Below are 130,447 nucleotides of genomic sequence, written 5' to 3'. Positions count from 1 at the left end.
GTGCCCCTTTGAGGCAGCCACTCGGAGCCCTGCCTGTGTGCTCCCTGCTGGGTGGCGGGCTGCAGGTGGAAGAACCCGGAGCCCAGCCTGTGTCTGTGACCTGTGGTGGTCACATGGAGAAGGAGCCTGGGGCTATAGTGTCGGCTAAGCTGCCTGAGGCGTTGATTAGAGACTTCAGTGCTGACTCGCTGAGACGTCGCGGGTGAGCTGCTTCAACTCGACACCAACACAGCGGACATTTTTCTTTCCGTTTTCTGGGCTAATCACTGAATTAAAAGTGAGCATTAGGCTAAGGCTGTGTGCTCTTAATACTTTCTCTGTTGCAAGTAACAAGAGTCACAGCTCCAGTGAGCTTATCTTCCTGTGCTGGCACTTGTCTGAGAAGTTACGGAGCAGCTTCAGGTTCGGCTGGATCCAGGTGTTAGATGCTTAGGTGTCACTGGAAACCTGAATCCTCCTCCCAGGGTTTGGCCTCCCTCTGCTGGCGGCACTCAGGGCAGACCTTCTGCACAGTGTCATCCACTCTCCCAGCGGTGGGGTGGGGGCAGTACCACAGTGCACATGGGGATGTGTGTGGGTAGGCAGCCGTCAGGAGTCCAGGCACAGCCCTTGCCTCGTCTCCCCACCAAGGTGGATGTGAATGCACGCACTCAGCACCCTCCACGACGGCAGCAATGCGGCCCTCCAAGACTTCCAGTCAAAACCGTTCCCATGGAACAGAAACAGGGACCCCCCTGGTAGGTGGTCTGTTAGGCTAGAAATGGAGATGGCAGGATTGTGACGCTGAGTAACCTCAGTGCAAACACAGCAGCCTCCTAGGTGGGTACTTCTAGAAAGGGTCAGCACTGGCGGCGTCTTGCAGCCTTGTTGCCAGTGGACGCTGAGCCAGCAGGGACCACCGCTGTCCTGGGGGAGCCGGGGTCTTCACTTCCAAAGCAGAAGGGCAAGGCTCCCGGGAGAGGGCGGCAGGGCGACATCTCCCCCTTGTGCCTTAGTTGATGAACACCTTTCAGGTGTGTCCAGCGCTGGAGCAAACCACACAGTTACTTAAAACTTGGCTCAGCCGAGGCTGGGGCCAGCAGGGCTGGGTGTCGGGCTGCTAGTCCCTGGGGCCCCTCGTGCCTCCTGTGGAGCTGCCACCAGCGTGGCCAGCTCGCCTCTCAGGTAAGGGCTGCCCGGGGCCAGCAGCCCTGATGGTCATGCAGAGAGAAACGCGCTGAGGTCGGGGGAAATGCTGAATTCAGTGCCACTCTCCCAAATGACGTCTTTTTTAGAATTTTAATAGGAAACTTGGAACTTGCTTCCTTGAACGTAACTTAAATGTCAGACCCTATGCTTAAAATGACTGTTAGGAAATTCATGACCAAGAATTGAGAGAGAGAAATCTTGTTGGCACAAGTAGATAATAAATCTTAGGCCATTTATTTACCAACATTCAAAAATCTGTAACACTGGAGATTCGGTGAAAGTTTCCTTTCCTCCTTGAGAAAGGGGAGGTTGAAATTTTGTGTAAACGTGAGTGGACTCCTGCCCCATCTGAGTTTTTCACATTACGTTTTTAAAACAACCGTGAAGCTGTAACATGCAGGTGCCAACATGGATGGACGGCTAGGTCCAACCTGGTCCACAGGCCCACTCCTCACGGGAACCTGGACTCAGGGCCGGGCTGCCAAGGCATCTGGGCGGGGGCCCCCGTGCTCCCCGTGAGGACCCTGGAGAGGGTGGAGGACGGCTACGCTCAGAGTGACCGGCCACCCACTTGTATGCCTGGAGGGGCGCTTCATGCTGCGTTGTGTCCATGGAGCTGTTACTGTCAAGATCAGAGTCAATCCAGCCCACGCACAGTCTGCTGTGTGTGCACCGTGTGTGTGTGCGCGCGTACACTCATGTTCAGAGGTGCAGCCTGGTTTCAAGTACACTCGTCACACACAGAGGTGACAGTCACAGCCAGCATTTACTGTACTTTCCAGTGGTCACGTGCCTGGCTTTTTAAAATGAGTCTAATTGTGAACTTTTTAACATAAACCATCGGGGACGAAGGAAAAAATGCTCTGACCCTGCCACCAAGTCTAACCACGGTAACATTTCAGTGTGTTGTTTCAGTTTCTTAGGCATATTGTTTAAAAAATTTTATTTTTGGAACAGCTTAAGTTTAGAGCGAAATTGAGGGGAAGGTACAGAGACTCCCGCACAGCCCTGCCCCCTCCACGCACAGCCCCTGTTACCTGCCTCCCCCAGATGGCACCTTTGTTACGACTGATGGACTTATGGTGACACAGGATCATCACCCCAAACCCACAGCTCAGAGTGAAACTCACTCTTGGAGTCGAACGTTCTTTGCGTTTGGACACATCCAGCGTCACCGTGTCACGCAGAGGATTTTTACTGCCTGAAATCCTCTCTGCGCCATTCATCTTCCCCGGCCCCACCGACTGTCCACTGTGTCCACGGTTTTATCTTTTCCAGAACATCATGTAGTTGGAATCGCACATCATGCAGCCCTTTCAGAGGGGCTTCGTCAGTATCCAATATGCAGAAGGGGGCTGCTGGGGACTCCAGAGGTGTCTTCAAAGGGTGCTTTGCAAGAAAAGCAGAAGAGAGAGGAGAGCCTTTTGGCTAAGACAGAGGCGTGTCATTCCAGTCCTAACGCGGGCTCGTCTGGGTCCTAATTCACACAAACTGAAGGTAGGCAGACGTGAAAGCACACGGCATGACACGGTCAGAATTTTAAACATTGAACAGACGTATGATAGTAACGAATATTCTTTTCTTTTAGGTGAGGTGTAGCGTTTCTAAAAGCTCCTTTTTTAGGAACAGTACTGAAATGTTTATGGATGAAATGACGTGGTGTCTGGGGTTTGCATCAGAACATCCCCAGGCACAGCGGGGAGGGCGGGGGCCCAGAGGGACCACAGTCGGCTGGTCTTCCCTGGAAAGCCGCAGTTCTGCCCAATTTGTGTGCATTTGGAATCTTCCGTAGGAAGAAGCGGGAGCACGTGAGTAAAGGGGCTCAGTCCGAGCTGAAAGGAGCACAGGATGAGGCCGGTGCTCTGAAGTAACAGGATGCTTCTGTCAGTTCCCGCACCCCAGGCTTTGGGCACCACGTCCAGCTGTCTTTCTGAAAGGTATTGGGGGTCTTTTGTAGCAGATACGGGAATAGCACCAGTTTCAGGTGGTCATTTGGAAAAAAAGCTCTACGCACACTTGTCTGAGAGCCACTTCCCCGGCGCTGGGACCAGAGTGCTGAGACGCGGCTGCCCCTCTCTGTGGGACCCACCCCAGTGCGGCCCCACCTAGGGAGACCTGTCCTGGGCATTCTAGCCGCGACGCAGCAGTCCTGAGACGTTGCTCCCGTTTCCAGTGCAGCAGTGAGACTGGAGGAGAGCTAGGCTCCGGCAGAGGGACGTGGGCAGCAGCAGGGCTGTCATGGTCCTAAACCTCCCACTGGCGGGGGGGTCCACGTACCTTACGTTCACTCCATGCAGCGAGTGACCAGGCCGGCCACTGACCAGGGGGAAGGTCCCCTCCCCCACAGGGAGGCGCCTCGGTCACAGGAAAACGGGCAGGAACCCTCCACCGGGACGGCAGAAACATCGGGAGTAACCACGCAGCGTGATGATGCTTTGTCTGGATTTTTGCTGGTTGCATTTGAAGTGCAGACAGGAAGCTGAGTGCCTAAGGTGGAACCTGCCAGCAGACCTATGGAAACAAGAATGTACGTTTCTCGAGACTTCTCAGTGCCACGCACCTTCCCCAATACTCAGACAGACCGTCTCCACTCTGGTTGCACTGAGGTTCTGTGAGGTGAGTGGGCTGGCTGCAGCCCAGCGGGACAGAGCAGGGCCCCAGGTCCCCCGCGGGGATGAGTCGGGCTGGCGCACAGGAAGGAGCCAGAGCAGGAGAGCCAGCCCACACGGAGGACCCTGGGCGGGCCGGACCGTGGGAGCGGTGAGGAGACAGACCCTCAGGAGGTGTGGGGAAGCCAGGGCAGCGCCATCCTTCCAGCCCAGGTGCTCTGCCCACTGCCCGGCATGTCCGCAGCCCTTTGGTCCTGAGGTTTCTCTCCGGCACCAGCTCGTCTCCTCTGAGCCTAGCCATCCTGGGCACCAGCCGCCAGCTGGCCCTGGCTCCCCCCATAGGACCACGGGACACCTCCCGCAGACAAGAGCTAAGGACACCAGGGGCCACATGCGTGAAAGGAAGGCCATGAGGGCCAATGCTGGGGAATCCTGGGTTCCCACCACCGAGCGGCACAGGCCTGGCCTGCTTGGTGACAACGTGCTGTCTTCAGTAGCCCCTGACTGCTGCCAAAATTCTGGTCCCCAAGGTTGTTGTCTTCAAATGCAAGTCTCTACCCTGTTTGGATGACGTGTGCGGGATGTTTCTGCTGGCATCTGGCAGCACGCCGCCTTCACTCACCACGTTGTGGTCCCCACCTCAGAGCAAACCGGAGGAGTCAGTGTGGAAACACATAAAGCAAAGCAAAACGTGGCCGTCCTCACGACAAGAGAAACACAAAGCAATCTCTGTGGTGGAGACCCAGCGGCTTCTTTCTAGTCTGTTCCCACGTGTGATCTGGGCACCTGGCGGGCGTGTGCTCACATTGCCTGCTGCTCCCAGTGAGCCCAGCGGCGTCCCAGGTGCACACCTGCTCGGCACAACCCTGACTGTGCATCCTGGGAAGCCTCTGTGAACCTGCCTGGGGGTTTGCTCCAAACGCCTGCTTCTCCATCCCCGGCATGGGCCAATGCAGAGGTCTGCAGACCACAGCGGAGCAGGCTGGGCTGGCCTCGCTGCCACCAGCCTGTGTAGGGCGCCAGGTGTCCCCGGCCTGTCAGCGTTGCCTCCCCGCGTGGCTCCTAGGCTCTGAGGTGAGCAGTTCTGTGACCCACACAGGACACGATGCAGTGCTTGCTGTAGATCATGTGAACCACCCTCTGGACACACACACGTGTGCACACACGTGTACACGCATGCGCCATCGCCTGGAGGTGACTGGTGTCCTGCTCACACAGGATCTTCCGGTGGGCACTAACCTCTGACACCTCTGAGACAGGCAGTCTGTGTGGGCACGGAAGTCCTCCGAGGATCTGGCCCTCGAGGCCGAGCTGCTCCCAGCAGCGCGAGCTGACGATGTCGCTGTGTGACGTGGCCTGAGAGGCTTCAGCATGCTCCAGGACATTTGCAGGGCAGCTGCTCCTGGCTCTCCCAGCAAAGTGGCCCAGATTTGAGGTTAGGGGTGTGCTGGATTCCTGCATGTGCCGCGGGGAGGGAGCCTGGCGCACGGTCAGGACTGACCGAGGGTCAGGAGCCACCCAGCTCATGCCGAGGGGGACAAGAGGCCTTGGGGAGCCCCTGCCCTGGGGATCCCAATGGGCCTGGTCAGCCCTGCCGAGAAGGCTCCCCCCGGAAGTCTGGGCGCCCAGCAGGGGAGACCCTGACCTGCGCACCTGCGCCTGCCACCCAGAGCCCATCGGGATCTTGGCCTTTTCCCTTCCTCCCTGCAGGTGAGCCCCTCCCAGGCGCCGGGTCGCTGGGGGCGATGCACCCCACCCAATGCAGCTTGGTGGGGAGATGCTGGGGGGCAGGTCCTGTCCGGATGCATCCCTGGGGGTGAAGCTGCTGCCTGGCCCTTGGCCCCCAGCCCATGAGCGTCACCTTTGCTGAGAACGAAATGGATTGAGGCCCAAGGGCACCTTCCTCCTTGCTAGGGTGTGGGCGGTGGGTAGTGGGGGCAGACAGCCATGCAGCTGGCCTGAGCCTCCCGCTGAGTCTGGCCCTGGAGCAGGTCACAGGGGTGGGGGGGTCACGGCGCCACGCAGGTCCCATCAGGCAGGTGGCACAGCTAGGGGGAGGGTGCAGGGCAGGAGGGGAGGGCTCAGCCGGTGCGTTGGAACAGTGCTTCTTGCGGGCCCTCCGACCTTCTGAGGACCCGGATTAAAGGGCTGGGGGCCATGGAGCCGAGAAGTCCTGCCCGCCTGTACTGCTCTCCCAACCCCACGAGTGTTTCCTCCAGGCATTTGCTGTGCACGTGGGTCTCGGAGGAGGAGGCTGGCCCTCCCCACACTGAGTTGAGGATTAACTTGTGTCCTTCATTGAAGGGAATTCACTGCTGTTAATAAAGTAACATTGTTGCATTTCAACCTAAACATCTTTCACTCACCTCCTCTTTTCTACTCCAAACAGTCCCAAACGCACCCCAAACCCCATTTTCCATTACTGTGCATTAGATCTGCCCCATGGCAGTGACCCCAGAACACTGGACCACAAGGGCCTTTCACTACCCCAGTCCCAGCAGAGAACAAAAACAGATAAATTATGACTTCACTGCTTTGTTCAATTTTTAGACGTTTTTTCCCCAGGGTCACCACAAGGAAGCTGACTGATTTCTTTAAGTAGCATTTTTCACAGGCACTGGTGACTGTAAAACTGATTTGCAGAAAGGAGTGGTTTTAAATCGCTGGAACACCAAACTTCGCCACACGTGGCATTTTATCCCAAGAGCAGTGATTTGTCGTGAATTCTGTTCCCTTTCAGTGACCACAGGACTGGAACAGAGAATCCACGTGCCACGTAGCTCCTTACAGACTGTCCTCTGTCACAGAGATGCGCCTGCTAGTGCCCCGGTTCCCGCAGGCCCAGAACTCATCTGCTGGAACAAACGGTAGCTCGAGGGAGGACGCGGCCCCCGGGCAGGCGGTGGCCCTGCCGGTCACACGGAGCTGGCCCCTGTGTGAGGATGTGGCCCTGATTCTGCCTGATACGCTGCTTTCGGCTGTCTGGGGAGGAACCGCCCGGCCCGACCACAGAACCCGAAGTCAGGGGAGAAGGCACCTCAGCCCACTTTGGTCGCTGCCGTCCCGGCACCACATCCCCTGCCCCATCATGCCCCTCCAGTCCTTCTCAAAATCAGATCCCCAATTAGCGTTAAAGGCTCCTCCCAAGCCCTTGCCGCCTGGAGCCTGCGGAGCCCAGGCCTCCGCCTCCCCGCGCATCCCACCGCCCGCCCTGCCGTGGCCCCATGGGGGAACTGAACCAGAGACAGCCGCGCAGGCCTGGTACCAGCCCTCCTCCAACACCTGCTAAGAGTCACATGCAAACTTGGGGCCACGTGGGGAGGACACCCCGCCCCACAGAAGGCAGCCCTGGGACCTCCGGGGTGAAAGGGGCCCCTGGCTTCCGGAAGCAGTCCCCGCCCTATGCTCCCTGGATGGAGAAGTGAGGTTAGAGCCTCCAGCTGAGCCCCGAACATCTGTGGCATCAGCCGGGCAGCCAGCAGGACCCCGTGACCTGCTGCTGCTCCAAATCCAACTGGAAGCAAACTTTGTCTGCGTTGGTGGCTGCTGTCCTAAAACAGCATCAGAGATTCCCCACCGAGGTTTCCCCGGCCCGCCTCCCCCAGCTCCTGGGAGCTTTCCCACCACCTTCCTGAAGTCCCAGTCCTCCCCACAGAGCTCTGCGCTGCCTCAGGGCTGCCTGCTCACCAGACCCAGCACACAGCAGGTGCCGACTATCCATTCGCTCACCGGGGATAACGGCAGTGACCACCGGGGAGCCTGGGGCTTCGGGGGAGGATGGTGGCTGGGCTGATGGGTCCTGGATAGTGCCTTGTAGGGGCCCCTTCTCAAAAGGGCCTGCTGCACTTCCGTGTGCTCACGCTGGGTCTGCGCCCAGGGTCCAGCTCGAAGAAAGGGTTCCCGCTAAATAAGGTGACCAGAACAGCAACAGCAGTGATAGTAAGGCTGAAACATCACTGGCTTAAGAAACCTGCTACGTGCTTCCAGCACCAAGTGAAAGATGTGCAGCATCAGGTTTTCTCTTGCTGAAAAAGTCGCTTGATGAGAAAATGCAAACCCAGGGAGACCAGCGCTCCGCACAGCAGGTGTTCGTCCTGACAAGCCGCCTTGGCAATGTTTGGAAGCGGTAAACACAGTTCCATTCAGGGTGTCACAACACACACTTAATGAATGGACAGAAAACAGACCCAGCCTCGTCGGCACCCACGTCCCTGCAGGTCCACAAGGAGCATCTCGGGAAGAAAACAAGACTCCCGCCAGGACCCCCACGGGGCCGGTCCCACTGGGCGAGTCTGGGCTGTGAAGTCTCAGGTTTAAAATCGGGGGTGGGGGGGTGCTCCTTGTCGCCAGGAGCCCAGCTGAGAAGGAAAAGCCTGCTGACTCACCCGCATCCTCGGAGACATGATGTCCCCCCGACGTCCTTTCTCTGTCCCTGGGTGCCGCCTTTGGGCGACTGGCCCCTTGTCCCTCCAGGTCGTCAGTCTGTCCTTATGTGTCGTGACCCAGACCTTCTGATGTGCATGGCCGGACATCTCACCGACTGTGCTTCCTCGCACTCTGTCCCCGCCGTGCGCGTCCCAAGAACCGGCAGAGACAGCGGCCTCACCGGGCAGCGTCTCAGAAGGCTGGGGTCAGCCTGCGTCAGCACCAGGGTCTGGCCATCTGCCACGCTCCCACCTGTTTCAGAGGTGCGCCGGGGAGGCTCCAAGACCTGCAGCCACCCTGGTTGTCATCGAGCTTCTGCGCCCGGGGTCCCGGCTTCTCTCCCACATTCCTCGTGGTGGAGACTAAAATGGGCAGAAAGCATTTAGTGAGATTAAGAGGGGATTAAAATTGGGGCCTAAGAGATCGAGGCTTGTGAGGGTCTGAACACAGCCTGTCCCTGGGGGTGGACACGGCCCTGGTGGACGCCCCTCCTGGAGGACCGACACGGCAGCCTTGGAGTCTGGCCCCTGCACAGCCGGCAGCAGGCCCTGGAAATCAGATCATCAAAGGAGTAACAGGAGGGACCTGAAGCTCCCAGGAGAGGCTCAGGGGTGGCGTCAGGGCTGGACCAGCGCCTGGTGACAAGGGTCTTCGCTCTCCTGTCTTCAAGGCGTGTTCTGGGGAAACAAAAGTACTCAGCGTGATGACAGACAGAAAAGCCAGTGCAGCCCACAGCCCAGAGGTCGAGTCCCCTCGAAGGCTTCTCCGTCCTGACCTCTCTTGTGGGTTCCCTCCCCCTTGGCCGACCTCGACTCCAGATGGCCCTAATGTCTCTTCGCCTTGGCCGCCACCCGCAGGCTCACCTCCTGGTGACAGTCCCCAGGTGTGGGAAGCTCAGCAGAACCACGGGCAGGACGACACTTCGAGGGACACGTGTGACACGAGCGTGGAGTCGACGGGCGAGGGCCCGGGCCTGGGAGAGGTCTGGGTCTCTGTGGGGCCCACTCACTCGTGTCCTGAACCACGATTCTTCTTTGCTTCCACTGGTGGTCACTCAGCCGCCCGCTGGGACCGGGGGGCTTTCCCGTCCCCTTGATGCAGAGCGTGAGTTTTCTCATGGAAGAGGTTTGTGGGGAGAGCGGCTCTAATTAACCTCAACCTTTGTGGGGTTCTGGTCAGACAGAAGCGCTGCTCACATCCTGCAGCCTGGGTGGGGCGGCCTGTGGTCGACGCTCAGCGTGCGTGGGGAAAGGACGCCTGCCTGCAGAGGGACGGCCGGGGGTCCCTGCCCACTGTTTACCAGCATCAGTGTCACCTGAAGTGTGTTAAAGAGAGAAAATGCAAAGCACGCAGAAGACAGCACGATTAGCTGGTTCGTTATATAAATGTGCCGTAACGCATTTAGCAGCAGATTTCCATTTCAGCAACAGGAAAAGTATAAACATGAAGCCCACATGTGCATGAACTTGAATTTTGTTTGCATCTCCTGCGCTGTAAACACATATGTGCCCGGGCCCACCCACACGCAGAGCCCAGTGGGCTCCTGCCCCCGCCTCACAGTACGAGTTCCCCCACAATCTGAAGGGGGCCTCATTGGACCCTCTGGTCATTCCACTGGCACGTTAGGGGTTGGGGGGACAAGTGGGCCTGAAAATGGGCATGAGGCAGGGTTGGCACTCTTGTCAGAAATTCCTCCAACGCCCGTAGGCCGAGCCCACCACAGGGCTGTCTGCGTGGGAAGGCCGCTCGCTCAGCCACACGCTCTTTAACACCCGTGTTAGAACGTGTTGTGTGAGCAGGTGAGGCTGAGCCGGGTGACGGGTGGGGCAGCCTCCCAGCGGGCAGGATCTCTCACCTGGCTGAACATGCCCCTGGCCCCGCAGTGCTGCCCTTCTGGGCCTCAGGGCCCCGAGGAGCAGTGCTGACCTGTGGGGCCAGGACAACCGACCCCCAAGGCGAGGTAGGGACAAGTCCGTCCTCAGAGCAGGAAGGACTGTCAGAGGGCAGGCTGGGCATGGGGGCAGTTCTAGGGTGTCAAAACCAGGATGGCCCAGCCCAACACGTGATCAGGTGCCAGATGGGCTGCTCTGTCCTGGGGAGGGGGCGGCCTGCTGACGGGGCTTCCACAGAGACGCCACCAGCCGGGGCACCCTCCTCAGCGGCCCGGGGCGCCCAGTGCCGGGGGCCTTCCCACGTGGCCCCTGCAGGAAGGTGGGCTCCGCACCGGGAGGAGGGGCGGCTGGGCTCTTCACTGTCTAAGTGGGATGAACGCTGGGAGCCCGCAGTGACGTGAAGCCAGACTCCTCTCCTCACTGGGGACGCTGGTCCCCAGTCTGTTTCCCGGGAGGGGTGGACACGCGGAAGGAGCTGCCTGCCAAGAATTCCACACATTCAGCTTAGTTTGACGAATGTCTGTTGAACCCCTGCTGTGAGGCAGCCTCCAATCTAGGAGCTACAGAATAAAGATGAGCAGGCTCTGCCTTTAGAGAGATAGCCTTGATGCACGAAGGGGTAGTTTTATTACAATACATCAATGGCTAATGACTCACACGTGCTCAGGCACTGTCGGGCCCAAAAGAAGGACACTGAGCTATCAACTGAAACACAACTTTAACTAGTTGAGGCAAGTGGGGATTAGTTAGCTCGTAGCATCGAGGAAGTGCTGAAAGACCAAGCTAAGAGATTGAAGGTGAGGGTCAGCTTCAGGAACAGCTGAATCCAGGTACTCAAGTGCTACTGGTGTTCTGTCTGCCTTTCTGCTTCCCTCCCCACTATCCCAGCTTCCTCCAGCCACGGAAAAAGACCCCAAGCCCACATGTCTCACCCCCAGCTGCTTCCTGGGCTGGGGCTTCCACATGAAGCACACGCACCCCTGAACCCATCAAAGTCCTTTTGCCACGTACGATGCAGCGGCCGCTCCCAGTGAAAACATACGGTCTGCTGGGAAGAGAAGCGATCCCCAAGGGCAGGTGCTCACCCTGCAGGAAAGGGACGTTTAGGGCAAGGAAAACAGCTGATGTCAAGTCCACCACGCGTGGGGCCCAGACTCGGAGATCAGAGGCGCCCCAGGGGAGAGGAAACCGCGGTGGGTCTTTACCAAGGACACGCAGTCAGCCTGGCGAGAACACAGCTGGATCAGCCACGCTGGGCACCAGAGTCCTGACCCGGAGGTGGTCCAGGAGGCCTGCTGCGCTGGGGCCAGGGGCGGGGCCCGAGCTCAGGACACCGCGACGCTGCGGCGGGTGGCTGCTCCAGCCGAGGATGAGAAATGAGCTGCAGACACCACTGAGGGGCAGAAGCTTCTGGCTCTGACTTCCAGTCCGTCAGTGAATTGGAGCTGCCGGCAATGGTGGGCTCCCGGCCGCGTGCGGCTGGGGAGCCGTCCTGCTGGCCCTGTCTTCTGAGCCACTTAACTCGGGGTGGGGGTCCTGTACCAGGATCCTCGTCAGTCACTTAAAAAGTCTCAGCCTCTCGAAGTGCTGAAAGTTCAGGCTTTACATGCAGCAGCCGCCGCTGGAGAAGGCACTTTCTTGCTCATTCAGACGTTTAACGGTGTCTGTTTGGTGCACAGGACACACAGCCATGGAGCTGACCCGTCTCTCAGAGGATGATTCTCTCAGAGCAGCCCCTGTGGACGTGGCCAAGCCTAACCCCTCGTGGCCCGCCCGCTCCGGGGTGACCCTGGTTCCAGGCTACCAGCTCCTGGCGGCCTGGGGCGGGTCTTCTCCTCCTTGGCTTCTCACGGGGGATTCGGACAGACACCACACGGCCGACTCGGTGGTGGCGGATGCAAGGGAAAGGGGGCCGCAGGTTGGACATTTGGTGGTGGGCTGAGGAGGGACCTCGTGTTGGGACTAACTGTGAATCTGGTGATAAATGTTGAATCTGAGGGTCCAGCTGGCAGTTCTCAGAACAGGACTGAGGGGCACTTGCAGTGGGGCTGGACTCAGTCCCAGGGGTGGGGGGCTCGCTGGAGCACCAGGTGAGGGAGTGCACTAGGGCATCGATGCCCAGAGGGGCCCTGTGAGGGACGTGTCACCCCCCAAGAGGCTCAGGCATGGTGGCGGACGGGGCCCAGGGCTGCACAGCCCCACAGAGGCACGTAGATGCCTGTCTTCTCGCGGGGGAGCCCGGCAGCCCTGAAGGAGGAGGTCCACCACCCTCTGGGGCAGCTGAGGGGCTAGGTGGTGACTTGTGACCTTGGCGTGGCCAGCTGGCATGGGGCTCAGGCCAGACCTGTCCATGGCCGGGCACTGCCCTGCTCAGTGGCCCAGCTCCACCTCCCGGGGACCCTGCAAACTCCTGACACCTTTCCAGAAAGACGTTTTCGTCTAACAGGGCCTGGTCGTGCCTGGAAATGTCCAGCTGAAGCTGAGGTGGAGGACCCTGTCTGGGACCAGGTCCCAGAGTCACCACTTCTTGCTGGAAGCAGGGTTCTCCTCCAGAGCCACTAACGGCGGTGCCGTGGACAGATGCCTGGTGCTAGAACGGGCCACGGTCCACTGGGGCTGGTTTGCAGCCCCTGCCAACTGCGTACTGTAAATCTTCCCACGTGGTCCAGTTTAAGATACGACCCAGATGACCCGAGAGACAGCGCAGGCAGACAGGCACCGAGCGGTTCGTCCTGTAACGCGTTCAGTTCACGGTCAGCTCGCAAAGGTTGGTTTTTAATAACTGCACAGCCGCACAGCCCACCTGTGTCTGCCCCGCACGAACATTAAACAGCAAAATCCTTCATCAGCGTTGCTCTGTTGCTTGTTTGGTGAGAGATTCTCTGCTCTGCTGGTCCCTTTATAGCCCCTTCAGAGCCTCCCTTCTTTTCATAGAATCAAATAAATGCAGAGCTGGACGGACTTTGGAGGTGGGGCGGCCAAGCCTCTGGAACTTGGCTGCACACGGGTGAATCGCCTGGGGTCTCGTGAACAGAGATTCGGTTCCATGGTCTGGGGCGGGGCCGAGCCCGGCACTTCCAGCAGGCCTGTGCAGACCACACTGTGAGCAGCCCAGGCCCTCATTTAAGATCCAGAGAGTTTCCGTGACTCCCCTGAATCATGCTGCTGGTTCCTTAGACTAACTGCTTGCCTTTCTTCTTACCAATGTATTACAGATTTTCAGCTGTTTCCAGCACACTCACCTGCACACACAGATTAAGCAAATCTCAAGACTGACGGGCAACCCCTCTGGAAACAGAGCCCCCGGGATCCTTAGCTGTGCACTCACACGGTGTGCGACTGCAGCTCCAGGCTGCGTGGCGGCCACGACCGGCTGGCCTTTCTCACACTCACCACCAGGCAAGAGCCTGGCCTGCGTTTATCAAATAGCAAATGTCCTGGTTCCAGAGCCGAGCAAACACCACCCGGCTGGACACAGCTCACGGCGGACCTGAACAGCGCAGGCTCCCGCCACGACCACCAGCTCCATCCTGGCCCGGGGGCCCCACGCCTCGAGTCCCGGGCCCTCCGCTGCGACCTCTCCCCACGGGCAGCCTCTGGTCCAAGCTGACTCGCATCTTCCCGGGCTCTGCTGCTGCTCCACCCCCTCCCAGGGCAGAGAGGCCTCCAGCCAGATGTGCGCCGTTCGCTGGGGAGGCCAAGGCCCCTCACGGTCCCCACCTCCTTTAGGGAACTGGCCATGAGCCTTTCCTGCCTCAGAAGCCTCAGCCAAGGAGAACTGGACCGGCTATCCTCCGAGGAGAACTCCGTGGGCCTCTGGGTGCAGAGTGCCTGCCCCCACCCAGCTCTGCATCTCATCAGGGGTGCAGACCCTGGGCACATCTGCCACTGTAACGAAGATGATGACACCAGAAGGTCCCAGTTACACACAGGTTGTACCTGGACGGAGCGCGGGGCAGGCCCGTTCCCCGGTGTGTGCTTCATGACCACACCTGCCTCCCAGGAGACCTGGTGTTGCTCTAGAACCGGTGGGCTGTGCGTCTCCTTCTAAATCGAAATTTCCTGTTTTATAACTTGGCCCGAGTCCAGTTTGACAAAAAGGAAAATTTTAAAGCTAGCAGCATTTGGCATTTTTTCTCCTGACAGCAACTGTTTCTCTAATTGCTTGGCTGTCTTGGAGTCTCTGGGAGCGTGGTTTGAGGGCGTCTGGAGAGCCCTCGTTTGCTGAGCCGCACCTGTCTGGAAAGCTGTGGACCATTGTTTTATTTTTGGTTCTGGTAACCTCTGTTACGTAGGTGCTGAGGGACGGGAAGTTTTCCGGTCACTCCACAGCAAACATAGGAAAATAAGTGAACAGGGCAACCATTCAAATTCCAGCCTCTGCCTTCCAAGTCCCTGCAGTGCTGAGAGAGTTCCCTGGGTGGTGTTTCCAGAACTGCGTGCTAACCTAAGGACGGGGTCAACCATGGGGTGGTCCCCGATGCTGCAGACCCCCTGGAGGTGGGAAGTCCGTCTTTCAGCTGCTGAATCACTCCCAGCAAGGGGCACGGTGCCCACACTGGGCGGGTCCCTGAAAACCACCTTCGAGAGAATAAATGAGTGCACACTGAAGTGTTCGGGGTCAGCCTTAGCAAAGCAACGCTTCCTGAAAGGCCCCCTTTCCAAAACACTGTCGTGTGTTGGACAACGCGGCTTTCAGGCACGCTGGGGCGGCACCGGCTGCGGGGGTGGGAGCAGGCCATCCTCCCCCTCCCCACTTGGCCCGCGTCGCTGTCTCTCCACCTGTCATGCTGACCTGAATCCCCACCACAGCTGACTGGGCTGGCCAGCCAGGGTGAATGGGGACCCTGGGGCTCCGTCTGACACCTGGGAGCTGCAGGCTGAGCCCCAAGCTGGGCTTGGACTCCACACCCGCCTCTCCACAGAGTGGGTCACATGCCGTTACACACATGCCTTCACATGAAGCGAGGTATCCCCAGGGTGTCACTCACTTGGCTGTTAGCACAGACCCACTCGGTCCGGAGCCGGCCAAGGAGTCAGGGAGAGCCGGTGGAAGTATTTAGAAGAAAGCCTTTAAAACATTCTCAAATAGCGTGGCCTTTCCCCAGAGCTGCTTCCTGCCTGCGCTTGGTGTCTTGTCATCAAACAAAGAAATTTTATACCCGACGCAAACTTAGAACCAGCGTCCTTGCTGGTTACCAAGGGAGATTTTTTCTTACGATTCCTCACCTGATAATTACACTTCCCACCCCCGATAACAAGTGGGAAAAGCACATCCCTGTGGGTGGGAGGAGGGGCGGGGGGTGTTTAAGGGCAGTAAAAACAGCCTGCGACCAACTGGAGGATAGTTTGCCCCCCCAGGCAGCACTGCTCGTCCGCAGGCGTCCCCGTCCACCTGTGATGCCATGTGGGATGGTGATGTCACTCCGATGACATCGTGGGACGATGTCCCTCAGAGCACCAGCGCTGCGGTCCTCAGAGCTGCAGGAGGGGATGTGACCTCAGCATCTGAGTCACCCAGTGCGTCCTTTCTGCAAGGGTCCCAGAGCATTCTTGGAAATACCCCCACCCCCACTGCTCCACCCTGCAGACACGGCCTCCTGCCGTGCGCACCGCACTCCAGTTGTCCCTGGGCCCACTGGGCTCTGTCCTGTCCTGTTGTGAAATGACACCTCTCACTTTTCACCCAAATACAGGGCCCACCCTGGTGTGCACCGCAGGTGTCCCCATGGGGAGGGCTGGGATGAGAGGGAGAGGGTGGGATAAAATGTGGCAGGGACCAGCAGCCGGGACACCAGCCCAGCAGAGCCCTTTCTGTCTCTGATGGGGTCCCCAGCTCTGGGTGTCCCAGCTGAGAGCTCGGAAGACACCATGCATGGAAGACCACCCTCAGATTGGACGTGAGTACACAGAAGCTGCCACGCTCTGCCTTGTGCTTTATCCCAGAGAACACGGCAGCCGGGAAGCACATAGCAGACGCGGGAGGCCCCAAACTCAGAGCCTTCGTGGCCCCGACCTCGGAGCGCGGCCGTGTCACTCCCGCATCTGTGCGGGGCGGCGGGGCAGAGCACGTGTGCCTGGGAGGCTCCCCAGGCCCAGTGCCCACATGTCCCTGTGCCTCTGCTGGGGGTATCCCTGGGGCGGGGCTGGACCCCTCCCGTGGGTGCAGCTCTGCTCCCCACCACGGGGCCCCGCCTGCCTGCTCCCTGCATCCAGCACGTGTGGCCCGTGAGCATCAGGGCTCTGCCACAGCTCCGTCCACAGCCCAGCCCCACCAGTGGGCATGGGGCTGAGTCTGTGTCCACTGTCAGCTAAGAACATTCTAGCAACTCTGCTTTCTGGGCTGGCAGCGAAGAAAACAGTAGTTTTTGTTTGGTTTTGTGGTCTGTGGACTGGGCCCCCCGCTGCCTCTGAGAGGGGAGGCCGGGTGGGCAGCCCCAGGGCCCCACGGGCGCCTGAGTGTCTGCACAGACCACTGTGGCCGAGCAGGGGAGGACGGGCAGGGGAGGGAACATGCTGCGTCACTGGTTTCGCCGTGTTCACGGAGCTAAGAGACCTCAGAGTTCACATAGGGATTCTACCCCACCCTCAAGGGAATGGGCATTTCAGTTTTGGGACCTGAGGAACCCGGCCCACCCACCACCATGGAGACCAGTTTGATGACACGCACGCAGTGGCCGGGGAGGCCCCACGACCACGCGTGCCCTCGAGGAGGCCCTGAAGACACCAAGCAAGGCCGGGTCACCCCGAACAACACGCCTGCGTCCAAACACTATCCCGTGAGGGTTTTAACGCCTGTCTCCTTGGATGCCAGGAGGGAGAGAGGGCAGGAGGAGCCTCGCTCCAGGGTTTGCTCCTCAAGAGAGCTGTCATCTCGAAACTGGGGCAGAGGCTGGGAGAGGGGCCACCATGCTGGACAGCGCTCAGCGCTTCCGGAGAGTGCGAAGCAAGGGGTCAGAGCCGTCGGGAATCATCAGGGATCCTCAGGAAGATGCGGACGTGCGGAGCAAGGTGCCCTCGGAAAGTAGGCCGGAGCAGAGTCAGCAGACTGTGCGTGAGGCAGCCTGAGGGTGGGGACAAGAGACCAGCCAGGGGAGGGTGTCCAGCCAGCTAACCTCCCTCCCGCCACAGCCCTGCCCACACAGAACAGCTGGGAACTGAAGCTGCCACTGCATCACTGCTTCTAAATGCAAACGCCATCCGCTCACGCCGCAGGAACTTGGTGTCTGGCCAGGTGCCAGATCTCCCAGGTGTGGGGCCATGTTACCCTCCAGCCCCAGGAGAGTCACTGACCCGATACCTGCATGTGACAAAGGGCGTGCATCCCCACGGCCTGAATGCCTGCACGTTGCACCTGATGCCTCTTTATAGGTGTGGCTCCCCTACAAGGGCAGAAGCTCTTTGCGTCACAAGCGTCTGGCACAGACTTAGCACCTAGAGGGTACTTGAGGAAAGTTCATGCATGAGTGAGAATAAATTGTTTTACAAGAAGGTGAAACTCACTGAGGGCAGAGTCCACGCACACGACAGGGGGTCTGCATCATGGACCTGGCGCCAGTCCCCCAGGGAATGAGTCTCCCCGGGTGGGAGGCCCCCTGCTGGTAAGGGGCAGGCAGCCAGGCTTGGTCTCACAGGGATGAGCAAGCAGGCACTGCGTGTCCCCTCCACCCCGAGAGACGACAATTTCCTCGGAGACACGTGGCGGGCGGGAAGCTACCACGCAGCACTGCTTCCACGCCCTCCCAGGCTGACTCTGCTCCTGCGACAAATGCGGCTCAGCTCTGACCCCTCAGGCCTCGGGGCATTTAACCTGCGGCCACACTGATGGGTCAAGTGCTGGCAGACCCGGCTTGAGGAAAATGGTCACGGAGCTGGAATCACTCAGCCCCAGGAGAGGGGAGGACAGGCTGCATTTGTCACCTGCAACGTCACTATTTTTAGCTCTTACTATTCTCATTTTTGAGGTCTGAGGCTTCAGAGGACTACCGGAGGCTGTCAGCAGTCAGGAGGGGGCGCTGGGGGCCGTCAGCAGTCAGGAGGGGGCGCTGGGGGCCGTCCCCTATTTTCATTCACGGCAATGAATTGTCAGCCCTGAAATAATAAAAATAAACCGGTTTTGCTTTTTCTATTCCTCGAAACTGTATTTGAGACATTAATAAACTCCCCTCACCTGAAAACCAGAGCAGGCCCAGACGACCTCTGCGCGAAGTCCGAGTGACCTGAAGCTGTCTCGGCGTTACAACAGCCTCGCAGACACGGGGTGAGGGACACGGGGTGAGGACAGTGTGCTCTGCAGCGGGTCTCACCTGGTGACTCTGCTGCCCCTCCCCGGGGACACTCGGCAATGTCTGCACAGTTTTGGTCACTCAGCCCTGCGAACCAAGGCCTTGACGCTCCACCACTGCACGACCCCAGCCTGACTTGCTGGGAGTTCATGCCTCTGGACACAGGGACCCGTTCAGTGATGGACACAGGGCCTGAGCTAAACCATTCCGATCCCTCCTGGGAGTGTTGCCAGAACTTTCTCTGGAGCCAAAGGGGCCTCGGCCCACGTGCAGCACCTGCTGAGAAGAGACCGGAGAGGACGGCTGCACCGGGACCCTGGGCCCCGTGACGCCCTTGAGCCTCAGCTCAGGGCCCCCTGGAGCCGGGCTCCCGGCCCAAGCCGGCCAGCTGTGGGTTAGCGCGTCTCAAGTCCCAGCAGCCCTCCTTTTATGTAACAAGTGCTCCCAGTAAGAGGCAGCTTCCTGAAATAAAACAGAAAATCGTTCACTGCTGAACAGCACTCCGGGGGCTGGGGGCTCTGGCCAAGCCAGTAATTCCCTTGTCTGATTCACAACTGCACACATGATTCTCTGCCAGAATTCGTCTTCTTCCTTCTTCCCATCTTATGAGAGTCAGGCGGACACATTAGGTTTTTCTCTGTGACTTTCCTCTGCTCGGTTGTTCTGTGGTCAGAAATAGCACTTTCAATCCTCAGTATTTCACCGAATTGTAAGAGCCGGCCTACAGGGCATGGCTGGGCCTTCCCGGCACAGACCCCTCCTGGGGCACCCGCAGGTTCTCCAGTTACAGCGCAGGAGCCGGCATGAGGACTGCCTGCGGCTGAGGGCAGGCCCCACGCATTGCTCACTCCCCGCCTTTTATGGCTATGAATGTTGCCCAAGTTCTTTGTGGAAAACACTGAAGAGTTGAAATCACTCAGGCCCGCAGACAAGGGACATGGCGCTGGGGCCCACGTTTCCGTTCCCAGGGCATCTGAACCAGCCCGTCCGGTTCACACACCTTTAGACGTTCTCCATTGACACATGACGCACAGTCTCTCGTCCTGCCCACGACTTGACCTTGTGTCCACGCCTGACCCACGGGTCGGCCTGGGGACAGCCTGAGGCGGACGCTGAGGGGATTTCCCATCTTTCACTATTCTCTCCTGTGAACGTGCTTAGACCCCAGGGTTTCCATCCTCGACTCTCTTCTTCAAAGAGGTTTTCAGGACAGGGCAACTGGACAGTTGGAACATAGCATCTCATTTCACAAGGAACAGAGGCATCTTCTTAATTTGCATTCTCTAGTTACAAGTGCACTTGAACAGTTTTTCCAAATATTTGCTGGTATTTCGATTTTTTGTCGCTTTCATCTTCATCCCAAGGTGCCAGCCTTGAATATTCTGAGGGCAAACAGAGCTGAAACATCCCGAGCCCAGAGCTGACAGCAGCCCCAGTGGGGGACCAGCGCAAGGCTGCACGGGCCCCCATTACAGTCCCCGCAGGGCAGGGCAGAGCAGGGCTGAGCCGCGCTCTCCGTCCCTCCCGCACCTGCAGAGAGGACCCAGGACAGGGACGAGCCTCCTGCTGGCAGGTCTCTCTCTCCCCCAGACCAGCTGCGACTCGAGGCTGCAGTCAGGCCAGTCATGGGACATGAGGGTTGGGACCCGCTACGTCTAGAAATTCACACTAAAAATCTGTTTGTCTGAGGTGTGGATGATGCAGCCCTTCTGACAAACAGAGTGCCGTTTTACTGGTCTTCAGTGGGAAGCAGAGGGGTGAGGAGCCCCCACCTCAACTCTCACAGGAGCCGTGAGTGGAGCACCAGCTTCAGGGCCACGTCAGGGAGCCTGGCTCAGCAGGAGGCGCGCGTGGCCGGAGAGTCCACCAAACCGATGCCAGGAAACTCGCTCCCCAGACGGCCCGATGCTGCCACGTCACCCTCCGGGTGATGCCCTTGTCTACCGAGGGAGGACAGAATGAATCTCCCCAAGGGCCGGCCCCCACCGCGGCTCTACAGCCACAGCCCAAGCAGCCTTCACGCCCCCTGCTCTTCCCCCAGAAGGTCCCCATGGGCCCGACACTGGTGCAGACCTCACCTGCTGGCCCCGAGGTCTCTCCTGTGGCATTTGTAGTGAAGCCCCTTTTGTCCAGTAAAGGAGCCGTCCCGGGCTCACCGGGCACGCCACCTCTACCCTCCACCCCCGGCTGTTCAACGCCATTTCACCATGTCTTTTAACCTCCACCTGTCCCATTGCTGCCACCAAACACCACACCTGGACCTGCTCAGGGACTCTCAAAGCTGCTGCAGGGAAGAGAAGGACTCATGATTTTCCATCCACCGCATTTCCCCATGGACAGCCCTCCAGCCAGTCAGTTCCAAAATGGAAGAAGATGGTTTAGTCAATCACTTCCCCTGCACCTGGTTCAAACATTTTTTGATTTAGTTGTATTTGCACAAGAAATATGGCCCATTGGCCAGCAAAATGTAAAACTAACCTTTTTATCCAGAAAACTGCTACAACTGGGGTAAACGACGGGGCCTGGGTCCAGAGCACAGTTTGTGGCGCTCCTGTGTGGGGGCGTCCTCTCCTGTTAAACGTGGGGCCAAAGACCTCCCCACCTGGCCCACCCCCACAACAGTGGAGCCCCCTCCCCAGAGGAGGGGGGGCCCCCCATCCAGCCGTCTGGCCCTTCTCTGCTTCCGACGGGGTCCCCCTGGGGCACCCTTCTATAGGGCCCCTCCCATCTCAGCCACGCCGAGACCCGAGGTCTTCGGGGTGATGGTGCCAGAGGCCCACCCCTGACCCTGGGCTCAGCGTCTCTGAATCTCTGAATTCCTGGGCAGGCATGGGGCGAGGAGATGCTGAGGAGGGAGGGAGAGAGCTGCTAAGACCCACGATGGAAGGAACCCAACACCCGCCCTGGGAAGCACCGTCTGTGTTCTCCGGACATGTGCAACCTAGCACCCACCATGGCAAGGTGCACGTGCACACACACGCACATGCATGCATGCATGCACACGCCTCACACGTGCACACACATGCTTGCACACACCTCACACATGCACACAAGGTGAACACAGACACATGCACACACACGCATGCACACGCAGGCTCGCACACACCTCACACGTGCCGTCTACCCAGAGCTCCATCTTGCCCTTGACATTCTAAGGAGGGTGTGACCAGACCCCTCCTGGTCCCATAGGAAGCACGGAAAATCCTGGATCACTTGGTGTGTTTTGTATACCAGAAGCAGCTCTCCCTGTCCCATCTCCACCAGGGGCTCTGTTCTCTCTGCGGCCAATGCGAGCAGGATGGCCCCAGACTGAAGTGTTGTCAGCACTGCGGGAACTCCTTGTAATTAGCATCAGGCCTCGTTATTCCTCAGCAGAGAAAAACGACCCCAAAGCTAACGTGGAAGCGTGCAGCTGGCATCCCTGCCGGGCCTTTGCGGACGCCCTGGAGCCACGTTGCCAGGATGGTGATGAGACGGCAGGCCCCGGGCGGCTCGAGGATGGGTCTGCACAGGGGAGCAGTTAACAAGGGTGTGAGGCTGAGGGTGTATCCAGGGAGAAAGTCCAACAAAAGGCACCTCTGCCTGAGGCGCTGCACCTCCTCACAAGCGATGGTCGTGCTGCTTATCGAGGGAGGCAAGGACAGGAGGAACAGGACGCACTGCAGTCAGTCGTGGGACGGAGGGAGTGAGCGTCGCGGGCAGGGGCCCTGGCCCCCCGGACGGGGTTCTGTGGCCAGGATACCAGCAGGACGGAGGACATCTGACTTCGCAGAGCCTCCACCTGGGCACCTGGGGACATCGGCTCAGACGAAACAAGCACCGAGAGCAGCGTCTGCAGTCGGCCAGGCTCAGAACCCTGAAGGAGGCTGGACTTCAGCATCCATTCGCTTGTTTCTAGCTGGAGGTGCTAACGGCCATCCTGGCAAGGAAGGCTGCGGGGCCGCTGAGAGGGAGCCTGGGGGGGCGAGGAGGGGGATGCGGCTCTGCTCCGCGCACCTGACGGTGACAGTCAACCTCCCTCTGAGGGACGGAGGGAGGCGAGGTCAAGGGCAGCGGGGACGCCACTGCTCTGGTGTCTGGTTTATTTTTGTCTTATCCATTCCATAACTCTCTCCCGTGTGTCTCCTACACTGCTCCTATCATTTCTCGCAGGAAAATCTTGGTCTTTGCGTGCAATGGCTCTGACTCATTCATTGTTTTTCGAGGAAGGCGGCCACCTCCCATACAGGCTAGGAAACACCTGTTGTCTGTCACTTACTCATCCAGAACGGCTCCTCGTTCTTTCTGGTTTGTGTGTGTGTGCTGTGAAGGGTAGACTGCAGCTTTCTCCGTGTGTCTCTCTTTTTCTCACTACTGTCCTGGCCTCTGTGATCTGAGCCACCACTTTCTGCAGACTGAAGATGGTGGGGGGGTTCGTGTTTGGGGAGGAAGAATTTAAGGCTCATTTAAAGGCTGAGCCGAGACAGATAAGCCCCACACGGCGGTGTCCCGGCTCTTCTATCTGGGGCCTTGCCGTCTGAGATCCACCGCTGCGCAACAGGGGGTTTCCAGCTGAGTTCAAAGCACCTTTTGGCTGCAGTGCCCAGCACGCCCAGTGCAAACAGGTGTGAGCAAGTTCTTACTGAACTGGGTGAGGGTGAGTGGTCTCTCCCACGACGCTTGAGTGGCCAAGGCTCCACTCTGTTCACAAAGACAAGAGAAGTACTTCTCTTCCAGCTGTCACAAAGCCAAATAATTCAGGAAAAAAGCCATCACCCAAAACCTTACTCAGTATGCTCTACAGGATTAAGCAATTCAAATAATTTAAAATGTACTGCATCAGCTTTGAGGCTGCTTCGGAGAAGCACGACACAAGGGAAGCTGAATGTTGAATTCATAAGCACAAAGTTGATCGAGGTAGCAAAAGACTCCTGCATTCATTCCACTGAAGATCTAAATTAAATGACGAGCCGCTCCTGCAGAAGGGCTGCGGTGCTTATTGGATCATTTCGTAACAAGAAGAGCAACACTGAAAAGCGTCACGTGAGTTGCTCACTAAGGCACAGGTTCTGAGGTTCACAGACACGCAGCAGCCCCGCCAGGCTCACCGGCCTCCACCATGAGCATCTGCTCATCGGGACGAGAGAAGGACCAGGGCGCAGGAAGTGCCCTCACGCCTCGGATGCTGTTTGAGGACAGCTAAGAGATGCTGGTTGCTTACCTCCCACGGTACCTTTCGTCAGAGCTCGCCTTAAAGATTCTTGTTTGACCAGATTCACAGAGTCACAGCTGCACCCGTTTCAGGGGCATGTCTGTCTCCAGAGTGAAACGTCGCCCAGTCCTTGAACCGCAAAGGCTCCCGGCGAAGGACCAGGGCCGTCGGGATGACTTCCCGAGGCAAACACACTGAGTTTGTTTTAGCTACATTCCAGCAGCTTGCGTCCCTACGCAGAGCTCAAGGATGCCAAATTAAGATAAGGAAATGGGGGACCAGAGACACGCAGAGCTCGGGAAGTTAGGGCAGAGGATGAAAAGTGACGACCAAAGGAGGAGCTCTGAGAAAGCTCAAAGGAGCCACCGCTCCTGTGATGGGAGAGGTTTGATCTATCAAAGCGGGAGGGACAGAGCAGCCTCTGGGAGAGAAACAGATCACTCAGCAGTCGCCGGAACTGTGAGGTGACCGGACACGTAAAATGCTGCAAACACTCCAGACAGAAAAGCCAGAGGAGAGAAACGCGGGAAGACGATGGTTTTCCAGTAGCAGCTGAGTGAACCAGGGAAACGCCTGCGGTGGCTCTGGCAGGAGGAACCACCAGCAAGGAGAGGGGCTGGCCTGCAGAGACGGAGGGTGGCAGACCTTGAAACAGACCCCTTCTTCCAAGAAGAAGACGAGAAAGAAAAGGAAAGCCAAGAACAGGCAGATGAAAGAACGCAAGCGTCTGAAAGGCCGTCAGACTCCAGCAGCAGAGGCGACGTCTGCAGAACAGAGCTCTGAGCACCTGTGAACCCAGAAGGGGCAGGCAGGCAGATGGGCAGATGGACAGATCGACAGACAGCGAGTTCATGCCACCAGGGGCCGGGGGTCTTTGTGGGGAGGTGAAAATGCTCTACCACTAGCTGTGATGGTTGGATGACTCTGTGAACATTCTAAAACCCACCAGGTCACAGCCATTAGAGGGATGGATCGCACAGTATCTGAATTCTTTCTCAAGGAAGCCCATTCCCCAAAAAGGGGGGAAATGTATCACCTTATTTTGAAGAGGAGCCAAGAAATGAAAATTCATGAAAATTATAAATACCTAGAAGAAAACTACTCATTTGGAAAATATTAGCAAAGAAAGTAATTAGACATCTATATTTGCAACAGTATCCAATTCCTTCCTCACTTACACGTTCACAGCGAGCACTGACAGCACTCGTCCTCGGTGCCGGGTCTTGTCCACACTGAGGACAAAGAAGCAAAAGTAAAAACAACCCTGCACAAGGGTTCACTGTCTGCAAAGACAGAGAAGCAAGTAAATGCATGGGCAAACTTCCCATTCCTTCAAAGAAATAAAGTTTCAGCTACATTCACCACAAGGGTTTTCCACTAATAACATACCAGTCAGTATTTGCCAATATGTTACTATAGTCAAGAAAGTGGGTTAAGCTACACCTACAAGGCTGTTTTGGTAGCAGTATTTTATAATACTGAAAAACTGGAGAAAACTTGGGTGTCAAATAATAGAGTTTCAGCTTAAGTTTGGTACTGACCACAGATGGAGTTCTGTGTGATCATTTAGAAAGATGTTGGCGCCTGGAGAGCTCTGAGAATGTTCATTCCCTGTTAAATCCAGTGAAAATCCAGTAAAAATTATGATGCTATTTTTGTGTATAAACTCACAAAAATACATATCTGCATTTAAAAGGGTCAAAATGTTTTGGTACCAAAATAGGTCCTGGATAGTAACAGTGACAAAGTCTGAATGGTGGAGGTGCAGCTACAGGGATTTCTGACTCTCCCCTGTGCATTTTTCACGGGTTTACTGGTTTCCCACAATGAGCAGGTACTACGCCTCCCAAACATTTCATAAACGTTTGCTCATTTTGTAAAACAGAAGCTACACAAAAATTCAAATGTGTCAACCAGCGATGAATTTAATGTTATTTAGAAATAACATTACTGCCTCGGCAGCTACAAATATCCATTCTCCTGGGCAAGTCCCCCCCCCCAAACCATATTCTGCTCCGCCTGCTCGGCTCCTCTGCTGACAGATGGAGCTGTCCAAAACGCAGACAGCCTCCCACCCCCAAGCCATCACTTCCAGTGGGAGAGGCGGCCTTTCAGGGATAGGTGGCCAGGCCTCTCTAGCTCTGACACTCAATGAGTGTTTCTGTGGAGGAAAACACCTTCTCTCCAAGGTCTCGGTGTTCAGGCTGGAGAGGAACATCTCCTTGTAAATGCAAATGAGGGATGTCAGTAATCCGATGCATCACACATGCCTCTGGCAACGCTGGCCCCCAAGAGCAGGCTCTCCTGGTGGCCAGCCGAGCGTCTCCAGACCCCCCAGCTGGCCTTCCTCAGGGCTCGGGACCGCGCCCAAGTGGAGAGCCCCTCGTCTGCCCCTCTACCCCAGGGCTGCTTTGCAGTGTGGTAATGGGGATAGGAGGGGGCGCCACTGTGTGTGTGTGTGAGCGCGAGTGTGAGCGCGTGTGCCTGTCGCATCGGTGGGCGCGGTGCGCAGAGCGGGGCCCGCGACTCGTGCGCCCCCGAGAGTCCGCTCCGAGTGGACATGGCCCTGGGCTCCGGCTCCCAGCCGGGCAGCCGCGCCCAGGGGTCCGCTCGTCCTGGGGACCCGCGGCCGGCGCGAGGGGGCGCCGCGCTACCGCAGCCTGGCGGATCCCCAGGGCCGGGCGGGCCGGGGGCGGCGCGCGGGGCGGTGCCGGACTCCGCGGGCTTCGGGCCCCGGAGACGCCGCGCTCCGCCCCGAGGAGGACGCCAGCAGGGCGAGCGGAGCGGCAGCCCGCGGAGTCCAGCCCCGAGGTAAAGTTGGGCGCACGATGGGGCCGGGGGTTTATACGGGAGGGTCCCGGGGCTGGAGTGGGCACCGGGGGCGCGGGGTTCTATACTGGAGGATCCCGATGCAGGAGCGGGGCGCGACGGGCGCGGGGTCTACACGGAGAGTTCCGGGCAGGAGCAGGGACAGAGGACGCAGTAGAATCTACACCCGAGGGTCCTGAGGCCAGAGAGGCGACAAGGGGTGAGGCGGGAAAGACGTCTACGCTGGAGTCTTTCGGGGCCGAAGTGGGGACAGAGGGCAGGGAGTCTACATTGTAAGGTCCCGATGGAGGAGACGGGCGGGAAGGGCGTGGGGGTCTACACTCGAGCCTCAGGGGCGGCAGCAGGGCCAAGGGGAGCAGGCACCTGTCCCGAAGCGGCGATAATGCGGCGCACGCAGTCTCCACTGGGTTGCGCGAAGGGCTGGGGGCAAAGAAAATTCCGGGAGGGACGTTTGAAGCGCCCCTCCCCCCTCCGCCCCTGGAGCCGGGGCAGGGCTGAGCTGGGCGCCGCCCCCAGTCCCCCGCAAGGCTCGGAGTCCTCAGCGCACGGGCGCCCCGCCGGACGGGCGCGCGGGTTCCCGCCGCTTCGTGCGCTTTCATGGAGGTCAGGGCGGCTGCGGCCGGAGCCTGGTTCCCGCTTCCGCCCCGTCTGCCCGCGTCTGATCTGCCGGAGCACAGGTGAGAAGAAGGACAGGTGGGCAAAGCGGCGTCCGAGACCCAGGGGGGTGACCTGGGTGGGAGATTAGGGTGGGGGCACCCGAGCAGGGTGGCCGGGGATCTCCCCGGCGCCCGCTCTGGCTTGGTTGGTGGAGCACCCGGTCCCTCCAAGGGGGGGCGGGACGTGGGCGAGCCCGCAGCCCGTGGGTGCCCTTTCCTCGCCCCTGCCTGTCGCCCCCGCACACACACGGCTGCGCGAACCCGCAGCCCCCCGCGCCGCCCCCCTCCACGCACGAACGCCCTCCCAGCTTGTCCTTCTCTGGCCGGGGCGCAGACCTGAACAGGGGAGAGGAAGCCACTCCGGCAGCCGGGAATTCTGCAAACTCGGAGCCCAAGCCCGCCCTGCACCCTCCAGGCCCTAGCTGAGCCCAGGGGGCTCCCAAATTCGCCCACCGAGCCCAGAACGGGCGCTCGGGCTGAGGGCAGAGAGAGAAGCCCGGGGTCCGAACAGTGGCCGCAGGAATGAGGGGGTACGGCACCGAGGAGTCCGGGGCTTTGGCAGGACGAGCTGGGGTCTCCCTAATGCTTCCCCAAACCTGCGAGTCCGCGGGGACACTGTGGTGTTCGCACGCCAGGGTGCGTGGTAGACCCCCCTCCCAGCCTGCCTCTTTCTGGGAGGTTCCTTTCCGGTTTCTGGTTTCTTACTCTTCCAGCCAGGCTCTGGTAGAGGGCTGGAACTTCCTTTGTCACCCTTGTCACCTTGTGAAAAAGCACACCCAGAGCTTGGTTTGGGCTCCCGTCTGCCTGTGCCTCCCTGTCTCCTCCCCCTCCCGCAGCTGCAGAGACAGCTGGTTTACTGAGGTGTGTGCTCCAGGCCAAGGTTTGGAGCAAGTGGCTGTTGTAAAGGGGTTCTGACTGTTGGTGAATGTGGCAGTGATTCTGAGGAGGCAGCAGTGTCGGGCTGGTTCACCCCTCAGCCCTGCTCAGGGGCAGCTGTGCTGGGGGGCAGGGGCGGGTCAGTCAGGTGAACCCGAGGTCTTCCTGTCTACAAGCGATGTAAGCACAGACTCCATCTCTGCTAAGAAGTCCGGGGTGGATCCCACAAACCCAGACGGGGTTCACCAGACCCTCACCCCTTCCCAGTCTTGAGGATTGGGTGGTGTATACAGCCGGCCTCTGAAGGCTTCACTCCAGCTAAGATGCCCAGTCAACGGGTGGATCGCTCTGGGTTCTCTTAAGCTGAACTGGGGGAGCATCGTGCCACATCTGGGGGTTGAACCCTCTTGCCCGGGTCCCTGCTGCTTACCAGCCACACACACACTGGGCCTGATTGCACAGCACTGCCAACAGAGACTAGGGGCTGCACCTTCACTGAAGACAGGTTGTGAGAACAACTCTGGTTCCTTCCGAGGCTGGTGCCAAAGTGTTCTGATCCCTTTCCTCTTACAATTTGTGTATTCCACTTCGCAAAAGTTTTTTTATGCCTTGAGATTTCCATAATTTAAGGGAAAAATTGGGTGTTTTTGTAGGCTTGGGAAGAAAAGGAGGGAAGCCAGTGCTTGGCTGGCACCGAGGCCTGAACATGCCAGATGCCCAGAAAATATGTGCTGGTTGATTCATTGTTTGAGTTGAATTAAGAGTTTCTACCCAGGGTATGGCTGGGAGCTGCATTATCATAATTACAGGTGTATGCGCCGTGATTAACAGGTCATGTGGAACACACAGTTTGGTAGGAAATGATCAAATGTCGGGGTTTGTCCTGGCAAAAACAGGTGGGGTCTGCGTCCTGGGAGGCTGGGCAGCCCCTCCTCCTGCCCAGGTACCAGGAGGGCAGGGCGGGTGCAGGGGCATTTGGAGTGGGAGGGGGGCCTGCACCGCTTCTGCAGCAAGCACGGATGTGGGGGGTGGGAGTGGAGGGTAGCAGGTGGAGCAGGCCAGACCTTGTGGGTGCCAGGGTCAGACCAGCCAGGAGAGGGGCACTGGGGGACCTGAGAAAGGAGGTCAGTGAGCTCTGCTGGTGAGACAGGTCCGGGGCCCGAGAAGGACAGCCGCGTGTGTCTGAGTATCCGGGTGCCTTTGTCCTGATGGACAGCTTCATGAGGAAGAGGGACAGTTTAGGGCTGATCTACGGCACCCCCCAACACCTAAGAGTTGACTGCTGGTTGGACTGAAGAGGTTGTCACTGGTAGTGACAGCGGCTCACACCCTGGCCCTCCTCCGGACGGCACCCAGGACGGCCTGGAACCTGCAGCATCACCTCCAGGGATGGTCGGGGGTGCAGGCTCTCAGCCCCCTGTCCCCAGCCTCAGTGGTGATTACTGTGCCCTTTAGGTTACAGGGGTCCACTTGGGTGCTGCAGAAGCTGTGTCCCTTTCACTGTCCAGCAACTCTCCTGAGAGCTCCAGCAGTTCTTGGCCAGAGCAGAGCGAGAGAGAGAGAGAGAGGGAGAAGTGGGACCCTGCTCGGAGCCTCGGCCATGACCGAGGGCAGAGGCACATGGGCAAGTATCTTGGCTGCTGATACTTCACATTTTCTGATGCCTCCCCTGTCAGATGAGAAGCTAGGCTGAACCACGTCTGCTCTCTGACTTCCAGAGGAGAAACTTGTGAAAGAGAGTCAGTAGTACATTCTCTCTGACTTCCAGAGGAGAAACTTGTGAAAGAGAGTCAGTAGTACATTCGCTCACAGTGAAGCACCCAGTATTCTAGTTTGGTTGTGTCTTCAGAAAAAGATGAATTGAAATGTCAAATATAAACAGTGTAGAAAATCTTCATGTTGCTTTTTAAATTAGTGAAGCTAAGACAGGGAACTACCCACAGCCAAGGGCAGACGGTCCCCTCGGCACCGCCCCCCCGCCCTCCCCCCCAGCCCTGGATGGGCCTCTCTTGATATAGCAGTTGCTCCCAGGGAGCACCTGCCCCCCTGGCCACACCTGCTCTGTCCACACCCTTGGTGCTGCTCGGCCTCCCTCGGACAAGCAGACCAGCTCCCGCGGCGGCCAGAGCGCTGGGCTGCAGTTCCCAGAATTTAATGACCTTCCCAGATATTTTTAACCTTCTCAGATATTTGAACGATGGGGCTTAATTCTTAGATTAGACGTGGGAAGTGCTGGGCACATGACAATCAAGGTCAGAATCATGGGGCCCAGCAGAGCCTCAGGAACGCTCAGGCTGAGGTGAATGTCGCAGCGGTTTGTACTGAATTCCAGCTTGGAGAGGCACATTTATTTTTGTAAAGGATTAGCCTTTTCTGGTGGGAATGTCTGTGCTGTTGTGTTCCTGACTCAGTCCTCACTGACCTGTGGCCGCCTGGCCCCAGCAGGGCTTGGGGACAGGTGGGTGGACAGGAGGGTCTGCCTGCAGCTGGTGTGGCTTCCGGGGGCCTCTGTGCCCCCCGCCCTCCCAGCACCAGTGGACGCCTGCATCCGGGTTCAGTCTGGCAGTTGGGGGTGGGGCCTGGGGTTCGGAGTCTCAGCACAAGTCCTGGTGTCTCATCACTGGGAAGGTGGAAACACGGGTTTGTGGGCTGTGACTGGCATCTTTGCAGCAGGAATAGAACAGAAAGTATTAGCGTTTCACACATTACGGGTGTAGCTCCGTGTGTTCACGCTACAGGTGTAGTTCTGTGTGTTCTGGGTAGTGGCGTAAAACGGGTTCAATGATGGGAAGGCCCTGCCCAGACTGTTCCTAGAGTCCAGATCTCTTCTCTGAATTCAGCTTAGCTGAGAAACCAAGTGGCAGGGCTCAGAACAGAGCCCAGGGCACGACGGCACCCAGGGCGGGCGGCAGGGGTGGGAGGGTCTCGGCCTGTCTGTGCTGCGCTGGCTCAGGCCCCTGCCCCTTGCTAAGTGGGCACTTGGTGGGCTCCCGCATCCAAGGTCAGTTTGGAGCTCCAGGAGCCTCCGCCGTCCCCTCCGAGCAGAGTCACCGTGTGCACCGTCTGAGCTGCCCGGCCACTGGCCCTGTGGACTTCTGTCATCTTCCTGAACAAACCCCTGTCTGGAAGCAGCCAGGAGGCGGGTTCTCTTCCTGTCCTTTCTTTTTTGGAGGTCGAGGAGGCGTGTAGATTAACATGGGAAAAAGTGCACGACAAGTTCTACATCCGTATATTTTATTTAACATCATAGCAATTAGTGCAATGGAGTGAGATGCTTCAGTGAAATAAAATGCATTAAAAATGAATGCTGGTTATGCATATTAGCTGTTTAGTCACAGGAAGGGGACAGTCTTCCTTCTCGGCCTCTGTGACATATGACTGTGATGCTGTGATGTTATAAGGCCCCTGTCTTACATGTCTCCTTTCTGGAGCATTTAGCTGGTTCACAGTTACTTCAAGAAAATGACAGTTTCTGACTGTGAACAAATTTCCTTGATTTTTTTTTCAGCAAAAGTAAAAACAGACATCTTGTAAATAAGGAAAGATGGGAGACGTGTATCGTCAGGCTCTTTACTACCCATCAGACTAGAAACAGAGGAATTCTAGAGCCAGGAGAGCGCAGAGGTGTGCTGGGCAGCACTCATGATGAACAGGGTGGATTTTGGTCCCCTACCATCGTGACAAGTTGTTTTAAGAAGAAACCTACGGGAGTCGGGGGGAAGTCTTGTTGAGTAAGAGGCTTCCGAGGGGCTTGTCAACAGCGGGGAGCCCTGGGCTCCAGCAGGCCTGCGGGGCTGACAGACCTGAGCCCCAGCCCTGGTCTCCGGCGAGGGGGCCTGGACCCCAGCCAGGCTGTGGTTAGGAGGGAGAGCCACACAGCGGGCCTCCCAGGGCCTGAGGCCGGGCTAGCAGAATCAGGAGCTGGGCCTTCTGGGCTGACACCCTTTCACATGAAGAGAACGTTTCACACCAAAGGGAACGTGACTTTAAGAAGCCAGTGCCCACCCCGAGGAACACGCGGAAAGGTAACTTGTTACGTTTCCAGACACAACAAAAGCAATTAAAAATACTGGCCACTGCCTTTCCTTTGTTATAAAAGAAGTACCTTTTTATCATCGAAGACTTGGAAACAGAGTAAAGAGAAGCATAAGCTGGAGAAAAGTCTGTGTGCGCCCCCGTGATTACACCTCCGGGGGCGCCGGCTCTAACTTTACCAGCACTGCTCCCTCCTGGGTCCGAATTTACCTACAGAGCCACACCGCTTCACGCATACGCATGCTCCCACGGAAACATCTGGGTTGCTGTGCGTCCGCACCTTCACTTGTTATATCAAATATTTGTGCGTATGGATTTGTCAGACTCTCTGTTTCCTTCTATTGCTGGCCATGTGGGCTATTTCTAATTTTTCAGTATTCTAAATACTGTTATAAATGCATCTTTATGGATAAGTCTTCAGAAAACTTTGCATTTGGTCCAAACGCAGGAGCTCTGAAGGCTTTTGATTCGGACGTGACGCTGGATGGTTTATCAGGAAAGTCAGGAAAGTCGAGCTGGGGCTCCCGCCGTGCCCTTTCTCTCAGCACATCTTGAATCAATGCTTTAATCTCTTTTTATGTTTCCAAAGTCAGTGTTTTTCTGTTGGACGGTACCACATGGTCGTGGTAAACACGTGTAGGAGAGAGGGTGTGCACTGCCGTCGGGCGGGGTCCTCCTGGTCATGCGTGTCCCCGTGCCAGGAGACCCCGGTCTCCGAGAACATTGCAGCTTCTGTTGTCCTGTTTGTCTCCCAGGAAGGTTGAGCTTGTCCTCTGTGTCTCACGATGACCTCGTCTGTCCTGTTTTTGGACAGTGCTCCTCCCTGGGCCACTGTTTGCCTCCACAGTGCTGTCTGGATTTGCCTCCAGCCCTGCAGCACGGCGCCTGGCCGGGTAAGCCCCAGCTCTGGGTCACCCATCGGGGCCGGGACGGCAGACCCGTGTCGGGGCTCTAGGGCCAGGCGGGCCTGAGGTCAGCAGACGCTCCCGAGTCTTACAGCGAGCAGGATTCCATGCTCAGCAGCCCAAAATATATCTCACCATCTAGAACCCCGAGTCTAGCTGACGGGAGGAGGAGGCATATACAGACATGGATGGACAGCTGCACCTCCACATGAGTGCACATGCACACACCCACCCAGACACACCCACGTGTACACACCTACACACATGCACCTCCACACACACGTGCGCGCACACACATGCACACCTACTAGACACACCTACACACACACGCATCCGTTTCACTTCATCTTCATATAATCAGACGTGAACAGCCAGAGTTCCAAAAACAAATGGTTGTGCACTGGTCTCGGGGACACTTCCTCTCTGGGTCCGTTCCCCAACTTATTAACACACACCTGCCCGACTGCAGGGCCCGGCCCTGGGGTAACGGGGAGAGCTTCCAGTGATGTGGCTGCGTGTCTGCTCTGTTGGTTCGGTGAGTTAGACTGACTGACTTTCGGACGTGGAACCAGACTTGCATACCTGGACTAAATCTCACCTGACCCAGCAACTTTACACATCACTACATGCTAATATTTTGTTTAGGATTTTGTGTCTAAGCTCATGAAAGTTATTGATCTATAGTTTTCTTTTTCCTCTTTTTTTTTTTTTGTGCTTGGTCTAGTGTGGTCTTCAGGTAATACTAACCTCAAAGTGATTTACAAAGTGTTCCCTCATTTTTGTTGAATGGTTGGTAGGATTAATTCTTTTTTTTTTTTGAATATTTGGTAGAATTTTCCAGTGAAACCATCTGGACCTGGAGATTTCTTTTTTAGGAGTTCTTAAAGAATTAATTCAGTTTTGTAAGTTACTTTGTTGCTATGACGTCATATAGAGACCCTTCCTCTTTTCTAATGTAAGCATTTAGTGCTATAAATTTTCCTCAGCAGTGCTTTGGCTGCATCCCACATGTTTTGATCTGTTGTGTTTTCAATTCTTTCAGTTCTATGTGTATTAAAATTTCCTTTGAGTCTTCCTCTATGACGTGATTCTGTGTGTGTTACCTGATTTCCAAGCATTTAGAGATTTTCTTGTTTTCTTGCTCTGCTTCTTGAATCTGTAGGTTTATATTTTTTGCCGAATTTGAGAGGTTTTCAGACCTTCTTAATCCAAATACTTTTTCAGCCACATTCCCTTTCTTCTCTCCTCCTGAGACTTGATGATACGAATGTTGATATTTTTGTTGCTGTCACATAGCCCCTATGACTCTCTTCATTTTTTTCCAATCTTTTTTTCTCTGTTTTGAGTAATCTCAAGTTCACTGATTTTATCCTCTGCTATCTCCTCTCTATCTTTGACCCCATGCACTAAGTTTTAAATTCAATTACTGTATTTCTCATTTTCATATTTTCCTTTGTGTATTCTTTTAATAACTTACATTTCTTTGCTGAAATTTTTTCTTCTTTTTTTTTTTCGTTTCAGGAAACCCATAGTCATTTGGTGAAGCACTTTTATGAAGGGTCCTTTGGAGTAGTAGTCAGATAGCACCGACATCTGGTTTGTCTCAGTGTCTGCGGATGGTCGTTTTTCAGTCAGGTTTTGATTTTCCTGGCTCTTGGTAAAGCGAGTGATTGTTATTGTTATTATTTTGTATGAGGGACATTTTTGGACATTCATTCTTTTGCATGTTGAATCCAGCTGTTTCAGCTCCATTAGTTTAACACACTATTCTTTCCCCATCAGATGGTCTTGGCTCCCCTGTTGAAAGTCAGCTCATCTGTGCGTTTCATGTTCTGGGTGTATGAACAATGCTTTCCTCATGATCCCTGTTCTGAAAAACTAGTCAGTGTTAAGATCTAAGCAACTGCATGGTTTTGGAAGCATTATTTCATTGCAGTAAACTATACATAACATAAAATTTCCCATTCTAACCATTCTTAAGTGTACAGTTTAGTGACATCAGATACATTTGAATTGTGCAACCATCGCCATCCTCTGTCTCCAGAACTGTTTCGTCTTCCCCAGTTGAAACTCTGTCCCCGTTAAACACTGACTCCCCACACCCTCCCCCAGCCCCTGGCCCCCACCGTCCTACTTTCTGTCTCTGAATTTCACTCCTCTGGGACCTCACACAGCATTTTCCTTTTGTGACCGGCTTCTATCACTCCACATGCGTTTCTGGTGTGGTTGCGGAGTTGTGGGAGTTCTCTATGTATCCTGGATACTGATCCTCAATCAGATACATGGTTGGAGAATATTTTCTCCCTGTGATCTGATCTGTGTGCTGCCTTTCCACTCCACTGATTGCGTTCTTTGGTGAACAGAATTATTTAGTGCTGATGAAATTCAGTTAATCTACTTTTTGTTTTGTTACTTGTGCTTTTGGTGCCATAGCCAAGAAATCATTACCAATTTCAATGTCATGAAGCTTCTGTCCTGTTTTCTTCTAAGAGTTTACGGTTTTAGCACTTATATTTAGGTCTTCGATCCATATTAATTGTTTTTACATGGTGTAAGATAAGGGTACAGCTGTTTTCTGTTGTTTGTTTTTTGGGGTTTTTTTGGTATGTGGATACCCAGTTTTCCCAAGACCATCTGTTGAAAAAGCAGCCTTCCACACTGAGCGGTCCTGGCATCCGTTTAACCATGTAGCTGAGGGGTGCTTTCCTGGACTCTTGATTCTCTCCCATTTTCCGCAAGTCTCTCTTTATGCCAGTAACACACTGTTTGGTTTACTACAGTTTTGTAGTAAGTTTTGAAATCAGGGAGTGTGAGACCCTCCAACTTTGTTCTTTTTCAGGATTGTTTTATCTCCTCAGGGGCCCCCGAGTTTCCGGATAAACTTTAGGATGGATTTTTCTATTTCTGCACAAAATGTTGGGATTTTCATCGAGACTGAACCTGCAAGAGGACATGATTGGTGTAGACTTCGTAGTAATTCTGTCTTCCCGTCCATGGACGTGGGGACAATTCTAATTCTGTGTGCCTTCATTTGTTTCTTTCAAGCAACCGTTGTGGTTCTCAGAGATGGGCCTGACTCCCCTTGAGTGGGTGATTCCTACGTGTTTTGTTCCCTTTAATGCTCATCTTCCATTTACAATGGCCCGGGCCTTGATGCAGCCCAGCGTGTAAAGCAGGGGCCACACCAGCAGCCCTTTCAGGCACTGTCCCCTTTCCTGCTCCCACACCCTCCCCCTTCCCGGGGTCCTGCTGCCGAGCCTCCCTCCCACTGCTCTGCCTGGAGGGCCTCTGGGCGCTAACTGTGGGTGGAGCCCCTCTGCCTCTGGTCCAGCTGTGGCCCCGTGAGCCCTGTCCGGTGAAGGTCAGTGACTGGGATCTCTCCTGCTGCTGGTGCCCCTGCACCCGTGGGACTGACTCCTGGAGGAGAAGAGGCAGCTGACACGGATGTTCCTGGGAAGGGCTCTCCCTTGGCTGACAGGAGGCCCCTTGACGAGGGGCAGGGGCAGCAGGTCACCCCCTGCCGCAGGGTCCTCATGACTTTGCAGGAGCAGGCTGTCAGGTTTTACTTATTTTGACCTGTGTTTATCTGTAGCAGCTGTAGATAAAGGAGAAGAGGAAAAAAGACTTCATATTGCTGACAGGAAACAGCATTTCTTCTAAAAATATTTTTTCCTGAAGCCTGAAGTCACAGCAGCCCCCACACGAATTACTTGGAGGCTGTGTGCAGGCATCTCCTCGGGGCCCTAATTACAAGATGGAGTGTGCTTTCGGCAGCGACTAAGTGCAGCACCTCGGGGAGACGTGCGATGCTGCCCCAGCTCTGTGTGTTCAAGGCCCAGCCCACCTGCCAGAGCCTCTGGCCCCAAGACAGAGCAGCTTCCCGGAAGAAGCATCTGGAAGCCGCTTTCAGGGTGGGGCGCTCCCACCTCACAGAGGAGGGCCTCTGCAGCCCTGCCTTGCAGAACAGCCCCAGACGGCTGCGAAGTGGTCCGGCCGGGCTGCTGGAATCACCGATGACTCACAGGCCAGCCCCTCAGACCCAGGGCCCAGCCCAGCGCCTGGCCGGGGAGTGTGTCGGGTGAGAAAGTCAGGTGCCTGCAAACGCTCAAGCGATGAAAGACGCAAAATGAGAAGAGCAGAGAAGTCACTGCGACGGCCGAGGAGGGCGTGGGGATGAGATCCCCTTGGTCCTGTGTGACCAGCGAGGGGCCATTCCACGGGCCGCCAGTGCCAGCCATGGGAGCAGCCTGCAGAGGGTGATGGGGAGATGACCCCAGCACCCCGCCAGCCGATGGCTGCAGGGGCAGCTATTTCGCCAGCACCTGGCTCTCCAGGCATCTCCCCAGGGCAGGGCACTCGACCTCACTCTCCTGGGAGTCTTCCAGATGGCCGTTCAGGTGCAGCTGGGGCTCCAGTCACAGCACTGGGAGCTGACAGGGAGGGCTCCTCCGAGCAGCCCCCCGTACCCTCACTGTCCACACCGGGTGCTGCACTGGGCACTCAGTCTACATGGGCATCTGCTCTGCTTGGGCTGCATCACAGGAGTCTCTGCGTGAGCTGCACTTTACAGATGGGCTCAGAGCTCAGCCCCGGCCAGAGCTTGAGGCCAGAGCTAGAGGCTGTCCACCACGTAAAACACGCAGCTGGCCATTCACACCACCTTGACCTGTGCGATTGTGGCATCAACTACACTCACCACGTGTGCAGCCACCACCACTGCTTGCAAAACACTGTCATCACCCCAAACAGAAACCCTGTCCCCACGAGGCAGTAACTCCCTGCCCCCCTCCCCCAGCCCTGGTACCTTCAGTCTGCTTTCTGCTGACTGGATGCCACATGCAGCACCGGCCCTCTTGTGACCGGCTTACTTCACGTGGCGCAGCATGTCCATCGGCGGCGCGGCAGGTGTCGGCGGTGCGGCAGGTATCAGTGCTGCTTTTCTTTCTGTGACTGAAAACATCCCGCAGTGTGGATGGACCACCGCGAGTTCATCACCACCTGAGGGTGGCCCCACCTTCCAGCTCGTGAAGGTGCTGCTGTGAGCACTGGCTTCCATGCACTTACTGGAATCCCTGCTTTCAGTTATTCTGGTTTATACGCAGGAGTGGGATGGCCGGGTCCTGTGGTAATTCTGTTTGCTTTTTTGAGGGACCATCAAACTTTCCCCAGAGGCTGCACGTTGGAGGCGCTGGGCACCCGGCGCCTCCACCCCCGGCAGCCCTTGCCGCGTCTGTCGTCTGCCTCCTGTGACCTGCGGCCTCAGGGCCCTGGCTGGTGTTTCCCGGGTGACTCGTCATGCGGGGCATCTTCTTGTGGGCATTTTGACCATTTGTTTGCCTTTGGTGGAGAGATGTCTGTTCAAGTTCTTTGTTGATTTCTAAACAGGGTTGTTTTCCTTTTTGTTGTTTAGTGGCAGGAGCTTTTTATACATTCTCGATGTTAAACCCTTATCAGACCTGTGATTTGCAGATTTTCCTTCTGTCCTGTGGGATGTCTTTTCACTCTGCTGACAGTGTCTCTCAAGGTACAGAAATCCAATTTTAATCAAGTCCAGTTGATCTATTTTTAAATTCCGTCGTGTGTGTTTTTGGTGTCATGTTTAAGCATCGCAGTCCAGGGTTGTGAAGCTTTGACCACGTTTTTCCCCTAAGTTGTATCGTTTTAGCTCTGAGGCTTAGATCATGGGTCCCTTTTGAGTAGGTGCCGTATGTGGTGTGAGCTGGGGGTCAGGTTCATCCTCGTGCATGTGGCTGTCCAGCGTTCCCAACGCCATCTGTTGACAAGACTGTCCTTTCCATGTTGAGTGGTCTCAGCACCAGACGTGAGTTTGTTTCTGGGCCGTCAGCTACGTCCTGTGGACCCGTGTGTCTGTCCACGTGCAGGACCACACTGTTAATTCCTGTAGTTTTGTAGTGTGTTTTGAAACTGGGAAGGGTGAGCCCTCCGTATTTGTTGTTCTTTTATAGGATTGTTTTGGCTATTAAGAGTCTCTGGCATTCCATAAGATTTGGGGATGGCTTTTTTCACTTCTGCAAAGAACATTGCTAGGATTTGATAGGCCACCCTAGGAGTGGGCTGAGCATTCTGGTAGGCTTTGCTTTTGAGGAAGTCCCAGCACAAATACTTGACCTGGGAGAGGGTTGTGTAAAGGCGTCAGGAAAACTTGTCAAGTTCAACTCAGGAGTTTTTCATTCCAGTGCCTCAGGGCTTAAGCAGGAAAAGTTAGATTTTAAAAAGCTTTTTATTTGAGCTATTTTAAACTTGCAGGGAAGCTGCAAAATCAGCACCGAGTTTTCCTGTGACCCACCCGGCTTCCCTTCGCGTTAACATCTTGCGTTGGTCTGATGCATTGACGCGGTTGGAGCCCGACTCCGATGTCACCAGTCTCCCCCCACGGTCACCCTCCAGGACGCGATTCGGAGCCTACCCCACATCCGCTTTCTGTTTCTCCTGGTCTCCGCAGTGCGCAGGAGACCTCCAGTTTTCCTTTGCCTCGCGAGGTGCTGACACTTCAGAAGGATGTGCTCAGCCTGTGGGAATTACCAGCTTGACACAGCTCAGCTCTGCTGTCAGACGGGTCCCCAGCTTCTCAGGCTGGTTCTGCCCCGCACCCCGGGAGGCTGGTACGTGTTACGTGCACAGCGCATGGCTCTCTGCCCCGTCAGCATTTTGGTTTCTTTGGCAGGAACTCTGGGTGTGAGAGCCACAGCCACGCGGAAAGGTGCCCGGGAGGACTCCTCCTCGTCCCAGCTCCGCCCCCTTCCTCCCTGCCTGCCAGGTAGGGGACCATCTCCGAGGTCTCCGGTTTCTCCTCCCCGACATCTTGTCACCATCAGGCAGACACCTGTGTGTCCCTGTGTGCCACCCGTCCCACCGGGGAGGGCGCACCCGTCCCACCGGGGAGGGCGCACCCTGGCTGTGCCTTTGAACAACCACCCTGGCAACCGCTCCACTGTGTGGCCCACCGTGTCCATCCAGTGACTCCCCTCTGCCCAGGCAGTCGGCAGTTCCTGTGTCTGGTGGTGGCCAAGGCTGCTGCACGTGAACCTTCCTTTCTTCAGGGCTGACTCCGCGCGGTGGGACGGCAGCCGCACAGCGCGCAGGCGCAGGCGCAGGCTGCGTGGCGCCGGGCCCCCGCGCAGGCCCCCAGGTGGGCGTGGCCTCCTCCCGCCGGGCCGACGCGCGCGTTGCTGGGTCTGCGGCTTTCTCTGGGCTCGTGGATGAGAAGTGACGTCTCAGAGTTGTTCTGACTCGCACTTCTCTGATCGTGAGTGTGCTTGAACATTGTCCCCATACGCTGGAGGGCCATTTTAATCTCTTTTTTATTAAAAATACATGTTCGTGGTGTTTCTCCCGTTTCTCTGCGGGGTCTTTGGTCCTTTGCCCCCGTTTGTAACAGTTCTTTACATCTGAGCTTTCTCCTCCTAGCTTTTCCGTCGCGAGGTGCTCCTGGCTGTTCCTGCACAAACGAACATTAGTGTTAACGTGCTTCACTCCATGAAACAGCTTGCTCTTTTCCACTGAGGGTGAATTGAGTCTATAAATTACCTTTGGGAGAAAAACGCCTTTATAATGTTGAGTTATGCTATCCAAGAACAGGGGACTGCTGTCCTTTTGCTCAATTCTACTTTTGTGTTTCCAGAGTGCTTTAAAATTTTCCTTGTAAAAATTGTACAGGTTCCTCATGGAATGCGTTCCTTTTTGTTGCCGATAAATAAACTTGTCCATCCTCACATCCTCCGTGTATTGTCTGTACATAGAAAGGCTGTTCTTTTGTAGCTACTTTGCTGAATTCTTCTGCTTAGCGAGTAAAAGTTTTATTGCTGACTCTTGAGTTTTTCCAAGGACACATGGTTTTACTACCTCTTTGCCCACACTGTGGGGTTAATTGATTTTTGTTGCCTAATTGCATTAGTTGATGCTTCCAGCATAATGTTGAATAATATCAAAGTTAAATTAAATGCATTATTTTCTGTTGCAGAAGGTATAGGAATGAGTAATCACTTGTTTAATACAATTGATTTGAAAAAGAAATTACCAATTAGGAATCATCATGACTGAAAAGTGGAAGTTCAGCTATTTGGAGGCTTGGCTTTGGCTTACGCTCACTTTCTGCTCAGGGAACTCAGATTTCCTCTTCGGTGTTTGCGAGGAGGCTGCAGGCTCTCACTGGGTCCGTGGGGGTGGCCTCTGCTGGTCTTTTATGAGGACACGGTGGAAGCCTCGGGCCTCCTTCTGGGGACCAGCCTGGGGACCCTCACTTAAGGCCACGGGGGAGTCCACAGGGACGTGGAGAGGCTGCAGCCCACCTACTCTTGGGTGCAGGGGCACCGGCTCATGCAGGACGTGGGGATGGGCAGAGGGGGGAAGGGGCGGCTGGGATCCGCGAGAACTTCAAACCATCTCCTTTATGTTCCCCATGGTTTCAGTAGCTTGTCCGGTAAAAACATCTGCTCCACGGTCAGCATCCAGGGCCTGGCTGGACCAGAGCTACAGCCTCTTAGGCCAGGATGCCCCCCAGGCCCAGCAAGGGCTCAGGACCCCACCAGCCATGCAGAGCAGGGGACTCGGTAGCTTAGGGCAGCGGCTCTCAAACTTCTCAGTCTTAAGAACTATTCAGGTCATCAAAGAGCTTTCTTATGTGGGTTTAGAAACCCCCCAAGCCTTGGGGTCCCTTGACATGCTGGGGGCCCATCCACTGCCTCCAGTTGTCGGAGGTGAGAGACACTCAGGATGGGTTTGGGAAACTCTGCAGAGAAAGACAGGTGTCCCGGGGCGTACCACCCCTTCCCGGACCTCCATCCCTCCAGACCACAGGCCCCGAAGTGAGCGAGGGGCGACTCCAGCCCCCACAGCCCCAGGCGCCTTAACAGAGAGGGAGTGTGGATGGGAGTCTCTCTCCTCTGGGCTCCAGAAGCTAAAGTACTTATGTGAATAGCTATTTCAGAGAAAAGGACGGATTTAACAGACATTTGCACATGAATGTGCTAATTATAATCCTCTTACCTGTACACTGAAACAGAATTAGCAGCTACAGTTGTGCGGGAACATAGTAGTCTTCCGAGAACTCATAGGCACACAGGCGGAAAGGTGCTTGGGTCCCCATGGGGGTGCCTGTGGAGTCTGCAGACTCTGACCGACAGTGGCTGAGGGGACCCAGGCCGCCCCTGGAATGGCTGTGCCCCATGAATCGTGGAACGAAGTCCAGGGCCAGAGTGAGCCCAGCAGTGCAGTCACCTGTAGGGCCATGGTGCACATGGAGTCAGCTGGGCTCCAGGCAGCCGAGGGCGGGACCGGTGGCCTGAGCCACAGAGACTCCTGGGCTCCGTGGACTCAGAGGGCAGCTGCCTTGGGGGAGGGAAAAAAGGGCGGGCGAGGGCGTTGCTGGCAGGTGTCCAGGAGGGGTCGGGTCTGGAGGGGGCAGGGGGGCAGAAGGAGCCCCGAGTGGGCCCCAGACAGGCAAAGCACAGGGAGGGGGGCTCCAAAGGGACGCTGCTTGACCATCCAGGAAAGGCCACTGTGGGGCAGGGTGCACGGTGGAGCCCCCCGTCCAGGCGGGAGCCTGAGGGGTGGGCTGTGCTGGGGGGCTTTCTGTGTCTACGAGTCGTTCTGGGCCAATTAGGATGAGCCCACGGGGACAAGGAGTCATTAGGGAGGTGGGTGAGAACACAGGACACAGAGTGGCCTCCAGAAAGACTCCTTTCTCCCCAAAACAGGAGACTGTGTGTGGGGACCTCTAGTTGGACCCTTGAGGCCGTTGTTCTCACATTTCAGGGTGACACCCCGAGCGCCTGATTCACTGATGAGAGGCAGAGAGGAGACAGGAAAGAGGAGCTTTTCTGAAAAGCTATCCTGTTTCCATTTGTCTTGTCAAAACCCTGCCCTTAGAGTCTGTGCTAAGGGCACTGTGATTTGTTTGGGAAAAGTACAGTCACCATTGCAAGGTCATTTATTTGGTAACTGGAATAACCAGAAACGCCCCCGGGGAAGGGAAGTGCTCCACCTGGGACTGTGGTCCATGTGGCCACAGCAGATTTCGGGGGGCCACGGAACCCCAGCCTGGCTGTGCATTGTATGAGGAGATGAATTATTTCCTGATCCTCTGAGTCCACGACCCAAGCAAGGTCAAAAAGCCGTGCCCTAAAGAGGGGTTGACATGTTGTTCCAGGGCTTGGAGACGCACCAGCAGAGGGCTCGTGAGACAGCAGTGGCTGAAAAGGGCCCCCTGGGATGAGCCCCGACGCGAGGACACCGGCCGAAGGTAAGAGGGCCCTGCTGCCCACGGGAAGAACAGGCGTCTCTGAATTAAACAGTCACTTAAAGAGTTTCAATGAAGACACCTGAAAACCAGGGCCTTCCTCAGAGGTTAACACACAGTAGGGAGGACGATGGGGCTTCGGAGAAAGAACCAGAGGGGTGAGCTGACCTTCACGAGGGCTGGGCACCTTAGACACATGTCCCCACAGGATGGCTCCCTGGAGCCCAAGGCTGCACTGGGGAGGAGGGTGAGACAGAGACAGAGACAGAGACAGAGGGAGGGGGAGACGTGGCTGTGAGCAGCACTGAGTGGAAGACTCTGGCTGGCAGCAAAACCATGAACTTGGGCCCCAGAGAGCCTGTGTCCTGTCCCCTCTCCCGCTGGGCTGTCGTCAGTGGAGACTGGGGAAGGAACCCCCACCCCTCCCCACCAATGATGAAAAGTGCCCTCCTGGAGGGTCAACAGAGTCCAGGTGGGGAAGCCGCCCAGTGTGAGGTGAAGCACCTTCCTCACCTGCTCTATCAGTGGCAGAGGAAGCCAACAGGAGGTTCAGATATGCCTCCTAACACAATACCCAGAATGTCCAGATTTTGTTATGAAATCAGTCATCATACCGAGAACCAGGAAGATTTCAAACCAAATGGAAGTGGACCACCACTGACAAGAACACTGAGATGACAAGAGAGATTAGAATTATTCGGCAAAGGAGTTTTAGAGCAGCCATTGCAAAAATACTTCGTTAAGCAATTACAAACAGACTTCAGGCAAATAGAAAAATAGAGCATCTTAGCAAAGAACTGGAAAGTCTCAGTGAAGGAATAGAAGACGTAAATGAGAACGACCTGCAAGCTTTAGAGCTGAGAAGTGTGAAAATGAAATTGAAACCTCAGTGGATGGAATGAGCAGCAGATGGAGGGACGGATGGAAGAGTCCGTGAGCTGGAGGGTCGGACACAGACGCTGCCCAGCCTGGACACGGAGAGGAACTAGACTGAAAGACGAACAGAGCCTCGGGAACCGTGGGCCGCACCGCGACCTGCACGCATGCCTCTGAGTCCAGGAGGAGAGGAGGAAGGTGGCAAGAATGAAGATTTATGAAGAAATAATGACTTAAAACTTCTGGCAAAAGACAGTAGGTCTATAGATTCAAGAAGTGAATGAATCCCAAATAGTATAAGCCAAAAAATCCAAGCCAAGACACATCATAGTCAAACCTCTGAAAACTGAAGAGAAGCTTAACATGCTGAAGCCACGAGAGAGAAGAGACTCCTTACCTACAGGGAAAACAACTCAGACAGTGGCTTTCCCATCAGAAACCGTGGACCCCAGAAGGAGGCGAAACGTTTCCCAAGTGCTGAAAGAGAAGAACTATCAACTCAGTCTTACGGGCAGCAAAAATACCCTTCAGGAATGAAGGTGAGATCAAGACATTCTCAGATGAAGGAAAACTGAGAAAATTTATCAGCTGCAGACCTGCTCCTGAGTATCGGCTAACTGGAAGTTCCCTGAAGACAAGGTACAAGGGGGAAGCTCGAGGCATCAGGGAGGAGGAACATCGTGAGCAAAACGGGAGTAAACGGAGCTTGCTTTTCCTCTTGAGTTTTCTAAATTACATTTGATGGTGGGAACCAAAATTACAGCACTCCCTGACGTGACGCTAAAGGCAGGAAGACGAATTATTTAAGACAGTTATAAGCAGCGTCTGGTGTAGGCATGGAAAGGAAAGCTGGGTCTCCCCTGAACTGGTGAACTAACACCACCAGTACCTGTGGTGCGACGCAGACGTGTGACGCAACACCTGAAGCAACTGCTAAAATCACTCAGAAATGCTCTAGACGGGTCAGCATAGACTCTAAAACACGTTCACGCAATCCACAGGGAGACAAGGAAAGTAAAACAGAAAGGAAGAACAGAAAACAAAAAATAAAGTGGGAGATTTTATCAATAATTACATTATTACGTTATCAATCATTCTATTATGTAGCAATAATTACCTTAGGTATAAATGGTGTGAACAAATACCAATTAAATGGCAGAAACTGACAGAGAGGTTGAAGAATGTGACCCAATTATATGTTGTCTTCAAGAAAGTCACTTCAAATTTAACAACAGAAGCAGATTGAAAGTGAAAAGATAAAGATGTATCATGCAAACGTCAATCAAAAGATAGTCGGAGTGGCAGCTTTGTATCTGATAAAGTAGACTGGGGCAAACAGGACTACCAGGCCAGAAAGGGACATGACACAGCAGTAAAGTAAGCCATCACTGCGCCGAGAAGCCAGGGCAGCCGCGACCAGCCAGGTGTGGCGCCGTCAGCAGGGCCCTGAGTGCCGCGAGGGGAGCTGAAGGCAGCTTGAGGTGCGGCACGCGTCCTGCCAAATCCCAGGGGGGACTTTGGATAAACACAAAGTTATTCTAAAGCTTACATGGGAAGGCAAAGGAACCAGAAGAGGTAAAATTACTTTGAAAAGCATAACAAAGTGGAAGGAATCAGTCCAGCCAGTTTCAAGACTTTTGCTTAAATGGCAGTGGTCATGAGCTGTGTGGCGCTGGGGGAGGCAGTGCCAGATCAAGGGAACAGAACAGAAGCCCGGGCCTGGAGCCACTCCAGCATGCCCCCCTGGCTCCTGACAGAGGCTCCGAGGTGACCCAGTGGAGGGAAGATGGTCTTTTCAACACATGGTGCTGGAGCAATGAGACACCCGCAGGACAAAACGCGGAGCCTTGCCCTCGGTCCCACACTTTGTGCAAAAATTAACTCAAAAAGGATCACGGACTTAAATGCAAAACAGGAAACCATAAGCTTTAGAGAAGTAGCAGCAGCAGATCCTGGGGACGTTGGACCAGGCATGTCACTCCTGGTGCCAAAAGCCCAGGCAGGAAGAGAAGAAGAGGTAAACGAGACTTTATCAAAAGCGAAAACTCTGCTCCACTGGGCACTCAACCCCAAGGGGCAGGAAAACGCTGTGGAATGTCTGTAGCAGCTTTGCTCATAAAGGCCAAACCCTGGAAATAAGCCAGAGGCCCCAGCTTGTGGGGTCATCAGACCACGCATAGCCCCCGCGCAGGACCACGGAATGGATCGCACACCGCGACAGCCCAGGGGAGCTCCGGAGAGTCATGCTGCACGAAGAGCCAGCCCTGAAACGTTACATAACTGTGGGCCCATTTGCACACCATTCCTGGAACGGCGGGGCGCAGGGACGGAGAACAGACGAGTGGTTTCAGCGGTTGCCACGCTAGGTTTGGAGATGGGCCTGGGGGGGCCCTGGTGGGGACGGATGCTCTGCGTCTGGACTCTGTCAGTGTCAGCGCCCGGCTGTGAGGCGGGACTGCGGTTCTGCAAGATGCTCCCACCGGACAAATGGGGTAAAGGGATCTCCACCAGCTCAAATTGAAAGTTCAGTTTAAAAAAGTCTCTGGGGCAATTCTGTCAGCTCTGATGCACACACTGAGCTTTGTGGACAAGGTCAATAGTTCCCGAATTTCTGTGTGTCTTACAGATTGGGAGATTATATGTGGTTTTCAAACAATCATCAATCTTCCTGTCACCCACCTGCTAAAAATGGATCTAATTAGAAGTTTTCAGTTCTGTTCACAGATACACTTCAGAAGCCTTTTGTAAGTTGTGTAAATTTGACATACAGAAAATAAATGCATTTCAACAGAAGAATTAAACACATATGAGTTTAACAGTCAGAGAGCAATTATAGGAATGACCTTAATAGTATTTATCTTTATTTTGAGAATGTGAAAATACTCTAAAAGTCATGTTTTATTAGAATTAGTTACTTATCTTTGGTTCTTTAAACTCTTTTTGTTTTTATTCCATAGATGATTGTCTTAATTCACGTGACGTTTGTCTCGGTGGGACAGTTAGAACTGAAACAAATGCAGGGGCTCACCAGACACGTCTCTGTTGCCGCGAGGTGGGAGGTGTGTTCACGCGTCCCAGCCCAGTCACGTGCCAGAGGGCTGACGGGAGGAAGCCCTGCTTATTTAGATCACTCTTTCCGTAAGGTCACATGGCCTGCTCGTTCTTGTGCACCTGCGTCATCTCAGAGGTTAAGTGTTCCGACCGGAAGGCGAAGTGTGTGTCTGGAAAAAGACAAGACAAGAGACTGGAGTGGTCCTTGTGGAAGGTCGGGTCACGGCCCCCTTGTCCCACAAACCGACACTTTTGGCCGCAGGGTGGCTGATGGTGACAGAACTGGGGGAAAAGGTGGCGTCTGAACCAAACTTATGAGGACTGGGAACCAAAACTGAGTCAGGGGACGAAGTACCAGAGCCTTCAGTTGCCGGGTTAATTACCTTGCAACACCTACTGTGTGAACAATGTTTAGACGCTAAAGCTTTGAGGCTGAGCTCAAACCTTGCTCTGATGCCCACCTTTCGGGGGTAGCCTCCAGCCTCCTGGCCCCCCGCAGCCTGGTGACGTCCACCAGCATCTAAATTATCTCTAGTGTCTGTCACTCCTTCCTTGCACGGCTGCTTAATGAGCCGTTTACTCAGTAGGTGCTGTTGGCCTTGGGGCTGGTCTGCCCTCTGTCCTGGGGCGCCCTGCACGTGCACTGTGGCACCCCTGGCTGCTTCACACTAGACGCCAGTCACAGCCGGCCATGACAACCAGAAACGTCCCAGGCCTGGCCAGGAGCCCTCGGAGCAGAGTCGCCCCAGCTGATCATGTGTATGGTCCTAACGTGTCTCCGGGATGTTGCCAACAGGAGACACCTTTCATGGGGGGACATTTCTTAGCTTTGAATTACAGAGACAAAAGTTTCAACCTCAAACCCACCATGCAGGTAGGCTTTTAGACACAGTCTCATTCTTAACCTAGAGCCAGGCGGAAAAATCTTACCGACTTCCCGTCCCCGCAGTTGTTTCCTAGTTTACCCTTCACTGGGGCGAGCTCTGCAGGCATCCCAGGGCGCCCCCTCTTTCTCTGTACAGAACTGCCCTTGCGGGGTTGAGGAGCCGGACTGCCCCAGCCCCTGCCCCCGGAAGCTGTGAGTACCCGTGTCCAGCCTGCGGCCGGCAGGACTAACCCTGCTGGGTGAGCGAGGTGACCTGGGCGTCAGCACACACGAAGGGGACCTTGACCACCTCCTCCCTCAGTTGTGCAGTGAGTGCAGCTGTGGCGGGTCCCAGCACAGCCCAAGGTTGTCGAAGGCTCCCTCCCTCACACCCGGCACTGTGGCTCCAGCGCCTGCGGCAGCCCTTCCCCTGCTCAGAAGCGATCCCCAGGCTGCTCACGTGCACGCGGTGAGACCTGGCCCGAGTCTGTGCACCTACCACGCTTTGTTGAGGCTTTCTCTCCCACCTCCACCCCTGTCTATTTGATTGTCTGCCCTCCCCCCCACTCCCCAAACCTCAGGCCAGTCCCACCCGTGGGGCAGGTGGGCAGGTGGGCACCTGGGCTGCACACTGAACGCCCTCCCCGAGTCGCCCCGGGGGTGGGTTACAGCTTTGCCAGCGGTGGTTAAAGATGTGGTCGGAGCAGTGGTTCCCAGGCTCAGTGCACAGACCTGCTCAGTCATGTGCACAGACCTGGATGACCCCCAGGCCTACTCAACCAGAGCTGTTTTATTTTTTAGAAATTGAGATGAAAATCCGATAGCATAATGTTTGCCACTTTAATGTGTCCAATCTGGTGTTTTCAGCGCGTTAACCGGCCCCACCATCAAATGCCAGAGTGTTTTCATGACCCTGAAAGAAACCTGTGCTACTAATCGGTTACTCCCCCGGCAGCCACTAACCTACTTTCTGTCTCTGCAAGTGGACACTTCCCAGGGCACACGGTGTGACCTTTTCTGTCCTCCTGTCACTTGCACGGCGTTTCCAAGGTCCCCCCAGCTGTGTCCTGCGTCAGTGCTCACTCCTGTTTACGCTGGGCTGTTCCCCAGGAGGCGGATGCACAGTTGGGTTGTTTCCATGTTTTGACGACTGGAAATAACGCTGCTTGAATATTCATGTGTGCACCTTTCCGTGAGCCTACGCCTTCGCTTCTCTTGGGTGTGTGTACACCCAGGAGTGACACTGCCGGGTCAATGGCAAGTCTGTTTAACTTTCTGAGGAACTGCCAAACTGTCTTCTGCGGCGGCTGCACTATTTTACAGCCCCCCCGGCGGTGAATGGGGGTCCTGACTCGGTAGGTGCCCTGCTGGGGCGGCCCTGGTGGGGACGGACGCTCTGCATCTGGACCTTCGCCAGCACTGCTTTTTCCACGTGTTCATTTCCATGAGTTTAATTGATGTGAAGTGGTATCAGCAGTTTTGATGTGCGTTTCCCTGATGGTCACTCGCACTGAGAATTATTGCTTGTGTATTAGCCATTTTTGTGCCTTCTTTGGAGAAATGTCAAGTCCTTTGGGCCATTTGCCTTTTTATTGTTAAACTGTACAAGCTCCTTGGATATTCTGGACACTAGACCTGCACCAGATGTATGATTTGCCATTTTTTCCCTCCTGTGAGCTGTCACTACTTTTCTTCAAAATGTCCTTCAGTGTACAAGAGTTTAATTTCGATGAAGTCTAGTTTATCTCTTTTTTTGCTGCTTTTGCTTTTGTCGTATTTCAGAAACCACTGCCTCCTCAGGGTCACCAAGATGTCCTCCTGTGTCTTTGATCAGACTCTTCCACCCAAGGGTCTGTCGGAGCTGCTGTTGCTTGTGGGTTTTGGTGACTTTTCTGCGCGAATTACGCGAAGTGTACCTTTGGTCTTGTGCGGCCACTGATACCTCTGTTCCATCAGCTTCATGCTCAGCAGATGGACAGAGATTCTCAAACGCCAGGAACAAAACCAACACAAGCCAGTCTTCGCCGGTGGACTGTGTGTCGGGGCCCCTGCAGCATCCAGGCCCTACTCATCCCAGCCGTACCCGCATCCCCTGCTCTTGCCGCGGAGGAGGGGCAGGCAGGCCCCCCCACGTGCACCGGCCCCAGGCTTGTGAGCGTGCTCCTGGAATCTGCTGGAGCTTTTCCCGGCCCTTACTCCCCAGAGCGTCTCATTCCCCTGCCTATTCTCCCAGGAACTGGGTCCACTCTCCTCCCTCCAGTCCCGGGCCTGGTACCCAGAAGGCAGGCTGTTGTTCTCAGGGGTACCGCTGAGCTGGGAAGCAGGTATGTTAAAATGCTGAGAGCTCACGGTTGTTACTAACATTTAGCTGTTTTTTCTCAAGTGTCCCCTGGCTGCTGCCAGCCTTGGGTTAGTGTCCAGAGTCCCAAAAAAGTCAGTTCTGGTGGTTTTTACCAGTTTTCTCAGTGCTTTAATGGAGGGATGAGACTTGGAGGTCCGTCTCTGCAGCTTTCCAGTCACTCAGAATTTTAAGTGGAGAGACAGGAATACCCCTTTCTGCAGGTTCCCTTGATAATTCTGATGCTGTTGGCCCACGTCCACACTTTGAGAGCACTGCTGGACTGTGCCTCTCTCTCCAGATTACTGCCTCGCTGACATCCCAGATTTACTCTCCGGAAATGGGGTCTGTCCTAGCAACTGTCCTGGTCCTTTTATGTCCCTGGGTTGGCATGCCCTCTCTTCTTTTGTCACAGCTGTCACAGTGCAAAGACATGTCCAGTGCCAAAGTACTGGCCCCACCAGGTCAAGAAGCAGAGGGGACCGTCCTGAGCAGCAGACTCGGGGGAGGAACGGAATTGCCCTCAGCAGTGTGAAAACCCACGAGTCTCTGCCAAGGACAAAGCCATCAGTGTCACTCACGGACCCTCTTCGATGTGGTTCCTGAATCAGTGACCCTGTTTCTAAACAGGTTCCTAGACGTAAAGGGATGACCCAGCACGGGGCAGAGGAAGGAAGGTAAAATGAAGCTGTGGCTAAAGACGTCACCAGACTTTAAAAATGTCCATACTCAGGCCAAAATGATTTCGTCCCATTAACGTGTGTTGTGGAAGGTCCTTTTAACAAGTGCTGAGTAAACCAACACATTTCAGAATTTCAGATGCTGTTCTGTGCACATGCTATGGCAAGACAGGGACTCACGAAGAAGAATGTGACTGCTTTCGTGAGTTTCTTGAACCCTGGTCTTAGAAGAAGACAAAGAAGCAGTCATATAAGAAGCTCATCGGGGATCTTTGCACAAGCGTTCTTGAGAAGGCGGCCAACCTGACGGCCAAAGCGTGCATGCTCCTCAGTTGGTGTGGGGAGCCATATTCGCCACCTCGTAAAGGGGAACTGGGTTAGCAATTCCCGTGCTACCAAAGAGATTTCCCTCTTTCATGTTTTTAAAGCAGTGAACTTAAGTCAGCTCTGGGGCCATAGGCCTCTTTGAGAATCTGAGCATCCTCTGTTAGAAAGTGTGCGCCCACAAAAGGCTTGTGTGCGGTTTTAGAGGGCTCGTAGGTCGACCCCCTGAAGAATTTTCGTGGACAACAAATAGCGAGCTTCTGGTTTAGAGGATCGAGACAGACTGAAGCACTGTGACTTTCTGCATCAGCACCTCTTACGCCCAGGTGTACAGCAGAATTATCTGAATGCTTTTAAAAAGCAAAACAAAACCTTTCTTATTACGGGCATTTAAACGTGCACAAAAGCAGAGTGAAAGCACGATGAGCCCTAGTGTCCCCATCAGCTGTGACATTCAGGTTAGTGTCTGCACGCCACCTCCAGAGAGGCCCACCTAATGACAGTCCAGACATCGTTTCACAGGCATACAGCACTACGGACCTCTGAGGGACCCACACACCCCGTTTTTCACATGAGCCATGCTATTTTCATGCCTTTAAAAATGCCTTCAAACCATGTGCAGTGCAGGGTGTTCTCACTTACTCTCAAATAGCTTTTTGTAGCTGGTTCCCTCAACTCTGAATCCAAACAGCGTCCACACACTGCATTCTGCAGTTTGGCTGATGCTTCTTAAGGCGCTTTTGAATCTGTCTCAGTACCCCCTCATTCCCCCACCACACACACGCACACACACACACACACACAAGGTAACCGCTGATGGCTACCCTGGCCCAGTTCTCTTGAGGCAGCATCTCCGGGCTGTCCTCCCTTGTCCCTGGTTCAAGACCCCTGTGTGGGCCACTTTCCCCTCTCTCTGAGAGAAAGGAAGGCGGTCCCACTTAACAGGGCTCTGCAGGAAGTCTCAAGGGGTCGGCAGTTTGGATCATGGGCAGACGTCCGGTGTGCAGGAGAGAAGAGCCAAGCAGACCGGCTGGACCGACCCTTGGTTCGGCTCCGTCCCCAGGCCCATGGGTCGTGCGCGCGGGCCGTGTGTCCCGGAGCCCTCGGCTTCCCCCCCTGACCTAACGTGCTCCGTTCCTTTGCAGGCCCAGCCTCTTGACCCGGGCCCGGCGCCTGAGGCCATGGCCCTGCTTCCTGGGCACGCGGAGCAGCCGGGCCCCGAACCACTGGGCGGCGGCGGCGGCGGCGGCGGCGGCGGCGGCGGGGCCCGGGCCCGGCACGTCATCATCAACGTGGGCGGCTGCAGGGTGCGCCTGGCCTGGGCGGCCTTGGCGCGCTGCCCCCTCGCGCGCCTCGAGCGCCTGCGGGCCTGCCGCGGCCACGACGAGCTGCTGCGCGTGTGCGACGACTACGACGTGAGCCGCGACGAGTTCTTCTTCGACCGCAGCCCCTGCGCCTTCCGCGCCATCGTGGCGCTGCTGCGCGCCGGCAAGCTGCGGCTGCTGCGCGGCCCGTGCGCCCTCGCCTTCCGCGACGAGCTGGCCTACTGGGGCATCGACGAGGCGCGCCTGGAGCGCTGCTGCCTGCGCCGCCTGCGCCGCCGCGAGGAGGAGGCGGCCGAGGCGCGCGCGGGGCCGGCGGAGCGCGGGCCGCCGGGGAGCCCGGACTGCGGCCTGGGGCCCGGCGGGCGGCTGGCGCGCGGCCGGCGGCGCCTGCGCGACGTGGTGGACAACCCGCACTCGGGGCTGGCCGGCAAGCTCTTCGCCTGCGTGTCGGTCGCCTTCGTGGCCGTCACGGCCGTCGGCCTCTGCCTCAGCACCATGCCGGACATCCGCGCGGAGGAGGAGCGGGTGAGCGGGCCGGGGCCGGGGCCGGGGCCGGGACGGGCCGAGCGGGTTGGCTGGGGACCTGACTTGAGACCGCGGCCTGGACGCAGCAGGGCCGAGGCAGCGCTCGCTGGGTGGTGGTCTTGGACACTCCTCGCCCTTGGTGGTTGAAGCCACAGGCTCCCCCCCGCTCGGGTCGGGTTCGCCTGCAGAGAAGGCCTGAGCCCGGCGGACACATCAGGCTGCCTGCTGAGCCCGCAGCAGCCGCTCCAAATGTCAGGCAAATTCAAGGACTCAGCGTGGCTTCTGGGTCAGCAGGCCTTCTCGGCTGACTCCCCGACAGCCCGGCCCTGGAAGCTTGGACGATTTGGAGCAAAACGCTCAGTCTGCAGAGGTGTGCTCCAAACTCAAGTCCTGTCTTCCTGGAGGCACGTGACCTCCGAACCCTTGCAGGTGCCCAGCTCACGCACAGCCGGGCTGGCTCTGTTGAGATGCTGGGGCTCATTTTGTGAGCAGTCTGCCGCTTCTGTGTGTCCTGTGACAAGTGTCATGCTCGGGGGGTTAGGATGTCACCCAAAGCTTGTCAGCGTCTGTGCACTGAGCACATCACAGAGCGTCCAGGCGGCTGTCAGGGGAGGCTCAGGGTTTGTGTCTGGATCGGCGAGGGTGCTACATTATTGAAGGATGTGGCTGAGTGTTGCCTGCACTTTCTCACAGGGTGGCTGGGGCATCCTGCCTGCCCCTCCTCTCCACCAGCCCCAGCTCCAGCTGCTAGGGACCTGGCAGCGCCCCTGCCTTGAACACCCCCTTAGGCAGAGCAGGGCAGAGCTCTGAGCCCCTCAGAGCCCTTCCCGGGTCGGCCAGGTTATTCCCGAGCTCACCAGGTGGGGTCAGCTTATCATTCAAACACAGCGAAGAGCTGTGTCCTCCTGGAGCACTATCTGTTAGCCGGCTTGACCATCCCGACTGCAGACTAAATTTAAATGTAAATTGTAGGACATTGGTTTCGCTTCCTTCATGGTTTGGGTGTCTGATTCCTGAACTGTCATTTCCAGTTGTCTTCACTAGGCCCTAGTTTGGGATTCTGCTTCTAAAAAGACACCACGTGTTTGGATTTTCTGAGTAGCAATAACTCCATACAATCGAGGAGGGAAATTATTTACACGAGACTCAGGGAACAGGATAAGTTGGGGCTGCCTCAGCTGATGACAGCCTCACGGCAGTCGAGCTGGCCCTCAAGAAGCCTCTCTGGGGTCCACTGGTCTCCATGTCACCCACCTCTTCCCCATTTCCAGAAACATCACTTCACTCTGTGCAGGCACTGTCTTACCAAATCAGTTACCAGATTAGAAGTGAGGATCCCGGTGTTGGTGGGCACGTGGTGAATGTGTCCCTGTGCTTGTGAGGGGATGCCTACCAAGCCCCCGACCCACTGCACGCAGTAGGTGTGGCCACTGCCACTGGAAGGAAAAGCATTATATTTCATCAGCTCTGTGTGTGTGATAAAATATACAGAAAATTCATCATCTTAACCATTTTTATGCACAATTCGGTGGCATTAAGCACATTCACACTGTTGTGCACCCATCACCACCATCCATCCCTGGAATTCTTCCATCTTCCCAAACTGAACTCTGTCCCCATCAAACACAAACTCCCAGCCCCAGGCCCCCACCATCTACTTTCTGTCTTTACAAGTGGAGTCAGCCAGGGGTTGTCTTTTTGTGACTGTCTCGTTTCACTGAGCACAACGCACGTTCTCACGGTCCACCCATGTTGCAGCCTCTGTCAGAATCTCCTTCCTTCTTAAGGCTGAGTGCCATTCCTCTGTATGCAACACGCTTTGTTTATTCTTCACCCGTCAGGGGACACGGGTTGCCTCCTCCTTTTGACCGTGGTGACTGGTGCTGCTGTGGACACGGCGGAGCAAACCTCTGATGTGTCCCTGCTCTCAGTTCTTCGGGGTGTGTCCCAGGACTGGGCTTCCTGGGTCATGTGGTGATTGTGTGTTTACTTCTTCAGGGAGCCTCCCTGCTGTCTTCCCCTGTGGCCACGCCATTGACCCTCTTACCACGGAAGTTACTGGGCACGAGGCATTGGGGGTGGAGGGCAGAGAAGAGAAAACTTTGAATTCTTCATTGTGCTCTAGTTTGTCAGGGCTTTTCCAGTGGAATTTAACTTGAAAGTCACAGGGCTGAAGTATTAGCTGCTGTATGTGATCTCTGATTTTAATTAGGTGGCTGGATGATTTCTTCTTAAAATTTCATGTACTCTTTCAAAGGCTCTGGGAGGTGCAGCACCAGTGGCTTCTCGGGCCCCAAGTCCAGGTCCTCCACCGTGACAAGCTGGATGCTTCCACGGTGCACCCCTGTTCTCGTCCACACTCAGATGCACCCAGTTTTCTTCTGAAAAATGATCTTGGGGATCGAGGAGTGTGCCCGAGAATTGGAAGTGGCCGGTGCAGCTCTGTCTGATGACGGTCTCTCTCCGTCTCTGGCAGCGGCAGTGTTGGTGGTTATTTTTGTGTGTTGATGCAGGAACGCATAGAGAGAGAAAAGATCACTATCCTCCATTATTCAGGGATCAGAGGAAAGAGGCTCTGTGGCTCCTGCTGCTAATGCCTGAAACGCCTCCCTGAGTGAGCAGGGTCCCTGCCCGGGCTGGACGGAAGCCCAGTGCCACCTGAGGGAGAGCCCCTCGCTGGCTACCCCAGCCCCTCTTGGCACAGAGAACCCGGCCCTCGGCTCCGGGGTGGCCGGACGGGGCCTTTGGAAGCAGGGACTGGCTCCCTCCGCCTTCAGTCTTAGCCCCTTGGCCCACTGCTGCTGTCACAGGATCTTTAATTGTCATACAGGGTCCCCATCCCTGCCCCAGGACGGACTCTGCAGCCAGACTGCCTGGGCCCCATCCAGCTGGTGTCTCAGCCTTGGTCGCAGGGCTGCTGTGAGGCATGGCAGGTCCACAGTGCTCCATGCGGCTGTGCAGGGCATGTGGCTGCTCCCCTCAGCGCTGTGCTTGCTGTGGGTCAATTTCCTTGCAGTCTGCTGTCCCCCAGAATCCAGGAACTCACTGTCCACCCAAGGCTGTCTCCTCCCAGGGCTGTCCCCTCCCAGGGCTGTCACCGAGGCACCCAGTAAGTCCCTTAGCCCAGAGCCACAGCGGTGTCTCCGTCCAGAACATGGGGCTCAGAAACCTAACTGACCGGAGCGTGTTCTCTGCATTTCACTGTTTATGGGAAGGATGGCTGTAAAAGCATCCTTGTGGGATGAGCCTTGAGCACATCGTGCTGAGTCCTGCTGACGAGACCAGAGGACGGATCCTCTGATTCTACTCACGTGAGGCACTTAGAGTCACCAAATCCGCAGAGACCCAGAGTGGCTGGGGGTGCAGGGCTGGGCTGGGAGAGTTGGTGTCTCGTGGCTGCAGAGCTTGGGTTGGAAGGATGAAGGAGTTGTGGAGGCAGGGGGTGGTGGCGGCTGCGCAGCCGTGTGAGTGCTGTGCACTCAGACACGGTCAATGGTGGATTTTGTGTTAAGTGGGTTTCACACCCACGTACGTAGCTGCCTGTAGGGGTGTTTGGATAGAACAGAGCAGAGGCCCTGGCAGTGGCCGGGGCAGCGGCCTGCCCGTTGCCCCCGAGACTCTGTTTACAGTCGTCCATCCGTCTGTCTGCCCTCGGCCCATGGGTGCTCACAGGTCAGCCAGGGTGCGAGGCTGAGGGCTGAGCTGCTGCCCGTGGTGGGTGGTGAGTGCCGAGAGCCTAGACAATCCAAGCCGTGGGACAGAGGAGTCCTTGCCCCAGTGCAGTCCCTCCCCTCATGGCTGTGGACCTGCACTCTCCGGCATCCCTTGGCGCTGCCTGGGGTGCGGCCCAGGGAGCCGTCCAGGGATGCGCCACCACACCCCTTATTCCAGAACAAGTCTCTGTGCTGTCTGTCTACCACCACAGGGCCGCCTGGGGGATGATGCCTGGCCACGATGGAAAGGAGAGCAGCCCGCAGGGTGCAGACTGTCTTGAGTCCAGCCAGCTGGGGCGGGCTGCCCTGACACAGGGGCCCGAGGACGCCTGGCCAGGAGGCGGCCAGGATCCCTCCTAATGCTTAGGGAGAGCACAGAGCCCAGGCTGGGCAGACGAAAGGCCGTGGGGACATACAGCCCCCTTCTGCCTCCTCCAGCCTCCTCCTCCTTCCCACAAGGTGCAGGGGAGCCGCTGGGCAGAGCTGCCTCGACGACTCCGTGGGCCCTTCGTGTCCAGGTGTCAGTGCCCAGATGGGGGCAGTGAACCCAGCCAGCCCCACAAGGACCCCAGGCAGGCCTGAGGGGCAGATGGGGGCTGGGCTCAGCCTCGGTGTGTGCCCTGCATGACCCCAGAGCCTCAGAGACCCCGGGCTGCTCCTCTGGCTCCTTTGACTCAGGGCGGGGGTTCAGCCCAGGCCACCAGCCTGCCGTCCTGAAGGCGACGCTGCCTGCGGATGGGCCTGGCTTGCGGGAGACTCAGTTTCTCAAGAGCTGTTTGCCGTGGGGCCGTGATGACTCCAGCTCCATCGTGGACCATCTCCGTTTACAAAGGAGACCCAGCCTCAGTGCTGAAGGGATGGCTCCAGGGTCCTGCGGATGGCGAAGTGACCCCAAACCTCCCAATTGCAGTGCTGTAGGAGCCCCAAGCCAGAGGGGAGGGGAGCCCCGTTTCCCGCTGCCTTTGGGGGTCTCCAGTGGGCCTCTGGACTCACTTTCAGGGGGTCTGTGAAGGAGACAGAGCATTTTTCTAGCTCTCTCCCACTGTTGGGCAACATGCCGGGCCTGGGGCTGGGGCACCAGGTGCCCACTGGTGTGGGCAGAGCACCTGATTCCTTCAGAACAAGGGCCTCTCCTGAGAGCAGGTCTGGAGTGAGTTTGGGGACCGCAGGACAGCGTGCACTTTGGAGCCCAGCTCGCCCTCCATGTGCCTAGTGTTGGCCTTGCTGGACGTCGCTGAACCACACTGGCCTCAGCCATTGGGCGCCTGGAGGAGCGGCCTTCCAAGCTGCTGGGAGGGTGGGACAGAGTACTCGCTCCGGCAAACAGCTCCTGGGCTCCTTCTGTGCGGTGGCGGCCGGGTGTTGCTTGGCGACGGTGCTGGGTGCCGGGTGGCTGGCGGTGGGGACGGGCCAGTGCGCCAGCCTGTGGGAGAACAGCACGTCCCCACAGAGGGCGCGGGCGGAGCCGGTGCTCAGAGCCATCACTTCCTCTCCACGGAGGCTGGGGTTTGGCTCTGCCAGTCGATTTTTTCCTTTAAGCTCATATGATTAAATCAAGACCCGCATAATTAGTTATGGATTTCATGACTGGGATTTCAGTTGTTGAATTCACAAAGACATTTGGCGACAGCATTGGAGGCTGGTGATAAGGCTCCGACTGCGTGTGGGCAGACGCATCGTCGAATCTCCCAGCTCTGAGTTGGAGTGAGAACTTGCCGCTCTGCACTGTGTCTGTCGGGGTTCTCAGAGCAGCAGAACCAAGCCCTGGGGGCTGGCTCCCCTCCTTTCTCCTTTGCAGGACGGCTGCCCATGCCTGGCCGGTGTGGTCTGGGCACAGGCGCACAGCTAGAGAGGCTTTGCCACACGAGTCAGCCTGGAGCCCCCAGGCCTGATGCAGATGGCACCTGGCCTCAGACTTCAGAGCTGACGCTGGCATGACTTAGACTCTGGGCTATTGGCATGGAATGAATGTATTTTGCTTGTGAGAAGGATGTGAATTTGGGGCCAGGGCAGAATGCTACCACCTGAGTGTTGTGCCCCCAGAATTCACATGTAGAATCCTCACCCACTGTGTGTTGGGAGAGGGGGCCTCTGGGGGTGATGAGGTCATGAGGGTGGAGCCGTCATGATGGGATTAGTGTCCCTAAAATGGAGACCCACAGAGCTCCCTCACTCCCTCCTCCACATGAGGTCACAGTGTTGATTTAATTGCATGCCCTGCGAGATGGTGCACCTTTTCACAGGCTCTTTGCCATCCGTGTATCTTCTTTGCTCCTATATTTACTGTGAAAACCGGTCGAGGTCCTGGAGGTAGATCTCCCAGTATTGAGACTACCCCCACGAGAAGGTCCACCTGGAGCTCATACCACTCAGACTTGTCCACTTCGAGCCTCCGGGTTTCCTGCCCCAGCACCGTGGCGGTTTCGAGTCTTCCCCAGAAGCTGGACTCCCTGTGCTCACCTGGAGAGCCAGAGCTGGGGACAGTGGTTTGCCCCGTGTCCTCCCCTCTCTTACTGATTCAAGAAGAGCTGCTGTTGTTGGAAAACTCTGTTCATCGTTTTAGTTGTTTTGAGGATGGAGTGGTGCCTGCCAGGCACCCTACCTGCAGGTAATCCATGTGTGGAATCCCTCCCTTGGCGAGCGGTCCTCCAGGAGGTGGCTGTGCTCTGGGGGAGAGTGGGTTTCAGTGAAGACTGGGGGTTGTGAGGGTCGCTGTTTTCTGATATGACCTGAAAATGAACATCCTGGGAGAGAAACTCGGCACTTCAGAGAACTGTTACCCGGCGCAGTTTGGTGCAGAGCTGGGAGCAAACAGCCACCAAACCTCAGGTCCTGTCCTGGGTGGTCGGCCGGGCCCCCTTAGACCCGCCTGCCACCCAGGCAGCCAGTCCCGCTGCAACCCTCCCTGCCCACCTGAAAAACAGGGAACTTCAGAGTGTTTCCTGGTTGGAAACAGAATGCCCGTTCTTTACGGAAAGCTTGGCAGGTACAGAGCCGTGAACAGAACAAAGTGAGAATAAACCGGGAGGTAACTACTGGCTCCTGGATTACTGCCTCTGTTGCTCATGCCTCTTCAGGAAACTGTGAATCGGCGTGGGCACGTCTAGTAGCCACTTGGCTCCTGTACAGAGTAGCATCCCAGCAGTCGAGGTGTTTTGTCACTTGAGTGCTCCCTCCCTCCTTCCTCCTCTGTGCCCCTACCTGTGGGCTGCAAGCCCGTCCCCCGAGTGTTGCCCCCAGCGGGTTCCAGTCCCGGCCCGCTGGGCCCTGCTGGTGACCTGATAACACTTTGCCTGTCTTTCAGAAGCCCTCCTAGCCTCTTAACTGGCCTTCGACACTACGAGGCTAACGTCTTTTTGCATCTTCACCTGCTGTTTGTTCCCTTGTGTCTTCCTTTCTTCTTCATCCACCTGGTGGGTCTGTTGGCACTCAGGGTTCCAGCCGTCCCTCCTGCCTTCCCTCCTTCCTCCGCTCACACTTCCTGCAGCACCTAAGACCCTCTCCCCGCGGGACCCCTGCTGCTTTCCCTCGGTGCCACCAGCCTGCCCAGACCCTCCCCACCCTCTGTGCACCTGCTTTGTTGAAAACAAAATTGTAAAACAGAATGACTGCCCTTAAATCATGAGCCATACATGGATGCCTGCTTTTACATTATCATTTGAAGTGTAAGGTCACCAGGTCCACTGAAACCCTTTATCCAGCTCTGATTCTCCTACCAAGCTCCCCCTGCAAAGTGCACAGTCCCTGATGCCACCTTTGCCAGGTCCCCCTGTGGGAGCCTTTTCTATGTGTTCTGTACTGATTATCTAATCTGCCTTATTATTTGCAGATCAAGTGAAAACCCAAGAGAGTTTGCTGAAAAATTATTATAAATGGATGAATTTGGTAAGGTGGCTGGCTGCAAAATAAATATGCAAAGATCAGTCACTTTTCTATATACAATTGGGAATAGAAAATTTAATGGGAAAACTATTCTGGTCACCTTAATAATAAAAACATGAAATGCCTAGAAATAATTTTAGCAAGAAAGATTCAAAATCTGTAAGAGAAAAAAGATGTGTGACTCTACTGAGACACATAACAATGACTACCTAGAGAGCAGCACCGTGTTATCAAAAATCCCTCCCTAAATTAATATAAATTTGTTACACTCTCAACAAAACCCCCGTGAGTGCTTTGGAACCTCATAAAATAATCTTGAGAACCTAGAGAAATGCATATAGAAGACTAGCCTGTGGGTTCTGCAGAGCAAGGGGAACCAGTGTAAGAGACGCCTTTTCTTTCCATGGAGGGAGGCAATTAGGTATTTATTTATCGGTTTATTTGTTTTAATGGAGACACTGGGGATTGAGCCCAGGACCTTGTGCACGCTAAGCACGCTCTCTGCCGCTGAGCTATACCCCCCTCCACCCCAGTATCGATGACATTTTACTGTGTAGCCACCTCAGACCTGTGGGGTCAGTGTCAGCTGTGTATTTGCTGAGGACTCTGGGTGGCACCTGGGCTGGAGCAGCTGGCTTGTCCGTGAGGCTTCAGCAGGGCTCGTGGGCCCCCAGGTCTTGCCTGGGACGGCTGGAGGTCTGCTCGCTGGCTCGCAAGGTGTGAGGGGCCTAGGCGGGCTCCAGCCTCTTTCCAAGACTGCTTGGCCCATGTGCCCACACCCTTGTCTAAAGCAGGTGGATCTCAGTCCACGAACTAGTCCCCAGGGTGTCTGTACGGTGTTGGCTGCGGCCGTGGGTCCTACAGGAAACATCCGCTGGTCCTGCGGGTCTGCAGCACGCTTGCTGGTGAGGTGGCTGTGCTGTGCGGTGTCTGCGCCTGGCCGGCTGGCTGTGCTGACGCAGATGGCAGGGAGGTGCTGCCTGCCTCGAGAAACAGCCTCCTGCTGAATCCAGTCAAGGGGCACAGAAGCGGGGACGCCAGGGCCCTTCCTGTGGGCATGGGGAGCCGCCTCCTGGCCAGGTCGTGGGCGCTGGGGAGGCACTGGCACCAGGCAGCCGCCCTCCTCCCCGCGTCTCTGCCTGGTGGAAAGGGCACAACTGAAACCCAGTGGCCGGTGGGTGTGATAAAGTCGCTGCTGCCCAGGATTCTGAGGGAAATTCACTGCTGTGCTGTCAGGGCACCGCATGGGCGGGAGGGACTGAGCCCGGCTTTGGAAGGAGGGCACCCGCGGGGAACAGCGACTAAAGTCGGCGAACAAACCAAGAACAGTGGCTGCAACCCTTGTGCCATCGTCTGCGACTCAGATAGAATTCAGACTCACGACTGGATACACCCTCTCCTGAGACGGACGCCCTCGTCGTTACTCATGGGCGGATGTCAGGCCCCGGGGAGGGACCCCAGCCCAGCCCCCCGCAGAGTCCTGCCCAGGGCACGTGCTCATGAGCTGGTGAGTGGAGGAGCGGTTCTGAATCGGTCCCGAGCCCCTCGCGGCATCCAGGCCTGCCCATCACTCCTCACGGGAGAGGCAGCGGAGGTTGGGCTGCAGCCGATGGGAAGACAAACTCGTTCCAACTAGGGAGGCAGAGTGTGGAACCTTGTAACAAAGTTGTCCTCGTGTGTTCACCTGTGACAGCACAGAACAGTCAGCGGCTGTTGACAGGAAAGGGGGTGGACAGCCCTGCGTCAGTGCAGATCCCCTGAAACGGGGACACTTACTGTTCCCAGGTGTAGGACTGTTTGCTGTTTTCAAACAGTTTGCTCTCAAGTGGATTTAATATCCCGTCTACTTTTCTGTTAGCACCACCAGAGCCTTTTGTCACAGAAAATGGGAAAAAACAAACCTCAACCCAGTTCAGTCGTTACTGTAAGTTTGTAGTTAGTGAAATGGGTTAATAAATGTTTTCTTTTAAGTACTTATGGGTGGCAGAGAGAAAATCTGCACACAAGGGCATTAATGAGTGAGTAACTCGTAGGGACAGAGCATGTGCCCTTCCTGGTGTCCAGTCTGCGGCGGGCCCCCAGCTGCGGATGGCGGCTCTCTTGGCCCCCGTGGTTGGTGGGCGTCAGTGCCCAGAACACACACAGGCAGCAGAGGGGCACGGGTGTCTGAGGGTCTAACCACAGCCCATGTGAGTGCCGGGGAGTCCGCGAGCCTGGGGTCTTTGGGGAGACACTCAGCGGGCGGACCCCGTGGCTGGCGTGCGGGGTGTCCAGGCTGAGAGCCCTCGCGTTTATGAGTCACGCTGGCCGCCACGCCGTGTCCTCCCCCTCCCCCTCCACGTCAGTGCAGCAAGAGCAGCGGCGCGTCGTCGCACAGGCTCAGCAGGCTCCTTGGCAGAACTGAGGCCCCTGCATTTCTGATGCTCTGAAACGAGAACAAAGCTGGACAGAAGCGCGGCCGGTGCCAGGCCTCCTGTGACTGGTCTCGGGCCGCCAACCGCCCCCCAGCCTCTGTTACTAAAGACACTTGGCCTGGCGCATCCATTTATTTTCACTAGAAAATCAAAGCAGGGTCAGTGCCAAATGGGCGCCTCGCTGTGGAGGCCGCGCCTTCCGAGAAGGTTCCAAAACCACTTCGTTTCCAAAAGTCCCTGGTGTCGGAGGCACCCTGACCCACCCCCATCCATGCTCCCTGCTACCCCGGCGGGTGTGGATGGCACCTCGCGGTGCCTGAGCCACCTCCCAGGGTCCTCCTGCCTGTTTCCCCACACCCAGACCCCGGGAGCTTCGGGCAGCTCGCAGCTGCAGGGGAGACCGGGATGAGAGCAGGAGGGCACCTGGCTCCCACAGCCCTGACTGCAGCTCTGGCCGCCCGCCTCCAGGAGACCTGAGCGGGTTTGGGGTGCAATTGGGGGGCTGCCACAGGCATCATGGGAGAACCTGCTGTGTGCCTCGACCCACAGCCGTCACCCCCACCACCCACCACAGGCGCCCGGACGGCCCCTCCCTGGAGGAACGTAGCTCCTGAAAGCAGAAGGTTCCACCTGCTGGTGTCGGGGCCGCCCTGTCTTCCCATCTGCGAAGCCCAGGGGCCGATGAGCCCACCTGCTCAGGCAGCTTCCAGACAGTGCGTGTCGGCCAGGCAACGGAGGGGAGACTTCAGGGAAGAGAGGGTGGAGGCGGAGCCTGGAGGAACCGGCGACCCCAGGGAGCCTCACGGACTCCGTGGAGGAAGTGCTTGTCCACAGGCGGACCAGACCACGAGGAGCAGCCTGGGGAGGAAAGCGGCGGCACCCAGGTGGGAGGTGTTGGCGCACGTCTGCAAGCCATGCAGCGGCCAGGACGGAGCTGCCAGAAGAGCAGGCGTGGAGTTGGAAGCCTGGTCCAGCAGGACCCCTCACCCGCAGGAGTTCCCAGGTGAGCCGACGGAGGGAGGACCTGACGGCCCTCTGGTGTCAGAATTGAGGACCAGGGTCCCGGGGCAGAGAGCACCCGAGCGCTTCCGCGATGGAGGGAACCAGGAGGGCACATACAAAGGGTGGACGGGCCTGGGGTGCCAGGCCTTAGGGTGGACGGTCACTGTGATGCTGGGCCTCAGAGTGGACGGTCACTGTGGTGCTGGGCCTCAGGGTGGACGGGCTTGGGGTGGCCCTCGGGGAGGCGGGCCAGGCAGCCTGGCAATCAGTGCTCTGATTCTGACCTCTGCCCTTACATGGGTCCCTTCGGTTTGGAAATGCACTGACTCAGATTTATGCACTTTTCCACACCAGTGTTAAAGTTCACTGGCAACACTGACAGCCTGGACGTGGTGGGGCAGCCTCTGCAAAATTCTGAGTGGAAATGGCTTTCTGCCCACCGTCTACATTGGCCCCAGTAGCCATCAAGCATGGGGGTGGAACAAAGACTTTCCAGACAGGCAAGGGCTCCGAAATTCACCTGCTGTGCACCTTTTCCTCGGAGGCTGCTGGGGGATACGCTTCAGCAGAACCATGGAGAAACCTAAAAGGAGACAGCGTGGTTATCCAAGGAGGCAAACGGAGAGGGGCAGGGAGAGCTCCAGGCCACAGCTGCCGCAGGAGGCAGAGGCCCCGGGAGGCAGGCGGGTCTCCAGCAGGAAGTAGAACCATCAATGTGTTTGAACATTTGAGGAAAATACGCCATGACTCATAGCAAGCTAAGAAATTTTAGAACAAGGCCATAAAACTTAAGGGAAAACAAAGCATTTTATGAGGGAAAGAAAGTGTAACGCAGACCACAGCTTGGCTCGGCCGCAAGCAGTATCCACACTGTCCCGCTCGTTGTAGGCGTTGCCCCGAAACGTGGTACTGCTGTTTTTGGAGGAAAGGGGTCGTGGATGTGGGGGTGCCGGGTGGGCTGTGTGAGAACCACACCCTCAGCTGCACAGTCACAGGTGCACACAGCCAGATAGGGCGGAAGTGACCATCAGAGGGAACAGCTGGAAACCACTGTCCGGGAGGTGGGGTAGGGGTAGGGGTGCTGCGTTTTTATTTGTCTTCTAGGTGACTTTTTAAAAAGTATATACATCTGCTACTTTTGTGAGACGAAAATTAAATTAAAAACATGTCCAGTCACCAAAACTCACTCAAAAAGGAGTAATTAACCTAAATAAACATAAGCTTATTATAGACATATAATTCATAGTTTAAAAGCTTCCAAAAAGAAAACTTTAGTCGCAGATGGTTTCACTGGCGAATTCTACCAAAAGTTTAAGGAAGAAATAATACCAATTCTACACAATCTCTCCCAGAAAACAGAAGAGAACGTTTCCAATATTATCCTGGCACCAAACCAGGCGAAGACAGTACGAGAAAAGAAACAGCTCGGAGCAGCGTCTCTCATGAATATAGATACCAAATCCAGCAAAATATTAGTAAATCAAGTGTGGCAATATATAAAAAGGGTGGCACATCATGACTAAGTGGGGGTTTCCAGGAAAGCAAGCCTGGCACGACTTTTGAAAATCAATCAGTATAATTCGTAATGTTAACACACAAAAAGAGAAAAGCTGTCTGATCATCTCAATAGACGCAGAAAAAGCACTTGACAAAATTCAATATCCATTCATGATTAAAACAAAACGCTTCTACCGTCTAGAAATAGAAGGGAATTTTGCAGCCTGATGGAGAACCCGCAGCTGGTGGTTTTCCTGAAGACGAAAGATGAATGGTGGCCTTGCCCCCACCACGGGGAATGAAGCCTCGTCAGCATCGCACCAGAGATCCTCACCAGGCAACGAAGCAAGAAACAGGAAGAACAGATACATGCTGGGAAAGGAAGCAATCAAACTATGAACACGAAAAAATCCCAAGAAACCCACAAAGAAGCCTGTAGGACAAGTGAGTGCACTTACCTGCGATCAGCACCCCAGGCATTTCCCCAGAGAGGAGAAAGCTCGTCTCCACACACAGACCTGCGTGTGACCCGCGTGCCAGGCTTTGAAATGGCCCCAGACTGGACGGAAACCACTCACTCATACAGCACGGATGAAGGGACACACTGGGCCATCCATACAGCGAGCCGGCCAGCAGCACAGGAGAGCAAACTGCTGGTGCCCAGGTGACCCGAAGAGGGAGACCCAGCTCAGAGGCCGCCTGGGGTGGGGTTGCGCTCACAGCGGGGCGAGGGGTTCAGCAGTTGCGGAGTTAGGGAGGGGCAGCACGGGGCCTCGGGGATGGCAGTGGTGGTCAGCGCTCCACCTGCTTGTCCCACGGGAGAGGTGGCCCTCCACCTGAGGCTGTGGGCACATTTCTGACGGTCCCTGAGCCCGCTCCCCAAACCGGCATTTCCAGGGTGAGTGTGCACCTGCTGTGAAGGCTCTTACATGTGTTTGTGAGACGTCTGTACAAGTTTTTTACTCTTGGAATCACCCTGGCCTCCAGTCCTCAGCCTGGGGTGGTGGCCCGGGTGACCCTGTCCTGGTGGGGAGGGGGTTAAGTCTGCGTAGCTCCTTGATGGAACGACTCAGCGACTTCTGCTAAACATGAAAGCGCGCCTGTCTGACAGGCCAAAGCCGTCACGGCCCTGGAGAAACGCTCGCAGTTTGGGTTGGTTGGTTAGTTGATTGGTTTTTTGGCACTGGTGGACAATACTGTTTACCGAAGGTTTAAAGGCAGGCACCAAACCCAACACGCGGCCTTGCGATGCCCAGACGTGCGGGGCCGTGGGGGGCGCATGGCCACACAGCCCAGCACCCTGTGTCCACGTCTGTAATCAGCTCAGACTCAACGTGGTCACAGAGCTGCTTCCCTGGGGGCAGCTGGCCTTCAGTTCTTGAGCCACAAGTGGTAGAGGAGCGCCCAGTCCCTCTTCTAGAAAGAGAAGACATTAAAGGGAGGGGAGGACCCAGTCCCGGGGCACCGCCTGCTGGGGCATCACTTGCAGACTCGGGCTGGTGCTGAGGTCCTGGCCGCCAGGGACCCAGTGCCTGGGAGGTGGCAGTGCCACGGGGAGGCCCCGGGGAGCCCAGGGAGGGCGTCAGGCAGGCCGGGGGGCGGGGTTGGTGCCCAGTGGTGGGAGCTGCAGCCAGTTAGTTGGTTGGAAAGGGGCAGGGGTCCTGCCGTCTGAAGAGCTGGTGGGGGTTGGGGGGTGGGCCACTCCCCTCAGACGTGCTCCTGGCCTCCTGCCCTAGAGGATGACTAGGCGGTCCCCTCCCGTTCAGTGGACCCCTCTGTGCCTAGGACCCCTCACCTCTTTCACAAGGTTTACAGACTCTCAGGCCCCGCGGTCTGAGGAAGCCTTTGCTGGAACTTTTCCCTGGTACCCTGCCCCCTCCCAACATCCCAGCCTCCTGGGGGTGGGCCCACTGTTTTTCAGCCCTCAGCTCCTCAAGTCATTCCCCGTCCACAGCCTCAATGCGGCCCTCTCCACCAGGTTGTCCAGGCTCTTGTCCAGGCCCTCCTGGCAGCTGTGGCCTCCACGTGGCTGGACCCGGAGTCCCTGTGGGAACTTCCACTCTGCACAGCTCCGCCGTCGCCTTAACCTCGTCTCCGCCTGGTCGAGGTCATCTCCACCCCAGTGTGTGGGCCCCCACATCCTAACCTTCCACTTCCAGCCCCACCTCTCAGCCTCCCTGCCTCAGTCTCCGCCCACGCGGCCTCCATCCACCAGAAATCTTTCCTGAGGGCACTGCAGGCCAGTCCTGGGCTGCCTGCATGTCCCTGCCTCTCCTCCCCACCTCTCAGGACCCCCTTGTCTGTGGGGGACCCTCCTTCCAGGGGCCTTCCTCCTCCTGCCAGCTTGGAATTGGCATCTGGTCCGCGTGAGTGGCGGGCCTGGAGCTGGGGGTTCCTCAAGTCAAGCACGCCTGCCCTCAGCCCCCAGCCCACCAGCAGCTGGAGGTAGAGGGTTGGGGCTCCAGTGTGGGGCAACCCAGCCACAGAAAGGGGCTCTGGGTCCTGGGGTTCCTTCGGTGTTACTCCTGTTCCCTCTGTGGAGCCGACAGGTGCTTGGGATTCTGAGGGGAGCCCTTCGCCTGGGCTCCAGGGGCTGTTGTTACACTGTTGGTCGGAGATGTCCCCGCATTTCCTGTGGGAACAGCACAGGGAAAGTGAAGGGCAGTGGAGGGCACCAACCCCCCCAACTGAAGAACGAAACCAGGTCTGCCACTGCCCACAGGCATCTAGGAGTTGGGGGTCCACTCTCTCTCCTTCCAGAAGCAACTGCCCCCATCTCTGTGTCCTCCCCAAGCGCCCAGGACCAGAGCCCTTCCCTCCCACCCCCGACAGCAGATGGACTGAAGCTGTCAGCAGGATACCCCATCCAGCCACGTGGTCCGTCCCAGATGGGAACAGCGTGACCAGAGGAGGAGACGAAAGGGACCTGCCAGCACCAGGCTAAACGGGCAGAATGTAAAAGGCACCACTCGGCTCAGCAGAGGGGCCAGCGCCCTGGGACCCCAGCCCCACCAAGGCCATGTGACAACTGTGTGAAATTCATGGGGGGGCACCAGCGGCCTGGTTACGGGGGGCCCAGCTGGCAGCGGAAAGCCAGGCACAGGGAGCCCTTCACACCCGATGAACCAGCGGAACGTAGATCTGCCACTGACCCGGTTTTGGCCAAATAGGCTCGATGTGTCAAATTATGATAAGTGAGGGTCATTTTCTGGGTTAAAAGTTCCAGAAATAGCTCCCTCCAGTTTCCCTGTGTGGCTGGTCCTTAAGCATGCGGGTTGGGGGGTGGCTCACAGCACTCAGGGACCAGTCTGTCTCTGGGTGGGCACACAGGGCCCACTCTTTGTGCTCGGGGTGAGGGGCCACCTTCCCTGGCCGCCCCCAGAGTCTGCATCTCTCCTCTTCCTGCACAGTGGTGGCTGCAGCCTCCTGGATGGGGCTTCCAGCTACACTTGGCCGAGAGCTGCCTGCCTGCTGAGATGCTGTGGAACAGGAGCCTGAGGTTACCCAGACCAGGGGGTGTCATGTCAGGTGTCTCTGGGGCTGTGTCCCTTGGGCTGAGCAGGTGAGGCAGGTGGGGCTGCAGCTTACTCCACCCCTCCTCCACCCCACCACCTTCCATCCCCCAGTGTGGCCGGTCCCCTCCTGAGCCCTTCCTCCTGCCGGGGCTTTCTAACCGTGTCCCAAGGCCGCAGCTGCCTCTTGGTGCCTGAATCCAGTTTTCCTGCTGGTTCCGTGAGGCTGGAGCTGCTGTGTCCTGAGGCCCCAGGCCTAGCAGGAAGTCCCTGCTGGTTCCCGTCCAGGCTTCGTTCCCAGGTGTCAGCGCTGCCGGGGCGGTGCTCCAGCCTCCCTGAGCCCGACACAGGGGCAGCCCCCAGGCTCACCCTCAGGGCTCGGAGCTCCCCCCAGCCCCGTGAGGCTCAGGAGGGAACTCAGCTTTTCCACTAGCAGCCCCCATAAGAGGGTCTGAGACCCAGATGGGGTGGGGGCCCTTCATCCGGGCGCAAGCTGCCACCATCTGTTTGAGGACAGACCTGCCCAGTTGCGTCCAGGGATTTATCCCAAAGCTATGACCCACCTAGGGCCCACCCTTGTGTCCAGGGCCATGTGGGGAAGTCAGCACGTGGCCAGTGTCTCCAGACACAGGACGGGGAGGGTGATGAGAGCAGAGATGCCGGCGTGGTTCCAAAGCCTCTGGAACAGGAGTGCTGGCTGGCTCCGCTCCACACGCACGAGTTGCCGGGGCAGCACGTGTGCAGGGCCAAGGTCCGCGGGGGACCCCAGCTCCCTTGTAGACCATCGATGAACTGGTGCCTGGCTCAGGAGGCAGCCCTGAAGGGTCCCACTCACTCCATGCCCCTAGAGCACCAAAGCTGGCGCCACAATGTCTGCAGAACCGTGACCCACCATGGGGGAGCCAGCAGGCGGGTCCTCAGCTGCCGTCTGCAGTGATGGAAGCTCACACTCTGGCTGGGCGGGGCTCGGAGGTACACGACCTGGGGTTGGGGGGGACAGTGCAAGGCTCCCTGGGGGCTGAGCGGGCCTGGCCCCAGGTCCTCGCACCTCCAGCGTGAGCTTGGCCCATAACACAGAGCAAAGAGCATGGGAGGCGTCTGCTGAGTCTGAGGGTCTCCCGACCTTTCCTCCAGGCCCTCAACAGTGACAGGGGTCACCTAGGCACAGCATTTGGGTTGGCGGGGTCTCAAGGTCAGAGGTGAGACATGGCCAGGCAGGGCCCGCCTCTGGGCAGCATGGGGTGGTCTGCAGGCTCTATGTCTTCAGTTCCGTCAGCAGATACCTCTGGACTCCCCTGCACAGGGAGTCCTTCTGTGGCCCTGGCGGGTTATATCCACACTCTCCTACACCCAGCCAGCCACACACTCTGGGATTAATTAATAAGTCTTTTTTAAAAAAAAAACAGCTTTATTGATATATAATTCACATACCATGCAATTTGCCCACTGAGGGCAGACAATTCAGTGGTTTTTAGTACTTTTACAGGGCTGTGCAACCATCACCACAGTCTGATTTTAGAGCATTTCCATCACCCAGAAGAGACCTGTGCCCTCAGCACTCATACCCCTGGCCCCTCCCTCTTGCCGCCAACCTGGAGCAACCTGTGTCCACGTTGTCTGTACACTCCCTTGTTCTGGATCAGTGGGCTGGGATCATCCAGCACGTGTCCCGTGTGACTGGATTCTCTCCAAGGTCCATCCACGCTGTAGCGGGAATCAGCACTCACTCCTTCCCAGTAAAGTTCCACCGTGCGGATCCACCAAGTCTGGTTTATCCATTAACCAGCGATGGACATGTGGCTGGTCTCCACTTTTTGGCTGCTGTGGGTCAGGCTGCCATGAACATTTGTGTACAGGCCTCTCTGTGCACACATGTGTTCACTGCTCCGGACACACACCTGGGAGGGGACTCGCTGGGTCATGGGGTCGCTCGGTGTTTAGTCATCTGAGGAACAGTTGGACTCCCTTCCCCAGTGACTGGACTCCTGCCCGCATCAGCAGGGCACAGGGCTCTGTTTTCTCCGCACCCTCTCCACCCTGTTGTCACCCGACTGCCTCCTCTTGGCCGTCCTGGTGGCTGTGAGGTGGGATCCTCAAGTGCTTTTAATCTCCCTTCCCCGGTGGTTCATGGTGTGGGTCTCCTTTTCATGTGCTTCTTGGCCATTCATGTATCTTCTTCAGAGAAATGTCTGTTCAGATCCCCTGCACATTTGTTCCCTGGGTTGTCTCTTCCATCGTTGAGTTTATACATGCTAGACCCAAGTCCCTCATCAGACACGTGATTTGCATATATACCCTTCCATGCTGTGGACTGCCCTTCACTTTCCAGATGCTCTGGGTCAGTCAGCTAGGGCTGCCAGAACGAAAAACCACAGATTATGTGACGTAAACAACAGAAATTTGTTTTCTCACGGTTCCAGAGGCTGAAGGCTGAGATCCACGTGTTGGCAGGTTGGTTTCTCCTGAGGACAGTGGTCTTCTCCCCGTGTCCTCCCGTGGACCTACCTGTGTGTGCACATTAACCCCCTCTTCTTATAAGGACACAAGTCTGGTTGGATTAGGGTCCACCCACGTGACTTCACTGTAACTTCTTACCTCTCTAGAGACCCCGTCTCCAAATACAGTCACCTGAGGTGCTGGGAATCGGGGAACGTTTGAATTTTGAAGAGAAGTTCAGGCCATAACAGTGTCCTTTGAAGCATGTAAGTTTCAAGTTTTAGATGTGATTAGGTTTAATTTGCCTAATTTATCTTGTTTGCTTGTGCCTTTGGTATCAGATCTGAGAAGGCTCTGCCAAATCCAAGGTCATAGAGATTGTGGAATCACTTCCTTCCAGCCTAAAGAGCTTCCTTTAGAACTTTTCATAAGGCAGCTCTACCAGAAAGGGATTCTCAGCCTTTGTTTACCTGGGAAAGTCCTCATGTCATGCTGACTTTTAATGACAGCTTGGCTGGGGTGGGGTTCCCGGCCAGGCACGCGTTTCCCAGGCGCCTTGAAGGCGTTGCCCCGCTGCGTTCTGGCTGAGATGCTGGCGCGTCAGTCTCTCTGGGGGCCTCTCTTTCAAGACTCTCTCCCTGTCTTTGCATTCAGCACCTCCTGGGTGTGTCTCTCTGATCTCTCTATGTTTATCTGCCTGGAGTTCATCGAGCTCTGGGATGTACACGGTTTTCAGTAGGTTTGGGAAGTTTCCCGCCACTGTTTCTCCAGGCCCATCTCCTTTCTTCTCTCCCCTCTCCTGCTGACACTTGCTGACCACGAGCGCCTGCCCGCTCAGTGGGGCCCCGGCTCCTCCTCTCTGTTCTCAGCCTCCGTGCCCTCCGCCCACCCGCCGGCAGGCTCACTGGTTCTGTCTCCGGATGGTTCGCAACAACTGCTGAGCTCCTCTAGTGAGGTTTTGGCTTTTGTACTTTTCAACTTCAGACTTTCCATTTGGTTCTTTTAAAATTTTCCTTGATTGATTTTTCTCCATCTGCTGCACTGGACTGTCACCATGCTGTCCACCACTTCTTGAATCAGCTTCCTTAGTTCTGTGAACATACTGATAATGGCTGTTTTGAAATTTTTGTTAAATCTCACATCTGGTCACTCACATAGACCGTTTCTGTTGCTTGATTTTTTTCCCTGATGTACCAGGCTAACTTTACTGTTTCTTTTCCTGCCCTATGACTTTTTATTGGAAAGTGGACATTTCAGATGCGACAGTTTAGGACACTGGATACGATACTGCCCTCTCCTGCCCGCCCCCCTCAGGGCCTGTTCCTGCCATTGCCTTGTTGGTTTAGTGACTGGTTGGATTATTTTAGTGACGTTTATTCTTGCCCCTGCCCCTGCCACACACACACACCACATACCTACACACTCCCCATACACACCAACACACACACCCCTGCACACCCAAACACCCACACACCGCTGCACAAACACCCACACACTGTGTTCAGCCCTAGCTGTCACTCCTCCGGGATGCACAGCTTGGGCGCCCAGTCACCCCAGGAGGTCACTGGTTCTGGTGGGACTTTGGTCTCTTTCCCTGACCACACCCACCTTTCTCAGCCACACCCCCTGGGACTCAGCCCACTTGGAGGGGGCGGGCGGGAGCCCCTAGCTCTCAGCTGCAGCCTCTGGGGTGGAGCCCCCTCCTCACTGAGCGGGAGGCTGGGGAAAGGGGAGGAGTTTGGGTTCACATATCAAAGACGCTCCTTTTTAAACGAAATTTCCGTAGATTTCCTTGAATAGGCCTTTCATTTGCTGTTGTCCTAGGACCGTTTCCAGAGACTTTACGTGGTTGCTTTTTAACGATTTTCTCCGGTTTTGTTGGGAAGCAGGTCAGCTGAGCTTCTGCTCTCATGCTGGAAGCCGAGCTCGGGGTAAATCTTTTTTTTTTTCAAACCAGGAATTGGGCTTTTTTGGCTACAACCCTTGCCCCTGCAGGGGCACACGTGCCTGGGTGGGCGTCGGGAGGAAGGGTAGCCCGGGAGTGACATCCTTCCCTGGGGAACCCAGGAAGCAGGCCACCCTGCCCCCAACACGTGTACCCCCTCTCCCCGCAGGGCGAGTGCTCCCCCAAGTGCCGCAACCTGTTCGTGCTGGAGACGGTGTGCGTGGCCTGGTTCTCTTTCGAGTTCCTGCTGCGCTCGCTGCAGGCAGAGAGCAAGTGCGCCTTCCTGCGGACGCCGCTCAACATCATCGACATCCTCGCCATCCTGCCCTTCTACGTGTCGCTGCTCGTGGGCCTGGCGGCGCGGCCGGGCGCGGGCGGCAACAAGCTGCTGGAGCGCGCGGGGCTGGTGCTGCGGCTGCTGCGCGCGCTGCGCGTGCTCTACGTCATGCGCCTGGCGCGCCACTCGCTGGGGCTGCGCTCGCTCGGCCTGACGGTGCGGCGCTGCGCGCGCGAGTTCGGGCTGCTGCTGCTCTTCCTCTGCGTGGCCATGGCGCTCTTCGCGCCGCTCGTGCACCTGGCCGAGCGCGAGCTGGGCGCGCGCCGCGATTTCTCCAGCGTGCCGGCCAGCTACTGGTGGGCCGTTATCTCCATGACCACCGTGGGGTACGGCGACATGGTGCCGCGCAGCCTGCCCGGCCAGGTGGTGGCGCTCAGCAGCATCCTCAGCGGCATCCTGCTCATGGCCTTCCCCGTCACCTCCATCTTCCACACCTTCTCGCGCTCCTACTCAGAGCTCAAGGAGCAGCAGCAGCGCGCCGCCAGCCCCGAGCCGGCCCTGCGTGAGGACAGCACGCGCTCTGCCTCCGCCTCCGCGACGGAGGACAGCTCGCAGGGCCCCGACGGTGCCGGACCGGCTGGGGACTCCTCGGACGGGCTGTGGCCGCGGGCAGGGCCGGCCTGACCCCGGGGGGCCGCCCGGCTGTGACTCGGCGTGGAGGCGGCTCCTCGCGCTTTAGAAACAGCACGCGGTGCTCGCCTCCCCCGCGCGCGGAGGGGCCGGGGGTGACCGCGGGGGCCCAGCTCCTGCGGCCGCACGTCCGGTCCACGTGCATGCTGCTCGACCCGCGCTGCGCGGCACTCGGCCCAGGGCCGACCCAGGCTGACTCGGGGGCCAGAGCCATCCTGTGCTTTGAGTAAAGAGTCTAAGTCCTGCGAGCATCACCAGCCTGTTCACTCTCCTCTTACGTCCCTTTGGAGTTCTGACTCCACCGCTAGCTAAAAATAAATTCAGCACATCCCAGAAATTCCAAGCCTGTAGCAAATGCCAGAAGGCTTCACTTGTCCCCAGGCCTCACCATGACCCTCCCCTGCTCTTCAGCCCAGGCAGTTGGGAGGCACAGCGCCCGTGGGGCGCAGTGCAGAGGGGCAGCCCCCTGGAGCAGTGCAGTCATCGTCCCTGGAGCAGTCCCTTCCTGCTCCTGCAGCATCGCCTACAGTAGGCAAAGCCCAAGTCCCTGCCAAGTGACAGGGACGGAGGTGTGACACAGTTCCTTGCTGGGTTCCAGCCCTGACCTCTGACCCTCCTTCAGGGCACCAGCTCCACGGGGATCTTCCTGGATCCCTCCTCATTCTCCCCTGAAAATGTGCAGCAAAGCTGGAGGCCTGCATGTCAGCCAGCCCCACGTCCTCCCTTGCGGCGCCTCTCTGCCCCTGGGTGGGCAGCTGCTGCAAGCTGGCCCTGACAGAGGAGAGCCCTCCAGTGCCGCACTCCTCGCTCTGCACGGCTGGTCCTTCAGGAGGAAACTGCTTCCTTCTGTGCATCGGAGCTTGCTGACTCACCACCAGGACCTTCAAAAACATTCAAAGTTGTCCCTCCAAGGGCCAGGTCAGTGATGCGGTGACCCAAGGGAGCTGTTCCGTCCCCACCTTCCCACCTTGCTGCACTGGTTCTAAGGGTGGCCGAGAGCCCTGCAGGACTACAGGCCACCTCAGGTCCTGTGATGAGGTGCCCATCTGCCCCTGGCTTCCCTGCCCCTTTTCCCCTAACCCACCCTGCCCCTCCCACACGGGCATAGTCCTCCCGCTGGGCTCTGCTGGCCTCTGCTGGCCTCTGCTGACTGTGGTCTCGGTTTCTCCATCTGTGTAAGGGGGCCAGGAACTCTCCAGGTCCACGCCTGCCTCTGTCTCACACACACCAAGTAAATCCACGCTGAAAACACTTACTATGGGACGGAGCTGTGTGATTCCTGCAAGATGTGCTTTCACACAGCTGCTGCTTTGTCAGGCTGCTTCAAGTGCTCTGCAGTCCTGGCAGACTTGCTGACTCTGGAGGGCACTGGCGAGCGCTTGCTCTGGCCAGTAACCTGCCCCAAACCACTGGGCCCGCTGAGTGGGGCAGAGCACACTTCTCTGTGCCTCAGGTTCCCCACCGGCAAAACCGGAGTGACCACAAAGAGCCTTCTGGCGCCACATCCCCAAGATGCAGAACTCTGGTGCCTCCCAGAGGTCTCTGGTTTGCCTGAAAACGCCAATAAGGCCATTAAGGGGGGTGATTTGTGTCTGCGACATTCCAGGAACCACCAACACCCTCTCACCCTAATCCTAATCAAACACATCCTTACCCTTACCCTAACCCTCAGGGCTGCTTTCTGCACATGCTATACATTCTTCCTTGTGCCTGGACAGGCCCTCTGCCCACCCTGGCTAACCCACGTGTGCTTTGAGGGTCCTGGGGGGCCACTCAGACTGAACATGGTAGCTCCAGGACTGAGCATGCTCCACTGTCAATGTTGGGGGGTCTAAAGTTTTATGCCACTACAGTAGGCCCAGTTCCTCACTGTAGGGGAGAGGACACCCCCCATGCCCCCTGCCCCTAGTTTCTTCTCAGCCAGCTGGACACTGGGACTGGGGCGGCAAGAGCCGCTGTGGGCTGGGTCACAGCACCGTTTGCAGCTCCTTATCCACTCTAAGCTTTCAGAGGCTCAGCTGAATGAAATGGACTTTGTCATTCAGCCCAGGAGCTAGGGCAGCACCACCATTTTGCCCCTTTTCCAAAGTGCTGTCCTTGCTCAGAGGATGACCCATAAAAATAAACAGGGCATGTATGTAGGGCTTGGGGGGAAAAGTGACCCTCATGTATTTTTGGGCTGAAAATCCCATTCTTGGGGGGCTATTAAAAACTTCTGCCCTTTCCCCAGAGGATGGCTGTGTCCAGAGCTCAGGGTACAGAGCCCACTCAGCCAGAGCAACAGCTGGGCCTGTGGAATAGCTCTTCCTGCTCTGTCTGTGAATGAAGTTCCAGGGAGCCCTCAGAGGAACACAGGTGCCCTTTCTGGGCCATGTCTCTGCTCATTAGTGTAGTCACAGAACTAGGCTTCAGGTAGGTTCTCTGGAACAAAGATGAGTTCCCCAAAAAGGCACCTTTGTGTATCTTGTTTTTTACTATCTGAATTCTTACTATATTAATTTTTAAATTAAAGTAGCCGATTTCAGTAACACATCATTAGATGAAAATAAAAATGCAGCCCAGAGCAGGACCCCTGCCCCACTTCATTCAGCCGTGGGATCCACACTCAGGCTCCCGCCACCTGGGGAACACCACAGCGAGCGTCACCACCTTCGTCAGCTCCAGGGCCAGTGCAGAGGCTGGGGTGACTCATCCAAAAATTTTAAAATATATCACTTTCACATATTTTGACTTACTGATTTTTTTTTTAATCTTGCCTCCAGTGTACTCTACATGAAAAAAAAAAAAACGCTCAGCACAAATGGCTCCACCCCTACATGCCATACGAATTGTCAGTGTTCCTTTCCTCTTGGCCTTTAAAGGAGACACTCTCCATCCTTGTGAGGCACCTGCAGTCCAGGGAAATGTGTGACTTGGCTGAGACCGGGGTGCTGGCACAAGGTGGTCACTGACCAAGGGTAGTCTCCCACGGGGCCAGAGCTGCACTGCGGGGATGGGGCGTGGGCCCAGCCCTTCCCCAGAGACCTGGGGGGTGAAATGAGGACAAGATGGATTCCCTGCTCTGTTCCGGGCCCCCACGCCGCCTCCACTCTTGAGGCTGCACTGGGTCTGCGTGCGGTTTGCTCAATGAAAGTCACATTGCAGACGGCCGGTACTCCCATGTGCGGCACATCAGTCACGGTGGAAGCCAGTGAGGTTTTAATTTGGAGGCAATTACTGCTACAGACATCTCCCTTCATTTATAAAAAATAAACATTTTCAAAGCATCCTGCAGGCCAGAGAACTGAGCAAGACCCTCAAACATTCAGGAGTTTTTGACGAAAACTCAAGAGGAAGAAACAGCTTTGCAGGTTTTCCACTGGCCACCGCAGACGGTAGAGCTTTGGTGCTGGCCGCAGACAGCGTGGACACTGCAGAGCCACCCTCCGCCCAGCGGAAGGGGAAGCGCTGCCTGTGGGAAGCCCACAGAAGCATCTAGAACACTCGCCCTGTGGGGTCCAGCTGCTGCGCAGGCGAGATGCTCGTGTAACTGAAGGGGGGGGCCAGTGTCAGACAGCGGCCGCACCACAGCCAGACGCAGCGGACGAGGTTTGTGTAGACGGGAGGACGGCGGCAGGGCCCCCGTGCAGGCCTGAGAGCTCAGAGTGTGTGTGGGTTGGGGGGACCCACATTAGAAGCAGGGACACCCCGCACAGCACAGGGACACTCCCTCACTGCCCCCCTGGTCCTAGAAGCAGACGTCTAAGGCTGTGTGCTGCAGGTGCATGATTCCCAAAATGACGGGGATGGCCAGTGCGTCTGCCCAGCCCCAGACCTGGGCCCCCGGCCTTCCCAGGAGCCCACAGGGGCTGCTGCGTCCCCCCGACACCCCCAGGACTCATGGGGAACTCCAGGCCCTGGTTCCAACGCCCCAGCACTCGCTCTGGCCGGGGCCCACTGGCAGATGAGGGCTTGCCCCTCGCCCCAGTGGGGTCCACACCAGCATCTCGCAGGAGGAGCCCAGAGTAGCAACAAGGCCCCTGGGCCCCACTGCTGAGCCGGGATCCAGTCCTGTGAGGCAGCTGCGCTGAAGGTGACCCTGGAAAGGCCACCTCTGGCCACACACACAGGAGCACACGTGACAACGTTTAGCGTACTCCAGCACTTCTCCACGTGGGCCAGGTGCACACAAAACCCCATCCCTGCCATGACTGACCCTCGGCCACCCGTGGGCACCAGGGCCCCACCCCCAGGCCATTCTGAGACAGCAGGAACCGCATGCAGGCTTCTCCGGGCACCACTTCTCACTCCGACCCCACCCCCGCCAAGTCTAGCCCGAGTCAGGGATCCCTGGGCCCGGGCTGCAGGCCTTCTAAGCTCCACCAGCCACGTCCAGGCCACTGCGGCTGAGACACGAGTTTTCCCAACACCCTTGGTCCTGCAGAGCCCGGGTCTGCCTCTTCCAGGCTCCGGGCCAGGGCTGCTTCGCATGGACATGGGCGAGAAGACTTGCTTTCTCATCACCTTGAGAACAACGGCAGCACCACCCAGGGGTGCAACCCGCTCGCACGCGTCCTGGGGTGAGAAAGCACAGACATCAGTGCCCGGGCCCCCACCGGCCTCCCCGGGAGCCCAGAGGCTGAGCGCGAGCCCGACAGCCAGGACACCATCTCAGGGGGCAGCGGTGCCTGCCTGCCCCACGCGGGGAGGACAGGTGGCTGGGCTGGTGCCTGCAGCGAGCAGTTCCACGTCCTCATCCTCCCCAGCTGCCTCAGAGGGCCTTGGCGCTGGCAGGGTGCGCCGTGTGGGGGGCCGGCTTCGGGGGATGGCGGGCGAACGCGTAGGCCTGCCCCAGGATGGCCAGGTCCACCAGCACCTGCAGTAGGCCGCACACTGAGAACTGCAGGGGTGCCCCGTTCAGCAGGAAGTACGCCGTCTTGAAGGTGTCGCCACTAGTCCACATGAGGACCATCTTGATGCTACAGAGACACAAGCGGGGGTCAGCGACATGCCAGGTCAAAAACATAAACCAGGGGTCAGAGACATAAAGCAGGGGTCAGGGACGTAAACCAGGGGTCAGAGGACATAAACCAGGGGTCAGAGGACATAAACCAGGGGTCAGGGATGTAAACCAGGGGTCAGGGGACATGCTGGGGTCAAAGACGTAAACCAGGGGTCAAGGACATAAACCAGGGGTCGGGGATGTAAACCAGGGGTCAGGGGACACACCAGGTGGTCAGGGCAGCCAGACCCACCCTCCTGTCCCTGCCATGAGGCCACCACGTGCATGGCCACAGGGACAGCAAGGCCCTTCAGCTGGAGGAGCCCCAGCTCTCCAAGGCAGGGAAGGGGCAGGGGCTGAGCACCATGGCCTCACACACACTCTGTCCTTGCTGGCTGCAGGCCCTCCAGGTGTGTGCCCTCAGGAGACACGCGGTGGCCTCAGGCAGCGCAGGGACGACCATCACCTCCTCATGCCCTCGGCCCTCAGGTGGTGGCCCCCTCCCCGCTCCAGCCCCTGGGGTGCTGAGGAGGAAACCAGGGCGGCCGGCGAAGCGGAGTGAAGCAGCTGCTCTTGGGAACTCCCGCCCCGCCCAGGCCCCTTACTCAGAACAACCTGAGCGTGAGTCTGTTTCTAGACACTGGTGCCGCTGCCCCCCTAGCCTCAGCTTGGTCCCTGTGGCACAGGGGGGACCCTGGTCACCAATCACTCATGTCCACACACACCTTCCCAAACGAGGCATCTGACGCTTGGCCTGCGAGGTAATGAGCATTAGCACCATCATGTTTTCCTGCATAAAATGTGAATCAGACCCAGCTGCACCAGCAGGCGGACCTCTTGCGGCCACCGGTCTGGGGCAGGGAGGAGGGGCCTCCCAGGGGGACAGCCTGCGGGTCGGAGCCGCAGACACTGGGTCAAGGAGCCGCACGGGCCGCGGGCACCGCGGGCACCTGAGCTTCCGGAGGAGCCCCATCCACTCCAGAGCCTCAGCGCTGGGAGGTCTCTGAGCCCCAGTTCAGCCCTCATCCTTCATAAAATCAGGGCAAGGCGCCGTGTCCTCTGCCCAGTCAGTGCAGGGGTGCCCACTGGAGGGTCACACCGACCACGCAGAACCAGGCCAGAAGGTGGACGCCTCCCCTGACCTCCACCCGCCCCCGGGGTCCTTACTGGGAGGAGGAGAGGCGCAGAAGGCCGGGCTCCCCGACTGGCAGCCCAGGGCGGCGTACTTGGCTGGTCTTGCTGGCTGACGCAGCGTTTGAAGATCTTTTGTTTCTAATTAGCTGGTGACGAATTCCTCATTAAAAGTCCAAGTCATCCTAGTCAGCCCTTTCTCTCTGGCTGCTTCCAACATCTGACTTCGGTTTCTGGCAGCTTGATTGCGATGTGATGCATGTGTGGGACTTGCTGAGCTGCTTAAATCTGTGTGTTTATCTTGCCTCAGATGCTGGAAGTTTTCAGCCATTATTTCTTCAGCTACATTTCCTGCACCATATCCTGCCCTGTGGCCTCAGATGAGGTGACGCTAGACCTCTTGGTGCTGTCTGAGTCTATTCCTCTTTTTTTTCCTTCAGATTTTTTCCTATTGTTCAAAGTGGATGATTTTTATCCATCTGTCTTCAAGTTCACTGACTCTTCCTCTGTCGTCTCCACTCCACTCCTGAACTCACGAAGTGTGTTTTTTATTTAGCTATTATATTTTTCAATTTAAAATTTTCTTGTTGATTTCTCTTGCAGCTTCTATTCCTTTGCTGAGTTTCGCATCGGTTTCAAGAGTGTCTGCTCTTCCTCCTCAGAGCACAGTTACACCAGTGACTTTACAGTCTGGTAATTCCAGTGCGCGTGTCACCTTGGCTGGTTGTCTTCGTTGTCTTCGTTGTCCATTGGTTGTCTTTTCTTTTGAGAGTTGTTGAGATTTTCCTAACTGTTCATGTTGAATAATTTTGCTTTGTATCCTGGACACTTTTAACCTTATGTAAGGAGATCCGTCTTGCTTCAGCTCTATGGAGAACGTCGTTTGTTCTCGCCAGGAACTGACATGGTTAAGTTCCAGCTGCAGGTTCTGGCTGGCTTTCAGTGGACATGGTTCAGTTCAGCTCAGTTTTGGACCTGCATGCATGGGCAGTGCTGTGTGGCCGGCCCAGGACTGGGTGGTGGTCTACCCCACAGCACCCCTCTCCAAGCCTCTGGGATGCAGTCAGCGCCTCATCCATGCACACCGAGCTTGGGGGTGAGCCCAGCACTTCATATACAACTTAGAGGCCGCTTTCCTCACACATGCCCTCTCTTCAGTCCCCTGAAACTCTGTGCTCTCAGGGACCTGCCCACCTCTCCCTTGTCCTCTGGCTGGAAAGCCAGGGCTTCAGTGTCCGTGCTGTGCATGTGGCTGGATCTGCCTCCATGGCCAAGTGGAGGGAGGATACAGGGGAAAAGCACCGGGCTCCCCACCCCTTCGGGTTCATCCTTCCGCTGGTGAGAGAGGAGGACGCACCCCTCAGAGCCAGGGGCCTGCCCGGCCGCCCTGCTGCTGCCGCCAGCAGCGAAGACTAGAGCTGGCACGGGGGCTCGCCTGGGGGCTCCGACGGGTGAGCAAGGCCAGAGCATCGACAACAGACGTGAGGCATTTCGTCACACCCTCTTCCCTCTCCCCAGACCAGCAAGAGGGGCTTCTGTTGGAGCCTCCTGCCCAGCGCACCATCTGGACTTCGATGCATTCGAGTCCAGGCCGGCCTTTGTGGAAAAGCAAAACAGGTCACATCATTCATCCTTCAGCTCTGGCCTCCTCCCCGCCCTCCGCCTGCTCCAGTGCCCAGGAGGCTGCTGCGCCCAGAAGACCGGAGCCCGATGAGCTGCAGAGGCGCCGGCGCACCAGAGTGAGGCTGCTCACCGCCTCCCTCAGCTCAGGTCACTTCCATCTCAAAGGAAAGCCCACACGCACAGAGCAAGCATCTCAAGCAGCTCCCACAGGGAATTACGATTTCTGCAAAAAGCGTGGAGATAGGGAGGACACCAAGGTGTCACAAATGAGTCAGGTTACATCTCACAGAATTAGGAGCTAAGGCATGGCCCCGCAGAGACACCGAATTCAACAGGAGACTCAACACCCTCCCTCCAAAAACAAAGAGCCCCTAAGGAGCCCAGGGAGCCGGGTCAGGGGGCAGCCCAGACCCCCTCCCAAGTTGGACTCCATGCCTAGGCCAGGCCACGGAGCATGTGGAGACACCATGGAGCCGTCCTACACAACTGTCACCTCCCACTGCGTCCCCAACCTCCCCACTGCCACCTCCTACTGTGTCCCCAATCTCCCTGTAGCTACTTGTCACAGTGTCCCCAACCCCCAAAATCACCACCCTGTGTCCCCAACCTCCCCACTGCCACCTGCTGGTGTCCCATCTTGGCTCCCGTCCCAGGCCCTTTGTCACCTCCTTTCTTCACACACATGGGCACAGAAGGCCAGGCACAAAAGCAGGAAATGGTCATGTGTGACTGGGCCCACGTCACAGCATCAGATGCTCCAGGAGGAGCCGGAACGGTGCCTGCAGCCTCTTTGTGTCTCTGCTGGAATCAGAGTGAAGGCGAGGACACGAAGCCCAGTCCCCAGCAGGAAAGTCAGGATAAAAGCTTCCTCTGCGGAGTGCACTCCCCTCCCCCATCTGCAGCTGGACCAGCCTGCACACTTACAGGTGACAGCTGGGATTGCTTGATTCAAGGGAGGTTCCGTGCAGCCATGGGTCAGGCTGGTGCTCCAGAGACTGAGAACCCCAAGATGCACCTGGCACCTCCCCTTTGGGGCCCCCAGGGTGCCCGCTCACAATTCCTCACAGGCTGGATCCACACATCAGGTCCACATGTGGACACAAGGAGAGCAGCTTCACCTCTGCCCGGGAAAGGGTGGGGGCCCCCCCAGAGGCTGGAGCCACAGGGGAGACCCAGCCCCGGGAGGCCGTGTTGGGGGTGGCCAATGCCTCTCCATCCAGTGGGTGGGCGCAGAGCATGTGAGACAGTCACCCCAGTGGGAATTCCACAGCCGCTGAGCTCACACCTGTGCCGGCCAACAAAAATAGAAACAGGGCTCTCAAGTCCCAGCTCCCCTGAGAGCCGGCCGGAGGCAGCCCTGGTTGGACGGGCGCTGGTGGCCGCAGTGAGGACAGCACATGCTATGTGACCTGAACCAGACCTGAACAGGAGCAGCTCTGGGCCTGGTTTGCCGAGCACTGCCCAACCAGGCCCCATGCTGACACAACACGTGGTGGCCTGCATGGACCCTTTGGTGGAGGAGAAGCTGAGGCACAGAGAGGTTAGGTGACTCCCCCAAGGGCACACAGCAACTCCCTCGCACGGCAGGAAGGGCTGGGGTAGGGGTGGGGGAAGCAGGAGGTGCAGCGGGAGCCTGTCCTGAGTCAGTGCCCCTCTGGGCCCTGAACGCACAGATGCACCTTGACCCTGGCAAGTGGAGACATGAGGTCATCGCTGAGAGCTGGGCTCTGCCTGACGCACAGGAACATTTTTAGCTGCCCAGACGCCTCACCTGGCATTGGCCCTCAGTCAGCTTTTGCATGGGGACAGGAATCTGACAGCCTTCAGGGGCCCCACGACCAGCCCCACATGTTGAGGGCTCCAGGCGAGTTTGGGGGGCCCTGCAGTCAGGTCAAGTACCAATCAAGTTGTTTCTGCCCTGTCTGCGCAGGAGACAGACACCACTTTGAGTGACGGGAGCCCTCGTGCAGCAAGTGGCTGCTCTGAACAAGCCAGGTCGAGCCTCACACCCTCTGGTTATCCCAAGACCCTGCGGTGCCCTGCAGACATCTGCCCCAGCCCAGGCCCACCCTACCCCCAACACATATCAGGTCACCTGCACCTTCAACAACTGTGAGGGGGCAGAGCCCTGAGGCCCAGCTACCGCCGTTCAATAGTGGAACACAGTGGGCAGGTGCCCGGGAGCTGGGCTGGGAGAAGCGGGTGCCGTCCCCGCCGTCCCTGCCAGGAAGAGGGAGGGGGTTGCGTGGTTCACGCATGTGCTTTGTATTTAATCCATCTCCACAGGAAAACTCCTTCACTCTGGAGTTTCCCTTACACAGACCTCTTTGAAGATGAATAAAGTTTTATAGGCAGCAAAACCATAATCAGGCTCCCCTCCTGCACTACAGTCCCTCTGAGTTCTCAGTCTGTGCTCATCCCCAACACAGTACGAGTGTTGATCCTTTACACAGAGTGAGGTCACCTCCCGCATTAACTCCAGCTCAATTCCCAGGAGCAGGTGCTGCAACGCCCACTTGAGGGGGGAACCTGTGACCCTCCTGCCACCTCCCTTCACCTGCAGGGCCCGGACGTCCCCTCCCTTCGTCAGGCGGAGTGCAGGCAGCTACAGAGCCGGATGGCACCCCTGGGTCCCCCACATGCAGAGGGCAGGACCTCAGGCCATGGGCTCAGCCATCCCCGCAAGCCTGCCGGGCTGTCCTGCAGCTCATCTGCCAGGACGGCAACGTCGAACAGGCACCTAACCTAATTATGTCTCCCCATAGCCGGTTCTCCGGGATGCCAGTGGCCTGTTATTAGGTTAGCCTTCTTAAGGAGGAAGAACACAGTCTTAACATGGCCTGTGCTCAGAGCTGATTGAATTAGCAACCCACATCTGTGACAGAGACTGGCCTTCCCTCTGCTGGCTCGAGGCCCGTCTCACAATCTGACAGCTCATGTGGTGCAGGTCTCGTCCCTGCCCAGCTGGGCCCCCCAACACCTGCTGGGCCTTCCAGCCGAAACTCCTCGCAGCACCAACTGCAAACTCCTTCTCTACCTGACTTCCCTGGGGAGGGGGGCTCCTCCTTCTGCTTCAGCCTCCTTGCACCCAGTACACATTGAGCAGGCAGTGGATGGTGTCAGGGGAAGGGGCGTGGGAGAAGGACCTCTGGTCACTGAGGGTGACGACCACAAGCATCCTTTACGCCCTGAAGTCAAGATTCAGTTGGTGTGTGTGGCCCCCAAACCCTTTTCAAGTCAAACACTCTGAGAGCCAGGCCTCCTGCATTTTGTGTCATCGGGCGACAATCTTCTGCGTCAGGAAGTGGAGCAGAGGGACTGGCCGCACCACCGTGGCCCTTGTGCAGAGCACACTGACCTTCCCAACACCATCTCTGCTGGATGAGTCCCTGCAGCCCCAAGGGGCCTTCTGCCACTTCTGCTTTGTGCACAAATTCTCCAGGAATCAGCACCGTCGGCCTGGTGCCCACGCCAGTAACTTCCCACAGTCATGAACCCTGCCCCACGTGTTCTTCTATTGTCCAAAAGTGATTTAGAGAATCAACTATTTCATTCCTTCACTAGCTCATTCAATAAATATTTACTAAACTGCTGTAATTTTCTGAACACTTCATTAGATGTTAGTGAGAGAAACAAATGGGACACAGTTCTTGCCTTCAAGGCCTGCATCAAGTAGACAAGACAGACAAATGAAAACACCAGTATGTATCGCTGTCAGATGGCAAGGATGTTTCTGGAGGTACATGGGGACAGCGGTCAAATAAAAGAAGGATCAGAAGGTCAGTCTAAGACAGCTGCAGTCAGTTTCATTCACAGAGACAAAGGGTCAGTTAGAACAAGGTGAGACACAAACTTCAGCATCTCGGAAGGCAGAACTCTTCCCGCCCCTCCTACAAAGTACAACGAACAGCCCTAGATGTTACAAATAAACACATGGAGACTCTCAAAGGTGGAGAGGAAGCCACATGAGTCACAGACTTGGAGCTGAAGGAGCAGGAAGTGCCAACAGGCAGGACCAAAGGCCCCGAGAACGGCTGCTCTCTCTGTGCGAAAGACCAGGACAGGGCAGCTAGGGAAAACAGGCAACTTTGAGACAATAATTGCTCTACTGCAGACAAACAAAACAGAAGAAACGACAGCCCTGCCACCATTGGTGACAGCAAAGGAGAGGGGGACCCTAGACTCTTACCCCTGCCAGGCCCCCCAATCCCTCTACCAGAGTAGGGTCAGGAAAATCAGCTAAATCCAAAGGTTTAAATAAGATCCAGGGTCTCGTAACACAGAAATGTCTAGGTTTCAGCTGAAAATCACTTGTACCAAGAACCAGGAAGATCTCAAATGGAATGAAAAAAAGACAATGTTTAGATGCCAAAACTGAGATGACAGTGATGTGCGGAAAACCAAAGATTAAGAATAGCCACTTTAAAGGAGCTTCAATGAGCAATTATGAACATACCTGAAACAAATGAAAAAATAGACAGCCTCAGCAAAGAAGCAGAAAGCTTCACAAAAGAAGCAAAACATATAAAGAACCAAATGTAAATTTTATTATATTGAAAAATACAACCATCAAATTCATTTACCAAAAGTTAATGAATTGGCTAAGAAATGCTCATAAGAAAACATAACAAAACAAAAAATAAGAAACGATCACAACAAAAGAACCACAGCAATCTCATGTTCATATCATCAAAGACCTAGAAGAGGGGAGAGGGCAGGACTGGGAAAGTAGTCAAAGAAACTCGGGCTGAAAACGCCCCCAAATTAGCAAGAAGTGTAACCCTAGAGATTCAGGAAGCTGAGTGAATCCCAAATAGGATAAATCCATATGAAGACACACACCACAGTGAAACTCCTAAAAACTAAAGACAAAAAAAATCTCAAAAGCAGGTAGAGCAGAATTCATCTTATTTATCAGGAAAGACAATTTGAAGGACAGTGGGTGTCTCAGGAACCACGGAGGCCGGAAGGAAGTGGCACAGGATTCTCCAAGCACTAAAAGAAGAGTGGTCAGCCCAGGATCCCACACCAGAAAAAACACGCCTCAGGTGAAAGGGCTGCCAAGATGCTCTCAGGTGGAGCACAGGAGCAGCGCCTGCCGCCACCTGACACACTCCTCAAGGCTGCCTAAAGGAGTTTCTCAAAACAGGGATAAATAGATAAACGAAAGGAGTCCTGGAATAGTGGGAGGGAAGAAGGATCATCATAAGCAAAAAGAAATACAACGGACTTTCCATTTCCTCTTCAGTTTTGTGCGTTATGTTGATTGAAGCAAAATTATAACTAAGTGTTTACATTCCAAGAAAGAAAAAGTTTTACATCAATAATCTAAATAAAGATAGGACCAAATACCAATGAAATTTAAACAGAAAAGTCAACAAAACAAAGAGCTGATTCTTCGAAAAGATCAGTAAAACTGACAAACTTCTAGGAAGAGAAAATACACAAGTCATCAATAAAGCAACAGAGAAAGTGGCTGCAGCCGCTGCAGCCCCTGCAGCCCCTGTAGACTTCGGAAAGACAAGAGTGAGCACTGGAGCACCGCGGACACCGCCACACACTGGAATCCGGCAGCCTGCTAACCCTGCCGGCTCTTCAAAGACCTGAGTTATCACAGCTCACCCAGCAGGAATCTGAAAATGTGAAGAATCCTGAAGCCATTAAGGAAATTGAATCCATAATTTAAAACCTCCCCCCAAAAAAGAAATGTTCAGGCCTAGATGGTTTCATTAGAGATTCCAGTAATGCTTTAAAAAGAGTCAATACAAATTCTGTCCTATCTCTTCCAGAAAATAGGAAGACTTGACAATTCACTTCATGAAGCTAGTCATTACCTTAAAACCAAAACCAAAGTAGTACAAAAAGAAAAAGAAAAAAGAAAGAAAGGAAACTGAATACAGGCACAAAAATCCTCAAATATTAGCAAGCAGATTCAGCAATACATACAAATAAATTTAAACACCACGACAAAGTGCGGTTTATTTCAATAATGCAAGACTGGTACAATACTTGAAAATCATCAATGGAATCACCAGTGGCTTAAAAAAAATCACACAGTCATGTCAATCAGTGCAGATAAAGCATCTGACAATATTCAAAACTCATTCACTGTGAAAACTTCCAGTGAAACAGGAATAGAGAACTTTCTACACCTAACGTTACACCTAGTGGTGAAGCATTCAGTGCCCTCACCGGTCAGGAAGAAGCAGCGATCCACTGTCACTACAGTTATTCAGTGCAGCGCTGGAGGTTCTAGTTGGTGCAACAAGACAAGAGAAGCAAATAAAGGACAGGCAGATCAGAAAGGAAGAAATAAGACCATCCCTATTCTTACATGACTGTTCACGTAGAAAATTCAGAGGATCTATACGAAAATTCCTGGAACTAATGAGCTGAACAAGGTTGCTGGATACAAGATAAACATAGGAAATTAATCCAGTGGAATCTAAAAGCTAATACAAATGAATCCATATGCAAGACAGAAACAGACTCACAGACATAAGAAAACAAACTTAGGGGAAAGGGCAAAGGGAAGGGATAAATTGGGAGCATGGGATTAACAGATATAAGCTACTATACATAAAATAAGCAATGAGGGGTTACTGTACAGCACAGGGAACTATATTTAATATCTTGTAATAACACATAGTGGAAAATAATCCGAAAAAATATATATATATATACAAGTGAATCACTTTGCTGTACACCTGGATCTAACACAGTGTTGTAAATTAACTATATTTCAATTTAAAAATTAAAAAATAAAAGAAGTAAATGAAATACTTTGGTGTAAATTTAATAAAACGTGTACTAGACTTGTATCCTGAAAACTGCAAAAGGTTGATGATAGAAATCAAGGAAGATCTAAGTAAATGGAGAGATGTACCACAATGATGGATTAAAACACACAACAGAGTAAAGGTGTCACTTCTTAAATTGATATACATGTTTAATAAAATTTCAACCAAAACCTCAGCAAGATTTTTGGTGGTATAGACAAGATTATTCTAAAATGTATATGGAAAAGAAAAAGAATTAGAATAGCAAAAATGATTTCAAAAAAAGACAGTGAGAGGAATCAGCTCACCCAGTTCCGAGACTCGTGTACCTGCAGTACTAGATGCGTCAGCGGCGGGGCAGACACGTCAGTCAGCGGGCAGAAGAGAACCCAGAAGCAGATCCACACAGATGTGCCCAACTGACTGTTGACAAAGGTGAAAAAACTTTCAACCCAAGTCTCATGTCTTAGAAGATAATTAACTCAAATGGATCACAGTTTAAATGTAAAATGCAGAACAATGAAACATTCAGAAGACAGAGGAGAAAGTTTTCAGGGTCTAGGGTTAGGCCACAGGTACTTAGGCGTGACACCAAAATCCTGATACATAAAAGGTAAAGTTGGTAAACTGGACTTCATCAACATTTTTAAAATTTGCTCTATCAAAGATCCTGTTAAGAGTATGAAAAGACGACACACATACTAGGACAAAGTACCTGCAAACCACATGTACAACAGAACACCAGTATCTAGAATATTCTTTTTAAAACAAAAACTATAAAAAGTTAACAGTTTAAAAAAATCCAATTAGAAAAGTGGGCAGAAGACGTGAAGAGACGTTTACCAATACAGACATACACACAGCAAATATGCAAATGAAAAACGCTCAGCATCATTAGCCATCAGGGAAACACCAGTTACAATCACAACGTGATATCATGACAGCCTGTCTACATGAAAAACAGTACATCAAATGCCAGCCAGAAAGTGCAGAAACTGCTAGTGGGAGGGTAACATGGTTCAGCCACCCTGGAAACAGTTTGGCAATTTCTCTGAAGACTGAACATGAAACTACCACACAATCCAACAATTGCATCTGGGCATTTATCCAAGAGAAAGAAAATTTATGTTAACACAGAAACCTGGGCATGAATGTTTACAGAAGCATTTTTGTGATAGCAGGAACCTGGAAATAACCCAGATGTCCTCCAATAGGTGAGAGGCTGACAGATCACGCACACCCCCACGTGAAGGACCGCGGACGGACCGTGGGTCCAGCAGCAACCCTGCGTCTCCGGAGAGTTATGCTGAGTGAAGACAGGCAATCCTGAAAGAGCACACACTGTGCGACCCCACTCAGCCACCACTCCTCACAGGGCCCGAGCACGGAGGTGGGTAACAGAAGTTGCCCAGTCAGCTCTGGGTGCCTGGGAGGGATGCAGATGGGGTTGCTGGTGGGACGATGCTCTCTCTGTCTGCACCAGCTCAGTGTCGGCCCCCTGGCCGTGAGGCTGTGCTGTGGTTCTGCCGAGTGTTACCACTGTGCGAACAGGGTAGCGGTCCGTGGGCTCTCCCTGTATTATGCCTTTTTCCAGGAAGTTCTAATCTTTTTATTGTGGCAAAATATGCAACAAAAAATTTACCATCGTAACCATTTTCGGTGTAAAGTTCAGTGGCATTAAACACATTCACACTGCTGTGCAGCAGTCACCACCTTCCACCCCCAGAACCCCTTCACCTTGTGAAACTGGATCACTCTGCACCCGTCAGACAGTAACTCCCCATTCTCCTGCCCCCCTACCCGGCATCACCATTCTACTCCTGTCTCTGTGATCTGATGACTCTCAGCACCTCATGTAAGTGGAATCACACAGTGCTTGCCCTTTTTGTGACGGGCTTACTTCGCCGAGCACAGTGTCCTCCAGGCTCACCTGTGTTGTGGCAGGGGTCAGAATTTCCTTCCTCGTTAACACTGAAGCACATTCCGCTGTATGTACAGACTACACTTTGCTTATCTCACCCGTTGAAGGACCCTTGGGCCACTTCCACATTTCATCTACTGCCAACACGCTGCCATGAACACAGAGGCACAAAGATCTGTTCAAGACCCCGCTTCCGGTTCCGTGCGGTGCGAGCCCAGAAGTAGACTTGCTGGGTCACACTGCTATCCCATCGCTGGTACTTTGAGGAAACGCCATACTGTTTTCCACAGCAACTGTACCGTTTTGCATTCCCACCGATGGAATAAGAAAGTTCCACTTTTCCCACATCCGCACCAACACTTGCTGGGTTCTTTTTCCTGATAGTCGCCATCCAGGTGGGTGTGAGGTAGCCTCTCATGCAGTTTTCATTGTACAGGCCTTTCACCAACTTGGTTCAGTTAATCCCTAAGCATTTTCTACAGTTTGATGAGACTGTAAATGAAGCTGTTTCGCTTCAGCAGGGAGTACCTGAGACCTGCGCTGAGGGGAGGAAGCTGTTGTGCCATTTCCTGCATCAAGGGCTCGAACCTCCTGCCTTCGGAGACGCCCATGGACCTGGCCTCCCGCCGTGGGAGCTTCACGAGGGTCTCAGCTGCCCCACCTTCAGCCACAAACAGGTCTGCTCGCGCAACAGGAGGCCAAAGACCAGTGTGTTTAACCCTAAACTGCTCTTTAATTGGCAGTTTTCCAAACACAACTGAGAGTGAGCAGCAGATGCTGCAGGCCCGGAGAGGGCGGCCGCCTACCTCATGCCCTCGGTGGAGCGGAGGCGCTGGTTGCGGTAGAGCTGTGGCAGGCCCAGCATGGCCTCGGTCAGCACGGCCAGGAAGCCCAGGGTCTCCACAAACAGGGCCGAGTCGATGGACAGGTACGTGACGTAGCCTGCCACCCCGGTGAAGGCCAGGACGCACTGCACATAGTCCCCAAAGCTGCTCCAGTGCCAGAAGTGGTGCGGGTCGAAGTCTAGGGCAAGAGGGAGAGAGACGTGACTGGGGTGCAGGCCAAGGATGGGGTGGGGAGCAGGACGTGAACCGTGGGCTCCATCTGCCTCTGTCAAGGCATTTCTAAGGGAGCCTTGACACGGATATTACTCACACAAAAATGCTAACATTCTTCAATTCCACCTCAAGTAGTATGGACAGTTAGGGCAATGCCGGACTGTTCCAGAGCCTCCGGGACCTCTCTCCTGGGCTAGAACCCCACTCCTTCCCTCCGCAACTGTGGGTGGCTTAACCTCATGCCTGCATCTCTTCAGGCCTAACAGAGGAATCACAGTACTTGTCTTGTAAGGTGGTTCTCGTGGTTACGTGAGTGTATCTCAGAAACCCCTCAAGGGCTTGGCCTGGAGCAACAGCCGGTGAAGTGCACAGGGTCACCCATGCCCAGCGACCTGACCTGCCACTCGCTGGGCAGACGCGTCCTGCAGAAATCGAATTCACGCACTCATGCATATTAGCAAACCACAGAGCCTCGTGGGCTCCGGCCAAGGGACCCGAGGGTCCTGGCACAGCGGTGGCTGCAGGGACTGTCAGGGAACAGGGCTAAATCCAGGGGAGCATGGGAAGGGTGTGACGTGCCCAGCCTGACCCGGCCCGCAGGCGGCAGGGGCCAGAGCCAGGGCACCCGTCAGGAGAAGACTAGTGAGCCCCGGGAACCTCGTGCACAGCACGGTGACCACAGTTAACAACACCGTACTACGTACTTAAAAGTTGTGAAGAGGAGATTTCAAATGTTATCACCACAATTTTTAAAAAGGTAACTATTTGAGGAGATGCAGGTGTTAACTAATTTTATCGTGGTCATCATTTTGCAATATATATGTGTATTAAATCATAACATTATATATTGTAAATATGTTGTATGTACGTCTTAGGCCGTGTCTGCTGGTCACACCTCGATGTGTCACAGGCAGGCTCTGCAGAGTCATCATAGCCAAGCAAATCGCCCACACAAACTGCCAGGCACGGTGCGTGCTGAGGGTCAGGTCACCGGGAGAGCAGAGGGTCGTGCCCCGTCAAGCCCCCCCGACCCCGGCCACGCGCTACCCGTGTGGGCTCTCAGGAGGACGAGAGAAACCAAAACGCGAGGCCAAATCGAGAGGAGGCCGGCCTCCTGGGAGCACGCTGGGCTGCAGTTCTGTGGTGGACATTTGCCCAAACGCCCGATGGTACTATGTCTGTAAAGGACCACCAGTGAGAAAGGGAAACCAAACTGACCTGTGTTCACACACAAAACCCACAGAACTGAATTTCATGTAGTTAAACTGGTTAGTGGCAGAAGTACAGCCTCACAGACACATCTGTAAAGGGGTCCTTCTCAAAGCAAGGACCTCACATTTCCCTACCTCCAGCACTTCCACCCCTGGCACTGGCGTGGAGACCCCGCGGGCCAGCAGGCCCCACGTCGCTGTTTGTGCCAGCTGCGAGGATTTGACACCCAGGAAACTGCCCCCTCGAAGGATGAGATGCAAGCAATTCACTTCAAGAACTGAGAGACACGTGTCTTTTTACCGTGACTCACTGTGATGACCTTCAGTAACGAGCAGACTCCCGAGTGTTCAGTCTATAAACTTCGACCATGTGAGTCGGAGTCCAGGTTCTGAACTGAGCTCAGGCACCACAGCTGTCAAGTCACCGCTTGACAGTCCAGCCACCTGAAGATCTGTTACTGTGGTGGCGGTGACAGTGGTGATTTGGGCCGCTCACCACAGCCACAGTCACCACTGAGGACCAAGTGAAGGCGCTCAGGCCCCTCAGGGAACCTCCTGAAAATGCTCTCGCCTGGGGTCTCGTGGGAGCTCAGCCCCAACGTGAAACAATCACCGCCTCATGCAGCGGTGTTTCCACGGCGATGGTGTCCAGGGGATACCAGCCGTGAGCTTCCAGGAGCCTCCCCCGGGGGCTCCCTCAGGATGGCCTTGATTCCTCCAGCAACGGGCTGCGACCAGAGAGGCTCACCGAGAACTCAGCACCCAGACCTTTACTGGAGGCTGGTCATGTCGACACCCCTGCCTGACACACACCAAAATTCCAGACTTCCAGGAGGAAAGCAGATATTCAGACGGCTGAGGCACAGAGTAACTGCCATCGGTTCTGGGAATGGTGGGAAGTGTCCCAAAAGCCAAGTTCCTAGACATCAGCCAGGGGCCAGCTTGGCAAGTGGGCCTTTCTAAGGACAGCAGTCCCAGGCTTGCCGTGTTAACGCTTTTGACACAATCACAAAGACATCAATTCTTCCCAAATTAATCCACAGATTCACAATAATCCCAGTCAAAATCCTAGCATGCTTTTTGTAGAAACTGACAAAATTATCCTAAAATTCAGAAAGAAATGCAAAGGATGTAGACAAAGAACAAAGCTGGGGGACTGACGCTAACTACCTGATTCCAAGACTTACTACCAAGCTACAGTAATTAGGACAGTGTGCTATTGGCAGAGGAATAGAGAAATAAATCAGTGTAACACAATAGAGTCCAGAAACGGATCCCCAAAGCACAGACAGCTGATTTTCAACAAAGATGCAGAGGTGATTTAGTGGGAAAAAAGAAAGTCTTGGACATCCATCTGCAAAAACAATGACGCTGGATCCATACCTCACACCATAAACAAACACTAACCCAAAACGGACTCTCAGACCCACCTGAGGTAACGCCTAAAACTACAAAACTACCAGGAAAAAACCTTTGTGGCCTCGGGTTAGACAAAGATGCCTCAGGTATGACACCAAAATCACAATCCATTAAAGAGCAAACCGATACACTGGACTTCATAAAAATGTAGAACTTCTGCTTGTCAGAAGGTACCATCAAATGAACAAAAAGACAAACCACAGACTGGGAGGAAACCGTGCAAGCTCTGTGTCTGAGCAAAGACCCTGCATCCAAAAGAAACACCCAAAAACTCAATACAAACAATTCTTAAATGGACAGAAGATCGGACACTTCAGCAGTGAAGATGTACGAATGACAAACAAGCGCATGAAAAGGGGCATCGTTAGTGAAACGCAAATGAAAACTGCTGTGAGATGCCGCCACAAACCTACTCCAAGGGCTAAAAATTAAAAAAAAAAAAAAAGGTCCATACAAAGTGCTGATGAGGATGCAAAGCAACTGGAAGTCACACGCGGCTGGTGGGTCGCAGAATGGCAGGGCACTTTGGGAGACAGGGCGACAGTTTCTTAAACAGTTAAACACACACTTACCATGTGGTCCAGCCAGTCCACTCCTAGGTATATACCCAAGAGAAAAGAAAGCACATGTTCATATAAAGACCGGCACCCAGGGTTCATTCACAGCAGTTTTACCTGTAACAGCCCAAAGCTGGAAATGATCCAAATCTATCAACCAGTGAATAAACAGAAAAATCGTAGTACAATCATGTAGCTCAACAATAAGAAGGAATAAATGCTCTACAGCCTGGAAAACTCAAAATAACTATGCCGAGCGAAAGAAACCAGACAAAACAGGGTACACACTGTATGATTCCACTCACGTCAAGTTCTAGAAAATGCAAATGAATGTGCAGAACGCAGATTAGTGGTTGGGGTGGGGGAGGGGTTACAAAGAGGAAACTTGGGGCTGATGGGCATGTTTACTGTCTTAATTTGGGTGAAGGCTCCATGGTTGTATACATGTCACAGCCTACCAAAATCGCACCCTTAAGCATGCTCCCCGTGTGCTGGCCACGCCTCAGTAAAGCTACTGACGTTACACGGAGCTGCCTGCAGCAGGGGGGTTCAGAGGGGCCCGAGGAGTGAGCACGCAGCGGGCGGACAGGCCCTCCGTCCACCCTCCTGGCGCATGTCCCACTCTTTGACCCAGTTCCCAGATCTGCGTGTGGGGTCAGCAAGAAGCAGCCAAGCCTGGGGATCCGGGGTGGCCGGATGAGGGCCCTGGATACACAGGCTATGGAGAGGGCGCATAGGTGTGGGCGGGAGAGGACAGAGTGCCCCCCCTCAGGCCTCAGGGGGCTTCAAAGTCATGACAGAAGTGACGGGTGGGGGGAGGCTGGGAGGAGGCCCAGCTCAGGAAGGGCAAACTGTGAATGCAGTTCCATTTCTGCCCATGAGACCCTCACCCCGGGCTGAGGTCTCTTGGCCCCTTCTTGCTAATGGTAGGGCCTGAACAGCCTCTGTACCCTGACCGGGCCACCTCGGGCCCCACGTCTGAGGCAGGAGACTGTGGGACAGACGCAGCAGCACCCAGTGCATGCCCTCAGCATCTGGCCCTCTGACCCAAGATCAGCCCCCAGCCTCGGAGCACGAGCTCCCCTGGACCCCCAGAACCTCGGATCCCAGTCCTTCATCTGCAGACGAGTCAGAGGAACAGCCCTCACGCTCTTAGAGAAAACCAGCAACAGCAGATGGGTGCCCCAGGTACAGCCACAGGTACCCTCCAACCATGTCCTGGGCTGGGCCCTGCCCAGGCGGGAATGGAGGCCCCACGGAGTACCCTCCCGGGACTGGTGGGCACGGGGACCCCCCCGCCAGCGCCCCTAGGGACCGTCCTAGAACGCATTCCCACTGCGGGGGTGGGAGGGGCACTTTGTTGTCTGTACGTCATACTCCCTGCAGCTGGTCTTTTAAAATGTACAAACCCTCACCAATCTCCGTATAGTAGCTTCCTCGTTGTCTGGAATCGCGGGGTCCTGTTTCAAAGGGAAGGGCGGCTTTCTGCGAGTGTGAGTGCGCCCCCACCCGGAAGCCGGGGCCCTCTGGGCGCCTGCGCCTGGCGCAGAGCAGGCCCGGAGCTGCGGCTGCAGACCCAGGAGGTCTGCCGGCTGCCACCGCCGGCAGTCGGCCAGCCTTGCGGCCAGACGCTGCGGAACACCAGCCCCACAGCCTCCGCGGAGGATGCGAGGCCTCGTGGGCCGCCGGGACGAGGCCGCCCCGTCAGGATGTCAGGGCCAGCACCAGACCCGCCGCGCGGCCGGAGAAGGAGAAAACCCAGTCCGGCAGGGGGTGGCGGCCGGCTCCCCCATTAAGGCCGAGACCCCGTTACACGCAGGTGGGTCCGCGCCTCGGTTCCCGCGCCCGCAATTTACACTCGCCCAGGACCTGGTGGCCCACGCGCGCCCCCGTGTGGCCGGCCCGCCGGCTCCGCTCCCGGGGACAAGCGATTGAGGACCGCAAGGCCCTAGCGGTCCCGCCCGGGCAGAAGAGCGGCGTGAGCCCCGCGGCGAGAACGCGAACAGCCACAGGCGCCCTGCACGCACCCACCTCCAGGGCCGAGGCCAGCCTCCGGATGGCCCCTGTTCTCAGAAGACCCCACGAGCCACGGTACCATCCTCATCTGTAAAACAGGGAACTCCCGATGGTGAGCCCCGCGGCGGGAAGTAATTCAAGCTCACTTCTCGGAGATACAAGTTCAAGCGCAAGGGAGGGAAGAGGGAACCCGGAAAGGCCAGAGTGACGGGCGGGGAGGACCGTACGCAGTGATCTGGGGAGAAGTCACATCAGACCCTCCAGGGGGACAGGGCCACCAAATAACTCACCCCTTCCAGGGTGACAGCAAGAGCGAAGGACCTCCATTTTCTTCTGTATTTTTAAACCAACAAGGGAGAGACAGGTGACTGAAAACTTGTAAACCTCCTGGTTGGGCAACTCAGCTACAGCAGCAAAAGAGCCCTGGAGGGTCTGTGCCGAGGGAGGGCGACAACATAAAGGGACCACACCCAAGCGGAGAGAAGAACATGAGACCACAGAAAAGGCCAGCAGACGCTCACCTGCGGCCGGAGCCTGCGAACAGAAACGCCTCTTTCCAAAGCCACGGCCAGGGGAAGCTTCAGCCACCCGGAACTAGAGGAAAAACAGCGCTCCCAAACACCAGACCCCACTCTGACCACGCTGACAGCTGCTCTCCCGCGGGGGCGGCAGCTCCGCCTGAGCTGATGGCCGTCAGGTGCGGCCCTGAGCGAGGCTGGGGCACACTGTGCTCTGAGTGCAGAACACACACCTGATTCCAAAGCCTCGATGAGAAGAAAAGAACAGAAAATATCCTATTAATAGTTGATACAGTGTTACATGCTGAAGAGATAAAGTTTTGGTAAAAAGTGTATTGTTAACATTAATTTTGCCCATTTCTTTTTACCTTTCTAATGTGCTACTTAGGAAATTTAAAATTACCCACGAGGCTCAAATTCTGGCTGGCGCTGCATTTCCTTGAGGCAGAGCTTTGATGTGGCCCAGGCCAAGGCCAGCCCAGTCCAGGCTTATCTGCCCCACGACACCGTGTCACCCTGACAGCCCTGGGCTGTATGTAGCTTCAGAGAAAAATCAACCAACCCGCCCCATTGGAGGGTGCAAGGCTCCCTGAGGGTGGTGGGGTAAAGCACAGCCTGCCACCTGCTGCTCTGTGGCCTCCTGCCTGTCTACCCAACCTCTCTGTGCCTCAGTTTCCTCATCTGTAAAACAGGGAAAATCAGGGGACCCTCCGCAGAGGCCAATGTGGGAATTAAATGAGCAACTTCATATAAAAAACTGAAACCAGTGCCCAGCACACACTGCGCACCCACCCTCAGCTCTGTTTAAGAACATTGACCATGTGCTGGTGCCACGCCTGCCTCTCCCGCCACGGCTGGGCTCTGCCGGCTGCAGCTAGGCCCCACTGTGATGAGAAGGTCCGCACTCCCTAGGTCCCACCGAGCCCTGCAGGGACCTGCATCACTACCAGTTTCTGATGAACAAATCCAAGCCCAGTGAGGCCAGGCCTGACCTGTCTCCCGACCCGGTCAGCCCGTCCTGTTCCACCCCAACTCACAATCACTCCCCTCCCCTCAGAGGGCCCAGACAGAGGCCACGCCAGATGCACTGGGTACATCCAGTGACAGAAAGTAAGGAGGCATCCCAGAAATGATGGCCAGCCCATCAGCAGGACACAGGGGCCGACCAGACACGAGTTTGTTCACTGAATGAAGTGGGGGGGCCTTTCTGCAGTCCTTAAAGTCAGGAGAGTTCGAGGAGGAAGGGGATCTGTGTGTCCTTTCCAAGTGCCACCCCAGAAGCAGGTGTTAATCACAAGCGGGAAAGACCCTGCCAGGTGCAGCCTGGAGGACCAGCCGCCCTGGGGAACCACCAGTCTGGACCCATACACAGGACCTGCTCCTGACTGGAGGGGCTTGAAGACACCCAAACGTGAGGGTGATTCTGAGGGACCCTAACTACTGAGAAACCTGCTGGGACCACCAGCTAACCCACCAGGATGGTGCGGAAGCAGGGAGCATCCCAGTTGCTAGGAAACGGATATTGTCAGTTGTGAGTCAGACACATCCTCAATAGTTCAAAATGAACTGTGTTGTATGTCCCACCTTAACTCTGTGGTTGCCCCCGCCCCCCGCAAATGCTTAAAAATCAACCCTCCATGAAAACAAAACTAACCTCATCACTTCAAAACCCTGGTTCCAACTGAAACCCAGCCCCCTCCTCTTTTTTTTAAATTACGTTTTTAATGAAGATACTGGGGATTGAACCCAGGACCTCAAGCATGCTAAGCTCATGTTGTACCTCTGAGCTATACCCTCCCCCCCCAAACCCAGCTCTTAAACCCACTTCTGTCTCATTCACCTATTCATCTGATTCTGAAGTGCCTACTCAGTCCAGGGACACAGCCCTGACCTCCACACCCACGTCCTGGGCTCAACCTCCATAGGAGTGCAGGGCCATCTGAGAAAGCCCAGAGCAGGGCTTGACTGGGCTCCACATGGGGGCTGACCTGGAGGGAAGCCCCCAGGTTCAGGCCCTTCACAGCCCCAGCTTTACGTAATCCAAATGACCAGGGACAACACAGGACTCAGCAAGGATAGCCAGTAAGTATAAGTGCCCTCCCAGTGTTCAGAGCCTGGTCCACATTACAGACCCACCTTTAATCCCCTGCACCCCCAGTACCACCCTCACCCAAAGCAGGCTGGCCACGGCACAAGAAGGTCCCACCACCAGACACCTAGAGATGCAGCCAAATGCCCCACTGACCCCCTAGCTGGGCAAGACTGACCAGAGAGAAGGGACACAACCCCTCTTTGAAAAATGCTGCCAGGGAGGTGAGCTCCACCGCAGGCTCAGTGGTTGGCTGGCCTCTCTGACCCCATCACACCTCCAGGCCCTCCCTCACTGCTAGTTTCCATTCAGTGGGGGCCCCAAATGGACAATGAAAGGGGCCAGAAGCTGAGGTCCTGTGTTTCCTGTTCTGCTGTTCTGCCCAGCAAGCTGGGTCACTCGGGCTGACAGGACCGGCTTCTGCACTGAATCATGACACACCCGCATGGCTGGGCTCAGCAGAACGAGGACAGAAAGGCCCAGATGGACTGGATAGTTTTCCTACAATTAAAACAGTACCTTCACTTTAAAATTAAACTTTTAAGGCTACTTCTGAAGACTCATGGAGGACACGGCCTTCTGGTCAGGAGAACACCCTTCCTCATCACCCACTTGACACTAAACCCACAGGCAACGCCCAAGGCCCCTGAGTCCATCCATCAGTAAATAAAAACAAAAAAGCCAGTTGCTCTCCTGGCCTGAAACATCCTCTGTAATCCAGCCAGTGGGGTTTCAGTCAGGTTAAAAACAGCAGAGGGCCGGGCACTGCTGGGATGGCGATGTGAGGTTCCCTGCACACTCTCTCCCCAGCAAAGTGAGCCTCACTGCTGTGCATTATAAAAAAATGACCATTTTAAAGTTCTGGGACGTGTCCTAAGGGCATATAGCAATGAAGAAACATCTATTTAGGAAAAGAGCCTTGAGACCTGGCCTGATGCCTCCCCCAACCCGTGTGATGAAAGCACCCCTCCAAAGGGGGAGCCAAGAGGGACCCCTCGCCCCAGCTCCCAGTGCAGGGTGATGGCTTCTCCCCAGGAGCAGCAGATAGAGAACACCATTCCTGCCTCAGCACATTCATAGGGTGGAGGCTCCACACCAGAAGGGGATGCGAAGAAGGCCAGGGGCTACAATCCCCAGTGCCTGCACTTAAAGCAGTGGTGTTGTCCCAAGGAAGGCCACTGCTGCCCGGCCTCCAGCTCCAGGGCGCGAGTTCAAAGGCTCTACCCTGGCAGTGGGGACGTGCAAACAGAGAGCCCTCCAGCCCTCCCTAAAGAGGGTACCTTGCTTGGAACAGAGCATGGGCAGGTTCAAGCCTAAAGACACAGAAAAAAAGTGGGTAACTTGGCAGTGGAGGAACAGAGAGGAAGTTGGCAGCCCCATGATAACAACAGGGAACAGACCCAGAGCTTATCAGGGAGAGGCAGCTGGATGAGCCTGCTGCGACCAGCAGCTGTCAGGACCTGCCTCAGACTGCCCCGCCTGACTGTAAGGACCTTACCTCAGAGCTGGGCAGGCCTGGGCTGCTATCAAAACCAGTGGAGCAATCAGCTATTAATCGGTGGTGACAGACCACTGGCAAGACAGCTGGTCCACATACAGCCAGAGGGAGGAGTGGTCCCAGGAGGGCACCCATCTAGCCAAGTCACTAAATACACAAACAAGCAAACACCCCCCCCAACCATGGGGGGGGGGCAGTATCCAGAGTTCTTACAATATTTTACCTAAAATAGCCAGTTTTCAACAAAACATTTGGGGAGATGAAAGAAACAGGAAAGTGATCCACACACAGAAGAAAAAAAGGAAACAAACTGCTTTTGAAAAGGCACAGCCATTAACTTAGCAGAAAAGACTTCAAAGCAACTATTATAAATATGTTCAAAGAACTAACAGAAACTGTACGTAAAGAAGTAAAAGAATTTACTGACAATGTCTTATCAAATATAGAATATCAATAAAGAGATAGCAGTTATTAAAAAGAGCCAAATGAAAATTCCAAAAATTTCCAATAATATTGAAAAACCCAATAACTGAAATAAAAATGCACTTTAGGGGCTCAACAATAGGTTCAAACTGGCAGAAGAATTAGTAAACTTGAGGACAGATCAACAAAGACTACATGGTCAGAAGGGCAGTAAGGAAGTACAGTTCAGAAAATCGAGCAGAGCCTCAGAGGAGCAAGGGACCAGCACGTGTGAGGGGCGTCCCGAAGGAGGGGAGAAGGGAGCAGGAGAGCAGTCAAAGCAGTGGTGGCTGAAAGCTTCCCAGACTTGATGATCTGCACACCCAGGACGGTCAACCTCCTCCGAAAAGAATAAATACAAAGAGACCCACACCCTCCCTCACTTTAGTCCAAATGTCGAACGCCAAAAGAAAGACCAACTCTTAAAATGAGCAAGAGAAAATGACTCACGAATTCAAAACACTGAAAAGAAACTGCCAACCAAGATTCTTACATCCAGCAAAACTTTTTTAAAAATAAGGGCAAAATAAAGACATTCCCAGGTAAACAAGACTGGGGGAATTCCTTGTTAGCAGACCCAGCTTACAGGGAATACTAAAAATAACTTCCTTATGCTGAAAGCAAGGGACATCAGGCACTACTTCTAACTCACATGAGAAAACAAAGAGCACAGGCAGAGGTAACTATATAAGACAGTGTGAGTGCACATTTTCTCTTTCCCTCTCTTAACTGATTAAAAACTTAAGTTTCTGTAAATGTGAAATAGGTTCTAATAAGATGCATACCGTAAGCCTTAGATAAATCACTAAGAGAATAATATAATTTAATGAGATATGATATAATATAATAGAATGTAATATAATATAATGATATATATATATTTAAAGTTCATTAAAGGAACTAAAATATTACACTAGAAAACATTCACTTAATACAGTAGAAACCAGTAAAGAAGGAAGAGTTGGGGGGGGGGAAAGACATGAGGATGCATAGAAAACAAAAAGTGAAATGGCAGACATAATGGCAAACATAATAACATTAAATGTGAATGAATTAAACAATCCAATCAAAGAGCAGAATTGCCAGAATGAATTTTTTTTTAAAGATCCACTCTGTGCTGTCTACAGGAGATGTACTTTAGATTCAAAGATACAAATAATTTAAAAGTAAAATAGAAAAAGATGTATCATACAAACAGCGACCATACGAGATCTGCAGTAGCTACACTACTATCAGAAAAAAATAGACTTTAAAACAACAACAAAAAATGACTAGACATAAAGGGAAACTTTATAATAAGAGGACCAATCTGCCCATAAGCTAAAACTATAAACATATATGCACCTAACAACAGTGCCCCAAAATACAGGAAGCAAAAACTGACAGAAGTGAAAAGAGAAACAAATAATCCAAAAATAGCTGCAGACTTCAGTGCACACTTCTAGTAATGGACATGGCAGCGAGACAGAGGACTGGGGAAAGGACGACTCGCACAGCTCTGCAAAATCAGACACATGGCCCTCCACCTGCAGCAGGCAGCAGCAGAACACGCGTTCTCTCAAGTGCGCGTGGGACGTTCTCCAGGACAGCCCCTCCACCAGACCATCCAACAAGCCTTCATTCAAAATGGCTGGAATAATACAAAGTATGTTCTCCAACTACAGTGGAATTAAAGCAGAAATCAATTACAGAAGAACATCTGGGGAATTCATAAACGTGTGGAAATTAAACAACACACTCACAAACAGCAAATCAGTCAAAGAAGAAATTCTGAAGGAAACTTAAAAATATTTTAAGACCAATGAAAACAATATACAACATACCAAAATGTATAGGATGCAGCTAAAGCATTCCTTAGAAGGAAATTATGGCTGTAAATGCTGTATTACAAAAGAAGAAAGAAAAAATAAATCAATAACTTAACTTTCTAGCATAAGAAACTAAGAAAAGAGCAAACTAAACCCAAAATAGGCAGAAGGGAAGAAATAAATACTAGAGTGGAAATAAATAAACTAGAGAATAGAAAAACAATAGAGAAAATCAACAAAACCAAAAGTAGGTTCTTTGAGAAAAATCAATTAACTGGACAAACCCTTACCTGGAAGAACCAAAACCAAAAGGAGGGTGAGAAAGAGAGGAAACTCAGATGACTGAAGCCAAGAATACACGTATGCATGTGTGTGGCTGGGACAGTGTGCGGCACCCCAGAAACGGACACACTGTAACTGATGGTACTTCCGTTAAAAAATAAAAAAGAATTAAAGAGGGACTGTTCCTACCAACTCCACAGAAATTAAAAGGATTGAAAGGGAACACCAAGAAGAACTGTGTGCCAACAAATTAAACAACAGACTAACTGGACAAACTCCAAGAAAGAATTTCTATTGAAACGAACTCAGGAATAAACAGAAAATCAGAATAGATTTGTAACAAGCAGAAGACTGAATCAGTAATTCTAAAACTTCCTGCAAAAAGCCCAGGCTTGGAAGGCTTCACCAGACAATCCTGCCCAACACGTAAAGAACTGATAAACTGGCAACAAGTAGTAAATAAGCCCAGAGATTAATGCACAGCATAGAGAATACAGACAGCAACAGTGTATTGTAACCGCCAAACTTGCTGAGAGACTAAAAGTAATTATTCCAACCACTAAAAAAAAAGATAATGTAACATGACACATGCTAACTCTGTGTTACCATACCACAATATTCATGTATCAAACTAACATGTGGTACACCGTAAATTTGTACAATGTTGTATTCAAATACATTTCAACTTAAAAATTTTTAATTAATGAAGAATTGATAGCCATCCTTCACAAACTCTTCCCAAAAAACCAGAAGAGGAACACTTCCCATGCCCCACTTCTAAGGCTATAGCACTATCCTGGTACTGAAACCAGTCATCGCAAGAAGAAACACAGACCAAATTCCTCATGAATATGGACATGAAAGCCTCAGCCGAGTATTAGCACCTGATAGAAACGGTTCTACAGCATGATCAGATGAGGCCGATCCCAAAAATGCAAGGCTGGTTCAGCACACAAAAATCCATCATCAACGCAATACACCAGAATAGCAGAATAAAGCACAAAAACAACATGATCATCTCAACACACACAAAAAGCACTTGACAAACAAATATCCTCTCAAGGTAAAAAGAAAACTCAAGTTCAGAACAGAAGGGCACTTGCTTAACCTAAAAAGGGGCACCTACGCACACCCACGCTGACATCGTTCTTAATGGGACTAAATGCCTTCTCACTATAAGCAGGGGCGAGACAAGCACACCGACGCCCACTCCCGCCCGGGGAGTGAGGCAGGAAAAGGAAGCGAACACACCCAGACTGGAAAGCAAGAAGTAAAACCGCCTACCCGCAGACGACGCATCTTGCACGTAGAAAAGCTTCAAGTGTCCACTAAAACGCTACTAGGATAAATGAGATCAGCAAAGCTGCAGGACACAAGATCAACATGTGAAAATCAGTTTTATTTCTACAAAGAATCAATGAAGAATCCACAGTGAAATTAAGAAAACAATTCCATTTACCATAGAAGCAAAAAGAATAAAATACTTTGGAATAAATTTAACAAAAGAATTTCAAAACTTGTGTTTTGATCATTCTTTCCTCCTTTCTTTCTGCCTGTCTGCGCCCCTCCCTCCCCTCCCCCACCTCACCCCTACACACACACAGTAAAAAGGGCAGGTTTCTAGGTGCTACTTCATGCTTGGAAACAGCAGGCTGTGGCTGGTTAGCTCGCAGGAGACGTGGCCACACTGGGTGAACGGTGCACGTGCACGAGGGCGATGCGGACACAGGTGGAAGCGATGACAAGGGAGACAGAGCTGCAAAGGATGAGAGGGCCAAACGTGCCAGTGGGCGACCTCATGCAGCGTGGTACCTACCCAGATATGACCGCCTGGGGGGGGCTTTGACTTCTTCATCTTTATTATCTGCAGCTACATTTAAAAAGACAGAGAGAAAAAACAGAAAGGAAGAAGAGACAAAAACAGACTGGTTTTAACATGGTAAGTCCTTGTTGTGTTTCTCTTTTAAAAGACCACCGGGACAGAAAGACCACAGGACTTTGGCTTCTGTGTGTTAGGACTTTCTGAACCATCTTTCTCCAAACCAACCCTCCTCCAAAGTAGGTGCTCAGGGCAGGAGTGAAAAGGAAAAGTTACCACATTTTCATTGACTTTCTAAGGTCAGAGGCCCTGTGCTGACAGAGATACAGCAGACCCTGCCTCTGCGTCCCCCTGGAAACTCTGTGTGCAAGTCCTGGCTGCAATACAGCTGTCCCGGGCTCACAGCTCTTCACAAGGTTGCTCGATAAAGCGGTTTCCAGAGGGCACTCAATGGAACACCCACCGTAAAAGGAGAGCCAGCGCAGCACATGAACTTGACAGCACGTGGCTGAGGCAAGGCCACATCACACTGAGTCAGGGAGAGTGTCTGGCAGCTGTCTCTGTGTGACAATGTGATTCCCAGGCACCTTCCCCTGCCCCCCTTCACCGCCCACCCAGCACCCCACCCCCACCTGAGACCTCCCTAGTCTGGGCCCCTGTGACAGCGACCCGAGGCCCTGGAAGATGCAGCCAGAGTGTCTCAGGTGCCGTCTGCCTGCCGGAGGGGTCTCGGGTGGAGGGCAGCTACAAAGAAGTGACTGAGGTCAGGAAGCAGGGTGGAATCAAAGGTCGTGTGCCACCTGCCCTGGGCAATGTAGACTCTACTTCAAAAAGGGAAATTTTGCAAGTAAACAGCTAAAAGCAAACACCAGAGCTGCTGCCTGGACCTGGGGACAGCGGATGCTGCGCAGGAGGGGCTGGGAAGGCTTTAAAACCAACAAATTGCAGTCTCCTCTCCATACCCCCTCCCTCCCCAGCAACATCCTGGACCATCTAGGTTCTGGCTACCCCAGACTTGGTCAGATTTCCTCAGCTTTTTGCTTCTATTTGATTCAGACCAATTTCACCATTCATTGGCACCTCCTCTAAAGACCAAGGTCCCAAAGGAGGGAGGGCGGGGGAGGGGAGGGAGGGGAGGCAGGGGAGGGGAGGGGGCACCAGAGGTGGGGAGGTCAGGTGCAGAGGAGGCACTCAGCTCAGCTCCCAGTGCAGCTCAGGCACAGGTCCCCTCCACTTCTGTGGGCTCATCCTGCTAAGCCGACATGAGCCAGACTTCTGAGCCAGACCTCCGGGCACGCAGGGCCGGCGCACAGCAGCGTGAGGCTGCAGCACCGCGGGGTCAGCAGACACACATTCTGGTGGGGGCGGCAGGCAGCAGGCCGGGTAAGTAGGCTCCAGGTGGGAAGATCACATCTCATAGCGGGCCCTCCCCTGTGCACAGCATCAAGGCGCCCAAGGGTTCCTGGCTGGAAAGCAACATGCTTAGATCTACATTTTAGAAAGACAGCTTCCTGCAGGGCTGACTGGAGGAAGGTGAGTTCTGAAGCCAAGAGACACAAGAAGTGCTTTCAACAACCATGTCCTTGATAGGTCTGTGCTGCGCACGTACTCCTGGCTAGGCACTGACGCTCAAAAATGGCCCTAGCAACACTTCCAGGCCCACGTTGTCCTCAGAACTCCCCCTCCCTGCCACCTGTAGGCAGTGTCTCTGCCCCTGGACTTTGGGGCCTGTGGGGGCTCCAGCCTACAGAAGCAATGCTACATGATTTCAAGGCTAGGTCTTTAAAAAGATACAGCTCCACCCAGCTCTCCCTCCCCTGAATCCGGGTGCCACGTCGTGAGGAAGCCCAGGCCATGTGAGGAGGCCACATGAGGACGTGCTGGCAAAGCCGGCTGAGGTCCAGCCGATGGTCAGCTCCAGCCCAGACACATGAGCAAGGAGTGAGGGGCAGTGGGGGTGCTCGAGCAAATGGCCCAGGCTGCAGAGTCACCAGCAAAAATGTCCTTTCAAGCCACCACGTTTTGGGGTCACCTGCGGAGCAGCCACAGAGACTGGGACCACAGATAACAAGGCAGAAGTTTCGGCAGAGCTGAGACAGGAGGGTCAGTCCCTCTGGGTGGCCAGAGGCCAGGACAGGGCCAGGAGAGAGGGCTGGCTGGTGACAAGAGGCAGACCGTCAACTGCTCCTGGGGGCTTTCAATCCTCCCCAGGGGCTGAGATTCACTGCTGTGGGCACCTAAAGAAAAGTTTGCCTTAGAGACCACCTGGGGGCAACAGTGCATGAGGGTGGTGGAGGGGACGATTGTTACAGGTGGGACGGAGGACGAGCAGGGGACAGGAGGCGTGATTACAGAGTTCCAGGCAACATGGACATAGGAGACCCTACGCCACTGCCAGGCAGTAGGCAGGACTGATACAGAGTTCATAACCTGATGTCCGAGGACACCAGTAATCCCTGGAGATGCAGAATGGTTTCTGGAATGGTTCCTGGGGAGGGGGGTCCTCCGCGTTCATTCTCATGTTGGCATGTGACTGCGTGACCCCCTCCCCCGCCCAACATTCTTTACAGCTTTACTGAGATGCAAACACATACCACAGAAAGTTCACCCTTTTCATGGTTTTCAGTACATTCACAGAGCCGTGCAACCACTACCACCGTGGAATTTCAGAACATTTTCATCACCCTGCAAAGAAACTGACCCCCGGCAGCAGTCACCCACCTCCCCAGCCAATTCTGTCAGAGTGTTTACTGAGATTTGGCACAAATGTCAAATAAATTCAACCACCTGAGCTTGAGGCTCAGACAATTATTTTTTTCCCAAATAAAATGGGACAAATGAACCCACGCATGTATCCAGGTGCAGCACAGGGTCTGATGGGAGGACTGTGTGACCCTGAGGACCCCCAACAAAACAGCTTCTCAGTAGCCTTGTGGTCGGCACTGGCCTCATCTAGGACCTGCTGTGAGCGGTAAAGGAAGCAGGTGGTGACAATGTTCTGTTATTCTTCGGTCCTTAGCAGCGGGGCTGGGGGGTGGATCAGAGCCGCGATAAGGGCACCACGAAGGGTCATCTCCCATAAAACCTCCCTGCTCCGCCCACAAGGAAAACTACAAACAACGCCCGACCCAACAGCCATGCCAGGGCCCAGACTGGGTCCTCCAGATGCCACAGACCAGCCAGGTTCCTCGGAGCAATGGCTGATTCCAGGTTTGGGGCAGGAACTGGACGGCAGGGACTGGATGGAAAGCTCAGAGCTCCTCACCACACCAGGGTCAAGGGCCAGTGAGACTGCTGTGCTGAGCCAGGAGGTCAAGAGCCGACTGAAGGGGCTCCTGCCGGCCGAAGGGACAATGGGGCCCCAACCAAGTGAGCACAGCAAAGCTCACATGCATGTGCTCAGGACGACATAGAAACAAACGTGCTCACTGCCGCAAGATGCTGGGAACCAGTTCTGAAAATTAGCAAATAAAGAGAAACAAGCAAGGGTTTACCTGCCTACCCCTCCCAAACCTTAGTGCTGGGTAACCGAGCAGCATCTGTGGGGAAGTCTCTGCAGAGAAGCAAAGGCGGACAGGGCATCATGCTCTGTGGCCGTGACTGATGGGCCCGGCAGCAGGTACCATGGCTGCTACCATCCAGAGGCCAGCTCACAGCCGTGCCTCCTGGAGGAGGAACACAGCTGTCCTGTGAAAACAAAAGACCAAACCTGGATCCGATTATCTTTTTAAAATGTTCTCTACAGAGCATCCCAGACAGAAGCGGCTCAGCAGCCTGATGACGTCTAGATTCTGCGTCTCTAACTCACCGTGCACACGCTGTTCCTGGCCCACTGACCACAGTGCAGTGCAAACAACACAGTTTCAACAACAGATACATTCCGAGGAAAAAGAAGTTGAGAGCCTTTGGACTAAAAAGACAAGTCAATAATAGCAAAAAGTCACGGAGTGCGACCTGTAACGGGATCCTGATTTAAGGAAACAAACTAGCCAAAAGGTTAGGAAATGGATGATACGGTTAGAAACTCACGCAGAACCATGGATTTCTTATGGGTGGTGATGGTATAAAGCCTTATCTTTTAGAGATACATTATAAACTATCTACAAATAGAAAACGTCTGGGACTTGCTTCAGAAACAGCAGAAAGAGGATGTGAGCGGGGTCCGGGGTAACTGCAGGGGGGTCCTGGGCACACATGGAGCTCCATTCCGCTCTGCCTACTTCTGTGTGTTAGAAACTCTCCGCAGTGAAAGGTGAAACGGAGATGCAGCCCCTTCAAGGAAGGCGCCTGACCTCACTCCTGGTCCACAGCCCTTCCCCCTGGTCTCCACAGCACCACCCACCTGGGCATCCCAGGAGGGACCCGCCCCCAGCCCCGCCTCCATAGACACAAGGGCACACAAGCTGCAGTGGAATGAGAGGTTTTAAAACACCCGATCCTAACTTTGAAAACGATCCAAGTTTTGTGATAGGAGACTGCCTGGAAAAGAAAAAACCGGAAAAATACACCAAGAAGTTCAGAGCAGTCACCTCAGGCAGTGGGACAGAAGCTTTCAGTTCTCTCTGCACCCCTCTGTCTTCCCCACAACGTCTGCGATGAGGGTGTGCTGCTCCTCGTAGTAAGATAACAAACTGGATGTGTAAATTTTTAAATAACTGCTTTTCCTTCTTAATACCATCTACGTTTCTTTAACCTTAACTTTCAAGTTTGATGACCTTCAAAATTGAAAACCTCTATAAAACATGGGGGAGAACACTTGAGCTCTTTCTCCAGGCTGCCTGACCGTCCAACGAGAACACTGAGAACAGGGCTATTCAAAAGTTTCTTCTTGAGTTATTTTAACGTACACGGCCAGTTTGCCAGCAAGTCTGCCTCCAGAGGCCGGGCATCCTCCCCAGGGGCTCAGCGCAAACCTCCAGGGAGCGGAGGCCGGCCACCTGCCCGGGGCTCTCAGAGCTTCCTGGCCTGCGCTGCTGGGCTTTCCACAGCCCACCTGCCCACTGCTGGCACATGAGAGGAAACAAACCCACATGTGTCATTAAAACCTTCCCCTGGGAAGATGCCGGGCCCTGGGTATCTCAAACATAGCAAACGCAAAAATAAATAAATCTGATCTGGACTCAAGTATTAAAACGTGCCAACTATGAGAATCTCAAGAATTCTCAAACTCTCAGCTGGTGTGAGGGGACCAGGAGCAGGGATAGTTTAGAGAGGATTCTCCCCGAGGCCACAGCGCAGCGGGCCCTAGAGTCCTGCATCCAACACCAGAGCAACAGCACAGAGCGGCGTAGGCTGAGGAGGGCCACCGCCATGAGCGGCCATTAAATATTAAATGTTAAATATTAACCCTAGTCTGCTGCATGACCTGGAGGCCCCACACCTGCTATATCTGGCATCACACATCATCACTGCCCACACGATTTCAGACAAGGTCACCAGCCCCGTCTCACGTTGCCGGGCCCAAGGCAGAGGAACAGGAAGCAACCAGGCCATGGAGTCCTCTCCAGGCCTTTCTTCCTTCCCTGGTGGGGGATGAACGTCACCAATCACCCCACGCTGCCCACTCTGCAGGCGGCTACGAGATTCTGCGCCAAATTAAAGGTGAGGTTCACAGGGCACAGATCGCAGAGGACGGGGCAGGGACTGTCGAGCAGAAAGCCCTCAACCTGGAGAAAATTAAGAGCCAGCTCTTCCCCTTGTAAGGGATCCAGGCCACAGAAGCCCTGCTGTCCAGGCGACAGAACCAGCATGAGCTCTGGTGTGATCGCCCAAATGACAGCTGGGAGGACGGCCTCACTGGGAAGGAAAAACAGAAACACACCAGAAGCAGACAGTGGACAACACTCTGCAGTCTGAGTGACACTGACTGGTCTCGGCTGCTCATCAGAGCCGGAGGCCGGCCTATTTTCTAGAAAGACTGAAATCAGCATACACTCGAGTCCCTCTGAAAACAGAAGCCACACAAGAGGACTTGCCCAGGGAAAGAGAATAACCATCAGGAATAAAAAGGGCAGGGCAAGGCCTCAAGCCCGCACGGGTCCCAGATCTAAACAGACTCTGGAGAAAACGCTTCTCTAAGCAACAGCGGAGACTGAACACACACACTCAGACGAAGTCAAGGTGAGAGCTCAGATCTAGTGACTAGAAGACTCAGAAGCGCAGCACCAGCCCCCCAGCCAGAGAAGCCACCAGCCTGCACCTCCGACAGTCTCAGCTTGGAGGGAGTGTTTCAGAAGAAAAGGCAAAAACAGGACAAGTATTTCTACCTTTTGAGCCTCCAAAAAGCAGCATGGGCTGAGCACAGGATGCGTCCCACCGTTGCTCATGGACCCCACGCGCCCATCCAGGGCCTGCAAAGCATGACTGCAGGTGAATGTTTAACCAGGTATGTGAGAAAGTCCCAGATAACTCAGCCTCGGGGGAGTGGAAAATGGGAAGGCTGTGTTGTGTGTGACAAGGTCAGAGATAAAGCTGCCCTGGCAGGATGCACCGTCTCCGCCTCGTCCAGCCAGACAGAGACCAGCAGATGCATCTCCCACCGCGACTCAGCACCCACCGTGACAGCAGTCACAGGGAAGGCTGCGTCATGAACAGTTAATAGTTCGCCCAAGTTCCAGTGAAAAACTACCGCCTGCAAGTGTCTCACAAAATACAGTGTTGAGTTCAAGTCACTGAACGCACTGAAAACACCGGCATCGGTGACAGACACCAGCACCACTTAGTGAAACAAAAACCACCCAGTTGACGTTGGACTGAGGCCACGCCGGCTCCTAGGAAGCCCGGCGGAGCTCTCCTGCTGAGTCACTGGCCTTTACTGCCAAAGCTCTCTTGCCCACCTGCGAAGACGCGGCGTTTCAGGTTCAGCTCGTTGGCCGTGCGGACCTCGGTGCAGAGCTTCAGCATCAGCAGCATGGTCATGATCATGATCACGCTCTGCCAGAGCAGCGGTGACTCAAAATGCCTCCCAAACCTGTGAGAGCAGAAGTCACAGCGTCAGGACGGTGCCGACACCCACCTCTGCCTGCTCAGGCCTCAGCCAGGCCCCCACAGCCACATCCTGAGCAGCTCCCGGGAATGCAGCCCCTGGCCTCCCAGGCCTTTTCTCTCTTCCCTGTGGACAAATCTGAGGTGGGACAGAGCTGGAATGGGAGGGGCTGGGGGTACCCCTGGATGGCCAGATGGGGGCGAGCACCACCTCGGCCCAGAGAGCCCTGGGAATCACGTGCAGAGCTTCCCCCAATGCTGCTGGGACTCTCCCAGGGACACTGACAGGGTGTGAGAGGGTCTCCTGAGCCACCTCCAGCATGGCCAGATGTCCAGCACCCTCCTGCAGAGGCCCAGCCACAGCCAGGTTCTAGACCATCTGTTTACCAGGAAGCCTTGTTCCAGAGTTCAGGGAACAGCAGCAGCCCTGCCTCCTGCCTGCAGGGAGAGGAGTCTCTGGGCCAGAACAGCCCAAAGTGTGAGCAGGGGAGCAGGGCCAGGCACCAAATTTCCACTTACCCCTTAGCAGAGAAGGCAGCAGCCCCCACCCTGAGCCTACATCCCTGACCCCCACCCAGGCCTCTTCTCCGAGCCCTGCCCCACCTGCCTCTCTGAGCTCCAGGCCCCCAGGTCCCCAGGCCCCCAGGCCCCCAGGCCTTCCCGCTGACTTTTTTCCAGTGTGTTGAGCATCTCACCGACTCAACAAAAAGCTTCTGGAGGCCAGAACCACAATCCAGTGACTGGCACCAGCTGGGCTCATCAGCAGACCCCAGACCCCAGACTCCAGGGGCTGACAACAGCACCCACCATCTTCCACGCACCGGCTGTGGAGCTGTGACATGCAATCCAGGCCAGCCACAAGCACAGCGCCCGTCAAAGCCCAGGCCTCAATTCTAGCCTGGCAGTTCTAGAGCAGAGACCCCCGGACAAGCTGCAGTGTGGTCTGACACATGCTTCCCAAACCTGAGCTGGTGGCCGAAAGGTCAAAGTTGGGAGGCCCTGGATGGCAGTCAGATCTCCCGGCTTCTCCTGGACAGGAGACATGGAAACAACCACCCAGCTCCCCTCCCTGTTTGCCTCTCTCTCTTCACCTGTCCCTCCAAGGAGAGGGTCACTGAGAGTTGGCCACTGGGGCCATGCAGTGCTCTGCCACAGGCTGCACTGTGACCCACCACCTCCCAGCTTCATCTCTTCTGTAAAGTGTAGCTACAACCCCTATGGCTGTCTGAGGACATTTCTAGCCAATTCTAGAAACTGGTCCCCACTGGTCACCTAGCTGACCTTACGGGCTGACTTATCCACAGGTGAAAGTCAGAGGAGACAGAGAAGGTTCCATGTCAGGTTGGGGAGACTGGAGCAGGTGAGCATCACAATAACCAATTACTCTACGGGTCCCCACACCATGCTCACACCAGTTAGTTGCAAGGCTGAAGACAAGCAGTTTTGGCCATTGTGTAACAAATGCCACTTCTGGCATCTTAAATGTTCAACAGAAACAATGAGTGACCAGAAAAACTGTGGGAGAAAGTATCAAGGTTTGTGCTTCCCTTATACTGTGCACCAAAAGTCAAATCTAGGTGAACTCAATATTTACAGGAAAAAAGGCATTTAAAGTGAAGCGAGAGAGGACAGGTGAACGTTTAATGCCTTTAGGGTAAAGACAGGTTAAACAAGATATTCCAAAAAGCACTTTTCACGAAAGATATACAAGTGACAAGATAACTAGGAAACAAAGTTCAATGTCACTAGTAATTTTTAAAAGCTAATTAACTTTAAAAGATACTATTTTTTACTTAAATTAGTTCAGCTTCTTCCTTCAATGCTAACAGTCTGCACTGGCATGGATGTCACAGAGCACTTTCTCTCCTGCCCTGAGAACACGGTTGGCAAAGCTCTTCTGCTGCAAACGATGGAGCAGCCCCCTGGACAGCATGGGGCCTGGGGCTCAGAAGGGCCAGTCTAAGAGATTCTCCCTTGGTGGCAGCGCACTGTCTGGCTCCCAGGGAGATGCACACTACAGAGAATGTGCCGCGTTCCACCAAGCCTGAGCCAAAGTTTCTACAGGGACCACCTTCTCCACCTCTTCAAAGCTCACATGGAAGCGAAGCTGTGCATCCACTTCCTTGTGAGAGATGGCCCTTCCCTGGCGACACAATGTCACTATATCCTGGATACAACTTTACTATGTCTCCAGTACAATGTCGCCACATCTCAGATACAATGTCACTGTACTTCTGATACAGTGTTGCCACATCCCTAGTACAAAGTTACCATATCTCTGATCCGCTGTTTTCATCATACAGGGACGGGAACTCTTAGTGAATACATGTGGCTCTGGGTCAGAATACCCTGTGGCACTGTCCTCACACCCTGGCCCCCTCTGCTTCTCCTTACAAAATCGCTTAGCCCTTCTCCTGGCCCCACAAAGGCCAGATCCTGCACATCAGCATTTATATGATCTGCTGAATGCTGATTCTGCAAAAGGATGGTAAGGACTGTAAGAAACAAAGACATTAGTTTCACAAGTTTCAGAAAACCTGGGATTTCCACAGATTGGTCAGCCCCTCCTGCAGTCCTGCAGAGCCACTTATGTGCCTTGCACCCCAACTCTCCACGGGGCTCCCCAGGCAGGCTGGGGTTCTGAGGACTGCATTGCTGGCCAGCCTTGGGAAACAAACTCTTCATTTCTTCCAACTCCAGCACTGTTCTAGTGCAGATCCAGCTCCCGTCCCACCTGAAACCCACCACAGCCCCCCCTCACCCACCACAACCCATGTATATGCATCTGGTACGTTCCATACAGCACTTCTGCTAAAGTATTAACCCTGCAGCGTCTGGCCCAGTGTTTGTCTCATGGGAAACCTTCAAAAACCTATTAAATCAAGTGGGCTGCTAATCTATGAAGCCTGGAGGGACCCAGGAGTGGGGGCTTCAGAAGCTCCAGAGAGAGGAACAAAGGGGAGCAGTGCATCAGCCTCAGAGCAGTGGGATTTGAGGACCAGCTGGGCAGAGAGGTGCACATTTGTCACAAGTCATAGACGGAGCCCTGATTTCTGCTGGGCTTTACCACGCAAGCCCTGCCAGGTATGAAGTGCGGGGAAACGCATCCCAGGTCAGAGAGACCCTCGAGAAGAGGCCAGCACCCTCCGCCAGCCCTCCCTTCATCCCCAAAATTCTACAGGTTTGTGGAATCCTGGCTGAAGCCCTGTGTCTTCGCACGGTAGCCATTGAACACCAACTCCACGGGAAAGGAGCAATCGGATATGCAGACATAGGCGTGCCAGTGGACACAGTTTAGAATTCCACCAAAGGAATTTCTCAAAGTCTCAGGCCCTGCAGTGGAGAGAGAACTCCAGGTCCAAACGCCTTAAGTGCCAGTTCAGCCCAGAAGCACTGATGCGATGGCACTCAAAAAACTGGTTTAATTTCTCATCAGATATTTACATGTAAATTAGATATTCTATTTTCTTTTTGCAATTTTAAATGATAAGCATATTGGAGGGAAAAGATCTCTCAAGGGAGCTATTTTCCCATAAAGTAATCCAACCTCAGGCAATCCTCCTCCAACAGAAAACTTCCCACAGCCTAAGGGAGACATGCTTCCCAACCTAATACCCTGAGCCTGGGCTGGGAGCTCCTGGGGCAACCCCCACCCCCCACCGGCGTGCTCACCACACCCTAGCATGCTCAGGGTTAACAGCGGTGTTGCACACAATTATAGTTTGTGACCTGCTTCTGTTCAACCTGAGGCTTAATTACAGCCATCTGAGAAAAGGGAAGTGGCCCGGGAAAGGAGAAATCTTCAGTATGCTATTTTTCAACTTGTGCTAAACAAACAAACAAAAAAAGCGCCCTCCGACCCCTCGCTCAGAAGTAGACCAGCCCAGAGACAGGGCTCAGAGGACAAGTTCCCCCGGGCGGGGAGTCAGTTGACTCACCAGCTCACTTTCTAAAACCCCAAACCAGGCAAAAACCCCGAGCAGACTGAATGTGAAGGAGTCGAGAACTTCTGGACTCAGGACTCACACCCTGATGACCTCAGTGGAGACATCTACACAAATTCATCAAACGGCACACTTAGATTGGGTGGCTTTATTTCATGTAAATCATACCTCAGTAAAGCTGACAAAATCAATTAGCAAAAGAGCACAATTACTCAAATAGTGACCAAAAAATCAAAAGGAGGAGCCAGAAGCAGTGCTCTGGACACCAGCTGCCCAGAGCCCTTGTCCTCGCCCCTGCCCAGGCTGTCCTGTCACGCTGGGACTGTCTGAAAGGAAGGAAAGGTCCAGACTTTTCTGGCCTCAGAATGAGGCTACGAGACCTCTTCTCATTTCCTCTTAAACTGCACCCTCCCAATTATGTCTGGCTTCAACAATTGTTAAAATTACCTCCGAGTTCCTTACCAGAATGCAAATAGTAATAAGCGGAAGTTGGGCTGGAAGGAGGAAGAAAAAATAGTCTCTTAAGTATTACCCAGAAAGTTGACTTCCTACTTAAAAAGAAAACAGCACACACGACAGAGACGGCAGGAAGGACAGCCCTTTACGGCAACCCCTGAGCTCGCCTTCCTGCCGGGCTCAGGGGTCCCCTCCTGAGGGGCCTCCCTGCCCAGTGGGATGTCCTTCCCATGCTGATAACCACTGGCATCCCTCTGATCACTCCGTTCTCCCGCCCAGCCCCCATGTGAATTCCTGAGGGCAGGGACCCCGTCCTGGGACGAAGCCCCGCAGAGAAGGCTCTGGGAAAGTCTCCGATGAACGTATGGGCCCCACCAAATGAAGAAGCAGATCTGAGATTACGTGAGCTTCTTCACTCCAGTCCCACCATTTTCCCTGGGAAATAATCTCACCCAGTTCACCAGCTCCTTCCTAGGAAGTACAGACACTTCCGCCCCGCTGGCCTCACTCAGAAAAGGAAAAGGCCATCTCGCCGGGAGCACCCCCGCAACTTACCAGAAGAGTATCCGTAAAATATTGGCCACCAGGAGCACCAGACACACGTAGGTGGAGAAGCCCTCGGCGTTCTGAGTCCTCCGGATGTCCCTGTACTGCGGGATGTACGGCACAACCCCTCCGAAGACCATGGCCCCAGCCGCCCCCCAGGAAACCAGCTGGTGCAGCGGGACCAAAAGCCAATCCAAGCCTTCTGCTTCCATCCCGAACGCCTGTGTGGCCCTGCCGGCAGGCTGACGTCCACCTGGGCCAAGCGCCCTCCGCGCTCACAGGCTCCCGGCACGCGCGCTGTCACGCAACATGCCGCTGCTGCCCGGCGCAGTCCTCCTCCGTAGGAGCCTGGCGAGAGAGGGAAAGCGGTGAGGGACTCGGAACCCTCCTGGAGGCCGAGTGGGGCCGCGCTCGGCAGGACGCGCCCCGGGCGCACCGCGGGGCTCACGGCTGGGGGGCCACCCCCTCCCCGGACACGCACGGCTCCGGGAGCTCTTGGCGCGCACACCGGCCTCCGCTCGGGGTTGGGGGCGGGGCCGGCCCGGGGTGAACACCAAGTCCCGGGGTGCGGGCTCGGTTTTGGGGGAGGGGTCGCACAGGCCGTGGGGGATGAGGGAACCCCCTGCCCCAGGGGGCCCGGACCGAGGTGGACGCTCAGTCGGGGAACGTCCGCCCGCACCCCGACCCCAGGCCCGGCGGACCCAGCGCTGCGCCGGCATCCACGCGCTCCGCCGACCCCGCCCAGCCTCACCCGTGCGCAGTGCTCCCCGCCGCCCGTCCCCCGTCTGTCTGTCTGTCCGTCCGAGCGCCGGCCCCGCCTCGGCGTGACGTCACGATGCGTGGCCCCTCCCACGCCGGGCGGCCGGTCGGGCACCGCTGGGTCCTAAAGAGCACCGGCAGGTGGTGAAAGTGGAGGCGGGCGCAGAGATGAGGTAAGGGGTCGAGGGTCGCGGCGAGGCCGCTCCGCCCTCCCAGTGCGCGCTGCCCCACGGGCCCAACCGGCCTGGGTTAGGCAATACCTGCCTGGCGGGGCCGCTCCTTCTCGGCCAGGTGCCCACGTGGACGCGGCTCCACCTGTCCCGCGGCGAGTGGTCGTGTAGACGCGGCGCGCCGTCCCCGAGAGCGGAGGATGGGGTCCTGACGCCGCCCCGGGGACGACCCCTCGTGGGGGTCTGGCGTCCGGTGCTTCCAGGAGTCTTTCCACCGTCCATTGTCTGACCGGGCCTGTGGGGCTCCCTGCCTCGACCCAGGGGATACCTGACCAGCGGCGCTCAGAAGTATGCAGAGGGCCGGGGAGTTCAGGCCAGGCTGGGGGCCGGGGGCGCTCTCCTCTGGGGAAACGAAAGCCCACCATGCCGCCTGGAGCCTCTGAAGGCCCACCTGTCTCTTCCGGCCCAGGCCAGCAGCAGCCAGGACTGGCCTCCCCAAATGCGTGAGATACTGAAGAAAGTGCTGGACGTTGGACTCTAATCTGCTAAGTGTTTCATAGCTTTATCTCAACCGCACTTTCTGTGAGGTGCGTCAATATGTGCCCGTTTACACAGAAATAGGAATTGCTGGTTGTCACCTGACCAAGGTGAGCCCCCAGGGCCTCGAGCTCGAGGGAGAGGGAGGTGCTCAGGACACCGGTGCTGGGGGAGGGGTGGACCTGAAGCCCAGGTCAGGTGGGAGGGGGGCAGGGAGGACCCTGTGAGAAGACCTCCCCCCGCCCCGCCCCTGACCCAGGACCTTGTGCGGGCGGGGCTCAAGGCAGAGAAAACCAATTGCAGGCCCTAGATTCTGTCTACAGAATAGCTCCCCTCCTGGCTCCCATCTCCACCACAGCAAACCCAAAGCACCCCAAAAGGGAAGGCCTGGTGGAGGAGAGAGGAGGGCCCCAGGGTGGGGGTGGGGAGATACCTAATCAGCCAGCCTCCTACCTGGACAGTTTCGTGGGAAATCATAAGAACAGTTACCACCTCACTAAGAGCAACTCGCAAACAAACCTGGCGATAAGGCAGGCCCTTGATCAGACAAAGAGTATCTCTCACTCTCCAGACGCTGAGGCCAGTGTATTTCTGAGTCATCACTATTCAAAGCATCCACCAGAAAGACTGAGAACACAGCACCAGCAATGTCTAGGGAAATGAAACACACACACACACACACACACACACACACACAGAAGGACATCCAGGCCAAGCTGGGCTAAGAAACGTAGATGCTCCTCCTCAGCCAGATTGTCCCCCAAGCTCTGGAGCCTCCAGAATGGTCTACTCTCTCTCTTCTGTAAGCAACAGAGTAAGAATACAGGCTTCCATCCCATCTCACTGGAGCACTGGGGTCACAGCATCTGGCCCTGTTTGTCCTGGCAGATGTGGGCAAACAGGTGCCAGCCCCTGGCCAGATGCCACTCTGGATCCATCAGTTGTGCTAGTTGGAGGACCCACACTAGCGAGCACCTCCAGAGTCCAGCCAAGGGCATGCAGTCTTGCATTCTTGGTCCAAGGCTTCACCTCACAGAAGTGGCTTGTAATCCTTTCAAACCTGTCTGGAATCAGAGGGGCACCTGCTGGTCCAGAACCATCAGTCAAGCAGAAGGAAAAATGGCTCATCTGCAATGCTGCATGTTCCCTGGCTGCCTGCATCCCCAAACAGAAAAGAAAAAAAAAAAAAGCCAACCAAGCTGTGCTAGGCTCAAAAATAGCCAACTATCATCTACTAACCCCAGAACCTGTGAATGCTACCTTATGTGAAAAGGAAAAAATTGCACATGTGATTAAGTTAAGGATCTGGAGATGAGGAGGGGGCCCTGGATGACACAGCCCCAGACATCAGTGCCATCACACATGTCTTTGTAAGAGGAAGGCAGAAAGAGACACACAGAGGCTGCGTAAAGATGGAGCAGAGAGATTGAAGACGTCGCCTGAAGTTGGAGGGATGCACCTACCAGCAAGGAACGGTGGCAGCCACCAGAAGCTGGAAAACCACAGAATGAATTTTCCCAGGAGCCTCTGAAAGGAGCACAGTCCTGCCACCACCTTGATTTCAGCCCCAGTAAACTGATCTCAGACTTCTGGCTTCCAGAACTGTGACAGGATAAATTTCTGCCACACAACCCAAGCACGGGGCACAGTCTTTCATTTCTGGGGGGAACAATTTCTGCACTTTTTTGCCACCCAGCTTGTAATTTGTCACAGCAGCCACCAGAAACTAATACGGAATACTTAAAGTGATGGAGAAACTCCTCCTCAGGAAAAAACAAAACCAAGGGAATTTATTGCCAGCAGACCAACCCCATAAGAAATGTTCAAAGGAGTTATTTAGGCAAAAGGAAAATTATACCGGGCAGAAACTTGGATTTACATAAAGAAAGGAAGTGGCCAGGAGAGGGAATAAGTGAAAGTAAATCTTTTTTTTCTTATTCTTAATCTAAAAGAATACTGTTTGCTTAAAGCAATAAAGTAGCAATGTACTGGGTGATTATAGCACATGAATAAATGAAATGAATGACAAGGGATGTAAGGGAGGAAATGGGAATATTCCCTTATATGGTACGAGCACTACACATGAAACCGTAAATGTTATTTGAAACTGAACTTAGATAATTTCAAAATGTATATTATAAACCGTAGGGCAACCACTAAAAAGGTTTTTATTAAGCACAAATAAAGACAGGAGATAAAATGGAATCATATAAAATATACAGTTAAAACCAAAGAAGGCAGAACAGGAGGAAAAAGAAACAAAGAATAAATGCAATGAATAGTAAAGAATTTTAATGTGGTAAATTTTAATCCAACTGTATCAATAATCACTTTAAATGTGAATGGTCTAAACACTCCAATTGAAAGTCAAAGACTGTCAGACTGTATGAAATTCAGAAATAAACCTCTGCAAGTGCCACTGTCCCTGGGGTATTTGATGTCCTGTGCAGTAGGAACATGAGGAAGAGGACCATGGAGGTCAGTGAGCACATGGGTGGCAGGGACAGCTGTTCCAGGTAGTGATGCTGGCCCTTTGCCCTCCCGAGGGAGCTACTTCTGTGCTGCAAAAGTCGCAGAGCATCAGCAAGACCATGTAGTGATTTATTCATATGTATTTGAGTAAGTACATAGGAAATGAGTCTAGACAGATAAAATCTAAATTCTTAATAGTGGTCTCTAATGTGACTCTGTATTTTATACACTTGTCTATGCTTTAAATTTTTTGCAGTGAGTATATATGACTTTTCTAATTGAAAAAAATATACATCTCCACTTTACCAAAAGAAAAAGTGAGTTCCTGCATTGCTTGTTCTCCCCAGAAATGAAAGACTGTGCTTGAGTTGTGTGGTGTCTGAATGTGTCCCCCCTTCATCCCTGAGCCTAGCACACACCTCTTCTTGGACACCTGTGGATTCAGTGCTGCGAGGCTCTAGCTGGGACAGATGGGCACCAGGTGTGAACTTTCTTCCCAGCTTACAGGTGCTATTTTTGGAACTAGCTGAGAATATGGAAATGACACCAAGAAAGGCAAACTCTCACTGAAGTCGCTGGACCCGCTAAGCTGATGGCTTGTGCAGAGCCAGCAGGAGGACACTTGGGTGAGAGTCACCTGAGAGTCCATGCCTCCCATGTCTGCTTGTCTTAGAGAATTCATTCTGACTCTGAACATAGCCAAAATGGAATCCAGGGACTGTGGACAAAGCACCCAGCGGAGGTTGTTAGAGGGCAGTGAAGCTGGGCAGCTGGGAAGAGCGGCCCCAGGCACCAGAGGCCTTCGTGGACCTGGCTTTGGCCTCTGCCTGGTGAAGCAAGTGTGGAGAATGTCCGTCCATTTTCATGTGTCCTGAGCTTGTGCCTTTACTGCTGGAGGCTGGGCTCTCTGCTGGCCTCCAGTCCCACCTCTTGCATTGGTGCAGCCATGAGGCTGAGCTCTGGCCACCCCTCTTGCTCACTCTCACCTGCTGGCCAGGTGCAAACAAAGTAGTGGAGAACTCCAGCAGGAGGTAGCCCAGTTCCTGGTTGGACGGATCTGACTCTTGACTGGCAACATGGGGCAGAGCCCCCACCCCTGCTTGCCAGCCTCAGACTAATTGAAAGTTTTGTTTCGTATTTAGCTGCTGCTTTTGTGGTCTGTGTGTTTGATTCCATAAATATGTACTCCTTACCAGACTCTGCTGTCTTCCCTGATCTACATCTGCACCAGTGAAATGCCATCTGATTTCTGCACCCTCACAGCACACTTCAAGATTCTCCTACTGTAGATTTGCAGTCAGTTGCATTTGAGGAATTTTTCCCCTGAACTTAGTTCCTGAAATTTAATATTCTTAACAAAATGAGTTTCTGTTCAGTGATTCTTGCTTCCATATTAATGAATTTATTTCCCATGGATGCAGAACTAAGAATTTGACCCCTAATTAGGCAGTATAGGTGAAAAACCACTCAGGTGCTAGGTGTAGAATGACAGATCCTATTTCTCCAGTAGAGACCGGGTTCTCAGGGTTATCAGAGAGTTTCTGAGTAGGTTCCCATCAGACCAGAGAGATTACAATTGAGAAAGATAAAATATATATTTAAAAATATGAAAGCTTATGGAAAGAGAGTCACAAGTTTCCTAGGTCCTGGAGTTCTTAGCCTAGGGTTTGAAGCTGGGAAAATGTACTTTATATATATATAGTGATAAAATCTATATATATATAGTGATAAAAAATATATATATAGTGATAAAATATATGTAACACGAAATTTATCATTTTAACCATTTTTTAATTGAAGCATAGTTGATTTACAGTATTGTGTTAGTTTCAGGTGTAATTTTAACCATTTTAAATGCAGCGTTCAGGGGCATTAAGCACATGCACACTGCTGTGTGACCATTGCCACCGTCTCCAGAACGTTTCATCTTCCCAAACTGAAACTCTGTTCTCATTAAAGGCTAACTCCTTGTCTCGCAACCTCCCCACCCCCAGCCCCTGTATGTGACTCAGAGGCTGCAGCTTGAAAACCATGCTGCTTTAACCTCCAGACTTGACCACTTCTCCTGGGTGACTCTGCCTCTTTTCCAGGCCAACCATGGTCACCAAGGCCATCAGGCACTTTGCCCCACCCCCACAGCTCCACTGCTGGAAGCTTCCATTTCTCTCTCCTGGTGATCCCATAAGCCCCCCACCCCTTGCGATGCCTCTGCTTTCCCTACGTTCCCAGCTCGCCATGAGGACTGTCCTGGTCCCCGCTCTCCTCAGAGAGCCTGCTCGCCTCAGACTCTGACGGGAGCTCCTGGGGCTCTGATCCAGAAGGCTGGTCCTGGGCTATGCCCACCGGATCCACCCCCGGGGACCCTGACCAGCCACTCAGACCCCCACCGCTTTCTGGGCTGAGGCCTGCCCTTTGTTTGCACACATCATTTGCTAATCCCCCTGGTCAGGCTTTTCTGGAAGCTTGACTTGGAAGACAACCTCAGGCCCAGTGGGCAGCCTCACAGACAGGCCCTTTGGAGAAGAGAGGAACCCAGGCCAGTGAGAGACAGCCCAGTGGCCTGGGAGGAGCAGAGAGACAGGTGGGTGGCCCCCTCCAGGGTGTCTCCTTCCAGGCGCTGGCCGGCCCAGCTCCCTGCGGGCCATTATTAAGCACCAGGCAGGCGGACGGGTGTGGGGTCGGTCTGTGCAGCATGGGGGAAGCTGCGCCTGGGGCCCAGGCCCACCCGTTAGCTCTGGCTCTGCAGGCCCCTACCCCAGTCACAGCTCTGCGCAGCGTCCAGAAAGCTGTTTGGTTCCACAGGGGCGCGCCCTAAGCGCGGCAGGCGGAGGTGGGTCCTGCCGCGACTTAGTGAAACCCTCAGGTCGGCTGGCCACAGAGGAGGGTGAGGGCAGAGGTTCCAGAACAGGCTGCTTCCAGCCTGCGGAATGTGAGGGCCTCCGCTGCCCTGCACCCGCCACCCCCAAAGACTAGAACATTCCCCAGGAACCCGCCAGGGCTTGGCCAGGCCCTGTTCAACCATCGCCCCTCTCTCCAAGGAGGCTTTCCCGCTGTGTCCTCAGGGGCCACCTCCTGGGTGTGGGCCCACCCCTGGGGGCACTGGCCGCTTTGGACGCAACTTGGGAGACAGAGAACACAGAGACTGCCCCACCCCACTGTGAGGGCGGCCTTTCCTGGGGGCCTCCTGCCTGGCCCACCCCCTCCTCCCTCTCCTTGGCACTTGGCACCTCCTTCAAAGAGAAGTCAGAAGCTATCTGATGAGATTCCTCAAAGGGGCCAGTGACCCTCCCCAGCCCCCTCTTTCCCTAACTAGCCAGATGGAAGACCCCCACCCCTGCCACTGCAGGGGCTGCTCACACTGCGCTCCCTGCATCCTCAGACTCTCATGGGAGAAAAAGAGGAAGGTGCTCTTTTAGCTTCTTGCACACAAATAGCCATGCTTTTTAAAAGTTATTGTATTTCTCTGAAGAAGGCATACAGATGGCCAACGGACACATAAAAAGATGCTCATTATGGCTAATTATTAGAGAAATGCAAGTCAAAACCACAATGGGATATCACCTCACAGTGGTCAGAATGGCCATCATCAAAAAGTCTGCAAATAACAAATGCTGGAAAGGGTGTGGGGAAAAGGGAACCCTCCTACCCTTTTAGTGGAAATGTAAACTGGTGCAGCCACTGTGGAAAACTGTATGGCGTTTCTCTAAAAAAAAAAGAAAGAAAGAAAAGTAAAAATAGAACTGCCATATGATCCAGCAATCCCAGTCCTGGGCATAATCCAGAAAAGACAAAAACCCTAATTCAAACAGATACAAGCACCCCAGTGTTCGCAGCAGCACTACTCAATAGCAACGACATGGAAGCAACCTGCGTCCACCAACAGATGGCGGGATAAAAATGTGGGTGTTTATACACACCATGGAATGCTACCAGGTCATGAAAAAGAATGAAATGTTGCCATCTGCAGCAACGTGGATGGACCTGGAGATCATCATACTAAGTGAAGACCATCATGCTAAGTGAAGTAAGTCAGACAGAGAAAGACAAATATACATCACTGATATGTGGTATCTAAAGTATAATACGAATGAATCCATACAGAAAACAGACACACACATGGAAAACAAAATTTTTGTTCACCAAAGGAAAAAAGGTGGGGAAAGGGAAGGGATAAATTAGGATTTCAGGATTAACAGATACACATTAATACATATAAACTAGTGAGCAACAAGTATTTACTTCATGACACAGGGAACTGGGTTCAATATCTTGTAATAACCTATAATTGAAAATAATCTAAAAAATACAATTGTAACTGAATCACTTTGCTGTACACCTGAAACTAACACAATACTGTAAATCAACTACACTTCAGTTTTAAAGTTACTGTCTTAACACCTCTAGTGAGATATAATTCACATATATGAAGTACAATCCACCCATTTAATGTGTACAATTCAATGATTTTTAGTATATTTGAAGGGTTGTGCAACCATCACCACAATCTGATTAAATATCTGAAATAGATCTGGATATCTCTGCCCCCCAAGAGGAAACCCCTAAAGTACGGCACGGTCCCCCCTTCCCTCCTCCACTTCCTGTCTTTGGGGATTTGCCCACCTGGACCCGTCAGGTGAGTGGATTTCGACCCCCTGGGACCCGCTTCTCTCCCTGAGCACCGTGTTCCCGAGATGCATCTGCGTTGTGTGTGCGTCGGGGCTTCATTCCTCCTTTTGCCTGAATGTTGTTCCGTTGTATGGAGGGACCACTCTTTGTGGACGCATTTGTCTGCTGATGGAGATCTGGGCCGCCTTTTGACTATTGTTGACGGTGCTGCTGTGAACACTTGCGTGCATGCTCCTTGTGGACACGTGCTGTCACGCCCCTTGGTACACGTCCAGAGGTGGAGCTGGGGTGACATGGTGACTTCATGTTTAACTTTTTATAGGCACACTGGCTGCGCCATTTTAAGTTCCCGCCAGTGTGAGGACCCAACTCTGCCACACCCTTGCCCACGCTTGTTACCTTCTGTCTTTTCATTCCAGCCGTGGCAGTGGGTGTGAGGTGATCTGGTGGTTTTATCTGCATTCTCCTGATGACTAAGGTTGTTGGGCGTCTTTGCATACGTGGCTGTGTTTCACACACTTTCAGCAACCAGGGGTCCATAAGTCACTCGGCTAGGCCTCTGGGACGTTGGGGTGTTGGGCTGACTGGGACAGACAGTCCTGCCCCACAGAGCTTTGAGTCGGTGGGGGGCAGACGTGTAAACAAAGATACCTGCTAAGAACAGGGTCCTGGGACTTCACCCACAAAGTGACCCCGAGCCACAATCCAGCCAGGCTAAAGGACACTTGAGGCAGGGAAAGTCGCTGTGAGGTCTTCCTTCCGATCTTCCATAAAGTTAAAATCAAGATGCAAACGTTGGCTGTGTGTCGGGAGTTGGTCACAGAACATAACTCTTCTTAATCTTAAAGTTGACTGCAGACATGGCAATGATTCCGAGAGACGGCCGAGTCTCTCATCAGAGAGACGGATGATTCCAGGGCCCTGACGTTGATGGGAGTTTGGGCTGTGTGTGAGCTGCAGCCAGATTCCCCCCACCCCCCATTAGAGGGGTGACAACATCGCATAAAAACCACGGGCACAGAGAGTGAAGGGCGGGTACCAGCGGTTTGGAGCCTAGAGAATTGATGTCTCATGGGTGCAGAACGCCGGTTTGGGAAAATAAGAAAGTTGCATGGGTGGATGATGGTGATGGATGCACAACCACGTGAGTGTACTTAAAGCCACCGCACTGCGCACTTAAAACTGAAAATGGCAACTTTTATGTTGTGTGTTCTTGGCCACAATGATAATAAAAAAGGGCGTGCCAACTCTGGGCTCCAGCGCAATGAAAACAAAGCAAACAGTGGAGCGTCGCCGGGCGAGCTGCGGACGGCCTGAGCCCGAGGAGGTCCCCCCTGCCAGGGATAGCACCGCGCGCGCACCTCTTCGGCCCCGCGTTCCCGACGCGCACGGCCGCACCCCGCCCTGGAACTGCCTCCTGGGCTCCTCAGCGGCTCCGCCGGCGTCGGGAGCATCTCCCGGCCCTCGGATTCTGCCTCCGCAGCCTGGGCGGCCATCTCTGCTGGGAGCTGCGGGTGGCGGCGGAGCCGAACCAACATATCGGCCGGGCCCACCACCCCGGACCCGTCGGGCGCACCCCTGCGCCCGGGTCCCTGCCGGCGCCGGTCCACATGGACGCGCGGGGACCCGAGGCCCCCGGCGGGCGCGCGCTGCGGGACGCGGTGAGTGGGGACCCCCGCTACCCTCCACTCCTCCCTCCCCGCCCGACCCGCACCGGCACCGCGTCCCTCCCGGGCGGACCCGGCGCGGACGCTCTGTTCGGGGCGGCAGCACCTCGCCACCCGGGTCGCGGAGACACCAGCCCTCCGCCGGAGAAGAGCCAGCCGGAGAGCGGGGGCGGCACTTAAAGGCTGATGAGTTTGTCTTGGTGAAAGAAATCGGTTAGATGCACATACTTAAACCCACATTTTCCTGACAAAGTGAAAAACTTCTGATGGAAGGCGAGGAACTCGGGGTAGAGGGCCGCTTTCGCACACAGATGTGGGCTCAGGCCGGAGATCCGCGTCCATCCTCGTCGTCTCTGAAATGGAGGCATTACACGGGTGTGAGGAGTGAGTTATGTCATAAATGGTACCAGATTTCAGTTTGTAAACTATAAGGCAACATAGAACACGGCCAGTAATAATAGTTGCTGTTTCTGTGTGGCCTGGTAAACAATTTCTGTAACCCAACACCAGCTAATAAATACCCCGAAGTGTGGGGAAGGCAAGATGCCCGCTGTGGCTGTGCTCCGGCCGAGGGTTGCAGCTACTCTTAGGAAGTCTTTGAGGAACCCGAGGTTAGTAAGCTTTTCTCCAGTGTTAGCTTCTAGACATTTGATAGTTTTAATGCTTACATTAAGTGTCTGATCGTTTTGAGGTACTCTTTAAGTATGGCGCGAGTTAAGGGTTGGGCCGGCTTGTTTTTCAGCTGTGTATTGGCTGTCAGCGCGCCGGCACTGTTGGTTGACAAGATCTTCCTCACCCCTTGAGTGGAAAGGCCTCAGACCTTATCAGAAATCCACTAACTACACGTATGGGTGATTCTACCCTGCATCAAAGATAAATGCTTTTCGGTTTTCTCATGGTTCATTTTTTTCAGGCAGAAAATCTATTTAAGGAACTTCAAGAACATTTTCAAGCTCTGGCTGCAACATTAAACCTCAGAAATATCCTTTTCTATCTTATAATAAATTCTACAATGCTTCTGGAATATTGAGCTGCCATGGAATATCTTTTTGTTGTCTGCTATTGTGGGTAATTGTTGGCCTGGGATTTCCTGGTGTTTACATTTGTCTTTACCTGGCATCCAGATGTGTTAATCACCACAGGTAATTACTTCCTGCTTGACTGGCAACACAGGGCACTTTGCATGGTAAGGATCAAACCCAGGGACACACACACAGTAGACACGACCCAGTGGGGCTCTTCCAGCAAGCTCTGGATGCATCTGGATAGTCTGCTCAATGGCACCCACACTCCCCCAAGCAAGCAGAACCCTGCAGATGGACCAGGGAGGGTCTCCAACACCGGGTCTGTTGCGGGGTTCTCCTTATGTTGTTTCGTTTTGTAACTTCAGCAGATCACTGTTTGGTAAGACATGAATTCAGAGTTAGGATAGAATGTTTCCTGTTTAAGAAAATCCAGGTAAGGGGAAACCTGCCCTAAGACTTGCCCAAGCGATCTCACTTCACTCAATGAAACTCCTTCCTTAAAAACGTGTGCAAAGTACTTGCAGAGGGAACCACTTACTTGCAACTTTTGATCCTGTAGGTGATCAGGGAAAAGAGGATTCTTAAACATGATAAAAATTATGCAATAGCAAAGTTTGTTTTAAACAGAGTTAATTCCCGTTATATTTACATACTGATTAGAGCTTGGTTAAAACATAGGTAAACGTACCAGACAACCTCTTATCCCCAAACTCATGTCCACGCAGAGGGAGCCAAGATTTCAGAACTGGGTGCAGAGTGCAAAGGACACACTACAAAACCCTGAGGGCCGCTGTTCACTTGCACCGACCTGAAGTTCGGTACTTGCTGTCTTTCATGCCCTCATTTTAAATGCACTGCAGAGCATCTTCACGGTCCCACTGATGCAGTTTGACGTGGAGTCTTTGAAGGGACCTGGGCAGGCGCCTCTCTCCCCTGTGCTATTCTCCTTGACGTTGTACTGGAAGAGATGGGAGGTCGGATTGAGGACCTACAGAAGAACGTAAATGACTTGATGGTGCAAGCTGGGATCGAAAGTTCTGTCGCAGAGCAAACGGTAAGGCCTTATCAGGACACTAACATGTTTGCCTTTTGCATATCCTCTGCATGCTTTCATCTTGAAAATGTTAATCCCGTCATTGTTCACTAAGGGAACCACTGCCTCTGCACTACATGAAAAATCTTCAGGAATAAGAAAAGAATTTACAAATGCTCTTTTCTAAATAGACCAGAAACATTCTTTGTCATAGGTCCTTAAAAGGTACACATTTTAAATGAGAAACTACTGTTTTAAATTGAATTTTCACCCTCATCCCTCAAATTAGTCTTCAGTCAAAACACGAGTCATGATGAATGAGAGATTGGGAATTACGACTGGTGGCTTCTGTGTGAGACAGTGTGTGCACATAACTGAAAAAGACACATGAGCCTCTCACCCCATTTCCTGAGTGGTTCTTGAGGATACCACCCCACCCCCCACCCCAGGATGCAAACATTTCTTCTCCAGCAGAATTTCACATTTAATCTTTATCGTTTAATTTTTTAACTTTTATCTTTATTGAAGTGTAATTGATGTACAGTATCACATAAG

The 130,447-nt window shown here is 54.6% G+C and overlaps 2 protein-coding genes and 1 long non-coding RNA gene across 9 annotated transcripts; 2 read left to right on the top strand and 1 right to left on the bottom strand.

Annotated features, from left to right (window-relative positions):
• The first annotated feature begins 26,317 nt into the window (after nt 1-26,317).
• On the top strand, nt 26,318-74,750 carry KCNG2 (potassium voltage-gated channel modifier subfamily G member 2). Of its 3 annotated transcripts, none has more exons than XM_072952356.1 (4): nt 26,318-26,401; nt 43,060-43,152; nt 52,429-53,133; nt 73,704-74,750. In XM_072952356.1, exons 3-4 carry the CDS (start codon nt 52,465-52,467, stop codon nt 74,493-74,495), a joined length of 1,461 nt encoding a protein of 486 aa, XP_072808457.1. In that variant the 5' UTR covers nt 26,318-26,401; nt 43,060-43,152; nt 52,429-52,464; the 3' UTR covers nt 74,496-74,750. The 3 variants fall into 3 exon arrangements, with proteins under 3 accessions (XP_072808457.1, XP_072808459.1, XP_072808458.1); XM_072952358.1 differs by lacking the exon at nt 26,318-26,401 and adding an exon at nt 26,548-26,618; XM_072952357.1 differs by lacking the exon at nt 26,318-26,401 and adding an exon at nt 26,966-27,096.
• On the top strand, nt 39,437-40,624 carry LOC140690512 (uncharacterized). Its single transcript, XR_012065825.1, has 3 exons — nt 39,437-39,669; nt 39,953-40,158; nt 40,320-40,624. It is a non-coding gene; the product is annotated as an uncharacterized lncRNA (long non-coding RNA).
• Nucleotides 74,751-77,676: 2,926 nt separating the features above from the next.
• On the bottom strand, nt 77,677-118,501 carry SLC66A2 (solute carrier family 66 member 2). Of its 5 annotated transcripts, none has more exons than XM_072952365.1 (7): nt 118,355-118,501; nt 117,613-117,951; nt 112,510-112,643; nt 111,940-112,023; nt 105,671-105,724; nt 91,743-91,959; nt 77,677-79,459 (listed from the first exon to the last, which is right to left on the bottom strand). In XM_072952365.1, the coding sequence occupies exons 2-7, from the start codon at nt 117,813-117,815 to the stop codon at nt 79,252-79,254; spliced, it is 900 nt and encodes a 299-aa protein (XP_072808466.1). In that variant the 5' UTR covers nt 117,816-117,951; nt 118,355-118,501; the 3' UTR covers nt 77,677-79,251. The 5 variants fall into 5 exon arrangements, with proteins under 5 accessions (XP_072808466.1, XP_072808467.1, XP_072808468.1 ...); XM_072952366.1 differs by having other exon boundaries at nt 118,305-118,357; XM_072952367.1 differs by lacking the exon at nt 105,671-105,724.
• Between the last annotated feature and the right edge of the window lie 11,946 nt (nt 118,502-130,447).

The sequence above is a fragment of the Vicugna pacos genome, chromosome 30, assembly GCF_048564905.1.
Source record: "Vicugna pacos chromosome 30, VicPac4, whole genome shotgun sequence".
Taxonomy (NCBI): domain Eukaryota; kingdom Metazoa; phylum Chordata; class Mammalia; order Artiodactyla; family Camelidae; genus Vicugna; species Vicugna pacos.
The sequence above is the reverse complement of the archived record's forward strand: the minus strand, read 5'-3'. Positions and strand labels throughout refer to the sequence as shown.

Coding starts and splice junctions, on each gene's coding strand:
- KCNG2 (XM_072952356.1), top strand. CDS start 52,465: ATGGCCCTGCTTCCTGGGCACGCGGAGCAGCCGGGCCCCGAACCACTG. Junction 53,134..73,703: donor TCCGCGCGGAGGAGGAGCGG/GTGAGCGGGCCG, acceptor CTCTCCCCGCAG/GGCGAGTGCTCCCCCAAGTG.
- SLC66A2 (XM_072952365.1), bottom strand. CDS start 117,815: ATGGAAGCAGAAGGCTTGGATTGGCTTTTGGTCCCGCTGCACCAGCTG. Junction 105,725..111,939: donor GCTTTTTGGAGGCTCAAAAG/GTAGAAATACTT, acceptor TTTTAAATGTAG/CTGCAGATAATAAAGATGAA. Junction 91,960..105,670: donor CCCCAGGCGGTCATATCTGG/GTAGGTACCACG, acceptor CTCTTGCCCTAG/ACTTCGACCCGCACCACTTC.